General features: G+C 45.4%; 11 protein-coding genes, 1 long non-coding RNA gene and 1 pseudogene across 13 annotated transcripts in view; 6 read left to right on the top strand and 7 right to left on the bottom strand.

Annotated features, from left to right (window-relative positions):
- The window catches only part of LOC131260704 (hemicentin-1), a 15,648-nt gene extending 4,330 nt beyond the window's left edge, over window positions 1-11,318 (bottom strand). Inside the window, exons 1-15 of the mRNA XM_058262537.1 lie at window positions 11,217-11,318; window positions 5,460-5,783; window positions 5,230-5,397; window positions 4,996-5,154; window positions 4,842-4,918; window positions 4,673-4,771; window positions 4,435-4,594; window positions 4,031-4,321; window positions 3,149-3,966; window positions 2,949-3,078; window positions 2,628-2,882; window positions 2,295-2,555; window positions 2,083-2,223; window positions 1,101-1,158; window positions 12-139 (exon numbers count right to left, since the gene is read on the bottom strand). Of these exons, the coding sequence (XP_058118520.1) occupies window positions 12-139; window positions 1,101-1,158; window positions 2,083-2,223; window positions 2,295-2,555; window positions 2,628-2,882; window positions 2,949-3,078; window positions 3,149-3,966; window positions 4,031-4,321; window positions 4,435-4,594; window positions 4,673-4,771; window positions 4,842-4,918; window positions 4,996-5,154; window positions 5,230-5,397; window positions 5,460-5,783; window positions 11,217-11,280 (3,133 nt within the window). The 5' untranslated portion in view covers window positions 11,281-11,318. The remainder of the gene's footprint in view (window positions 1-11; window positions 140-1,100; window positions 1,159-2,082; window positions 2,224-2,294; window positions 2,556-2,627; window positions 2,883-2,948; window positions 3,079-3,148; window positions 3,967-4,030; window positions 4,322-4,434; window positions 4,595-4,672; window positions 4,772-4,841; window positions 4,919-4,995; window positions 5,155-5,229; window positions 5,398-5,459; window positions 5,784-11,216) is intronic.
- A 9,093-nt stretch (window positions 11,319-20,411) lies between these two features.
- LOC131272804 (enhancer of split mbeta protein-like) lies at window positions 20,412-21,152 on the bottom strand. Its single transcript, XM_058274665.1, has one exon. It carries the CDS (start codon window positions 21,150-21,152, stop codon window positions 20,412-20,414), a length of 741 nt encoding a protein of 246 aa, XP_058130648.1.
- Window positions 21,153-31,951: 10,799 nt separating this feature from the next.
- On the bottom strand, window positions 31,952-34,339 carry LOC131266734 (uncharacterized; annotated as a pseudogene).
- Window positions 34,340-37,631: 3,292 nt separating this feature from the next.
- On the bottom strand, window positions 37,632-38,466 carry LOC131258988 (enhancer of split malpha protein-like). Its single transcript, XM_058260395.1, has one exon. It carries the CDS (start codon window positions 38,464-38,466, stop codon window positions 37,903-37,905), a length of 564 nt encoding a protein of 187 aa, XP_058116378.1. The 3' UTR covers window positions 37,632-37,902.
- A 20,917-nt stretch (window positions 38,467-59,383) lies between these two features.
- On the bottom strand, window positions 59,384-67,108 carry LOC131272339 (uncharacterized). Its single transcript, XM_058274044.1, has 2 exons — window positions 64,313-67,108; window positions 59,384-62,759 (listed from the first exon to the last, which is right to left on the bottom strand). Exons 1-2 carry the CDS (start codon window positions 67,082-67,084, stop codon window positions 59,853-59,855), a joined length of 5,679 nt encoding a protein of 1,892 aa, XP_058130027.1. The 5' UTR covers window positions 67,085-67,108; the 3' UTR covers window positions 59,384-59,852.
- A 705-nt stretch (window positions 67,109-67,813) lies between these two features.
- Window positions 67,814-68,723, top strand: LOC131260638 (mitochondrial transcription rescue factor 1). The gene has a single exon (XM_058262410.1). The coding sequence runs from the start codon at window positions 67,883-67,885 to the stop codon at window positions 68,537-68,539; it is 657 nt and encodes a 218-aa protein (XP_058118393.1). The 5' UTR covers window positions 67,814-67,882; the 3' UTR covers window positions 68,540-68,723.
- Window positions 68,724-69,808: 1,085 nt separating this feature from the next.
- LOC131260639 (mitochondrial import receptor subunit TOM20 homolog) lies at window positions 69,809-71,192 on the top strand. Its single transcript, XM_058262411.1, has 4 exons — window positions 69,809-70,016; window positions 70,240-70,321; window positions 70,610-70,730; window positions 70,801-71,192. The coding sequence occupies exons 1-4, from the start codon at window positions 69,893-69,895 to the stop codon at window positions 70,924-70,926; spliced, it is 453 nt and encodes a 150-aa protein (XP_058118394.1). The 5' UTR covers window positions 69,809-69,892; the 3' UTR covers window positions 70,927-71,192.
- A 2,050-nt stretch (window positions 71,193-73,242) lies between these two features.
- On the top strand, window positions 73,243-76,460 carry LOC131272593 (uncharacterized). 2 transcript variants are annotated; one of them, XM_058274397.1, is made up of 6 exons: window positions 73,243-73,326; window positions 73,510-74,002; window positions 74,069-74,308; window positions 74,365-74,536; window positions 74,766-75,547; window positions 76,114-76,460. In XM_058274397.1, exons 2-6 carry the CDS (start codon window positions 73,594-73,596, stop codon window positions 76,275-76,277), a joined length of 1,767 nt encoding a protein of 588 aa, XP_058130380.1. In that variant the 5' UTR covers window positions 73,243-73,326; window positions 73,510-73,593; the 3' UTR covers window positions 76,278-76,460. The 2 variants fall into 2 exon arrangements, with proteins under 2 accessions (XP_058130380.1, XP_058130381.1); XM_058274398.1 differs by having other exon boundaries at window positions 74,766-75,552; window positions 76,114-76,251.
- Window position 76,461: 1 nt separating this feature from the next.
- On the bottom strand, window positions 76,462-79,007 carry LOC131272592 (N-acetylglucosamine-1-phosphotransferase subunits alpha/beta). Its single transcript, XM_058274396.1, has 4 exons — window positions 78,742-79,007; window positions 77,418-78,676; window positions 77,140-77,341; window positions 76,462-77,043 (listed from the first exon to the last, which is right to left on the bottom strand). Exons 1-4 carry the CDS (start codon window positions 78,898-78,900, stop codon window positions 76,519-76,521), a joined length of 2,145 nt encoding a protein of 714 aa, XP_058130379.1. The 5' UTR covers window positions 78,901-79,007; the 3' UTR covers window positions 76,462-76,518.
- A 6,295-nt stretch (window positions 79,008-85,302) lies between these two features.
- Window positions 85,303-86,890, top strand: LOC131259476 (uncharacterized). Its single transcript, XR_009178125.1, has 3 exons — window positions 85,303-85,381; window positions 86,603-86,701; window positions 86,781-86,890. It is a non-coding gene; the product is annotated as an uncharacterized LOC131259476 (long non-coding RNA).
- LOC131266725 (uncharacterized) lies at window positions 86,811-89,047 on the top strand. Its single transcript, XM_058269341.1, has 3 exons — window positions 86,811-86,930; window positions 88,418-88,701; window positions 88,778-89,047. Exons 1-3 carry the CDS (start codon window positions 86,811-86,813, stop codon window positions 88,779-88,781), a joined length of 408 nt encoding a protein of 135 aa, XP_058125324.1. The 3' UTR covers window positions 88,782-89,047.
- A 7,458-nt stretch (window positions 89,048-96,505) lies between these two features.
- On the top strand, window positions 96,506-107,331 carry LOC131272039 (mediator of RNA polymerase II transcription subunit 1-like). Its single transcript, XM_058273651.1, has 4 exons — window positions 96,506-97,665; window positions 98,311-98,444; window positions 98,531-102,738; window positions 104,194-107,331. Exons 1-4 carry the CDS (start codon window positions 97,321-97,323, stop codon window positions 106,287-106,289), a joined length of 6,783 nt encoding a protein of 2,260 aa, XP_058129634.1. The 5' UTR covers window positions 96,506-97,320; the 3' UTR covers window positions 106,290-107,331.
- Window positions 107,332-114,022: 6,691 nt separating this feature from the next.
- Window positions 114,023-122,514, bottom strand: LOC131259106 (uncharacterized). Its single transcript, XM_058260528.1, has 3 exons — window positions 122,382-122,514; window positions 115,604-115,930; window positions 114,023-115,050 (listed from the first exon to the last, which is right to left on the bottom strand). The coding sequence occupies exons 1-3, from the start codon at window positions 122,512-122,514 to the stop codon at window positions 114,857-114,859; spliced, it is 654 nt and encodes a 217-aa protein (XP_058116511.1). The 3' UTR covers window positions 114,023-114,856.
- Between the last annotated feature and the right edge of the window lie 5,342 nt (window positions 122,515-127,856).

The following is a 127,856-nucleotide window of genomic DNA, read 5'->3' as shown; positions in this document are numbered from 1 at the left end:
AGCGAATGTACCATTGCTCGTGGAGATGCGCAACAGATCCATGCTGTTGCGTTTTTCGAAAAACCGACGAATGCGCCATCGAAGCGACTGATCGTAGTGCCGGATATTTTCCGATGCATCCGGTTCCCTCGGCAGACACCTGGTGGAAATTGTACGGTTGATAAAAAGGGGCTTAAATTTCCAATTGCCCTTCTATCGGGACTTTCCAACACCAGAACTAGTCGGTAACCATAGTTAACGATTACTGCCCATAGACTAACATAATCAACTGGCTAAACTTGATGTAGCTCTATCACCAAAAATCAGTTTTAAATTTTCAATGAAAGCGCCATGTTTTGAGACCGTTTTTGAGCGCTTGATTAGCCCATAGAAGCAACATTTTAAAATATTATAGAGTGATCTATTCCATATCGTTTAGTTATTGAGTAATCCTACCTCAAAGTGTTAGAACGGATAAATATTCTTGACATGTTTTTTTCTCCAACTTGCTTTAAAATCCTTTTCCATTTATCATTTGAAGACTATCAACCTATCTACATATTCGTAATTTTTTTATTACTTCTCACTAATGTTTATATATTCTTTAACTACATCTTAGATAGTTAATCCGATTCTCTCTTATAACAACCAACCTCTATCATGTCAAACGACTTTTAACCATCATCCACTTTTTATAACAACGGTACTTGACGTAACGAGCGAAATAAAATACAAAATTTGTGCAAAAGAATATAAATCTAACAGAAAAGATTAGTCAAATGATACCAAAGCCATATTTTGTTTATCCACACGAGTTCCCACGCAATGGATTGAGTTGAGGAGTTATATCTAGCATCCGAAGCGTTTTTATCTGAAGTTGTAAGAATAATACTACTCCCCATAGGTTTACCATCACCGCACACCATATAAAAACCAACATGCATTAGATGAGAACTGCAAACTACTCTAATGTTGCCGATCTGTATGTGACCAATCGGTTTTTACGGTATGAGCATCATTGATGAGCTACATCTACTTCACCACGTACGATAACCGAAAACCAAAAACACACACCGAAAAACGTTCGAAAAACGAAATCGTCTCAAATCTAATCCTCTTACCTGCGGTCTTTCATAAATGAGAATTCGGCATCTTCGATTTCTTCCATGTGCATAGAAGCTATTAGTGAGAGCGCGCGCACGTAAACGAGGGGTTGAAAGTTTTAGTAAGAAAGAAGAAGTAGAACGAACATGTAAAAAAAACAAACCAACTGTTTTCAGGGTACTGGGGAATAGCAAGGATATTTCGCAGCAGCAAATGGATAAGGTGGACAAGAGGAATGGAGGATAGGAGAAAATGATAACGCAAAAATCGGGGACGAAACGGAGACGAAATACAAACAGCGCTTGGAATGGTGGTACAATGATTGGAAGTAAGTTAGCAGTAGTAAGTTTGAAAAAAAAACCATAAATGAGAAACAGCCAGAAAAGAAAACTATGAAAATCGACAATTTACAAACAACTATTTGAAGTATAAGAGTAAAAGTCCAAAAATGAGTTTAATTTACCTAAACATTGACGATGATTTGTAACAATTTAATGTTAAAAAGCACAAAATGAAGGTTTTGTGAGCTCTAAATACGATTGTTGCCAAATGTTTAAAACATCAAGAAGATGAAAAAATAAAAGATGTACAAGAAGTGGAGCTTCTGTCAGATCAACCCCGTTCAGAGCTCGTTCGATCGATTCGAGTCCAGAAGAAACAAAGCGCAAGAAGTCAATCGGCATTGTCAACACCTGCATTGTGTCCAAAGGACAGATGTTGGTGTGAACTGCCTTTCATACTTCAACTCGTCAACTGAGGTGCAGCTTTGGCGTCCTTCGTGAACTCGGTCTCTCGATCAACACACCACAAAAGTCAAAGCCTTGGTGAGGTTTGTTAATTCGAAAAGATGAACGATAAGTAAGAAAAACCCATAGGAACGAAACAAAAACCAAACCAAGCCGTACTACCTGCTCACTATCGATGCCGTTTGTGTTTCTCTTCATTTGGGATCACTCGGTCTAAGATTTGCGTGTTTGCGGTTCGCCGGTAGATACTTACACTTCTCCTGACGCCGCTTCCTCCGGCAGATGCAGATGATGATGATGCAGACTAGAATGACGGCCAGCAGTAGGGCGGCCACTGCGCCGATCAGTATGTACGGTGTCAGAACGTCTCCCTTGAGCCACCATGCGACGTAACCTAAAATGGTATTGTTGAAGTATTATATAATCGAATTTCGCAAACAGGCAGGGTTACTTTGTCTCACTTACCAGCAACCTCAATTTCGCATGGCGTTCCCATGCCAACGTTGTTGCTCGCTACGCACACGTAAATGCGCATCGACGATACTCCGTCGTCCAGCGTCAGGTAGCTCTCGTAGGCATCACTCTTGATTCGGTTACCCTGTATACTATCGTTCGCATACTTGACGCTCCACTCGAACTCCGATTCGCGCGGGCTACCGGTAGCGACACAGATCAGAACCTCCTCATCCTCGACATCCTTCCGTATGATCTGACACGTCGGTTTATCTGATCACCAAAAATGAAAACATGATATGTCTCTAGTACCATCAGAATACTTCTAGTTAGTGTATGCCTTACAGTGAATGTCGATGAATGCATCCGTCGAATGGTTGCCGTGCTTGTTGAACGCTGTGCAGGTGTACTTGCCGGCATCGGATCGCTGCAGTACATCGTCCACGATCAGGGCGCTACCCTTGGCGATTGTCTCACCGTTGCGCGTCCAGACGAAGGCCGGCTCGGGGTACGCCCGTGACGAGCAAACTATCTTCGGAGGGATTTTACCCTCTTCCACCGAGATGGTGGAGCTGGAGAGGCTCGTGTTTTCCGGGGGATCTACAATTTGATTCAAGAAGATTGTACTTTGTTCTGACTGTGTATGGGTAACTCCGTGCAGCTTACATTCAACACCAAAGTAGGTGGTACTTCGGACTCCCGGACCAGCGGAGTTGTTCGTCGACACGCAAGAGTAGTTGGAGCTGTCCTTAATCCGATCCAGTATACCATTCGTCCAAGCGGACATGTTGAAATGCTGCAGAGAAGACCAATTAGATTAGGGACAAACTCACACGCGAACCATTGTCGTTCCATATCTGTCTTACCAGTACGGAGTATGCACTCTCGAAGTCACCCGTCGCCGGTTCCGACGGAAGGTAACTGTTCGTGATGTAGTACCGCTCGTCGCTCTCCTCAATTCCAATGCCATCCTTGAACCAGGAGATCGTGCACGACGGTACACACTCCACCCGGCAGGAGAGAGACATGTTGGTGGTCGAAAACAGAGCGCCCGTGTACGGCTGAAGCTTCTGGATGAATGCCGGTGGTGCATGTACCTCCAGATCTACCTCGGCCGCATTTCCCTCGCCGCCCTCGTTGTACGCGAAGCAGGAGAACGTCGTGCGCGAATCAAGCCCCACCGGATCGACCGTCCAGGAAGGTGTAACCACATCTAGGACGGCCTTTCCTCCCCGAAGCCATCGATAGCGCGTGGCCACCGGATTGCCCCGATCCTCGATCGAACAGTTGAACGTGACGCTGCGGCGCTTGATCGCGATCGTTGGGAAGTGCACCATCGATGCATTGCCCGGCTCGTAGTAGATGTCGAGCGGGTTGTCCTCACTCACGTCTCCCCAGCCGGCTGCGTTGAATCCTTCGCAGGAGTAGTTGCCGATAAAGTCGCGGCCAACGTTCTGCAGCAGCAACTTGCTCGGGTCCACCTCGCACAGGTTCGCGTCCGTGCCGAGCGTCTCCACGTCACACTCCGGGAGCTCCTTCAAGAAATCCCCATCCAACAACCACCGCACGCGCGTCAGAAGCAACGGATTACCTTCCACTATGTTGCACAGGAGCGTGACGTTCGCCTGATCGTTTTCGATAACCGGCACCTCCGGATCCATCGTAAGCGTCACCGTGGGTTTATCTACGGGAAAGAAACCAGAACGTGGTTAGGAGGCTGAGTTCTTCGACAGGGCCACATCACGTACATATAACATCCACGTAAATCTCATTGTCGGACACGTCGAACCCGATCGAGTTGGAAAGCTCGCAGGTGTAGGCGCCGATGTCGTGCCGCGTCGAGTTCTTTATCAGCAGTGCCGTCTGCTCCGGGTTGCCACCCTCGTACCGGACGCTGTTCAGCTTGATCTCCTGATTGTCCCGGTACCACTTGACGTTTTCGAGCGATGCCGGGTTCGCCTCGTAGTCGCAGAAGATCAGAAAGTCTTGCGTCTCGTTGACGGTTATGTTTTCCGGCTTCACCGACACCACCGGTGGATCTATTCCAGTGGAACAAGGATGGTTGGATGACAGCAGCAAGATATAATATGGGACAAAATATTAGTAACTTGATTGAGATGTTGGGCACGACCTGGCGGACGGGAATACTTACACATAACCTCCAGGGGCAAAGTGTCGTGGAGCGGGCGGTCCATGTCCTCGCGCATCACAATGTTGTCCGCCTCGCAGCGAATCGAGGCACCGTTCTCGAACCGCGTTGCCGTAAAGATCAGCTGGCTGATCGTTTCAAATGTTCCATCATTTTGAAGATACTGGGAAGGAGAAATCCAAGCAACAAGCGACCATTAAGAAGATGTTAACAAGTGTTCGCCACGCTTATTGATACTCACTGTTTTGGTATTAATTGAAGTCATCTCTCCGGACTCCTCCGTGATGAGCTTAGATGAATTGTACCAGGTCATATTAGCTGCTGGTCTTGCTCCGCTGACCTATTTCACCGTATACAAGACGTACAAGAGGTGTAAGTTATCTCAAATGTCCTTCGATAATCATACCTACCTTACACTGAAGCAAAACCTTCGTCCCCTGCACCGTGTGATGTTCTACACCGGATAGGTTAATCTTTGTCGGTCGTACTGTTTCGAGGGAAAAGCAGAAGTTCATGAACATCATACTCAATGATATCTGATGGGAGTACTTCTCCGGTACGTACCTTGCAGATCAATATGGAACTGGTTTTCCACGGTCAGATGGTGTTCCTTCATCTCGACCTTACAGTTGTACGTTGCGCCAAGCTCCTGGCGGGACAGCGTGAGTGACATGGTCGACTTGACCGTGTACAGCCCATCGTGCTCCTCGACGGCGAGGTTATCTGCGAGAGGAGTTAAGGCGTAAGTCTTTTCCACCGTCTCAACGGAGAAGTAATTACTGAAGGCTAGAAACATACCTCGCACAACACGACCTTGCCGATGCCAGGTTATCACAGGCTCTGGACGGGCACCGTACACCTCACACACGACCTGCAGGTCTTGTCCTTCGCGCATCGGTCCGATGTGGGAACCGTTTTTAATACTATTTCTATTGCCATCCTGAAGGGTTATGACCGATGGCACAGCTGGAGAAGAAGAGATGAGTGTCAGTACGAGGCTAGATTCTCCATGTCCACCACATACTCACCATAAACGTTTAAAGCTACGCTATATGCGCCCGTGTTCTCGCACTGCTCCGACGGCTCGAGAAACGTGGTCTCGCACAGATATGTATCTTCGTCCGCTATCTCGACGCTGCGGAAGATCAGCCGGCTCGTCTGCGCCTCGTGCGACAGCGACAGGCGATCGTTGTAGCTGCCCTCCACCTTCGCGACCTCGCCGTCCCCGGACACGACCGCTATCCGCTCGGTTCCCTTGAACCACTTCAGCGAGTGCAGCTCGCCGCAGGTCGCTATGTCGATCGGGCAGGCCAGCTCCACCTTTTCGCCCCGTAGAACGGATATTGTTCCATCTGCGGGCGGGAGATATACCGAGTGGATGGAAATTAGAAACAATAAACCGTGAAATCTTGTTAAACACCATTATCCCGAAACGATGGAAATTCAGGTAAACAAAAAACCCCCCTCGCGTGCGCCCGCCCGGAGGGTGATAAGATAAGGAGCAGTCTATTTGGTCTATTTTCTTTTCGCTTTTCACCGTTCCACCGACCGGAGTTACTTTCAATTGGTCCTTCAACAGTCCGCCCAGGTCCGCCCCCAGGGGGAGCAATAACCGCGACCGGCATTAATTTTCAACCGTTCACGGTGTTTTCCCGCCTTGCGCAAACACGCGCCATCAGGTCCTGCATAATAATAGGGCGTCGAGTGGGAAAACGGAACCGAACATAAAATCACTTCACAACGCACGGCTCGCAGTTCACGACAGGCCACCAGCGCCTCCGGTGAGGGCATCAAAAATTATTCCACAACCTCCTTGGACACAGGCTCGGCCCAAAGAGGCACCTTGACGGAACCTTGTCACCTTCTATCGTAACATTGCACTATGGTACCGAGAAGTGGTCCATGTCGACTTTATTTGGATGAAAAATTATATCATTTCTTTTGAAATCAATCAAAAGATCTTTCACCTTCATAAAATGCTATTGAAAGACAAATAATATAGTTCAAACTAAATAAACTAAAGTAAATAGCTAAAAGTAAACAACTTGACGAGATATCTAAGTCGTATGAATGATTCACCCTTTAGATTTTTGATACTTATTTTAGGAAAATAGAGAGCCTGACTTACAGTTACAGGTTTACAGGCAGTTACAGTACAGTTTAATATAAGTTATACCTTTTATTGTGGATTCTTATGCTATCTGACAACGAATGCTATTTTAGATCTTGAACTTGATGCTTTCGATAAACATGTTAAATTATTGTTTCTGCAAACCTTTTTTTACCTTTGCGTTTGGCTTATAAATGACTTGAACAAATAATTTCTTTTTTCTTTTAGATTCTAATGTCTTTGTAAATATGGAATCTCTTTACTGTTGGTTTGCGGAACCAAATGTTTACCATACCGTTTTGCATTTCCTGCGTAAAATCGTTTTATTGCTATGACAGTTTGATAAGTAGGGCTAGAGTTGAGTAATAGCGATCCTGATTCATGAATCTGAATTATTCTTTGCTTTGGTTCTGAGATTTACGAAACTCTGAATAAAAACTAAAAAAGCCGCTAACATGGGAAGGGTGGATCAAATTTGTGTGTGTGTGTGTGTGTTTTTGTTTTTGTTTTTGGTTGCACGACCGAAACTCATCAATAAATCATAAAGATTCATTAATAATCAAAAACGAGTTTCCTTAGGATTGATGAAAGTTTTGAAAGATTCATCAATGTTTTGAAATTCAAATCCTCTAATATCATAAATCAATCTGAAAAGATCTTTGGTGAAAGACTCATATGAATGAATCTCGTAAAGAGAATAAATAAATAAATAAAAATAAAAATAAATCGACGCATTGGTGTGCAAGTTCAAAGTGAAATGATTTTCTAGAAAATCGCAGTGCACAAACAAATTTCATCCGGTGGCTTCTGGGGAACGAATTAGGTTAGCAAAGATAAAATGAATGGAGATGACACGAACTGTAACATCTGACATAAGCCGAGGGTTGTACCGAGTCGCCCCATTGTGCGCCCATGGAAGGAGGACCTGTCAGTCAGGGCAACCGGCGGCCAGCGGGTGGAGAGCGACTGACAGTTGAGCCGGTCGTAGGTAAATTTGCCGTGCACTCCCCGCAGGCCCCCAACGAACGTGATTAAGGCTCATTCCGCTTTTCTTCTCGCTAATGGCATGGCGTTTCCTTTGGCATGCCGGTCCTCGCCAGCCGAGAAAAAGAAGCCGAAAAGGTGGCTAATGGTAACGACGGGACGGAACTCGGCTGAGCGTCCGCTTGTTGTGGCGGACCTGTCAAGCACACACTTCGTTGTTCTCACGTCCCCCCCAGCCCACTCGCCAGGATCGTTACCGAAGCCTGATGCCACTTTCGGGCGTCCGCGCGACAGCGTGACATGCCCCGAGGGCACGCGCGGAATCACGTTAAGATGTTGACGAAGCGCGGAACGCGCCGGGAAAAACAGGCTCACCCTACAACAAACAAACTTGAAAATTTCTTCCTCACCTTCGCACCGACGCCTGCGGGGGAGGAAGAAAACTCTCCAATATCAAAAAGTTGAAACATCTCCCACACACATTTAGACAAGGCCCTGCGCGAACCGATCGTGGTCGGTTCTGGAAGCTATAATGTCAGGATTTTCACGAAAGCCCATTAGAAAGTCGTACCGTCTGATGCGAGGGGGCGCGCGATTTTCCCGGGGCCACAACCACTGACGGGGCTCGTTAGAAACATCGACATTTCCCGGCCGGAAATGAGCCACAACTTTTCGGGCGAAAAAACACATCAAAGCGGATAACTAATTTCCAGCTCGACCCTAATGTTGCGACCAATACTTGTATCGGCGGGAAAATACGTGTTGCCAGCAAGAAAAGGGAAAGCGATGCTTATGATTGCGGGAAACACGGTCTTAATATGCTCCACTTTTCCATCGGCCGTTGGAGTGCATATCAGTGTATGCCTGCGTTAAAAGGGGCTAAGCAGGGGCGCAAACACCCCCAACAATAGAAGGAAACAGTTGTCACAATTGAAAAGCGGATCAGTCTCATGTGCTGCTTTACGTATGTTTACCCTGCGCCCGGAAACTGGGCTTGGGAAATCGGGAAAAACTACATGACTGCGTTCCGGCCCGTATTTGTTTTCAGGTGAATGTGTTTATTCTTTTTCTACTCTATTAGTAGGTCCGATTGTCTGGTTCATTGTTTATCTCATTGCTTGACTCATTTTCCAACTACCTGCTTCTCGTATTTCCTCCTCTTATGTTCCGCGTCATTGTGTAGTCTGTAGGCCATCCGGAATGCCGTATGCAGTGATGTATCGATGGGAAAAATACCTGACATCCCGTGATATATTTCCCATTTAATTGTTTCTGTGAAAGTTGCTAACCCATTATTATTTCTTTAAAACTCGTATAATTTCGACCCACATCTTCAAGTAACTTCTTAAAAAAAACATGTAAAATGAGTAGTAAAAACTAGAATCGAAGCACTTTTTTTCTTAAAGTCCCTTCTTTTCATGGTGTATTTGTTTCTTGCTCTAGCATTTTTCCAACAACTCTTCGGTATAAGTTTAAATTAAATTTAATAAAAACTATAACCACCTCATGTAGTAACGACGGAACATGATACTAAGAACCTGTTTTGATCTGACAATACAAGAAAACAAAACCAATGGTCAAAGATAATAAGCTTACCAAGTATAAAGAAATAAAGATAGAAGAAAAAATACCTTCTAAAATTCATAACCAATTATTGCTTTTTGCGTTATAATTGTGTTTTAAAGGCTTGAGAAGATCAAATTGAGTTTCAGTCCTCTTTTATTTTGCTAAATTACGTAGACCCGTTTTAGCTAGCTTTCCGTTGCTGGGAATGTGCTGTGTTCAAATATACAATTGTTTGTATTCAAATATACATTTTCAATTCCTTGAAAGAGCTTGTAAAATTAAGTATCTATTTCATTAAATATCCCTACAACTGACGCGTATAAAGCATTTTCACGCAATTTGATACATCCCTGGCTGCATGTGTGCATCCACTGATCCGGGATCAATCTTGAGCAGCTTTCTGGTGGATATCGGGAAAAACGTGCCAGAGGTGAACTAGAGACAAACCGTGCCGAGCGCAAACAATACAATGATGGGAGCTTTTCCCTCTATCCCCCCCTCGTTCCGCCTGCTTGCTTCACCCTCTAACCTCTAATGTCTTAAGACGTGCAACAGCCGTGTTGGGTCACGCAAAAGCGTCGTCTGAAAATTCCCACAGTATGATTAGCATCGCGAGCAACCTGAGGAGGGTCACCTGAGGAGGATGCTTCTTCTTCTGCTCCAGTGATCACCGCGTTTTTTTTTCTCTCATTATATTTCCCCCCGTTTTTTTCATCACCACCGTTTCTGCTTTAGTTTTCCACCCCTCTAAGTCATCCGTGGTATGGCCAATAGGTGCCTCCAGTTGCAACCCTTCCCATCCTTTTTTAAACAACTCACCCACACACCTGCTCGGTCGATTTACCCCAACTAGGTAGTTCGGGAGTTTATTGTCTTTCGTTTTACCCACACCCGGCTTTAGCTGGTTCTGTTCAAATAATTAACTACCGTGCGTTGGGTCGCGACCCACCTGCTTGGCCTGCCCTGCTCGCCGTGAATTTTCACGCCCGCTGGTATGTGTGCATGTGTGGCTGTACGTGAGCATTCAAGCCATACTTCCTCACAACCTAGCTATGAACTTGCGCCATTCTATGGCATGTTAACATTCACCCCCTGGAGGTTCCAAATTGAGAATGCCACCCCTAACGAACGGGCACACACTAACACGAACACCCTCTCTCCACATTCATGTATCCGTAGGGACACACGAAACTTTTGACCGGAACATGTTAGTTTATCTTTGCCCGCAAAAGCCCTCTAGTTAGATTTTTCGAATAGTGAACTGAACACCCCTTACACATCAACGGAACGATTTTAAACTCCCAGAAATTTCGACAACTTTTCTGTTTAGCATACAAGTAAAGTTTAAATGCAAGCGAAGCAGTTTGACCATTCACAATTTGCAGAAGGTTGGAGAATTGCTTTTCGTTTTGATAAAATATTGCAATGCTCAAGTCGAGTACCTATAAGCACTTGTAGCAAACGTAACTTTTATTCCCAAAAAGGAAAGAAAGAATGTCCCCGCATTATCGTTCGCATTTCAGTAAGTTTTCCATTCAAAAATGTAACTATTTTCATACAAGCTTAAAAATTTTTTGTCCAGTTTAGCATATTCAGTTTAATGCACTATTTCCCTCTTAGACTTAGATTTAGATTTAGATTAAGATTTAGATTTAGATTTAGATTTAAATTTAGATTAAGATTTATAGATCTGTGCTCTATAAAAACCAATGTCGAGCACTGTTACTTTGAGCTTCTTCCTGACATTTATTACAATCAATGTTCAAATGAAACTCAAACAATAAAAATGGAAAACAATAATAATTTAGTTTTAACTTTAATTGCGAAAAAAGGGTGCAACAGCAGAGAGTTCAAATTGATAAAACATTTTATTGTTAAAATACTGTTTTAATCAACTACAGATCTGGTGAACCAAACCAATTTAACCATCTCTCAGGAGCCCTAAGACTTTCTGTTTGTGTTTCCCAATTCGAAGTGGACCAAATGTGTACACTTAAAAATACTTTGTGTATAAGAACGTCCTCCTATAATTATTGAACTTTACAGAACATCCCACACAAAATTCTACATTGGTTTGATAATCCCAAGAAAACTAAATATTAACTTAATAGTTAATGCTACTTACCTTGACAAGATGTATTGCTGATTTGCAGGAGTATCCATAAACTCAGTATAACAATACTATTCATATCTAGTAACTATTCAAATTCAAATATTTTACGCTATAACAAATAAATACATCTATGCGTGCGCGGTTCGTCAGGGTTTCGCACACACACACTCACTCACACACACACAGGAGAGAATGCACTTCGTTGCACACTGCACAAACTATTGTTTCACACAATCACGAATATTATTGCTGTAGTAGTAGTGGTAGTTGTAGTTGTTGTAGTTGTTGTTGCTGCCGTTGCTGTAGTGCTGTTGCTGTTGGTTGCTGTTGTTGTTGTTGTTGCTGCGGTCGTCCTCGTACTGGTAGCAGTAGTTTGTCATTCCTAAAAATAAGCAGCCAAAGCCAGCCAGCCAGCCAACCAGACCCGAGAGCGATCTGGTGGAAAGCCAGGCACGGCCAAATAAATAAATTATCATCCCAACCGATCGTACGGTGAAGTCATCAGGGCATGTTATGCTGCGGGCAAAATGGGATTATCCGCAACGGAATGGGAAAAAACGGGAGAGGGTTGCGGGGAGACTGTGACAAATCGGATGAAATAAATTCCGCTTCCAGCAAAGGATAACGTTCTGACAAATGCAACGGGGATTTAGCTGCTTCGATTACGGAGTGCGATTTTCCGTCCACCGCGGTGCTTCTCATTTCCCACCCGAAAAGTTCTCTTCAGCTCACTCCTCAGCATGAGCGTATTTGCTCACGCTCGCACATTCTCTCGCATAGACAATTTCCCAATCGTTCCGTCCGGAAACAGATTACAATTAAACCGAACGAAATAGAATGCCCAAATAAATGGAAATGAAGAAGAAACAAAAAACAACATCACATTCTCGGCCAGTCTCACTCTCCCGGCTGCCAGAAGACTCTCAGTTGTTCTCGTCGTGAAAAATCGGGAAAATCTTCGCTTTCGCGCACCGAAAAAAAAATGACACGACACACCGACCGAACGACGGACACAACAGCAGCGTCTGCACAATTTTCACTCAATCTGGGGACGATGATCGTTCACACACAGCCACACACACACACACACACACACACACACACACACACACGTATACGCACATGGTACGGACATTTTCCAACGCGCACAGCGGGATTCGAACTATTCGTTTGGTAGCGGGCACTGTCTGGACGGGCAAGGACCATTGCTGGAAAATGCGCTTTTCACCTTGTGCCGAATTTGTGTTTTGCAATTTCATTCATTCGCTCGAATTGATCGATTGCACAACAAAGAAGTTTGGTGAATGGATTCCTGAAGGAGGTCTCATTTGAATTTGCTTTTAGCTTAAGATGTTACTTTTCTCCTTTGGGACTCTTCGTTCTGTTTCCTCCGAGGGGAAACTTGAAACCAACCTTGTTCACGAACCGAAAACTAAGAAAAAATGAGAAAAGCAACTGTGTTCACCTGTCCCGGCACTCGGAGTTTGCTTCACCTGTCAAACCGCATTCCTTCTCCCGTTTCAGGACTCTCATAAGTCACCAGAAATTCGAGAGATATCTATATACCCTCCATAAATACGCAAAAGGCCACAATGCTTCCGCTTTCATATTGCGAACGGTTTCACTTTCCGATATCATATTTCCGTGTCAGAATAATAGCACCAATTGTGCGGTCGAAGTAGGCCAACTCTTCGACCAAGAGTCCCGGAATAAGGTCCTACTAGGATCGACAAATAACACTACACCGACCTTCCTCGACTACGACTTGCCGCAACAACTCGTTCGTTCGTTCGTTTCGCAAACTCCTATTGGCAGCTGTTTCTTTTCGCAAACCCCCTTTCGCTGGTGCGGGCTGCAGTTGTACGATTTCGGCACGGCAGCGACGAAGCCAGCCAGAGACTGGCGCTTGGAGACTTTGCAGGTCGCACACCCGCGAAGCGCAAGGAATGTCCCACAAAATACACACCAGCACCAGCACGAGGTCACATCACCCACACGAACGCGACACGGATGGCGGAGAAGCAGAGTCTCACACGGTTCCCTCCGCCTTCCTTAGGTTCTCAGTGTCGCGGACACTAAAATCTGCCACTTGTTCCGAGTGCTCCTTTGGCGGGACGATGCCTATGCCAACTGCTGGCTCATTAATCACACACCGCATTACGGTGTCCTCAGAGAACCCGACGGCGGAACCGGGGACAGGAACAGGAAGCTGGCCAGAAAACGGATTGGCAAAACGAGGGAGCGATGAGATCAACTCCCGAAATCTCCGGCGCGCACGTTTTTGACAGATGCCTTGTTAGTACACGGGAAAGGTAGTGGTGCACCATTGAGAGTGTTAGTAGATTAGACCAGATACATCGAAAAAAATGCGGCAGTAGCCTTTTGCGATGTTGTTTATTACATTCCTTTTCTCTCTTTCTATCCTGCCCTATCTGTTATTTGCTCTCCTTTCCTCCCTTTGACATCTGTTTGACATCGTTATCATGGGGGACATGTTTTTGACAGTTGCTTTTGGCGTTGCCTTTTTGGTTTGTTTTCTGATGCCGGGCGAGCGCGTGTCTTCTTCGACTGCAACTTTTCGTTTTCCTTTTTTTTATGTTCGCGAGGGGAAACTCAAAAATATCTTCTTTCCAATCACGCACGCATCGACGTGGTGACACGCACCTCGAATTAAGGCCCGGAGTCCGGCGGGAGCGGCCGGCTCCAAACGAGGTAAGGAAATCTATTTTTTACCTCCCGTTCCGGTGTGTTTGACAGCCGAACGTGAGGTTGTGAAAAATTAAACAGAAACACCACCACCACTCACTCTCGTCTCACGGACTTCACTCGTTCACTCGAAACAATCGACCGATGTTTGCTGGCCCGGAGTTCCAATAATCCCCCCCGGCTAATCCATAAGCGTAATCCCGCGTCCCAATCCGGAAACTCCCCTTCCGCTTGGTATTCGATTTTGGTAGCGACTCGCTGTTTTCCTTTTCCCAACCCCAAAGTTTCCCCAAATCGCACGCCGTTGCGATTATTCACCACACTTTATCTCTAAATATAAAAGCACGCATCGGCGTATCCTACACACCAGGACCGTGTCATCCAACGAGGCGTGTTGGTTTTCCTCGCTGGTGGCGAACTCCCTCCCCTCCTCCATCCCTCACACCCATTGCCCCCGTTCCCTGCCCCCGTAGAGTGTGCGGAAAAAGGGAAATTCTATTTATAATGTATGTCGCCACGACTCGCCTCAACTGCGACCGGCTATATCGGTTGATGAGTATTTTATTTTACTCTTTCACCCTCACCGTCCTCCAGTCCCCGTTCCCCCTTCCGCCCGGTCTACGCGTTTTGCGCTCGTTGTACTCGTTTTGCTGATTCGAAATTTTCCCTCGTTTTTTTTTCGATTTCCTTTTTTTTGTTGTTTTCCCTCGTCTTTCGGGATTGGTGTCGGGACTCAAGTCAGGAGTCTGCGTGTGACGTTGAAGTCATGTTATGGCAAATTGGATCGACTTTGGCGTTTCCGTGCGCGGGTTGATTTATTTATTTGTCTATTTATTTTTCCCCATTCACTCGCTGACTTTACCGCGATTGGAGATTTTGGAAAGGCACTTATCACGCTCACACTCACGCTCACGAACGTTTAGTACATTTAGCACGAGACGAAGTACGAAACATCGCACGAATTCGCCAAAATATGTCGACACGCGAAGCGAACATGGGAGGAAAGTTTCCGTCCCAAGTGGGAGGCTTTTTTCCGCTTTCCACGGTTTCCCCGCGGGGCGAAGTAGAACGAGATTTTTACCCGAATGAAACCAAATCTTCTATTCCGCATCCGTTCGCCCCAAAACCCCCCGGGGTTGTGGCTCATTGAATTTCCTCTCAATTGTTGCCGCCCTGTAGTACTTTGCCACCACTAACGCCCTTGGGAGGGCACGTTCGTAAATCCTTTTTCCACCAAAACTCCCGACGGAAAACGTGTGAGAGAGGAGAGAAGAGGGGGCGCGAAACACTAACCTCCGAAGCGATGGTGGTAGTTGGGGGAATGAGATCCGCACTAATGGAATCCACTAAATCCCGATTGCACTTCTTGTTCGTGTTTCAAAAAGGACCGCGAAGAGAGTGGGGTAGGAGTATGGGTGAAAGGTGGGGGGGAGAGGAAACGGATACCACCTTCCCCTTGGTCAAAACCTGTACGCCAAAGTGAGCAAATCAGAGCTTCCCCGAAACCCGCGACCGACCGATCCGACTCGCGACGACACACTCGCTCACCGTCGGGGCAGACGGGTTTTCCACTTCGCCACTTCGGGCTTTTCCGGACCACAACAAATTTTACACTCTCTCTCTCTCTCTCTCGCACTCTCTCTTTCTCTCGCTCCTTCTCTCTTGCAAACACACATACACAAACACATCGACACTGTAGCGCTGATTTGATTTTCTCAATTCAGAACGTTGAGAATTTGTGCGGTTTTTCTAGTTTCTGCTCGAACTCTCAGGATCCGTGTGCTGTTTTCCCCCCTATCGTATGTGTGTGTGTGTGTGTGTGTGTGTCTGATTGTACGTGTGCATGTTTGCGGTCCTTCTGCTAGCCCCACGGTTCACGTTGGGAGCGCAAATTGAGATAAAATCAATTTTCAACTCCCTATCTCCGCCAGATCTCCATGCTCGGTATTGATTTTATGAGCATCAAAAATTCACACACGGCCACTTTGTGCTGCTTTGCTGCTAGCTGGACATGACGAATCCTTTTTTTTCCAGCCCGTCTTTTGATTTGTTTTTTTCTTGTTCTTGTCGTCCATTGTTGTACGTCTCTTTTCTTTATCCTTGATTTCCCGAACAATGGAACCCCAAATTGGTTCACCTTCGATGGATTCGGAGGCGACCTTTCGGTTTTCTTCGTCAGTTCTGTTGTTGTATTTCACTTTTCAATCGAAGGTCAATCTGCACAGGAATTTATTGCAAAACTTTAAACTGTGTCACACGGTTATTTCTATGGCCTCTCTGGAGCCAGTCGAACCCGAAGGAGTTCAGTGAAAAAGCGACGGAACACGAAATATTTCATTTCCACCCCTAAAGCAACTAGAATATTTTTCACCACATACAAACACACACACACACATATGCACAGACGAAAGGCAAATTTGGCAAGCACTGCCGTTCGGTGCGGGGACTTTTCTCCACGGGAAGAATTTTCACACAGAGACACACAATCTCCTCCCTCCCTTAACGCCGCAAGTGGAAGGAAAAACTGGGTGCTACCGGGACCGTTTTCCGAGCCCTGTGCGGTGTCTTACTTTCGTGTTAATCGGCTGTTGAAAATAAACTGAACTCGCACCGAGCGACGGCCGTCTCGCCGAGTGGCGATTTTTCGTCCGTTTTTCGAACGCGCTCTCTCGGCGGAGCAACAAACGGGTGTTCGTGTGAGAAAACGGGAGCGAGTTGGCGAGTGAGAATGGAAAAACCGCGCGCACCCCCCGATGGTGGGTGTGACGAAGGACAAGGGGAGAGGCAAAAAGGAAAACATCAAGGTACGTAAAGGGACGAGTTCTGAAACGTCGCGTTCCCCAAGATCGCAATGAGGGGTTGATGAGAAAATGCACGCTTCGGTGAGCACGGAGGTGAGAGAGTTTCGATTAGGGGATGATGGGGGTGAGAGATCTCACTCACACTCTCTCCCTCACAGCTCACCACGGTCCAGCTGTCCGTCTCGCAACGCGCGCGAAACGCGTTGGTTGTTTTATGTTTCGCGTCTTTTTCGCTTTTTATGCTGCTGTTGCTTGCGTGTTGTTGTTGTTGTGTTTTTCGCCTTCGATGGTTGGCATTTCTTATCCTTTTTTTTTCTCCTGTTTTCCCCAGCCGTCGCAAACGAAACGCGCGTCTGCAGTGTCGGTCAGGAGTTCAATGGTCCTCCTTCTTTGCGGGAAAAAAGGGAAAAACCAAAACACAAAACCGACACTCGCTCGCTCGGAGGACACGCAGGGCACTCTCTTTTTGCGCCACAAGTCGTTCGCCCTGTTCGTCCTGTGTCCCGGTCACCCCGATTTTGACACGCTGATCGACTGCGCTTGGCAGGCTACCTCCTGGAATGGCATTCCCGAGCCCGAGTGAGGTCAGTGGCTCCCGCAGCGACGTCCGACGGCCCATTAAGAGAAAATCCTGAAATGCCAAACGACTTTGACCGTCTCGCGATTCGCGTGCCAATGACCCCCGGGTGGCGGGTGTGGGTGGCCGCCGATTTTCCAGACTAGTCGGAGAGAAGAAAAAACGAAGGAAACAAAGCTAGCTTTTCAATAAACCTACCCCGAGTGGCTGATATCACTCATTAGATGTCTATTTCGGCAATTTTATTTCACCGAACCGAACATCTTCAGCTCATTAAGAGCCTCCCGAAGAAGAATAAACGATATTAAGGTAGGCTTTATGACGCACATTTATTTCATTTTTCCTCTACCGTCTTTATCGCGTGGGAAGATTTTAATCCTGCCAACCGTAACAACGACGGTCTCTTGACGATTGTACCGGACATCGCAGCCGGACCAAGCGCGCCCAGCCGGAACCGTTCTCCATCCACACACCGCGTCTGCTGTACGTGTGCGTGTAGTCCCCCCTTTGCAGTTTTAAATTCATTCATGCCCGACGACTCATGATGCAGCAGGGTGTCGGAAGGGAACATAGATGAACATAAAAAAACCCCTATGCACTGACATTTTCTCAGCCCGTTTCGGCGACAGTTCATTCATTTTCTCACGCTCTACGCACTAATTTTCCGTGCGAGCACTTTTCCAACCACCTGCCATCGTTAAGCCGAGACACATTTTGTGGTGGGGCGAAAAACGTGGTGAGAATGCGTGTATGTTTTCCTCATCTTGTTCATACCATGGATAAAGTATTTGAAAATTTAAAAATTGATTATTTGAATCGGAACTGTTGAAGCTTCGCAAGCATCCTTTTTTTCTGATGAATCTTTCAGATACTGTCCATACATACTCTGGCATTTTGTAAGTTAAATTAATTCATTCGGTAAAGTGTTTTAAATCGTCGATAAATACAAAAATACTTCAGAAGTCTCATCGAACATAATTTACATACGATCACGAGTTTGAATATCCCACTAGACAAGGAGTTTGCTTAAGACCATCCAACTTATCAAAACATAAACAAATAAGGTTCTTTTCAGAAGAAACTTTATGAAAAACTTGATGGCAAGTTCTTTCGCATCAACGGATTTTGTTATATCTAAAATCGTCAAGTTACCGCTTTGCTTTAAGTACTGTGTTTTCCAGGCCATTTGTATACACCTTGGTAGCGAACCGGGAACGAAACGGTAAATATGTCATTGAACTTTATAGTAAAGCTCGCTTGAAGCTTAACTGTTGCCATAACAGACGGGATTCAAACGAGGATACCCGTTACGAACTCTTCAAGGATGACCTTGTACGTTGTGCAAGGATGTTCCCTTGTTGTTTCCACTTTCTTCCCTTCCTTCGCTAGCAACCAGTAAAGTTTTTGAAACCCCGTAATGCATTTTGACAGTTGCGCCAAGGCAACCTGTTCGCCCGACCGGCAAACAAAGGCGAACACACACGCGAAAAGGAACACACGCAAGAGCAATCCATTTTCATGCATCACGGACCCGGCAGGGGTTGGCCAGAAGAGGAAGACAAAAAAACAAGCCACGCAGAAAGGATCCTGTTTCCCTGCGCCGTACGTGCCGAAGCAGCGTGGGAAAGGCAGCGTCGACGGATCAGATGATTCATGCCTGCATCATCGTCATCATCGGCGGCCGCTTATATTGGCTTGGCCGGTGAATGAAAGTAAGTTGTTTACATACGCACACAGGCAGCCAACCACCCGGACGTGCCGAAGAAGCACCGTTGGCTTGGTGTTAAGTATCGTTTGACCGTTAATCGTGACAGCTTGAGCTCGGTCTTAACATTCAGACACAACACAAGACGGCGAGAAAAAACAATCCTCATTGTTCGATGCCGTTAATGCCTCACCAACAGGATGCTTGTTAGAAACGGAGTACTAATAATGAAAAGCAATTAAGGAAGAGATTAGTTGTTATATTTTATGCGTATGAGAGAAGGATTTTATGATTTTGAATTAATTGATCTCAAATTAAATAGGAAGTAGAATTTAGGACATTAGAATTTAGAAGACTTTAAATTGATGAACTTATTACAACAATCAATGTCACGGTTGCACAAAGCAATTCAAAAGGGATATCAAGGATGAACAAAAATCAAAACATGGCATATATTTTCATAAATTGATATGGTGTTTGTTAAGCTCAATAATTAATTTGTTTTAAAAATAAAATGTTCAAACATAAACGAATAAAAATCAAAATTGCATTTTTCAATGAAAACCCCATTGAGAGTGAATTTTCCCCCTTCCAACTTTTCCCCCCGGCCCACCCAAAACCCCCAAAAAATCAAAGAATAACAGTTTGGATTTATGTTTTGTACAATGATTCGAGCAATGTTTTTTTCTTTTATTCTTACTTTCTTCAGCTGCGATCACGATATTCGCTTCTTTTTGATTTGTTTTGAATATGAAATCACAGAAATTGCATGCGATATGAAATCTTGCAATTTGCCTCGTTTCCTTTCCTCGCCGATAACAATTAAAGAAAAAAAAAACATTTCAATCTTAAGTCTTTCGGTCCGCGAACCGCTTTGTTGGAAACTGTGAACTTAACACTAAAAACTGGGGCGTTTTGCTAGAAACGTCGCTTCCTTTTAAATGCATCGTCTAATGGAAAGCTGGGAAAGCCCTCCTCACCCTTTGTCAGGCTCCTGACGCTGTGGCCGTACCGTTAATATCACATGAAAATTGTCTTCTCCTTCTGCTCTCCTTAACAAGAATGAAATATAAGAAAAAAAACTGAAACTTCAACCCTTCTTCAACGCGTCCTTTTAACACTGGCCCTTTTCTTTTGCTGTTCTCGTTCTTCGTTTGCTTCTTCCTATCGCTAGAGTTTGTAAGAACTAAAATTCGCTAAACACTATTAAAGCTGCAAACCTTCTTCCTTCTTCCTTCTTCCGTTTTGCCTTCTCGCCTCACAATCCTTTCGCTTGGAACTACCCTGGTCTGGCTGTCTTTACCTGCCGTTGCGCAAATCGTTCCCTTATTCCTTCGGTGTAAAACTGATGAGATCTATGGATTGAGAGGATTTGGTTTCCATTTGGGAGGGACGGTGGTGGGCGGTGGTCCCCGCGGTTACCAGGGCCGCCAGACCGGCTCGCCGGACTGTTGGATCTTCAGCAGACCGCCGGTCTGATGGTGGTGATGGTCGGCGTCGCACTCGCTCGGGTTCGGCGACGGGGTGGTCGAGGGGGCGAGCAGCAGAGAGGAGGACTCCTCGCTGCGGTACGACTGGGGCGTCAGCGGCATCGGGTACATCTGCACATCGCCGGCCGAGGACGAGGCGGCCGAGAAGGGGGAGATCGGGGGCGAGGCGGTGGTCGGGGCTCCGCCCGGTGTGGGCGATCCGGGCGACTCCACGTGCACCGACAGCGGGGACACTTTGTCGAGATCGTTCAGCCGGTGGCCGAGGTGCGTCATCAGCTTGGTTCCGAGCTTGATGTCGACGCCGGGCGTGGAGGCGAGACAGCGGGACACCTCGTTGGCGGCATGGGTGAACCCGGCCCGGAAGCGGTCGGCATCGATGACGGGGTTGGCGGCGAGACGCTGCTGGCGGCGCAGCTTGTGCAGGTGGCGCACGGTCAGCTCGAGGATGTCGGCCTTCTCCAGCTTGGCCACGTTCTCGCCCTCGGACTGCAGCGCCGACACCATCAGCTCCTTCAGCTCATCGAGGCAGCGGTTGATGCGCGCCCGGCGCTTCCGCTCCAGCATCGGCTTCATCACCTTCCGGTACTGGTAGGTGCGGGACACTGGCTCCAGCGAGGACTGTAGTTTACCGTTCAGGCTCGACTCCGACACCATGTTTGCGTAATCCATTTTGTGTGTGTGTTTTGTTTTTTTTTTTGTTTTATCTCGTTGCACCTCACGCGCTTTGACACGCACCAACACCAACGCTCACTTTCACTGGCGGGTAAACGTCTCTTTAACTCTTCTTCAACAAACCCCAGCTTCACACTTCCTTCGCCTTGATATATCCTTTGGAATCTTTTACTGCTTCACCAACAAACAACCACACCAAGGATCCTTGTTGTCCTTCTGCTCTGACTTTGCGCTCTGGCTTTGACGTCACACAATGACACTACACTGTAAGCGAGATCGTTTGGCTAATGCGAGATCGTTCTACTTGCGCGATCGTTCGTGTGTTTCGTTTCGTTGCGTGAAATCGAAAAGTTGTGTTCCTAGAGTGTGTTTGGTGTGCGCGCGCTGTGTGTACGCTCTGTTTGAGAGTGGAGTGTGGAATGATGACGATTTTCCCACCGCCGCTCGTTTATATACCCTCGCGCCGACTGCTAGGGCCGGGGTCGGCGGCATCGGCGGAGTGAGCCATAGCGGCCGGTATGTGTGAGAAAGAGCGCAACCTATAGGGCGAACGGGAAGGAGCGCAACGGCAACACACACATGCGGCCTGCACGTCCCCTTCACCAAAATCCCCTACCTCCGCACGGACGAACCCTACGACGTCGCCGAGCGAGGGTCTTTGCTTCGATCCGTGGGAAACTCGCTCGAACCGACGTTCCCACACGCTGAACACCACCTGCAAATGTGTTGCTGATGCTGCTGGCCGCCGCTGCTGCTGCTTGTGTATATATGATCGCAACCATCTGTCGCTTTTATGTTTCGGGGTCCCTCTCATTCTACGCTCATTCGTTCGCACGGGTCGGCCGTTCGTGGGTTTCTTCCTCCGTGAGACGGGGGGGGAAAGCGGTCGACCGCGCGGGTCGAATGAATCGCTCGAAGTGTTTCGAGTGAGTTTGTCGATGACGACGATAGCGGGAAGCGGGAGGGAGGGAGGACGGAGAGCAAACCCCAGACATGAATGTATGCATGCGTGTTTGCGCTGCAGTCTCCATGGTGACGCCGCGGGACGAGATGGCGAAGAAATGAGCTGAGACGGAGCATCGAACTGCGTGAGCTAGAGTGAGCGAGCGAGGGCGAGTTCCATCCTCGCGCTGCGATTGCGAACGATGAGGCCTCACAGTGAGTGAGAACGGTTGCCTGGCGAGGTTGTTGTTTTCTTTCTTCGTCGCGGCTTCCTTCTTCGTGCCCTCCGCACGCTGCTAAATCGCCAGCGCATGCTTTCTTCACTTAACTTCTTTATTATGGAGAAAAATATCAGTTGCCCGAGATAGTTGAGGCCCGACCGCTCACTCTCTCTCGCTCACTCGAGCGTGTTTTAAACGTGCGCACGGGCCCAACTCACGACCGTTTCACTCTTCGCGCGCACCGAAGGAAGTAGCATCGGAAGGGGCATTTTACGCGGATCGGAAAGGCAACCCTTGCGTCAGCAACGGGCGGGTGTGGAGTGGAAAGCGGAGAAACCGTACAACGCCGTGTACGAGTGTGTTTTCGGTTCTTCGGGACCGTGGGAGCGGACCGTATTTTTCATATCAATGTGCCTTTTTTTTGTGCCTTCCTCCTCCTGCGGTGTGTGCTTTCTTTCCCCCTCCCCATGCCCCTTCCGCTCAAGGTGCCGTTTTTTTTGTTCTTTCGTTTTAGTTCCTTTCTTGCCGGCTCGAGGAGCAGTGGAAGCCACAGAAGAGAAGAGTGGAGTGAAGAAAAAAATCGTAACGGAACGATCGCCGTCTGGGAAAGCTGGCGGCTGGAGATGGCGGGGATTATTGTTGTGCGCCGCGCGAGCGCACACACACACGTTCCGCGGCACAGGCCAAAAATGCGCGCGCGTTAAAACTTTTCCCCCATCCCTCCGTGGTCCCCGTGTGCCGGCCCCAATTCTTCTTCGTCCGCCCCGGCGCCATTTTTGGAGCTTCAGAATACTTTATCCGGGTACGGGATGTTCCCCTCCCCTCCCCTCGTTTCCCCCTTGCGCACCGGCTCATTGCCGGGGTTTTTAAGTAAGATGATCATTGCGCGACCGGCCCTGCCGTCCCGTCCCGTCCCGTCTCCTCCGCCCCGCTCCGTCCGATGGGCGATGATAATGCAGAGCGAAAACGGTGGGAACCGATTTTAACCCCCGTGCGCTCATCACGCTCGTGTTTGACACGAGCTTCCCGGGTTCGATGTTGATGTTGGATCTGTGTGTTGTTTTTTTTTCCCCTACTCGTTGTTGTGGTTCTTTCTTTTGCCTTCTGCTTTCTGGTTCCTTCACGCGCCTCGCTTTTACTTCTACGGCGTTTGGGCTTCTCGCGCTTCCCGGGCGGATTTGGCGGATGCTTATCCATGAGCGCGCATCTTTCGCTGGACACACGTTGGACTCGGAATTGATTTTTTCGGAAACGGTCGCGTTTGGCTCGTGTTTTGGCGTTTTGGGGAGGGGGGCTTGGGGCCGGTACCGAAAATGGCCACCGCTGACACGGTGGGAGTTGCTGGGCGGTCAATGTCGTTTTCAATAGCCTTTGGAAATCCCACTTGGGTTTGTTTGCATTGTGGCACGTGTTACTTTTGGAACTGATTTTACATTGAAAATTCATGAGTTACACAACAATAAAGTTTGGAATTTCACAACTTACAACGTAATAAGGAACTGTAATTATTTATCTTTGGTTCGTTATTATTTTTACCATTTGCAGCTCAGCGTCGGAAATGGTTTAAAACAACATTATCTTAAGTTCTAAAATATTCTACAGAGACTCTAGGCTAGATTGCTAATGTATCCCTCCCTAAACAAAACGAACAATCGAACGGCAACTTTTAGCTTTACGCCTCCACCAATCCGTACGGAGGAATGGCGGTACGTGTACTACAATGGCGGCAAGAATTAGTGCGATGGCCGCACCTTGCCTAATGAGATGGGGGCGTTACACTTAAAGCTGCCGCAGTTACTCAAGTCGCTCTAAAATCGAATGAAATGTTTTTTGGAAATATTATCGAGAAACATAAGAAATTGAAGGCATGTTTGCAGAAATTCTTAGAAAGAAACAAATGAACGTGCTTTTTTTAAATCACATTTAAGGTTATGAAAAAATCGAAAACTTGACATAAATAAAGCATTCAAAATTTAATTGTTCCGCTTCAACATCTTATGAGTTGTAGAACTCATGCTTTATTTACCTCAATAATTGTCAAAACAATCTATTTTCATAATAAATTCATTTCCTTTGAATCATAAACAGCTCTTCAATGTCAATTTCTGGTTTACACTCCTGATGAAATAACTTTTTAAGCTGCATAGATAAGATCTGATATTTGTTTCCTCAACAATTGGCATATAGCTATAGAAAATAGTTTGAACTTCATTACCTGAAACAATCATGATTCCAATAATTTCAAAAAACTATCACGTGAACGATATAGTTGATACCAAAAACAATAAAATTAAAATAGAAAAAAAGGATATTAAAGCGTAAGATAAAACTACAAAAAATGTCAATGCATTGGTTATGTTTTTCCACCTTATGACTGAAGTTTCCGATGGTTAAACCGTTCTCTAAAAACGATCCAACATTCCTGGTGGTAACATTGATTGGTGAATCAATCGAATGCCTTCGACGCGAGACATCCGATAGCCTTTTCGGTTTGATGTACAGAAAAATATTGCGTTTAAATGTTTATTGCCCCCAAGAGTCAACTGTCAAAAACCACGCGCACGCGGTGCTCGATTCCCCGAATGTAAACGAGACGAAACGGTGCGCTGTCCCGGCCGGCATCTCCTCCGGGTTCCACGCCACTTCGCCACGCCGGAAACGATCACACACGCCAAAGGTCACCAATAAGGTTCCCGTCGAATTAGGTCTCGTCGATGTCTCTCCCATCGTCCAGCCGAGGGTAAGCGATCACGAGCGTGTTCAGCATGCCGTGGGACGCGGCACACGAGTTTTTCCTACCGTCCTCGGTGCCGTTCCTTCCCTTCTCCACCCGGACTTAATTTCCCATGCGGCACGGGAACCGCACGAGCCGCGCACGCAGCGCCGTGAGGCCGCACGAATTGGTGCCACCGGTGCCGTTGGAGGAGTTTCACGGTTGATAATTCTATTCATTCGTGTTGTCCTTTTTTTATTATTGGGAGGGTGGTGTTGGGAGGAGGGTGGTTTGACTTTCTGTCACCCCGGTGAGGTATTTTTTTAACTTACGGTTAAAATATGCCACTCCCGCCAAACTAACCCGTAAATCGGTCGTTAAAATCAAACCGGCTTCGGGTAACCGTTCGATGGTTTGAATCTTGCTGTTCTTTTGTGTTTGCGTTGGCTGCTTTTCGAACTGGCCTGTTTGGACTGTTTGCGCACGTGTCCAGATGCTTGATTGGGCGTAATGTGGAAGCGGAAACACATGATTGGACAGTTCCTTTTTTTTGCTACATTAGCGGTTTTCAATCAGACATTCCTGATGTTGAACATCGTGTTCTGGAATGTACAATGCTTCTGTGTAAATGTTTGTGCAGCTGCCAGCACGCCGTTCGCGAATTGATGGATCATCGTTTGGATCCATTCTTATTCTTACGTAAAAGATGTTTATCGTCATACGTTGTGCAAATAATTCTCATGTTTTGATTACATGACGTGAATGGAAACAGCTTCTTTATCTACCATGGTGTATAAAATATGTCAACTCATGATTTAAAAATAAGAATATTCGTATATTTTAAATCACCTAAACTCCTTGGTTTCCTATGAATTTCCCAAAACTTCCCGGGAACATCTTCAACGAAACGTAACTCGTCATTTTGTGAGGAATCATTTCGGAAGGGTGAATAAATGCTGAGGAATGTGCATCACATTAGGGTGACTCTATGTACTGAAGGAAAGCAGCTTAAGAATGCGCAGCTATTCTACATTTCAGGCTTAAGAGGGTCCGACCCTAGCCCGACCCTGTACATATCGCGGCAAGAAAAGACCTTCCCCTAGTTTACCATTATCTTAACCAATTTTTTTTTTGCCCGCACACGCTTCCCCTAGGGGCTGGCGGCGCCCTAAGACAAGGGTTGTGTGCGCCGAAATGTCCGTTACTTCCGGAGGAAGTATGCCGGCGCGCCACCGGGTTGCGCAATCTTCCTGCTTTGTGCGAAACGCCGTTAAAGTCAAGCGTGTGGAAAGCGCGTGTAGCGTCTGTGCGCTGTTTAGATGCGCAAAAGAGGGGACCACTTTCCTCAGCGGGTCGTGGGGTGAGACACGAGCAAAGGGTCGTGCAGGGAAGTGTGCCCACGGTGAGCCATCAGCAACCGGCATAACGGACGCAACCGGGAATGTATATCACGGTAAGGACCTTCGGTTTTTCGAGCGAAGGGGGAAAAATGCATAAACTGAGAACCAAGGATAAATTTTAAGAAACGGAACGCTTCTTCGTTGCACCAAAGAGCGAAAAATAAAAATTGAAGAAAAAAAGGAAAAATAGTTTGAAAGAAAACGTGCTTACTTCCCCGAACCTCTTCTAATTGGAATATAGCAACAAACTACCAAACTATGAAACAAAAACATCCGAGTGAAATGAACAAAGTCTCTTCAGCAAGGAGCCATTTATTTCGAGAAAACACTTTGAAAGATAAAAATTAAACGAACCAACGAGACACGAAACAACAATTTAAATATTTGCATCCCCCTTCGCGATGCCCCCACCCCAAAAGCCACCCAAAAACATGGCGCCAACACGCGCGAACGCGCGTGCGAATCGCTTCTCGACTGTGTTGGTCCGATTTACTTGACCCTTTCTCCATCTCCATCGCGCTCCCTCTCTCTCTCTCCATTCAGTGCGTGTGTTTGCCGGTTACTTTCTTTCATCCGTCCCCAAACCGCGAAGCGACCGCGTGCTCGGTGACCGTTGGCCGTGAGAAGACACAGAAGCAGCCTCGCAACAGCAATTCATCAATGAAAATGTTCGTCTCTGATGGCAGAAGGAGGAGAGAGGGGTGGCTCTGGGTGGCGCAGCGGCAGCAGCGCGTGTTTATTATGATTCACGATCGCATGCTACTTTAAACTCCTTCCTCTATCTCTCTCTCCCTACTTCTCCATCTCTCTGTGGCCAGATTCGCTTCTCGTTCGTGCCCGCGGTCATTGAAGTATTTTATTTATCTCTCTGCCGAGCCCCAACCGAAAGGAAACCATTTGGGGATGAGGAAGGAAATGGTGGGGAACGCGCGGTCAATTTTGCAGCGAGCGATAAAAAAACACACACACGCACACACGTACACACACGTGCGGTTAAATGGTGCGCGGAACGTGTTCGTACATGCGCCAGCGCGTCCCCAAACCGCATCGAAAGGGGAGGTTGGGGAGGAAAAAAGTGATCTCGATAAAAAGCGCCCGAGAAAGATGTGGGGGGGGGGGGGGGGGGGAGGGGAGAGAAAAAAAACAAGCACACACACCCAACATTACAAACAACGCGCACACCCTGCGCGCCATCCACGCACCGTTTATCGCCCCAGCAACACTCCGACCAACCGACAGTGTGCACCGTGGGACCGTGGGACGATACGGTCGCCCAGGCAGCATCAACAGCGATGACGCTTCCCTGGAGGCAGAAAATGTCACGCGACGCGTAAAAATGTTGTAAACCCCGCGCATTTGGCGCGCATTTGCCGCGCATTGTGACAGTGAAATGCGCGGGTCTGAGCTGCCCTCGTGAGTGATTTTTGCGCATGTGTTAGTGCGTTCTGTGCATGTATGGGTCAGTAATGGCTGCCCCTTTAGTACCCCATATAGTGATGGTCATCATGCAAAAGTGAACCCCAATAGTTCCGCATAATAAATGTCACGATGTAATAAATATTTATTGATATATGTAAATATCAACGTATGTTGATCCATAAACAATTGTTTTTAAATTGATTAAATTTCTATAAATCACAACACTTTCAAACACTTTAAACCATTTATGATCGAGCTGTCTGGGTCCGGCCTTTGTTTTGGAAGCTGCTTGTCCGATGTGACTCCAAACTCCCCACGAACGATATACTGCTGCTGCTGAAATAAGATGAAAAACGATCAAATAATGTTCATAAAAGTCATTAATCAATAAATACTTATCTTATTATTCCGATCCGATTGCCATCAATGCTTTTTTGTAATGCAAGCAGCAGCAGTTCAATACGAACCTGGGTAGAGCTTCGGAGTTACATCCGAGCAGCTTCCACCAAAACAAACTCCTCACGAACGATGTACTATCGCTGAAAAAGAATGAAAATCGATCAAAGAATGCTCGTATAAACCATAAATCAATAAATACTTATCCTATTATGATTCCCATCGATGGGACCGATAGAAATATCAGATCCAAGCGGCAGCAGTAGCCTGCGAAAGGGAAGCACAGCGATGTCAACACTGGACTGCACTGATATTTCCCACCCATCTTTTCACCTTAAAAACGCTGAAACATGCAACTAACACAACATAAAATTAATAATCACTCGTTAAAATTTGCTCGGTGCAGCAAAATCAAGCAAAAAAACACCCGCATTATTTTCACAACACTCCATGCACTTCACGCGTTCCCGGCAGCCATCACTAAAATGAAGTCTGACAGCTGAAGCTGTCAACACTGAACTGCAGTATGCCAATGCGGATCGGTGAAAGTAAATACGGTCAAAATCGATACTTTCGAAATGTAAAAAATACACATGTTTTTAAAGTATTTTCATATAGTTAACATTTTATTAAGCGTGATAATTGGATTTAGAGTTTAATTTGCCATAATCGAGAGGACATCAACCAATCAACTCCAATAAATCGAACGATCACCCGGACTAGGTAAGCAGTATAAATAATGAAAGTACTTTCACGTGAAGTTAAAATGTAATAAGTAAATAGTTGTGTTTTTGTAGAAATGGATTGTAATAATAATAAGCTGCGTGATGAGGCCTCCAGTAACCCAAAGCCTGGGGATGAACGAAAGAGGTATGTTAAAAACTACAACCGAAAATAAATTGTTGATTATTGTTTTGTTTTCATTTTTAGCACGACGATTCCGTGTCCGGGCCACTGCACTGCGTTGCATAATGTGGCGTTAGCAAATTCCAAAGGAATTTATACAACTCAGAGGATGGTGCGTATGATTTATGCGAAGGTTGACGATTTGGTGGTTGCGCAGGCTTCACCAGGACCTTCAACCTCCAGATCGTTAGCCTTCAACTTCGAATGCATTTCGAGCGGGGAAATGTTGGAAGCCTGCAACGCCAAACTGTTCGATGAAGATTATTTCTCGGCAGTCTTGGCTTGGTTGGCTTCCAAGATTGATCCGCGCGAGGTACGTTCGGAGTACCGCATGAATTATGCGTACCATCTTTTGGTTGACCCACAGTTTGCAACGCAGTGTTCGTGGTCCGGATACACTGCAAAAGGTGCAAAAGGTAAAGTGCCCTTTTGCATATACGGAAACATTGTAAAATTACTGCAAGTTGTTGGAGGCGAGGGCACGCATGAGGCTGCGGTAAAGGCACTAATTACGAAAAAGTTGAGGAACGCAAAGAACCACTTGCTTAAAGGGAATAAGGGCATAAAAACGCCATACGTTAAAGGCTCCAAGCGTTCATCCGAAAAACTAGAGTAAAAAAAGCATTCAAACAATGAAAAACAAATTATTGTAAAGTAGTTAGGAGTTAGAAAGTTAAGTTAGTTATTATAATCATGATAAAATAATACACATTGTTATGTAAATAGTTAGATGGAATTATAAAAGTTAGCGAACTTGACTTATTAAGTATAAAGTATATTTAATTCATTTTAATCATTCGAAATTAAAATAGTTCTCTTTTAGTTTTAATGGTAAGTAAATGTTGATGATGCCCTCCACATACCCATGCATAGCTCTGAGCCGAACGATTGAAATCAAATTTATACGAGCGGGTGTTAGAAAATGCATCTAATACCTCGCTAACGCGCGCGATGCTCAGGGCTATTCACTTCCGTTACTAAAATTAATTTAACATCATCATCAAAACAAATCATCATCAACATTTATTTATGAAACTTAATACCTCCACCATATAGTTCGAAACATTCCTCCAAAATCCAAGAGTTAGTTTACTTACAGGTTATTATTAGTAAGTAAATGTTGATGATGCCCTCCACAAACCCATGCATAGCTCTGAGCCGAACGATTGAAATCAAATTTATACGAGCGGGTGTTAGAAAATACATCTAATACCACGCTAACGCGCGCGATGCTCAGGGCTATTCACTTCCGTTTTTTTTTAATTAAATTCAACATCATCATCAACATTTACGTATTATACTTAATACCTTCACCATATATGTACATGCTATTAGTTTAAAACATTCCACCAAAGTATCCCAAATCCAAGAGTTAGTTTGTTTACAGATTTAATTCAAATTTTATTAATTGCAACCTTAATTCCGCCACCACAAGATATATATTTTAAAGAAAAAAATGTTAGTATTGTTAGTGGATGTTTGCCCTATTAAAAAAATCCTATACACTCCTAGATCCCTCCTATCATGAAGACGCAGCGGCCGCCAGAGACTTGAAATCAGCACGGTCATCATTATACCCATAAACTATTTTAGTTTTAAATTCAATAGCACTACACTACTATATACATTTACTAATTTATTTTTTATAATAAATACTACTATATACATTTATCCTAATATGTACATCTATCTACAATGGATGGGATTTCAGCCAGTTTTGCATGGTCACCCGCAGGGCCCTTATCCACAGTGACTTGATCATAATGAATTTCTAATTCCAAACGATCAAACAAATCACTGTGGGGGCATCAAAGCGGCAAAAGCAGTCGTCCCACGTCTCGGGTAGCGAATAACCAGTACGAAGGTGGTAGTTGCAATTACAAATTCATGAAAAGGGTTAGTAAAATTTGTTAGTCAGGCATAAAAGTATGTAGTAAAGGAATGAAAGCAAAGAATTCAGAAGGTGATAGAGTAGGGTTGACAGGATAGCGGGAAAGAGAGCGAGCAGGTAAGGGAATATAAACTAATTTACAAAGTATAGATGAAAGGGGTACTACCACCCGCCGAGACGGAGTGTTTTTATGAACTTGAAAAAGTTTCATACAGGAGGACGATAACTGGATAGGTCCAGCCTCGTCCTCCGTATTGATTTCATACATCTCCGTCTGAGCAGTGTACTGGTTTCCAAGCAAAAAGACGCGCGTATTATTTTTTTTCGCTTCCAAAAACTTAACTATGCCATTGGATCTGGTCAAAAACCATTGATCTTTCTCATTTGGCAAAAGGACGAAATCGGCTGTTACGTGCACCCCAGCACCCTTCGGCTTCAAGATAGGAAACTTTGGTTTCTGGCAAGCGGCAGTATGAATTGATGCATATAGATGCGTTCGTACTGCCACTTGCTCCAAACATCTCGCTCCCGATTTCACACAGCGTTTGAGGTGTTGTAAATGGTTCTCAAAGCAATACGCTGAAAAATTATCAAGCGGTCCATGTACCACAACGTCTCCATGCACGTGATGGAGATTGTGGACATTGCTTGTCAAATGGGATCGACTATAGTGGGTCTTAAACTCCTTAACAAATTTTGTAAGGAGTCTTCCCGCTAATGGCCAATAGCGTTTATGTGCCGATGATGAAAATATCGTCACAGCGCTAAAGTAGAGCAAGTAGTGATTATATGCATCCAAATACATAAAATCTCTGTAGACCACAACACTGATATAATGAAGAAAGGACCTATACTCGGTTCCTTTCCAAAGCGGGACATGATCGAGGGACCGAAATGGTCGGTTCACCTCAGAAGGAAGCAGTGTATTCGAAATGTACGAAGACACGCCGTCCTTCTGTTGGGAGGACCACCGACCAAAACGCTCAAAGGTGTTGTTAAGCAACCCTTTGAGAATTTTGCGGCTAACTCCCAGATCAATCAGATGGAGACGGTCACTAACTGGAAAATTGACTATCATATCTACATTTTTCAAGTCTTCAAGAGGTGTCCGTATTCCCTTATGGTGGTCCTTGTCTTCTCTAGCCCGAAAGCCAGCGTCCGTACGCAATTCGGCATGCACGGAGTCAAAGATAACTTTATTTTCCGGTTTGATGTGTACTCCTAGGATGGTACACTTTGTGCAACCATGCTTGGCGGAAAATCCCATCACTGATTTTATGTATGACCGTGCTGGAGAATCGGCGATAAATGCACTTATGGACAAATGTACTTCTTTATCGCCGAATTTCAAGCCTCTTTCCATAAGAATGTTCATTTCCTGAACAAACGGCCGCAAAAACTGTTCGACACTCTCCGGTTTTGTTTGCCCGCAGAAAATAGCTACGGGCATAACCGGAGCGTCTGGCAATTCTTCCACTTTTATAAGAACTGGCCAAAATTGAGTAGCCGAGCTCTTAAAAAGTGGAAGCCCGTCGACTGACACTTGGATGGTAAAATGTGATACTTGCGGGATGATATCTCTAAAATAGTTTCTTAGAACCGTCTCCACCCCTTGATACCACAAGTTTCCACCAACAATCGGTGCTAACTGCTTTCCGACGTTGGTGGGAGTTTGGAGGAATGTTCGTGAGTCGCGTGGAAATTTCAATTTAAGAAATTTCCAGCACATCACCAGGAGCAGGCTAGCTAGTTCACGGGACAAGCAAGAAATAGTTAAAAAATGTCTTAACGCTTCCTCGAAACTAGCAAAGTTATTGAGGAAGTGATATTTTTTGTCCCAGTAAACATCGCTTGCATCTTCATGATTGCTATCTACTCTAACTTGGTTGTTATTTTCCCTATCACTATTTCCTTCGCTAGCTCCTACATTATCTTCCTGAACTATTCTATTACCACCACCGTTTAAACTACCACCATTACCACCATTACCAGTACTTACACTTTGTACAATATTTACAGCGTCCGTTACCATCTGGTGCGAGTTCGAATCATCCTCATCATCTAAAATAAAAATAAATAAAGGAAATTAGAAATCGTTTTTGTTGAATGATAGTAAAAAAGTTCAATTTTGGCCATAGGTATGGAAAAAAAATGGAACGATTTCTACAGCATGCACAGTTAACCTGAGGAAACCTGCTCGATAGAAACCTTCGAAACGGTTTTAAACTGGAAACGGAATTTGTCATTAGCAACGCCAAAGAGTTTGATGACCTAATGAGTCTCGAAACATTATATGTTAGCTTAGTTCGCTCTACGCTTGAATTCAATTGTGTAATTTGGTTCCCGCACTTTGACTATTCGCACGATGGAATTGAAATCATCCGGAAAAAGATCACGAGGATGGCAATACGATGGCGACCTTGGCGAAATTCATACCCTTCGTATAACTCGCGTTGCCTGCTTCTTGGACTGCAAATACTCAAAAAACGACTGATAGCACAGGCAATGTTTGTGGGTAATCTGATTCTGGGTGAGATTGATGCCTCAAACCTACTAGAAGTATTTAACTTTAACGCACCTTGTAGACGGCTTCGTAATACGGATTTTCTATGATTTACCTCTAACAGTACGCGTTATGGTCAGTTTGCTCAAATGACCGTTATGAGTAATACTTGTAATAGAGATTACTTCGCTTTCAATTTCTTTGATAACGCTAATACTTTTGAGCGTCGCCTAACAATGGACCCGAAATTTTATAAGTTTGATCACGTGCGTCTACACTAGTTTTAGTTTTAGTTGTAGTTTTAGATAATCATTGGGACTTTGTTCGGTCCGTTGAGTGTTACATTATAATAAACAAAAACCGAGGTTTCGATAATCCTCTCACAGTTCGATGCAAGTTCAATCTTCTAACTGTACTGAAGCTCTAATTTACTGAATCTACCACAACTTTACTGGATTAATCTAGTAGATTAAAAATTTTAAATTTCAAAGTTAAGTAAGTTAAATTTAAAATTTTAAAGCAAATGTTTACATCATCATGGGCCCCTGTAACCGCGCTTATTTACCTAGTTTCTTTTAAAATTTTTCACTAGTGTTTTCCTATGCTAGGTCACTTCACTGGCACTATAAAAAATTTACTTACCAAGTGGCCATCGGAACGTTGATACTCCCGGAGGTAGGCGAAGCTGCTCTGTAAATTTTCCGGATTCCCATTCGACGTCTATTTCCTCGTTAACCTCCTTCAGTAATTCGTCGGCTCGCTTCTCCACAGCACGTTTGCGGCTTCTGTCCATTATTACTTCCGTAAAATCTACAAAAAACAAGGCTCAGAAAAAACAGATTAGTATCCGATCGAAAACAAACTTGTTTTGAAAGCAAAGCCGTACTCACGTGCTTCCCGCCAAAACAGTCAGTCAACACAGGCACTTACACATTTGCGATGAAGAGACTCGTGTATATACACGAGTAGACACACCGCGGCCGGTGCAAATAAATTCTAAGTCCGAAAGTCTAGGGCAGAGACGGTCGGAGACGGTCGGAGACGGGTGAGACGTATACGTGACACAAAATTATGAGTTACTTGAGTACCCCTCTGCCACCTGGGTTCGGTTCACTCTGCGCGCCGTCATCCGAAACCGATTGTCGATCCGTGGGAATCGGCGGCAGGTGCGCACAGACGACGGAGCCGTGCAATATACGCTGGCCCGGCAGTGTGATTTTCGACTCCCTGCCGGACCCTATGCCGGCTCTCGTTCCGGCAGCCGGCGGTAGTGAAGGGGGAGAAGCACAGCACAACAGCACAAAAAAAACGAGAAAAACAACACACGCCTAAAGAGCCCAAGATCTCGACCACATGTTGTGTGTTTCACGGTACGCTCTCACGGTCCCCGATGCAGACCCCGACTGGGAGTGCGACTGAGAGGTCACAAAAGGAACGAGACCGAGCACAAACAGAGCAGAAGGCAGTAGCCAGCGTACAAGACCAAAGGGAAGAGAAAAAAACACACACATCAGGCTGCTGGGCTGGGTGAAACGAAGTGTGGAGTGAACCGGGAGGATGGGATCGTTTGAAAGCGTGCGAAGGGCTCGCGGGAACGTGCGGTGGTGGTACGTGGCGTATGTGTTTTTATTATCGCCAGGAGATCGCTTTTAATTGGTTGCCCGTTGATAGGGGGTCGTTTTTTCTCCCTTGTTCCCTTCCCTCGCCGACGAACGTCGCGTACTACCGGAGGCAACTTTACCCGGCTTTGGAGCGTTCCTCCGTTGGGAACGAAGGAAGGAGAGGCTGTGTGAGACACAGTATCAAAACAAAGCAGGCCGTTTGAACGTCATTAGAGTCAACGGTGGTGGTATCGCGCGTGCGATCCGTTGCTGCTTGGGCTCGCGCCGCTGTCGAATATATCCCAGCAGTCAATCCATCAATGCCGTGGTAACGGTAGCGACTACTGCGATACTACCACTACTAACTACTCGCATTCATTGCGTCGCCAGTAAGTCATTCATTCACACGCGGTATCGATTGCCGGTAGGGAAATGATGTAACTCAGCAAACCGGGCGCCGTGTCCGCTGATGGCGGTGATTAGCGGCTGGAAAATTAGATCGAATCACTTGAGCGCGGTGTGGTAGGTTAGTTGTTCTTGCCTCCGTTTTTTTTTTGTATTCCTTCGCCCTCGTGCGATTGTATGCTTTTTTCCCCTCCTTGCTTTACGCTTTTCGCTCTGATGAACTTAACGCACTAAACGGTCGTAATTGGCGGGTAACAGGAGATTAAATTTATTCGCGATCAAGTAAAAACACAAACTGCGCTAATTGCTTGTATTGGAACTTTATCGGGAGTAATTATTTTAATGGAATAACATTATAGGTTTGAAGATGTGGATTTTTTAGGGCTTCTGTTTTTGCCATTCGATAGACTCGGACACATATGTTGCACAGGGTTTGCGCAATAACTTATGTAGTTGGCGACATTTGACAGACGTCACTAATTGATTACTTACACACAAGCTTCAAGTCTAGATTTCTGAAGTCGGATCGGGTCTCTTTTAATTACATTGTAACTTAGTTTAAAAAAAAAGGATTTCAAAACATAAAATATTTTTATACATTCTGGTTGCCCATAGGATATTTAATCGAATTAGATGTTGTTGTTAAATACTGTTTGAGTAAGTATTTAAATGTTTAGCTTTTTTATCTATTTTTCAATGATTTTATATACGTCTTATGATACTTTTTCTACTTATTAGTATCGCTTATGCTCACAAAAATATATTCTACATTGAATTAGTCCATCATTTCCAAATTTATTAAAATCTTTATCTTATCCAAAGAAACTTGAAAAGAATTAGAAAACCAATTTCTAGACAACAAACATCAATGAGCCGGCTTTGTCAAATTATCACTAAACGTTGGAGTATAATGTAACGCATTTTCTTCGCATCCTTCCTTCTGCACCCTCCCGACAACGCCACCGAAAATCGATTCGAGCCGAAAAACAATCTGCTCCTTGTTCGCCGGAATCTGACAAGTGCATTATGCACGCATGAACGTCAGTAATAGATGGGACTGATTGCATTACAAACGACCGACACGGCAGAACGGGTCCTTTCCTATCGGTTCCGGGAAGGACCTCGCTGGGCAAACAAGCGCTTGAAGGCCCGAAACACCCGAGTGGACCTCTGCTGCGAGTCGCTTTCCAACAAGTTAAGGCCGTCATAAGCATCCCCGAGGATTGTGTTTCACGCGAAAGAAGTTACACGCACAAAAATGCCGCCAAACGAGGCCCAAACATTCCCGGCGGTTGGAAAGGATACGAGGCAACTGAGGACTCGAACTTTGTGTGTGTATGCTTGCCGAAAGGAAATAAGGATAGGCAGGGAGGGAAAAACGGGCGGAGATGAAGGATAATTTAAGGCATCCTTCGGACCCGGACACCCAGAAGAATTCCAGGAATAAACAACATTTTCTTGTTGGCATCAGGAAGACATAAAATCTTATAAGACTGATTCAGATTTTCCAATTCTGGTAAGACACTGGTCTTATAGGAAAAAGAACGCATTAATTGGATGCTGTGGTTTTTTTTATTATTGTAAGTAAATGGTTATCAATAACCAATCAATAATTAATCAAAATATTAATTAATCTGATTATCGCTATAAATGAAACGCACCTGTTCGTTCGTCACCTTCATCCCGTTGAAGTCTTTCAATTATCCCAACACAGAAAAATGAAAGACTTCAACGAGGCGTTTGTGATGACACCTTCGAGCATTGTTTACAGTAAACAACCTGTAGAACTCATTTCTTCGCCCTAAATGACGACAAATTGTGGCGTGGCAACCTGTTGCGTGAGTTAGAGCAGGTTGTTGTTTACATTCCCTTGCTTGAAAGCAACCCGATTTCCCCAAATTCCCATATTTCTTTCTCAAAGTTCCCAAAATTCCCCAAACATTGAAAAGACAGTGAGTGTTTTTGTTTTGTAGCGGTTGTGTTTTTATAATATCATCTATCAGATTTTGCTTACAGATACAAAATTGGAAGACACGTTGATTGATCACAATTGGAAGACAAACGTTTTCTTTTAAGCCTACTATCACAATAGAAGCCGAAAAAAAGGCCAAACTGGGAGTGGAGAGTTGGGATCCCACGGGGTAGGATCGCAACCTCGGCCCCAGACACTTTTCCCTGCACTCCTATCTAACCGGTGTCCTAACCCTATTAAAGCTGAACCATCGTTGTCCTTACGTACTGCTAAGCCTAGGCACGTTGAGTGTTGGAAGAGATCATGGATTTGTTGTGGCTCCAAAACTGCGCGCGAGCTGCTGCGTTGCGGAGCGGGGCTTGCTCGGGGGCTGAAGGCTTAGGCCTGAGCCCAACGGTCGGCGTAGGCTTGCTGGGCGTGCTGCTCCTCGCTGTAGCAGTGCGCCGGCTGGATCAGGTCTTCGTCGACCTCGCGGACCGGCATCGCCGTCCAGAAGAAGGTGCCGGCCTCGGTGCGGGCGAAGTGCACCGGCACGTACAGCTCCTCCGGCTGGACGGGCTGAAGCTGGAGCTGCTGGTCCTCGTACACGAAGATGGCGGCGTTCTGGGCGCGGCAGTCCTCCAGCTCGGCGATCAGCTGAGCCTCCAGGCGCTCGTTGGCCGAGTTGTCGTAGTCGCAGTCGTACTCGTCGATGTAGCTGATGACGGACTTGCGCTGATCGCGGGCCAGACGCTTCTGGGCGGCGGTCGACTGCTTGCCGGAGAGCTCCTTCTTGCTCTTCAGCAGCGTGACCAGCGGCTTCAGGATCTTCTTCAGCTTGTAGACGGCCGACGACTTGGCGAGCTTCTCGTTGTTGTACAGGTTCTCGTTGATGCTGTTGTTGCTGCTGGCGGCCATGTTGGCGGCAAAGTTGCTGTTGTTGTTCACGGCGTACGAATGCATTTTCGCTGTTTGTTTACTTCGCGTTATCACAAAACGTCAAAACTGGCGCTCACTTGGCTGTGTCACTTGGGTGTGTTTGCAACGGGGAGTTCAATACTCGTACTTTCTTCACTTGCTTTCGCTGATAAAAAAAAACAAAGCGTGTGCTTTTTCTCTATCTCTTTGAAATGCGATGTTCGCTGTTAAGCTGATCGAATGCGTTTGATGTAGAATTTCGGGCCAACCGGGCCTTATATAGCTGCCCGAACTTCCGAACTCACCCCCGCCACCTGCACCGCCCTCGTCCACCCCTACTGGGGTCCGTTCAGGGATATACAGTGCGTGCATGCGTTATCTTGCATCCCTGTTTGCTCGTCGTGAACAGGCTTGCATAAGGCGATAAGGAAACATGTAGGGGAGTGAGCGAGAACGAACGAACTATAAACAACCACCACCAACACCACCACCACCAACACAGTGTAGTGCTGCAGGCGCGCCCGAGAAAACGGACGAATCAGGACACAGCGTTCGGGGCAGGTGTTCCGTTTTTCCATGGGAACCGAACCCGGCCGAACGACGGAACCAAAGCGGACGGCGTAAAAACCCCGGGCAAAAAAACACCAAATCCCATCCCGAGTCAGGGAAGGATAGTGCAGGTTGTGGGTTGAGGTAGGGAAAATCCGGGGGTGATGGAAAAGGACACCACTGGGAGAGCAGAGACAGGACCTACGGGCGTAGGCTGTAATTCAATAAGAAGCGCTCGATGAAGCGGCAGGTTGGGTTTGTGGAGGAGGGTGAATGAGGGCTTTGGAAAGGACCAACGCGGAACGCTGGACGCGAACTGTTTTTCGTGAAATCGTGGGAACTCAAATCTTTTACAGTTTCCCACAGAATTTTTACACAGCAGCAGCCAACCTCGGCTAAAAAGCGACAGATGGCTAGCGAGGGTGATTATATTTTAGGTTATGTGTTGTTTTTCCTCCATTCCTTCTTTCACTCACTCGGACTCGTTTTCTTCGGAGGATGATGTTTTTTCCTATCTGTGTTCCGTATTTGGTTGCTCTCGGAGGGCAACCCAAGGAACCAGGCTGTTGGGATTCATCTTTCGTTCGATTTTTTTCCTTCCCTTGTTTTGTTGATCCCCTTTTGTCGTCGGTGGTGAGATTGGACCGTTTTTCGTGAGATGATGGGCTGGAAGATGACGTCCACAAGGACCAACACCAGGATTCGGGATCAAACAGCACACAGAGCCTTAGGTTGGCCTTTAGCCAGAGCCTGGGAAAATGTTTTCGGGAAAAGATGTCGAGCTTGCAAGAAATCGAGATCGATCGCGATCGGGAAGCACAGGAACACGTGCACTTTGGGTTTCGCTTTTGGTACCGCTTTCCTCTTCGCCTCCTTTTGTAAGTGTCTTTCTCCCGCACCACCTCTCCTCCCTGACAACCGGTGGGTTGATTCATTCATGATCAATTAGAGTCCTTTTCGGCCAACAAAACGATAATCGCTACGGTGTGTTGTGTCGCTGAGAGCTGGCAATTGGTGTTATGTTCTTTTCCACCATTTGCTCACCGCTCCGCTCTTTCGCTTCTCGTTTCCCATTCGCCGTTGTTGCGTTTTTGTTGAAAGGGGTTTTTGTTATTTTATTTTTCATTGTAGATCCTTCGGTTGCGTTTTATTTTATTTTTCGTTTACCTTTACCATCGCTTCCTTGTTGCGTTCGGTTTCGGTTAATTTCTTGCTCGCGGCCGATGGGAACGATGGGAATTTTATCGGGATTTTCGGTGCTACCGGACCAGGATGCGTTTTAGCGCTTCTTTTCCACCTTTCGGGCCTTGTTCTTTCTTTCGAAAAATGGTAATGTATTACAATTTTGTCTGATTTTCCGGGGTTTTTTTTGTGTGAGCGTGTGTATTGTTTTGTACAGTTTCTCACACAGAAGTTTGTTTCCTTGAGGTTTTATTGAGCCTTTTTTCTCTCCCCCCGTTGCCTGTTCCTCGGGGGTTTTAGGCCAATGATATTTTATTTCACTTTTCCCGTTCACGGCCCAATCGATTATCCTGCGCTCTGGAGAAGGATCAGCCAGTTGGTCGGTGTTGAGTCACTTACGTGTTTTTCTTTTCGCTCGCTGGTACGGCTCGGACTGCGGCTGCTGTTTGTTGCTGTTTCGACAACAATATCGTCAGTTCTTCCTTGTTGATAGACACAGGGAGAATTAAGGAGAGCAGAGGGGCGAAATTGAGGATTTTCCCATGCCTATCGTCACGTGCAAGTGCTGCGACAAGGAGGCAGGATTTCGGGGTGCAACATTGTACCTCGTCTCACCTCTGTTAATTTGTATTTTATTTCCCCGGGATTGGTTTTGTTACTCACTCCGCTTCGAGCTTCATTCGTCATCGGGGGTTTTTCTTTTAACGTTCGCCTGTCGGGGGGTTTTATCGGTTCCCCGAGCGTTTGTTAGAGCTTGATCCTTGCGCTCCACGGACACACGGAGAAAACAAGGACAGGGAGGATAACAATGGTGGATTGGAAGACAAGTGTAAACTCACCAACTCGGACGACCGTTCGGTGCGTGGGAAACCGTTTGGGAAATTATTTTATTTACACCAACCGGCCAGCTCGTCCTTTAGTCCTTGGGATCAATTATCCGTTCAAGATATCATTATCGGTCCATTTGTATTTTAGTTTTACTCTTCAACGACAGGGATGTCCCTCTTTTTTCCCCCTCCACCGAGATTCGGCACTTGTTTGTCACGAAGGAAAATTAAAGGCACCCTCCATCAATTTCGGAATCGAGGGGTATGATAAAAAAGTAAGCCGAAAGCTTTACCAAAACGGTTCACACGCCGTTCGTCATCGCGGAACGTGTTTGCTTTTCGTCGGCGTTCCGTTGGGTTTTTCCTTCCCCCTCTCCCTACGCCCGCGGTACCCGGTAAAGAGGGGGCGGGGGAGTTCGTGCTTGACACTCGCCCGACACAAGTTCGCCCGGTTTCCCTACCACCGGTTCCGTTTCTTCCACGAGGGTTTTTGTTGTGGCTACACTTGTTGCTCGAGCCGCATCCGATGGAATCCCCCGGCGGGATTCGTGGATGGAAAAAACACACACACGTGCGAGGAAATTGGGTGAACCTTGCTGAGCACCAACGCGCGGACAGGTTCTTCTTCGCGTTCGGATAAAAAATACTACGAAGTGGGGGCTAGAAATGGTTGCGTTACGATAAGCTGTGGAAACTTACTCGAGCGAGTCGAAGATTCTTTCGGAGCTGCTTCTGTTCACAAGGATCGTGGCAGTGATGCAACAAATTGGAAATGTTACACAATTTTTTTGACTGATTCCCGTGAAAAAGTAATTGAGTTGTTTCTTGAAACGAAGATTAAATCATCAACACATGCTTTATGATCAGTTTATCTCTATAGTAAATGATAAAGTCAACCATATTTTATTTGCTATCTGCTTAAGTGATAATATTGCATTAAGGCTGTATGTAGTTTAAAAGTTTTAAGGGCCTTTCCATGGATTTCTTGAGTATTTATGTTTGTTTTTCTTCTCAAATTTGCTTGGTTATCTGATATACTTTTCAATTTTATAGCATCACTCGTCATGTTGGTTCTTGAAGTGACTCAATATAAACAAAGTGGACAGTGTTAGAAATAATTCCATTTTATGAAGACAACATTTGGAATTCGTTACAGATTTTTCCATTGAAATGAATTTAAGCATTTTATGCGCAGTTGTAATAAGAATGAAAATAAACATCTAACAAAAAAAACAGATTACGCAGCATATACATTTCATAGGAAAAGATTGTGGTCTATCTTGAATAAACAAGAATGCAACTTTCTCCATTTTTTATAAAATGTGAAACCAATGCTTAAGTAGAATGCAAACAAATCGAAAAAAAGGAAAAGTTCTTGAATAAACAAGAATGCAATTTTCTCTATTTTGTATAAAATGTTAAAGCCATGCATAAAAATATGCAAACAAATCGTAATAAAATTGACAATTGTCAATGGCTTAAGCCAAGGAAAATTCGCGAAGTAAATTATAAAATGAAGAAAGAACTGAAATCAAGTTGTTTTAAAACAGTAACAAAATGAAATAAACAACTTGAAATCAAGTTAGAAACAAAGACCAGTTACTTTAGAATAATTACTGCTGATGAGGTATTATCACAATTCGTAGAATCAAGGCGTCAAGCTTCAACATGAAAAGCAAAGTTGAACGATAAGATCCCAAAAAATATCACACATCGTAGATCGAGAAGCAAAACATAAAACTTCAGGAAGGCTCTGATTGCCTCAGTATTTTTCTACCCTTCCCAACATATTGCCATGTGTTTTGGACCGGTCGGGTTTTCCCTCATCCCAAAAACGACCTCCTGCCGGCACACGGAAATGAAAAATTAATTTATGAAAACGATTGCAGCCCACGGACGGCATGTTTCCCTCTCCACAGCACATAAGACATTTATGTTACCAAGAAAGGTGACATATCGTTCTGCTGTTCTCCTGCGCCGCACTGGCGACTAATGAGCGTAACAAGTGAATGGCAGATGCAATGAGTCCTCGAGGCACGAACATTACTTCCCGATATGTACGCACGTACGTGTTGCCCGAAATGGGTAAAAGAGGGCAATAAATTTACACTCCACCCTCGCCCAAGATGGAAGCTGGTACCAATTAATGCTCAATTTTCGTCGAAAAAAAAACCCCCCGCCCTCTAGAAGAGTAGGCCTGGAATGATGTTCGAAAGAAAAGGGCTGTCAAGAAGGAAAAACTCTCCAGCTGACAATATTTGGGACGAGAAAAAATGCATCACTGATTAAGTGCTCGGTTAGGTTTTTATGCACCATCACGTGCGAAGGAAAAGTGAGACAAGGAACACTCCTTGGTTCGGTTGTGGGCGACGAATTATCGCATTTCACATCGATTCCTACGATGCGTACACAACGCAGCCAGGGTTCAAGTTCATGTCAAGTGAAAAAGGGCGTCCCACAACTCCGTTCGTCGAAGCCAGTGCAACCTCCCTTCCGCATGGAAAAGGCCAAACCCGGGGCCTCCTGCAAAGGCATCTTAACGAGAATACTACGCTTCATTTGTCGCGCCGAGCCGAAAGACACGTACACCCGAAACCGTACACCACACAGCACATAAATTGTTGGAAAACATTTTCCAACGTTCGAACAGTGTGTGTTTTTCTTCCGTGGGAACGAAACCGCTCGGCAAAGTGCGGGAAAACCGTCACCATCATCATCGTCGCCCGACAAAACGGTACGGCAATAAAAACAAGTTGACATTTTAATGGCTCCGGCCTCCAGGATCGGCTATCTGTGTCTGGGCTATCGGTCCCCTTGTCGATCGTCGTCCTTTTTCCTCTCGTCCCCCGGCTCTAGTGGCATTTTATTTAAATTTCAACCACCATCGTTTGCCAGCAAATGTTCCACTTTGTTGACGCTGAAGGATTTCCAATTCGGCACGAAATCAGGACACGGAAAAGGCCGGTCCCGAGACGGAGCCCGAGCAACTTGAGAACTCTATGGGCACCGAACCGCATCCCTTTTCCCATTTCGCCGTTTCTCAAGGGCCACAAGGAGAGCGAAAGGCAAACAGGACCTCCACGGTTACGGACGGCGAAGGTGGAATGGTGGAGGGGTTTTCCCGTTTGAAAAATTTACACCGTTACCAATCTCGGTCCCGACAAAACTTTCCCAGGCTCCGAACGAACAAGTGTCCCTTTTTTCAGGTTTTCGTTTTTGTTTGTTCCGACGATCCTTATTTCCTTTCTTGGCCCCTTTTCGTTTCCCTTTGCGTTTGCCCTCGGCTTATTATCCTTCGCGTTCAATTTTCTCTCGCCTTCGCAATCACCACTCAACGAGCCAGTCACGTCCTCATCTATCACCCCGGCTTCGGGAGGTCTTTTGAGGATCGAGGATCTTTGTTTAGTTTCATTTTTCTCTCTCTTTCTCTCCTTCTTTCCTACCAGCAATCCTCCCGCAGACAGTGCCGTCTTCTGTTGAGGCGTTGTTTTACGATGTTTGTGTCTAGCCTGGCTTTTCCTCAGCGGTCGGCATTTCGAAGCCGAGCTTCGGTGCGGTCCCAAAACCGAACCTTTTTTTTCTACAACTCAGCCTTCCACCCACCCTCAATCGCCCACAAACGGTTTCCTTATCTTATCTTTTACTGCTCTCCTTCGTTCGCCCTTTTTTCTCTCCCTTTCAGCGTTTCGCGTTCTGTTTGTGTTCCTTCGAGCGACTTGTCCACTTGTGCTAGCAACAAACAATCTTCGGCGAGCAGCGATGGCAAACCTTCATTCACGCAAGAGATTTTATTGGTTTTATCATTAAAATCGATGTGATTTTTCTGAAATTAAAGTTCATCTATCTTTTTTCTGACATTACAAAAATAAAACTTTTGTTGAATATTTTACAGATAATGACTAACAGAGATTTAAACGAAATTCTAATATTTAGTGTATCTTAACAGCTTAACTAAATTCGGAGATAAAATGCTGAAATTCATTTTAGAAAAATGTCCGTCCTAATTATTGATTAGATAATATTAATTCCTTAAAACTTTTTTTTTTTGCTTTTTAAAAATTGGATTGATTTTATTTGTTGTAAAATTCAATTTAATTGTGGAAGATATCATTTCAATTCAGGACAATAAAAATTTACATGCTTGTGTCCAACAATTTCGATAGGGTTATATGTAAAGGGCAGGGAAGGTCGCGAAACGATTTTTTCTACTTAATTCTCTAATTAATTGTATGATAAAATGTCTAAAAATTGATCCACATTATAAAGTTTGCCATCACTGCACATGAACAAACCGAACGTGGAAAAGGGAAGAGGACCGAACGAAAAAAGGATCTTGATGAAGATCGTTGGTCATGGTCATGCTGAAGGAAGATCTAATAAGCACCACCACCGAAGGAAGGAGCAAAACGGTGACGGAGAACAACGGGACGAACGGAACGAAGGAACAGACACAACGGGGGGAACGGGGAGGAAGCATGTAATAAAACCCAACCCGCTTACGGGGACAGGAATTTTCGTTGTACATTTTCCCACACTTTCATTGAACACGTGCACGGCTGAACGTTTAAAGGATCTAGGAGAGGGTAGAAGAAGAGAAAAAAAAACACGGAGACGAGCATAAAACATAATACGACACCACATATTCACGGTCAGACCCCGGCGACGATGATGGAGATGATGACGGTGGCGGCCCTTCGGTTCGATGCTGGTGACCCTGTACAGGGTGGCTCGGCAGGTTACAGGCAGAACCGATGCCTAGCACGTGTTTCACTCCCGGAAGGCAAGTGAGTTCGAAAGGGAAATCACTTTAGCAACATTTATGTCCCAAAAGGCATTTACAACCATGTGCATATTTTATTTTAATAACCCTCGGCAAGTGCGAATGCCTTTGCAGCGATAATTAAAAGTGCAGAAGAAAAAAGATCCCTCGATTACGTGGATAAATAGTGGGAAACAGAATATCTTTTGAAATTTAACAATTTTGGTAACCAGAACTAAAAGCGATAAAAAATAACATTGTTTTTATTGCACTTTACAACATGTAATATGATTCAATCACTTCGAGTCAAATACCAACAAAATAAGCAAGAGTTGCGCATATCGCAACACTACAATAAAATCTTAATCGAAACAAACAATTCGTAAAAATTATGTGCACTTTCGAAAAAAAACAGAATGAAGAATTTAAAACAAAATTCTTGAAAAATGACAACCAATGGACAATAACGGCAACAAAATATCATATTAAAAAAGGAACAACGTAGAGAAATCTGTTAGAGAAAAAAAAATAGACTACAGATATGAAAAATGACAACAAATAAAAAATCAAATGTTACATAATGCAACTGGCATCAGATAACCTTCTTTAGAGTGAACTACGTAATATGTAAATCTTCCAAAGTAATCACCCTGTTTGTAGACGTTATGTTTATGTTGCGCTGCGTTTTCTCTACTTTGCTCTTCCTTCCCGGAGGGTCTCGACTTACCGAACATGTATAAACTTGAAATGCAATCCAAACCACCCGCTGCCTCCCTCACTGCTTCCCCCATCGAGCTGTGTTTGACTGTGCAAGAAAATCCTGGAAAGGAAACAAAATTAAACCCATCCATTCTCACACCGTTGCACTCCGGGGGCCACCCCTCCCAGCCACCCCTCAACCGCTTGCCATGCCGATGCAACCCGCGGCTCTTGTTTTCGGGTGCACGTGTTCAAATTGAAAACAGAAAACTGGACGAAAGATGAGACGAGTTGAGCGAGGGGAAAATGAAAAGAAGTCCATAGAACCGGTCCCACCCCGGGAAGGGTCGGGAAGTGAGGGTGGTTTGGGTGGGTCTTTTTTTAACATGTTCTCGTCCTTTTTCGGATGGAACGTTGGATCTGTTTTCTTTGCTTCACTGTTTTTTTTTGTGTGTGTTGTGTGTCTCTTTTCCTATCTTTTCCCCCGATCGGTCTTGTTCGATCCTTTCCTTACGGTTTCCTTCTGCTTCTCACTGCTTCGGTTTCATTCTTGTGCCGTTGCTTCTGCTGCTGACCGCCAGCGTTACTATGGGCTTCTGTGGCACGTACTAAAACCGGTGATCTTCTGCCGGCGATCACCGATTGTGATTTTGTGTATTCATTCCCCGCCGTCCCAGTGGACTTTCTGGTCTCTGCCTTTCTTCGGCTCTAATTTCAGTCGCCTTTTCATGCATTGGTTTCCTTTTTTTTAGTCTTTCTCCTCCGGTTCGTTTGTTCCCTGCGTTCCAACGTTGGCACAATAGCTGGCTTGGCACTTCCCCGATCCCTTTTCACGTTACGCCGAATTAGAAGTCAATAATGTTGGTCAAAAGGACGAACCGGGAATGGGAGTTTTCTCGGATGCTGGGAAACATAGAATACGTGTAGGTGATTACTGAGAAAAAAAAATTGGAGAGTAAAAAAAACAGGAAAAAGGCCCATTCGGGTTGGAAAATTATGACTCGACTTGTTCGATCCTGTCCGAGTTTTGGTTCTTTTCATCTCAAGATTTCTGGTTTTCGTCTTTTTTTGTTACACTTTTCGTTAGCGTGGTTTAGACATTTCCAGTTTCTTTTTTTTTTGTTGTTTCTTTTCATTCCATTCTTTTCATCATTTTTCGGGCCCTACAATTGATCGCCCTATTTGAGGGTGTAATTTCTCAGCTCAACCCCCGGAGCCTTCGTCAGGGGCGAAATTGATGTAAGGACTCGATTACGGACGGCCCAGCGGAGAGTTCCGGCCGAAAATTAGGCTCGGACGTGTTGAATGTTGAACTTCACGGTCTCTCTATCGGCTGCGGAGGTGGAACAATACAGGAAGGCTTCGAGGGGTTTTTACGGGGGATTTTAGTGTTTTTATGTGCGAGGATATTTCTCTTTTTTTATCGAATTGTCCAGGAATGTTTCCTTTTTCTACTGTTACCTTTCCCTTTGTGTGCATGACCCACTCTTTTGGTTGCTTATGGGAATGAAAGGAAAATTGATTCTTATTTACTAGGTAAAGATACGGCCTCCGATTTTTCAACTGTTTCATTTCTCACTAGGTTTTTTTTCCTTTCTTTTCTGGTGCTTGCTCTACCATCATCTTCAAACCCATCTAACGGCCCTAATTTAAGTTCATTGGAAACTATGAAATTTGTTCCGTAATAAATCGACGTAACGGCTTCAGCAGTGTAAGGAAGACAGGAAGAAAGACAGTCACCTTAAGAAAAGCAAAGGAAATAAAAAATATCGAATAGTTTTTATATATTTCTGCGCTTTTCTTGTACCAGCAAACCGAACCGAAAGGTCCTTGAAGGTAGCGGACACAAACCGAATCGATCGGTCAAAGATTGCGATTGAGAAGCGGTGGAGAAAGCCAACGTTTACCGAAACCCTCGAGGCTAATCGAACGAAATTGGCTGCAAATTCGGCTGCATGAACTGGTGGCAACAAAAGGAAAAAAACATCCTGCAAAAGATCCCCGTAAGTACCATAAACGGTATCGACCGGTGAAGAGAAGGGAAAAAAGCAGGGAGGGAGCACAAAAAGTGGTTTACTGTAAAATTGTTACGAAATAAATCTCCCGTTTGCACAATGCGCAATGGAATCAAACGGACCATCCCATGAAAATTGAAATCATCTGAAAATTAACACACAAAACTTGACCAATATCGACCGAACAAACCAATGGTCAACCTATGGTCAGCCTTTTTTTTGTGAATTTTCTTCAACCGAATCTCATCTCTTTTCTTTCTTTATTTAACGCATTTTTATCGCCAGGATAAAACGTGATTTCGATCGTTTTTTGATGGGAAAGTAGCTCGGGTCCTTTTTTTATTATTATTTGTATTCGATTCCACATTGTTTATTATCCTCTTCGTTCGGGGTTTCGGGTCGGTTGGGAATTAAAATCACTCGATTCGATAAAGCGTCCTATTAGAGCTTCTTCGGCCTCGCATCATCACTGTCCCTCCCGAAGGCTCGTTTCCACTCAATAATGATGGTGGGATTGCAGGTGCTAATCCACCGCAGCTCCCGGGCAGAGCAGGAGGAACAGGGATGATAATGATCGAACACGAAGGTGGAGGTAATTATAAACATAAAAATCTGTGCCGCCGCCACTTGTACGGTCGGTGAAAGTGGCCACTCCGAATGGTAACTGTCACGCACAGGTGTTAATCCTTCCGCGAGAGGATCTGGCTAAAGGGGTGTCGAAAAATAAGCTTTTTAATTGGAAAGAAATTGACGGCAACCGACTTTCATCCATGTAAAATTTATAGCCAAGTGAATTCAAATATATGGTATAATGTTTAGGTATTAAATAAGAGAAAATGGAAAGAAAATAATAAAATATATATGATATAGTCAAGTTAAAAAATCCTTGTCTTAATAGACTGAAGAGTACTGAAAAACATACGCCAGAAACAAAAATTATGGGAATTTTGTAAATTAAATTTTTCAAAAACTGAAATCAAAAGTATTGAAATCCTATTTTCACAAATTATGAACATACTTGAAAGTTGGACAAGAAACATTACATTTCACCGTATGTTTGCTGACATCTGAACAAGTGAGCATAATTGTTTAAGCAAAAATAACACCCAGATAGAATCACATGAACTCAAAGCTAATACAAAGGATATCGAAAAAAATGCATTTAATAAAGCAATTAGTGGTAAAAATAGACACATAATAATCAACAAAAACAATGTTTAAGGGGAAAAGAAGAAGAAGATAGAAAAGATCATAAAGGTAAATATTTCAATAATATGCCTCACTAATCTGAATATTCATATTCGTTTAGAAAACAGTAAAAATAAATAAATCAATGAACATCATCAGTTGGACAAGGTAAAAAAGTAAAACATCGTTCCAACAGTAAGGTTTTATCCTTTTCATGGCACGTAATGCAATTGAGGGTGCGTTAGTTCAACCGATGTTTAAATCGGTGATTAAAAACGCGAGAGATGGCGTGCTCCGATAGTGTTTGTCTTGTTAATGTAATAAGTTTAAATTTTGCACCACATTTTTTACAGAAAAATCAATAACATTAATTGGCCGAAGTGGACAACTGAAAAACAAACCGATTCAAATAATCCACACCCGCGTCGGACCAATCCATCAATTAGTGTCGACAGCAAATTGGCTCGAAAACAGTTTGGAGAGAAAAATCGAAAGGCTTCGAACGACAAAACACGTCAACATTGCACCAGAACAATTTTATCATCATCATCATCAACATCAGGTCTCCGTATCCTTATCTGTTCCCTTTATTACCGCATGCTAACGCACGCATCCATCCCGTGCCCCCTTTCCGGTGGTCCATAATCCGCGCGATCCACGTGTGTCCTGGGCAGCAACCACCTCTCGTGCCAAACCGCAACCACCACCGACGAGAAGCCGAGGCGGGAAAAATAAACGATCAAAAACAAAACACGAAAATAACCGAGAAGCAGGTGTTTTCGGTCGCTTTTAGCGTGTTGTTTTTGCCCGGTATTTGTTTCATTTCGTGCGGCGTTCAAGTTCTTGGCCCAAACATGGCATGGGGAAGGATCCTGGGGAGGCGGAGGTGGAGGTGGCAGCATCCATCGTCTCCTTTTGGGGATGTTTCCATTCTGTTTTGTTTTGGATGTTGTTTTCTTTTTTGTTTTTTTTGGAGGTTTTTGCACTGTGTTTCCATCCACATCCACTGTTTTATCACTGTTATTATTTATTTTGTGAGAACCGTGCGCTAACGCAGTTTCCCACGCTCCGGAAAGATTTTTCTGATGTTTCTCGCCTGGAGTTTTGTGTTTTTCTCCTTTCGGCTGCTGCTGCCGTCGTTTCTTGCTTTCTTCTTTGTGCGCGAGGAAGATTTGCGCGCATATTCATGTATGCAGCACACTCGCAAGCAGGAACACGTATTATTTGCGCAACCGGGAGGGTGGGAGGGCGGGTTGGACTCGACGAGGACGAGGACCGTATTCGTGGGGATGCACCTGGTGCCAAGTAATTTGGGATGGGCTCCACGCTCAAACGCCGGCCAACTCCGGGAGTGGCCGTTCGCGAATCCTTCCGAATTGCGCCGGTTCGAGAAGGGAATCCTTCGGCGCCAACCCTTGACGGTTAAACTGTTGCAATTTCTGCTAATAATAAATGTTTTCAAAACTAAATTTCAACAAAAGTATTCTGATGATGTAACATTATTGGAAATAGTTACTTTCCTGAAATAAATTTGTATTTAACTAACATAATTGAAACATTTGTATTCTAACAGTAAATAGCTTTAGTAATAATTTAATAATACAAGTAATATAACGTAAGTTTATTTATTAAAGCCATTGAAAAATTATACAAACTGATAATTTGACAAATGATCAACAAACGCTAAAACCCATGGTTTATGGTTTAGTCAATATTTTTAATTTAAAGTGTTTATATTTCAACATGGGAAAGGTTAAAAAATGGGAAATTGTTTTGTCAAAAAAAAATTTATAAATATAATTTTAATGTTTTAATTTGCAAATCAAATTTAAACTTAGTTGAAATAACATAATTGTGTTGTAATAATCTATTTGAGTTTATTTCATTTTCACTTTGCTTTATTACTCTTCAACCTAACCTTTCTCGCTGGATGAAACGACTGATTGATCAGTGAGTAGATCTTTTCTTTCATTTTGGTGAAGATCTGTTTGATGATTCATAATGAACAACATTAATCATTATTGGGCTTTCATGATTTTACATTTTTCAACAAGTGTATATTATACATCTTAACTAATGTTTAAGACCTTCGACATCAACGCATATGGTTATACCTATTTTGTCATTGATAAATTCCTTTACTGGATTAAATATGCTTGCTGTGTGACTTTACTATTCCTTTTTAAAAACCCCTTGAGACATTCAAGGGTTCGGTGGAGGCACCCATGAGAAAATACGGTGGCGAAAATGGATGCAAATGCAACCGTGATGCGTCTTTATCGAACCGATTGTGGGAAGCTTCGCCGGGAGCTCATCGAGTTTTTTGACGACAACGACGTTCCGACGGGTGTCGATTAAAGGAGAAGACAAAATTAATGGACACCGAGCCAATGGCGCAGGCACTGCGTTGGAAGCTGGCAGGCAAGCTGGACTGGAGGAGGTGCCTTCATATTCGGGTGCAAATTATTATTCTAATTTTAATGAGCGTCCCAGGCCTCGCTCCGCGGCGTCTTGTTGCCATGCATGCAAATTTGTTGCTCCACTTAAGGACACGTTCGGTTTTTTTTCTTCACTCCACCCCATCTTGGGTTTCTGATTGTGGATGATAATGTCTTATGTCCAGGGGGTTTTTGGTTATCAAGCTGGTGTCTGCTTTTTGGCATCACAACCCAGACCAAGACCGGTTTTCGTGAGAACTATTCCGGCGAGGTGGTTTTATTTTTTATTAATGATGGCACCATTTATTGCAACTGGATTGGAAAACCGAAAAGTGCGACACATTTAAGACCAGACGTGTTTTACGATGCACTTTATGGCCGCTGCTCGGGCAGGATGGGAAGGTTTTCTAGTCCGGTGCAGCCGATCGAAGCCGAGATACTTTTTATCGATACGATCTTTATGTTTATTTTCATTTAAAAAATCTGAAACAAAAAACTAATCATACTATGTGTCTAATTAAAAGTGAGCATTAGAAAGCGTAAGAAGTTCTGGAAAAAAGGAGCATAAAAGTATGCTGGAAGATCAAGATAAGATAAACATTCATAGTGCATCGAGCCTGCAGGGAAAGGAAAAAAAACCGAACCTCGATGCAAGTGGTAAAAGAAACCCAACGACCTGTCGGCAGGAGAAGGGAAAAAATGGTAATTTATCTGTTAGGAAACAAGCCTCCGCAGGAGTTGAAAGCCAGCGGGACAACTCGCCCCGGGAGTATCAAGTGTGTTTCGTTGGAGGAGGATTTTTTTCCCATTTTACTTTTCCTGAAACCACCCTGCACATTGGAACCATTAGGATCTGTTTACCCTCGCAGCTAGCATTCGCTTTCGTTCGGTCCGTTTTTTCTTACCAATTTGAAAAACTCTCCAGCGTTTCGTGCCGGAATTTGAGTCCTTGTGACACCGACATTGAAGCGTCGAAACGAAATCCAATTCGAAGGCAGATCCAACTGGATTTTTCCTTTGTCCTTTCCTTCGTCTAGGATCTTAAGAATTCCAAAACGGAACGGTCGGGGAACAAACGAAACGTATCGAATAGGCACAACGAACAGGCATGACGCGTTCATTATTTGGTTTGTTCTCCATTTATGGTGCGTTTGTTTGGTTAGGTTTATTTGATTTGCCTGGTTTCTAATCTTGAGACTTAATTCTTGTCCGTTTTTCGTTTTTTCGGTGAAAAGGTAACTCTTAATCTGTCAAACGGAAATGGTTCGGGATCATGGTTTGATAAATAAATTACACAAGAAAGGCAACCCTTGGGAAAGGTGATTGCTGCGAAAACATTTAAACAAAAAGTTCCTATTTAGAAAACGGAAAAAAATTGCCATCGAAATTAAATTGTAAGTAAATAATATAACTTCAATTATCATCTTCTTTGTCATATATCCTTTATTTTTGGCAAAACTCTCGTTGTTCCAACCATCATGTTTCATCATGTAACTTCAGATGCGTCACCATACAATTTGTAACACCAATTTTGCCAGATATAATTACGCATTAAGCTCAGTTCCGTTCTGGAACCGTAGAAGAAATTGGAAAAAAGAAAGGGAAACCGGTCGAGTGCTTAGCCTAATGTGCTTATCATTACATTACGGACCGGTGAAAGAGGAAAAAAGGGGAAGCATCAGGAAACCAGCATCCATCCGGGAATACCTAAAACCAGCCCAACGGAAAGAAATTGCTGCTCGAAAAAAAGTACGTCGAAACACGTAAAAAACGACAGAACGGCGAGGAAAGAAAAATCAACCAAAGCCGCCCGAGGATCAATTCTAACCAGACACAAATTATGCGCATTTGCGCGGACGACTTTTTACGCGCTTGTGCGCTCCTTTTTCTCACACTGGGGGTAATTTTAACCTTCACTACTGCACATAACATATTGCTACTTGCCATTAGTCGGGAGTGTGGGTTTTTTAATGCCTTTTGTGTCTCTTTTTTACCCCTTGTTACTTTATCGGTCCGGGGCCCCCGGTTTGTTGCTTTTGCACCTCCAATTCGGAGCAGTATGTAGCTCCATTAGCTAAAAGATAGAGGAAACAGCTTTGGACAAAAAGGAATCCTCAAAAAAAAAAGTGGTAACGATGAGGAGCTGAAGGAAGGAAAGAAAGAAAAAATCCATTAATCGTGCTACCGACACATCCAAGCTCTTAAAGGAAATGCGCGAAGAAAGAAGCGAAGAAAACTAAAACCCCCATCGCGTCACAGCGAGAAAAACACGCCAAGTCAGCCGAACTATAAAGGTCTAAACAACGCAGCGAACGGGAGGGTAAAAGAGCATAAAAGAATCGCGCTTGTGCCACGGATTGATTGTGTACCGTGCTCCTTGTTGGCCCATCTTTCCATCGTTCCATCTCCATCTCTTTCCCTCCTCTGTTTCCCTTTCAGTTCAGCCCAATTGCTGCGCCCTCGGACAACACATTATAGTTTTATTAAGCTAAATTGGCTCGAGCTCAACACGTGATACGTTGTCCTCACTTCACCCTTAAGCCTAACCTTTGCAGGGAGCCGAACACGCACCGTAAGCACTTTAAGGGAAGAAAAGGAGCAACGGAAAAGAAGTTGGGAGCGAGGGAGAACGCAGTAGACCAACATAACAGGCCCCTAAAAGCAGGGAAATCCTTTCCTTCCAGCCCTTCCCCCGTTGTGGTTGAAACCGATTTATGAAAAATCTCACATAGGCAGAGTCGTCGAACAGGGCTAAACAATTGACTTTCTATAACGTATTTCCATACATGGTTTTTAAAGTGTGTGTTCTATTTTATTTTATGTTAGATTTTTACATGTTTGGTAAAATCAACCAAATTTGCTACTAACTAAGCGCCACTTATTCATTAAAGCTCCTTTATTTGCAACACTTTTTTCAATAACCTCGTCCTCATTCCACACTCAGGTGTAAGTAATTCGAAGAAAAATAATGATCAAATAACATCTGAATATACGAAGAATCCAACGAACCGCCACTGCAACTGGTGCTAGGGTAACGCCCCCCATTTTAAAGAGAATCGATACAAAGCAATGCTCCGATTGACAACCCGTGTGAGACAATGGCGATATGTTTACTGCGATGGCGACATTTTTGCTCCGATGGCGGCCAGCAATAGCATGATGGCCGTACTTTTTACTATGAGATAGAGGTGTTACGCTTTAAGCTGGAGCAGTGGAAGTGATTTGTTTTACGGATTCATTAAATTTCTCAATGATTGCTCATAAAAGATAGATACAGTTGTATTTCTATAAATATCCTTAAATAGTGTTTTAATGGTTTGACAGCTCTGCGTTACAGCATGAGTTGTGGTGCATCTCGTAAAGGATTATTTCACCCTCCCAGCAGCGAGTGAGAAAAGAAGATCAACTCGCTCACCGGCTCACCCGTGGGGTTAACAAGCTCACTATTGCCTTCCAGCTCGTTCCGGTGCTTCATCGACCACTTACGTTGCCTATCTCACTCTTGCCTTTAAAAAAAACCCTCCAGACAACAATCCGTGGTACGAGCCATCTGTTTATACGGGCGCGTTGTGTTGCCCACCACTTACCCTCGGCTTCCTCCCCCTCCCACCCCGATCAACTGCACCCATTCCGATACAGCGCTCCCCGCACCACACACACTCTCGCCGCCACCGCCGCGTACCGCGTAAAATACGTTGAAAACCCGTGCAGCACGGGCCCGACACGTACTGCCGGCCGGTTTTTATTTCGCCCCTTTTCTCTTCCCATTCCCCCTATGTGCGGCCACTATTTCGATTCTTTTTTTTTTTTATCTGTAGATAAATCCGTCGGCGCAACTCGTGGGAAAATGTCTTTTCGAGCGCGCCGGTTCCCACGTACTGTACTTGCACGTATCGGTGCGGTTTTTTTTTTTTTTTTTGGGTGCGGCGCGGTTCGGAACGCGCGGGACTGGAGGAAACATGCAACAGCACGCGGCGAAAGAGAGAAAGAAAGAAGGAAAGGCGAACGAAAACAAAATGAAATGAGATTGCGACGCGAAACACGCGAGACACATGCTGCTCCTGCTGCCGTTGATGGATACCACGGTTCGTTCGTGAGCTCGTGGTGAACCGTTGTAGGAGCGGGTTTGCTTTTTTTTTTTTAATATTATAATGCTTTCGCCAGGAGACAGCGACTTCCAGCTCACCACCCTGGATCGGCTGAGGTTGTTTTGTGAAGCGAATAAAAAATCAAGGGTAATCATTATGAGTGAGCGAAACGTCAGTGAGCTGCAAGTACCTCACGTGGTAAGTTTGCAAGCACACATCAGCTTCCATAGAGCTAGAGTAAGCAAAAAAGAAAAGAGTTCTTATTGCCCTTTCCCCGGACCAGCCCTTTTTCCAGCCCGTGTTCGGTCTAACACCCTTCCTGTCAACCCTGGTGTTTTTTTTTATATTTCCAACGCTGCGTGCCGTTGCTCTTTCTGCGGGTCCATTCGGGAGCGGCAGCGCATGCCTGAACTTAACAATTATTTCATGTTTTGATATTTAAAACCAACTGACAATTCCAATTCCCTTTTTTCCACCTTTTGGTTCCCTCCTGCACGAGATGGACCTCCCCATAGTGAGCGCGAGTGAGCTAGCTCATGTTTCGGCGTATTCCAAATTTATCGCTTCTCGCCGTCGTCGTCGTCGTGGTTTGAATTTCTCGTTCGTGTTTCGCACGTTCCTAAGCCTCCGGTTTTAGTTTCCTCTTTGTCCGTAGGTTCGTTGAATTAATGCCACAAACCGAAACGGTAGGGTTGGCGTCCGCTGGTGGTGGTGGTGGGGTGCACCGGCGAGAAGATACGCGAAGTGTGTTTGGCATGCTTCAATCGGTGGAGCCCTCCTTCTTTCGGTGTGGAGGGAACCAGTTTCACCCCTCCCTCCCCACCCCACTAACCCTGTGTCCCGTCGTCCGCCACCCCAAACCGTTCCGAGCGTGGGGCGTCGATCGGTGGGAAACTTATGGCCGCCGCTGCCACCTCCAGCCCACAGTGATCACACGCCAAGCCGTTTTCCGGCGGCACGAGCTACGACGGCACGAGGCAATATTACGACTTGATCGTGAACGTGCCACTTCGCCGCGGGAGGGGACGAGGCGTCGACGGTTGGGGTCAACGAGCGCGGATCAGTTAACCTCCCCATCCCCATCGCGGGCACTGGGCGGACTTCGAAGGAACCGTGACGGCGATCTGCTCACTTGACACTGCCTTAGGAATTGGGAAATTAGAAGGAAACATTATTATTCACTTAACGAAACCTATTACCTATTTATTTAAAGTCGCATGTACTGTTTTTATCTGTTAGTTTGAGGACTGTAGATCACTTACTCTTTGAGTATTCGGGACAGCATCCAATTTCAACCTTTGTGAAACAGATTAAACAAAGGAGCATTCTTGATTTACTTAATCGAACAAATGAACTATTCATCGGTTGTTCACTTCCTTCACTTAAGTCAGAAGTGTTAGTAATTTTCGTTCGTATTAGACAAATATTGTCATAACCCGTTCCAAAAAAACGGCATCTTTGAAGAGAGCAGTGTAAAATAATGCTGAGCTAATAGGTTGCATTTTAAACTTCATTTGCACCATTATAATCCTTCAGAACTTTTTTTCGAACAGAATCATTTTTGGAATTTTAACGGAGTTAATTAAAAATTTTACTTGAAGCCCATTTTCAAACATAAAATTAGTCGTTGCTAGATGATGTCGGAGAACCAGGTTCTTGTTTATATTTTTGTAAAACGGCATATCTTTTGTCGATGCCCTTCTATTGATGCATACCATTTAGTTTAATGTGTTTATTTACTTAACCTTTACCACAAAATGCAGAGGTGGATCACAGGGTAACCAAACTAAATAGCTACATAAGGTCCGGAGCTTTCAAGGGCACTTTTTTCATTTTGTTTCAAGTTGCTTGCTTTATCAAATTAGTTTGTGTTTTATTAATTTTGTTGCAATGAAGAATATGAAAATGTGAGAATGATCCAACTTATATGAATTGTGTTTTGATGCAGAAAAGGTGGCGTGTGTTTTGAGTGAAAATTGAGATTGATGCACTAATGTGAATTAAAGAGATCAGTGGACTTATTGTATTAAAGACAAGGAACACTCTCAGAATACTTCGAGCACAATGGACATGGATTAGCAAAAGTAATCTCTTTAACATTTCCAAATGTTATGCTTAACATAATTTTAATAGCAAGATAGTCTATTTAAATTGTCTAAAATAATATTCAATCTAAAAGCAAAACAATAAATCACTCGTCAATTTAGTTCATAGCAAATGGAATTTGATTCTCTGTTTCGCATGAAATAAGGCTTTTGACATTGAAAACGATTAAATAGAATCACAGAATAATTGTAACTTAATTTAAATATATAATATAAATATATAATTTATGGTTCAATCTAAATTAATATTTTTCAAATTATGAAAAAATTGAATAATAAATGTATTGCATGTTTTTGTGGCTTTCAACTTTTAGCTGCTCGGGCCTCTAAAATGCTTAATCCACTTCTGACGAAATGTACATTTATTTTGCAAAAGAGCGATCCAATGGAAATGAAAATCAATTCGCAGTAATTAACAAAGTGTGCTACTTAGTTACTTTAATTCGTTAAGTTTACCATTAGCACCTTCGTTTCCAGCTTAAACCAATTCCCTTAAGGCCAACTGTTCATGATCAAGTGTGAAGCAGAATGACAATCACTATTTTACGACAATACGATAATTAATTAATAACGTAAAGCTTAATATTCTCACACTTGCCACAAAGTAGTGCAATTTATTGCTCAATTTTGCATACATATTTAAACTAGTTTCCGCCGAAGCCCCGACCCACACACAAAAGTCAATTATCGCATGGCGTCCAGGCAAATAACAATCCCAACCGGAAATCGGGGGTAATTTTCCCTCCCTTGGATACCGCCTCCGCCTTCTCCCGGTAATTAAGCGTCCATCCCGTCGAGCCTTTTTATATCGGATTCGAGATAATAAATAAACGTAGCTTCCGCTCACCTTGGCTGGAGAGGGATCCGGAGAGAAGAATTTATAAACCTGAACGGCCGGTGTGCTTTTGTTATGCAAAACTTTAATAAAAAAAAGTAGAACCCTTAAGCAGGTTGGTACGATCGGACACGCTGAATATCAACTACACTTTAACACCTTCAATAGCCTTGGAGGACGTTTCATTTCCAGGAATTGCGCTTCGCAAATAGTGTGTGAAAGTACATTGTGTGTTGGCAGAAAAACTATAGAATAAAAAATTAAACTCATCTTTTTTTGCATATTGAGCTACGTGTTCAATATTTTCCCTTTTTATTATTCCAATCAATAGAAATGTAGTATAAACTTTCACTCGAAACTGAGCGCGCTTTTCAACACCGTTCGTCATTCATTTGGTATACATTGTTGTACCTTCAGGTAATGTAGTTAATTCGCGCCACTTACATAGTAGATAATTCTTTTCCATCTTCAATTGCCGTGTTTTATGGAGTTTAGTTTTAAATTGCGACACCGCTTAGCGTTCGATCGCTTGCATTAAACCAAATAAAAAATTCATACTGTTTTCTTTGATTGAAGAACTTCGAAACTGCTAACGACAAGTTTTTTTTTTCTTCCAGGTCTTCTGTCCGAATCACTGTTTGTTTTTTAAACTAAATGGTAATGAAGCGATAAGTATATAGTTCAACTGGAAAGTTTAAGAACGAAAGAGAATGAAGAGAATTCAAATAGGGATAGAAATAATGCTCCTAGAATGACTCTTCTGGATCCACCCGAAGAAGGTACCGCTCATCAAGCAACTGCTGGTAGACGAGGGTGGAGCATTCTGCGGTCGTGTAAAATTCTACCGGAAGTACACCATTGTCCGGGTTGTGCGGACCGAGCAGCTTCACGTAGAACGCTCGCTCCAGCGAAGCGATAAGCCGCTGGGCGATGTCGATTTCGCGCAATCGGGGATTCGACCGTACGCCCACCAGCTGAACCGGAATGTTGCGCAGCGGGGCCCGCTGCAGTTCGATCGGACACTTACGCAGATCGCCAATCGACACCGTCTCGCGGTTGAGATAGTCCACGAACAGCACCGTGGCCTCACGCCGCTGCTCGTCGACCGTTTCCAACAGTGCCCGATAGTAGAGGCCATCTTCACTGAATGGCGCCAGACACGGAGCGCCCGGCTCGAGCAGGGAAGCCTGCCAACGGTGCAGCTCGTTGATCGAGCGGGCACGTTCCTGCACCTTCGTGCTCACCATGGCCATGCGACGCGTGTGGCCCTCGAGGTGCGGGTAGACGTACACCGTCAGCTCCTCCCCGTAGTTGGTGTACTCGGCGAAGAAACCGCCCGCCGTACGCCCGACCGTCGGCAGCACCGGGAAGCTGCGTAGTATCGGATTAGCGGCACGACACTCCGGCGACAGCTGCACGCTGGCGGTCATGGCGTAGCCACCGATACCGTCGCCCGAGCAGCGGGTCGACGTTTCGATATCTTCCGAGTGCAGCGTGGCCGGCGAAGGAATCGAATTGTCGTCGTGAGTGTTCACCCTGAACGAGTGCTGTGACCGGTCCGAGTTGTACCCGCTCGGCTCATCGTTCCAGTCCGGTTCAATCTCCGGCGCGTCCAGTGCGTCGATGAGTTGGGCCCGGTTAAGCGGACTACGGCTATCTTCGTCATCCTTCCAATCGTTCGGATCCTCGATGCACTCGTCCTGCTCCGACGCCTTGTACTGAGAATCGATCTGCTCCATCCACCGGAGCAGATCACGCTGCTCGGCCGTCATTACCGATGGCTCAACCGTCGTCACCGACCGACTGGTGCCCGTAGAGATCGTTGTCTGCGTCAGCTCCAGCTGTTCCGGTTGGATCATTGGCTTCACAACCACTGCCGGAGGTTTAGGAGTGTACGATCGCAGTGGAGACACAGGTGCTTGCTCGAACATTCCCAGATCCAGCAACGCCTGGGCCACATCACATCCACCGGAATCGATGAGCCGCATTTTACAGTACGGAATTGTTAGACCAGTTTTTTGAGATCGTGCTTCTTTTTCACCCACATCGATACGAATCGAGCAACGTTTCTGTACGATTAGCGGGTGCAGTGTATCCAGCGCCAGGTCAGGCCATTTACCAGATGGATCAAGCGATTCCTTTTTCGTCCCCTTCTTGCTTGTCGAGTGCATCCCCTTTGGCTTCACTCCGCTGAGGTGCACTTGGATGGCCTGTATCGGCACGTTTCCACAAACCGTCGCTGGCAGAAGCTCGTCCTGGGCACACTCCTCGACGTTGCCGTAGTCGACAAACAGCACCTCGTATCGGTCCTTGGCCAGCACTTGCTGTATCGTGGCGCGATAAAAGCATCCATCCAGGTGGAACCGGGCGAGACACGGGTTCCCGAAGGCATACTTGCGTGTGGAGCGTTCGGGGGGTGCACTTTCCTTCGCTGCCACCAGCGTTTCAATTACCGAGCGAATTTGCTCGAGCACCGGCTCCTGGCAAACGTCGTGCAGGTACACGACCCCATTGGCGCCGACCGCCGACGGTACGCCGACGAAGACCGTCTTCTCGAGCGGTTCGGCAGCTAGCCACGCGTCGACCTCGCTCTCCTGCTCCTCCGCACTCACGTGCACGTGCGACTCATCGCTGAAGTGTTGCGCGTTCAGCCACCCATCGTTCATCGCCTCCCCACCACCTTCGTTCAGTACAGTTTGCGCCGCTTTGCTGCCGTCATGTACTGTTCCTGCTCTACCTCCTCCTGCTTCGGCACTCTTGACGGCGGCGACGGTACGAAAAAACTGCTCCAGCTGCACGTACTCGGCCCGCAGCTGGGCCTCAATGGCGTCCTCCAGGAGCTGGTGTTCTTCGGTGGCCCCGGCCCCGCTCGTGGCGAACTTCCGGAAGCGGCCGGCCAGGTGCGCCAGACCCTTGTGCACGAGCACCTGGTTGAGGTTGGTGTACACCGTACGGCAAGGGGCCAATGCGTCACGGCTTTCGACGTGTACACCCCACAGCAGCACCGACAGGGCCGAATCGGAGCCATCAGCAGTCGGCTTGGTGTCGAGCGAGATGGCGTGCTGGCTGTAGCTGGCGGTGATGCGCTCGAACACATCGAGCGTCGACTGGTGCCAAACGGTGCTACCACCGACCGGTTCGAGGCATGCTAGCCGACACCGAACCGCACCCGCTTGGACCTGCGCCATGCGCGGCGTTAGACGGGCCACGTTCGCCCGGTGCACCGTCGCCTTGGAGGCCCGATCGATAAGGAACACTTCATAGTGGTAACCGTCCGGGAGGACAGATTCAATGCGCGCCCGATGCCATTCGCACGTGCCTTCTGCGTTGACACGCGCAAAGACAACACAAACATCGCCGGGGGACCGACTACTCGTGGTGTTGCCACTAAGCTCACCATCCTCCAGGTCCTCATTTTCTTCCTCCACGTCGATGTGATCGTCCATGTGCTCCTGGATGACCTGGTGGAGCTGCTCCAGGCACGTTTGCTGCGAGGAGATCAGTACGTAGAACTCGCCGGGCGAAATCACCTTCAGCAAGGTCACCGGAACCCGTGGATCGGACACCTTCACCGACGCCGACTTCGATTCCTTTTCCTTCTGTTCCGTCAGCTGTTGCTCCAACTCGACCGTCGATAGCTCACGGACACGATCCTGTGAGGTGTGAAATATATTCAAGGTTATTTTGATAGGTATTTATGAACATATCTCAAAATGAAAACAATTACTACAACAATCGGCGTGGGTTTAAATCATAACTTAGACTGGACCGAGACTGGACCCTCCCTTGTATGAGAGGACTGACTGTCCACGAAAAAGGAAAAAGTCTAATAATCTCTTAACGGATAAGCATGGTCAAGACGGTCGTTACGCCAAGAAGAATACTACAATAATTACAATCTAAGAATAATCGAACACTGTATGGAGTATAGTGTAGTAAGTAAGTAAAACTAGTTTTCAATTAAATGTTAAATCATCTGTAGGGGTGGCTGGGGTAATAGTATGATCAAACTAAAATATAGTCTTCCTGTGAGTTTGATAGCTCTACATCAACAGAAACGCGAAATAAACGCAAAACAAAATCATTCTCAGCTCAGACAGTTTTTGTTATAATGTGATGTACCATTCCGATAAGGAATATTAAGTGCAAAAACCGATATTTACCCACGAGGAATACGAAATTCAGTGAATTGAGAATCAGTGCTTGAGACTGTTAGTGAAAATTTCGGAAAGTATGCAGATTTACTCATATTTTAGTTGAAAATGTGTTCAACTATGAATGGGGGCAATATGCACCCAGTATGTCGGGGTAAAATGCACCAGATTGTAAACAAACTATCTTTATTTGACGGTGGATGTTGCCTCTTTGTTGTGGTTCGTATTGTCTCTTTGTTATTGTGCGTATTGCCCCTTCGTTATGGTGCGTATTGCCCCTTTGTTGTGGTGCGTATTACCCCTAGCAAAGGTGCGTTTTGCCTCAATCAGAAACAGATCGATCGAAAATTGAACTTTTTAAAACTGAAAAATTACGTTTTTCTTAGCAAAAACCGCAAATATACCAGAACTGGTACCTAGTTTGAACCTTTATGAATCCTATTCAGTGATAAAATCAACAATCAAGAGCCAAGTTGTTAGAAAATTGTATAGTTTTCTTTAAGGGGTGCGTATTACCCCATCCACCTCTAACTACTATTTCAAAAAGAATGTGTTGAAAATGGTAACATCCTTTAAAATATATTCTCATACAAATTGAAACATCAATTATTTCGTAGGTTTTTTAACCATGGATTTTTTTCTATCAATACACAGAATATCCTTGGACATATGTAAGAATACAATCTGTCATTTTGAACAGTCTGGGACTGCTATAGGAGAATTAACTTTCATAAAAGACAAACACTCTGCCAGCATGGCACAAAAACGTTTTTTTATCTCAACCCGGAACTTTTCTTCATTTATGTAATATAAACAATAGATGACAATAAACAAAGAATATTTTGTATGAGAATATTTTAGACACCGTGTACATTGTACGATGGAAACGTATTTTATAAATTCACACCTACCAATTTTATTAAAAATGTGTTCAAAGCATGCAAGGATGTTTCAAAGATGCCAGTTATATATATAATTGTTTTAAAAAGACATCAAGTGTAAACGATAATTTGAAATTGTAACAAATTAACAAAACGATCGTATTTTCATACCTGAATGTTTTTCTCGAAGCCGCTACAGTCCGCATGTCCATTGCGAACCAACAACCCGTTGATGCACGTATCGCGGTCGCTTTTGTTGACGAGAAAGAGCACCACGTTGTAGATGCGTTCGTGCGGTTCCGGTCTGCCAATCGACACGGCGAACCGGAATTTGTCACCGCACGCAAACTGTCGAAACTCGTCAATGGCGTCCGCTGTCCAGCCAGCGGTGTTTTCCTTCGGCCAAATGTACCCCAGACGGCAAGGTACGGCCAGGGGGTGTTTGGAAAACGCCGGCGATTCCGTTGGTAGCAGCCGCATGTTGTTCCATTCCACTTCCAGCTGCTCGCCGGTGTCGATGGCATGCAGAAGGCAAATGCCGCGCGAAAGATTTAGCACGCGACCACGCATCCATTCTTGCACTCCGTCCTTGCCTGGGCGAGCGAATGCACATACCAACCCGACGTAGGGTGAGTAAACTTTGCGCGTGTCCCGGTTCAAGCAGATGGACGCAAGATGCTTTTGCAACGGTTCCAGGGCGGTGGTTTTCCACTTCGTCGGCATGATGTGGAACGACTCGAGCGACTCCGCCTGCGTGATGATGCAGTCGAACTGATCGTGCTCGAGCAGCACCGGGATATCCGGAATCGACTGACGCAGCTTCCTGTTCGTCATCTCCTTACGCCAGTGCTGGAGGTTCTGAGTGCTTTTCTTCATCATTCGGACGTGCTCGTGCACCTCGAACATTTCCCTTGATGGTTCAGCGAGGGCGTGATAAATCAGCGCCTCACGGAGAGACATTGGTGCGTACCGACCCATCCAGTGTTTGCCCGGAACCGACTTTTCTTTCGATTCCTTCGCGTGAAGCGCTGGTGGAAGGAACAGATCAACCAGCAGGGCTCGTTCTCCAGCCGGATTCAGCTCGCACATCACCATCGGCTGGTTGTTGATGATGTCTGTCATTAGCTGACGAGATTCCTCTGACCACTGGCCATCATCAGTCATCGGTTGTATCTGGTACAGGGCGCATCGGGTCGCCATTGGCGATCTTTCGGCTAATTCCGCCGACATGGGCCTTATCTGATCCGCACCGACCGTGTCATAATGCCCAAAATCGATGTACTGCACGCGATACTGCCCTCGAGTGAATGCTGGTTCATCGACAGCCGACAGCACTTCCGCCCGGTACCAGTGCTTATCCATCGAGCGACCGTTGTTAAAAAATTCTTCCGGTCTTATTAGATACATCTTTCCGGGAGTGATTTCGAGCGACGAACCTTCACTGAGCAGCACTCGCTCGTAGTCTGCTGCCTCTGCATTGCAGAGCTCGCACATGCTTGCGGCCCCTTCCCTGCTGAACATCTCGTCCTGGATGTAAAATTCGCGCGGGTTGACAATGCACATAACGGTCACCGTGCGCCACTTCAATCCACCACCCGGCTCCAAAGCGCGACGCAACGACGGACATTTCCAGGTGGTTGGCACTTCACTCAACACCGATCGATCGATCGACGATTGGTTTCGCTCGCAGGCGGTCTGTTGTGTCGTGTTATGAGACGTTTCCTGTTCCACCTTTACCGTCACCAGCGAGCAAAACGAGCTCGCAATTTCTCCTTCCGAAAGGTTCCGGTCCCTTCTCCCTTTCTCGTCGTCCCTGCCGCTGCTGCGATGCTTTCTCGACGAGCGCTCCTTTGACCGATCGCGTTCTTTTTTCTCTTCCCTCTGCGTCTGGGACGATGACTTCTTCGCTTTATCCGAGTCCTTTCCCTCCTCTTCCTGGTTACTCTTAGACGTGGACGAAGATGGCTTTGTCAAGTATTCGTCTTTCCTGTCCTCTGACGAAAATGTAGTTGGGACCAGCCGTGCATACTTTTTCCAGTCATCAATATCTAGCTTATGGCAGTTTCTAATGCTTTTTAGGAAAAAGTCTCGCGACTTGTAGTGGAACGGTGGTTGAAGGTTTTTCTTCAAATCGCCGTGCATCGCAATTGGTTCGCTTTCGAGAAAATCCTTCACTTTCGATCGATAATTAGCCCATGCCGGATCAGCGCTGCTACCTACCCCGTCCGGGAACCGCTTCGCTTGTTTCAGAAAGTCCTTCACCCGATCCTTCGTGCGATGCAGCTGGTGCAGGTCGTCTTTGTTCTGCTGGCAGCGCTCGATGTACGCTTTGCGGAGCTCCAGCAGCACCCGCTGTTCCGCGATCTGGAGCGCGTTGTGCAGTGTGATGAAGTGGGCGTTAATCTGTTCGATCACGGCACACACGTTTTCCTGCTGCATTTTGGCCCGTTTTTCGACGTGCTTTTTGGATTTTTCGTACGCATGGAACGCCTTTTCCAGCAGCGTGAACACCTTCTTCGGTGTATCGATCTCCGAGCGGGACAGCTTGGCGGCAAGCGGTTCCTTTACGTGATCCCGTTTGGCGGAACTTTCCTCCTCGCCCAGCCAGAAACTGGCCACGTTCGCCATATCGTCCATCGTCTGGTGCAGGACGCCCAGCATAAAGAGGCTGGGCTGTGGCACCGGTGTGGCTCCACTGTAGCCTTCCTCCGGAATGGACGTCCGGTGTTTGCAGATTTCACAGGTAATGCGCCGGTTGCGTTTCTCTTCAACGCACTGACCACACACCTGGTGATAGCAGTCGAGCAGAAATGGCACACGCTTCACGCCCTCTTCGCTCGTACTGATGGTGAACGGTAGGGAACACCTGGCGCAACAGTGTTGCGAGTGCCATGTAAGTGGCCGCTCGGTGTGCAACAAATGGCCGATGCTTATGGCGGCCATTGTGCCGATGCAAGGTACGTCAGTAGTTCTGTATCGTATAGAGATAAAAGGCAACTAGAGAAAATATCCACTTTCTAACTTCCAACTTTTTACTTACCTTCCAATCTGCAGTCAATGTTACAACCATGCACCGCGTACGATAGAATTGGTTAGGTTTTTTGGGACGTGAAACGTAAATGGTATTTTAATAGCAGCGATTGCATTACAGATAGTAGACAATTAGATATCGTTCGCAATAGTGATTCAAACTATTATTTACCTGATAATCAGTAGTTGAGTAAATCAGTGCGCGTCGTTTAATGTAGGGGTTAGGTTTAGTACAGAAAAAATACGTTTGTCCTCTTGTTGTCCAACGCAGCAGCGATTTGTTCACAGAACAGAATTCCGCAGAAATGTATCTGCTTTTGTCGGCGGTACTGACTCAAGTGTGACAAACGACCAAAGTTCATTGGTTACAAGGTTTGAGCAATTTACATTTTGACGTTTGGAAAGAGTCCCATGAGTTGTAAACAGGAAAAAAGCATTCATTTTGTTAATCTTGATGCATGAAAAGATCTCCCATAGAAAAGCCTGTTTTTGTATGTTAATCGAAAAACAGAGGAATGTTTTTCTGATGCCACGAAAACTGATTTCAGTCGACAAACTCACCTGGTTATAAATGCCTTGATCCAATCCGGCTGTTGAATTGTCAAAGCATGCGTTCCGGCAAAATGGTAAACATACAAAACATCTGATAATCAAATAACATTGTTGTTTAGCTCGGGAAGGTTGTCTGCGATAACTGCACAAAACAAAAACATGTTGAATACCTGTCTGAATAGTCTAAAACGTGATATACTACAAGGAATGAAACTGTGTAGCCTATTAAGATATAATGTAGCCTCTGTGATAATGAATAATCGCGTGCCACAGCATAGTCAACAACTGCTGAACCACCTAAGCTCCGCGGCGAATCATCAGTTTGCTGCGAGCTCCTACCAATCGTTATACAATCATCAACAAGTCCGGAACAAATCAAAGAAATCGGGAAAGCGAGAGTCTAGAAACGAGGAAGATCTGGACGACGATGAGCCGGAACATGCGTACGAGGACATTGTTAGTGACAAATATAATCGTACGACAAAGGTAGTGGTCACCTCAATGAGAGCTGATGTGCTCCTGAAAGCGGGTCTCGATATTGCTCGGAATAAGGTGGATACTTTATTTTATGGAAGCAAGATACGGCTGAACGGTAAAAAGCTGACTAAAAAGAGCACCACGGTTGATGTGGACGACGAAATCGATGTGGTGCGCGGACCGAGTCCTAGTAACCCGAATCACCTGATTGTATCCCGTGTGGAGATCCTGTCGGTCACGCCACGGGCCGAAAACATTGCCGTTGTCATACAAAGAAACAAGTCCCTAACAATCGAAAACTACTCTGATGGAGCGTATGATGGTGATCAGGAGAAGTAAAACAATGCAATGGAATAAATTCCTCTAGATTTTCTGATAACCGTAGTCTAATGTAATTGCGTTTAAATCTGTTTTATTGCTAAGAAAGGCAAAGAAAGCACCAAATTCGTCCTACAGTTATTCTATAACTTTCGTACGGTGCATAAAAAAATCTTACTGACTCTGCGGGTCTTATTTGCCCAGCCCAACTAACCAAAAGATTTTTATCATTATCCAAACGTTTGTCATTTCAAATGAATGACAAAAAAATAAGAAATTTGAAAGAAATTAGGCTGAGTGAGGGTATTTTGGCCCACGTATGTAATTTTGGCCCACTTAGAAAGTAGATCAATTATTTCAATGATTTCAAATAAAAATGCCCCCTAACATTGAGGTCAATTTATTCTTGTTTAATACCAAATTTGGAGGCGATTGCATCAATATTTTTCGAGAAAATCGCTTAAAACTACGAAGCTGTCTCTTTTTCAAAAAAACATGCCGTAGGCAGATAGTTCGCCCACCTTGAGATATAAGCAACCACTGCGTAAAAAATTCTGAAGTAATGTTTTTCTAAAGCTTTTAGTGTTTTTAGGAATTATCAAAACATTACTTGAATTTTTAGAGCACGAGAAATAATTTTAATTTCGATGCAAAAGTGGGCCAAAATAGATGCAAGGAAATCTGGTTTCGATTGAAACGAAATTTGTATGCATTCTGACACTGACAGATGGTTGTCAGAAATTGTATAAACGAAAATCCGATGATCTTGGAAAAAAGTGGAATTTAAAATATCGAATTAAACATTTTATCTTACTTATTTAACAAAAGTAAAAGTAAATAGCAGATTGTAAATTATTATAAAGATTATTAAAACCATAAAACACATAAAAAAGTCATTTTTCAGGTGGGCCAAAACTGGTACACAGGTGGGCCAAAATAGAAGCAAAGCGGGCCAAAATAGCGACAAAAAATGTGTTCGGATATTGATAATATTTCAGTGAAAACATCAAATAAACTCAAAAATATGAATTTTAATGCATGCTTAGATAGCTACTCTACATTTTCATACCCAGTTTATTGTAATATGTTCGGTACAATTAATGCAAAGATTTATTTTGTGGAGACCCTTCCCTAAGTGGGCCAAAATGGGTACTTTTACCCTACTCGTTATAAAATTTCAATCCACCTCTAGTGCACCGAAAAAGGCCTTTTGAAGAGTCGCAGCAAGCTAGGCAAATGTCAAGCAAAAGCCGCTCAGTCGAACCTTAATCTCAGTGAGGCCTCGTTCGTTTGGTTGTTTTGTGCGGTGTGGTTTTCCTTCGCTTGAAGTAGCGTTTCGAGGAGGTGCTTTGGACGTTGTATTTTGCCAGAAACATGGAAATGAGCAAAACGATTGGCATCGCGGCCGGTGTCGCCGGTACGCTGTTCCTCGGATACTGCATATACTTCGACCACAAGCGGAGGAAGGACCCGGATTTCAAGAAGAAATTGCGCGAGAGTAAGTAATCGTGGAATCGTGCTTTGGAACCGCCGAGACCCCCCCATTTGCCGCGTGTACGCGCGTGTGTGTGTGTATCAATGGTGTAACCATCGCTTCCGGAGCGGTCGATGTTTGCTAGATTTCTCTTTCCCAACGTTTCTAATTATTTTTCTGTGCTACCGTGCCGTGGTTGTTTCTTTTTTTTTATTTAATTGAATCTGCCCATCTTCTTTCCAAACAGGGCGAAAGGCCAAGAAGGTGGCAGGCTCGAGTGGTCCAAGGACAACACTCCCCAATCTGACAGATCACGAAGAAGTGCAAAGGTAAGTGGGGTCCGCAAGTGGCCGGGGATGGCAGTCAGGCACTTTTCAAGAGAAGTGGTGTATCGATTTTCCGGGCTTCTTCCCTTCAGACGCGTGTTGTCAATCGAATGTTTGCTTGTGCGCCTTTTTTTATGGAGTGCGATGTTTATGTAATCGCAACGGGAGAAACATTCTTTGCAGAACACAAAAAAAAGTTGCATGGGATTGATAAGATCCATCGACAGAAACAGTTTGTGGAACTTCTTTTCAATACGTTTAAAAATGTTTCAATCTTTTTCCCTTTGACAGATTCTTCCTGCAGGAGATACAGACCGGTGAATCGCTCATTGCGGCCGGTGACATCGAAAATGGCGTGGAGCATTTGGCCAACGCCATCATCGTCTGCGGTCAGCCAACGCAACTGCTACAGGTGACGAGACGAAAGTAAACTCCTTAAAGCATCCTTGTTCTAAACCCTCCATTTGTCTACCCTTTTGCAGGTCCTCCAGCAAACGCTGCCAGCTCAGGTGTTCGCGCTACTGATCACGCGCATGCGACAGTACGGCAATCAGGCGAGCGAAAACGAAAGGATCAAGCTTCAGGAAATGAACGACGATCTGGAGTAAACGGCAAGCAAAACACACCAACCAACATAGGGGGGAACACAAGGGAATGGTCGTCGTCCGTGATGGTTCCTTTTTAGCAGGGCAGTCGTATTTCACCGGTAGAGAAACGGGTGGCGCGGGAGAACGAGTGGGATTCGGAAATAGAATAATGCATGGGAAAAGGGAGGGCCAGTAGAAAGCGCACCAAAAAAAACATCCCTAAACTAACGCTGCTGGATCAAGCGTCGATATCATCATCTAAAGCAATCGTAAACTAATAAGCGCACTATTTTATTCATAGTTTAAAACGCAGAAAACATCACGTTGATTCGCAAATGGAACAGGTCTTCGAAAGAGTTGCCAGGTCGTATGAGAATTTTTCCCCGTTCGGAAAAAACGGAAGAAAGCTGGATAGCACACCGTCGTCTACGTTATCGCTGCCTGTTTACTTTCTTTCTTCCCACCTTCCCCGCACCCTCTGTGTCTACCTACTCTGCCTTCTTCTCTACCGGGTGAAACTGCTTGTGGCGAAAAATCAATTTAATCGTAGTAGAACAAAATCAGTTTAGTTGATAGATGATAAAGAAACAAGAGTAACAATCGCCTATAGTTTTTCTCTTTGCGTGTACATCCTTTTAAGCACTTGTGTCACACCACCGTCCTGACCTCCCGTATCCCGTATCTGAAAAGCCGGCCATTAACGCCTGTGGCATTGACCTTGCAATAATCAACAAGCCGCCACGGCAGCTTTTTCATTTTCATACTACTTTCTCTGTGGAATGGCACATACCGAAAGCGAAGGGTTCGATGTTTTCGTTATTTGTGATTATTTTCTAACTTTCGAATTCAATGCGTACCATTTCTGGGCGTCGGAGTCACATTGCGTACCGTAAACGAGGGAGAGCTAGAATTTTGATCCCCTCCAAACTCCAAACTCCGATACTCCTCGACAAGATTTATGAAAGAAGGTGCACGAAGCCGAATTGTGTAGAGCTCTGAAGCGTAGTAGATGGAAAGCTAGGGAAGTTACAAAGGAATAATAACTAAAGGAAGCCCCGAAACATCCTGTTGAAAAAGGGGGAAAAGTGCAAGTGAAACATAATATGAGTAACTGGTAGCTTTTTGAGAATAAAGGATATGCAGTGTTATTTCATGGAAAATGTTAGTGTTGACATGTTAAGTGAAGTGGTTATTTTTATTCGCATTTCGTTTTTTTCCCTTTTAGCTTCGAAGTATTTTTTTTAAACACGTACACGTTTTTTTGTATAGTTGAGAAAAATAATTGTATAATTTTCCTACATCCTTTAGGAGCCAGGTTGGCCCGTTACAGTGCACCGATCGAATGCACAACGCCTTGGAGCTGACCATGATCATCAACAATAACTATATTTAAACGTTTATGCTTCGTGTGGGCGGCCGAAACAGACAGCCAGTCCCGGCGCTAGTGGAACCGTCCCGCCACTTTCCAGGCGACCGTCTCTTCCGGATGAATAATTCGAACAGATGCGACGTGGATTTGAATTCCACCGCGCGGGCGTGAGTTTTCCTGGTGCCGTTTTTGCACTATTTTTACACGCACATCCAGAAAATTTCCGTGCCAAGCGTCCGGTTGTAAACAGTTTTCACGGAAACGCGTTTCTATGATTTGTTTTCCAGCAACAATCACGTTTTGAGGGAAAGAGGCTAACTGTTTTCACTGTTGCAAAACAATGTGAGATGTCCTTGGGAAATTTAAATTTAATGGAAGGTCATCTGTGTTCCAATTATGATCAATTACTAGTATCAAAACTTATTTAACAAATTGGAAGAAAAAAAGCCCATAAACTACTCTTGCAATATACATACTGGCATTTAAGGCAAAAAATATATCGAAGAAAAAAATTCGAAAAGGACAGATAACAAGTTAATTAAAGTAATAAATAAAAACGTACCCCTAAACACAGAAACATTGAAAACCTTCCTATTTTTAATTATGAGAAAAGTTAAACATGCACTCTGAAGAATTTTCATTTGAAATTTTTTATATCACTTCAACTGCGTACAACACGCAGTGTCCTAGAGATAACCATAGCAACCAACTATTGCCCAATCATAGAGCCTGTTTTTATCAAACCGCCTTCTTCGCTTTGTTTAAATCGTTCTCTCTACTGCTTCTCGATTGGCCTTATCGGATTGAAAAGCAGTTCTCTAACTCCAGACCTGTTGTCGGCAATATTGGATTGTATTTCGTGTCAGGCAGCGGCTTATCCGCCCTTTCTCTATCCAACCCCTGCCCTCGTGTATATCCTCACACGTCCAATGTGTCCCATTCGTGTCCGACTGCCATCAGTATGCCGTGGGCCATCGTTGCGTTCAGAGCTCGACGTTAAATTACATCTCTAGCTAGGAAACGTTTGGTCGACGCTGCTACCGAAACAAACGGTACGAAAATAGCACATTGCTGTAGACGCTGTGTCGCGGTTTTTTGAATCACGCACGTCGATCATATTCGCGATTGCAAACACCGATCGGAGTCGCGAGTAGCATCATCGTTGCATCCGTGCGATAATCGGGAGCCTAATCGGTTCATATGTGTGATTTTTTTTATTTTCTTCTTTCTTCTAGGTACTTTCTCCTACATCATCGAAGAACAAAGAAAACTGAACGATCATTAGCGTTGGATTTAGAACCCGTAGGCTTCCTGAAAACATGAAGGAACGTAATGCAATAGCATGGCCTACCACGATGTTCGTTGGGGCGTTGTTAGTGATTCCGTTCGCATTTGTCATCCCAGCAGTAGACTCCATTGCTATCTTTCCATCCGAGAAACTGTCGATAGCGGAAGGGGCCGGATTTTTGGCCTTCCTCGACACCGGTACGGCTCCCAGGGCTGGCCAGTGGATTCACTGTTCGGTGAAGATCGGCAGCAATCAGTACAGCCTGGATAGCGATCAGGTGCACCAGATTGGCGAGAAGACAACGGTGGAAAGGTATGACGCGGTTCGGTGTGGAGTGCGCGTGAAGAACCTTCAAAAGGCGCTCGAATCGACATGGACGCTCTATGGGACAGATGCGGCGGCCGAACCGAGTACCGCCATGCTGGAGGTGACCGTTTTGTGTAAGTAAATACATTTCATTCGGCTAGATTTCCAATACGTAACGAAAGTTTTACCCCTCCGAGCAGCACCGAAATTCATCGACCAGCTCAACGTCACCGTTAGCGGCTCGTCTACGACGGCGACCATCAACTGCCCGGACAAGGATAGTGCCCGCTACTGCCGGATCGTGGACGCGCAGGCAAACGTGTACGAGTCGTGCACTAAATCGATCGACGTCACACAACCGTACAGCCACTTCTGGTGTCATGCGCTATTCTGGGGAGACATGGCGGAGCGGGTCACTAAAATCAACATTATCGTCCAAGGTAAGCGTCCCCAGTTCGCCAATCTCATCGTCGATTTAATCGGCTTTTAATTGCAGAGAACGATCGTGACATTACGGCGACGGTGGAGGAAACGGGAGACCACATTGTGCTGACATGCCAGTATCGCCAATCGGTTTCGCTGTGCCGCGCCTTATCGGAGTCCGATAATCGACAACTGTTGTTGCTCGATGGCCATCTATCGGGGCGCTATTCAGCCTACGATACAAAGTAATTGGAAACAGATTTGCGAATCTATTATCTTGCGACTTTTTTTTAAATTTCCCTTTCATTATTTAACCCGCAAGCAAATATCTGCACTGCTTAATTCAAGATAGAGCATGGAATAGATTAGATTGTTAATCTAATCAAGATTAAAACTAATTTACAACAAATACTATTTTATAGCTCTAATATTTGAATTTTAACCAATTAATTTTCCCTCCGCCTTTTTTTGCAGAATCTCCAAAGGAACTTGTTCGCTTGAGATCAAAAAACCTCTTATTGCGGGGGACGTTGGCGTGTGGCGCATCTACCAGCAACTCAACCCGACCGATTTCACTGGCTGCGTGTTTGACCTAATGCCCGTGGTAGCCAAAGCGGGTCTCATACGTGCGAAAAATCTGGCAAACAGAAACGATCGCCTCAAGCTGGAGGCGCAAAGTATCGAGATCTTTCACGATCCGCGTACATCCGTGACGACCAAAACGGAACTGTCCTGCTCGGTACCGTACGCGCTGCAATACTGCTACCTTTCCGGACCGACCGGTGGAGACTTTGCACCGCAGCGTTTCGATCGGCTCAAGTCGCTCGGTGTGTGCCAGTTCGAGGTGACCAACATTACCACCGGAATGTGGGCCTGTGGCATCAACGATCTGAACGGGGCCGAGGATCACCTGACGTACTACAATGTGAGCGTCTACCAGCAGCCCGGGCGGGCCGTCATTGGCCAGCTGACGGCCAGCGCCGGCGATCGGGAGCAGCGGCTACTCTGCAAGACCATTCTGGACCTCCCGATCGACATCTGTCGGTTTGTCGATCCGTCCGGCGAAGTGCACGGGCTGTCGGACATGATGAAACCGTCGGCGGATGCCCATTACCGGTATCACGGGGCGGGATTGCGCGAGGGCGAGTGTGGACTGGAGATTGTCGAGTTGCAGGAACGCGACTTTGGCAGATGGAAGTGTCTGTTTAAGGTGCAGAACCGGGAATATGAGATACCGTTGGACGTCGTTGAAGAAGGTGAGGTAATGCATTTGTATCGACCGTGTTCACTGTGAACGTCTCCGGAACAAGCTCATTGTCGGATTTCGCTAATGTTTAGCTGTGTATGTCTTTGATCCTTTGTACTCGATTCGTTTTTTCGCAAGAGTTACAAACTCATTCGATAAACAGAATCGAAAGATCAATGTAACTATCAAATTGGGATTTCTTCTAATCCAATAATAGTCATTTTTACCTATTCAACTTTAAAACTTCGATAGTAGTCGATTATTGAGAGCTTTGTACTGATTCCAGGATATTGCTTTATAATTTAATTAATTACTTTTCTTACTTCTTTACGATTTCTGAAATCTTCTTCTTAGGAAAAAGCTATTTCCTGATAATATTAACAAAAAAGTTATGTGTGTGAAACTAAAACAAGGGTCTCAAATTTAAAAAAAAGGTTGGAACAATTTCATAACTTAACTCCAACAATGAGCTCGGTTCCATGAATGTTTTTCATTTCATTAACTTAATTGTATTATTTCTACTTCGCGCACATTTTCCCATTTCGTCAACCACACTTCTCTTCCCCGTCGTTTTAGCTATGAGCGTTGGGGTAATAATAGCGATCAGCATCAGCGCCACGATCGTGCTCGTGATCGTCGGATTCTTCGCCTACCGGAAGCTGAACCGGCGCTACAGCGGTCCTTCCTACACCGTATCGTCCAGCATGTCGAATATGTCGAACGGTTCGCATCAATCGTGAGAGCTGAAGGTAGGCAGGTCGGCTTTGATTCGTTGAACCATTGGGACAACTATGTGGAATAGAATGACCCTATCTGCTTCCAATCGTGTGCCATCCTATGAGTGTGGTTTTTTGTCGTTTTCGATTTGTCCGCGTTGTTTTCGGTTCGTTTGTGACGAAATAAAAGTGATTTGTTATTTGTTACCGTAAAACCGAATTGTTACCGTTTATTGCAACAGCCCGTGTTTGAGCATTGAGCAGCCTACGACATGCTGGAATAGTCAGTCGATCGTGTCGCGCCGAGCAGCAGCAGCGTGCGGGCAAATTTCCCCTTGTGCCGGAAGCACAGCATCCGGACGCAGATGAGAAAAATGACCCCGCACACGAGGTACACTGCGTTGCGGAAAATTGTCTTGCGCCGCAACCACGACCGGTAGTCGTCGTAGTACTGGAACCGGTTCCGGTAGGCGCTCTCCAGCTCGAAGGCGCTCCGAGCCGGGAAGAGGCTGAGATAGAAGTCTTCGAGCAGGGCCGCAATCAGCTGATTGTCCTCCGGCCGATCGTCGCCCAGGTTGTCGTTGATGCAGTTAAACTTCTTTGGCGTTTTGCGCAGTTCGTCGAGCGCATCGACGACCTGCGTGATGTTGGAGGTGAGCATTTTAAAGTTGCTGTAGATACCGGTCTTTGCGCTGACGTGGTAGCGATAGCGGGGCACCCGGCCAAAGTTGGCCCGCATCATGTCGGCCAGCTCGCTGCAGGCAACCACGAGCGACTTGGTGACGGTTGGCTGGAAGAGATTCAACGAACGATCAATTAAATTAGTTACGATGTTACTTGTTGTGTTTTTGCAGTTCTTTTCAGATGCCTCCACTAAGAAACTTACAATGGTTGAGTCCTCGTATCGTTCGTATACCAGGGTCGGATACACCTGCCGCTGCTCCTGCTGGTGTTCCAGTGGAAGAAAGTTGTTCTGTTGCAGGGAGCAGTTGGTGACGACCTCCTCGAAGTATCGGACGGCCGACCAATCGAGCGGAAGTTTGTACACCTTCGCTAACAGTGTACGAATCTCCCGATCTGACCACGTACTGCACATAAGATTGGGAAACAGGCATAATTACTAAAAGTAACTTTCAATTTGGAGCATCAAAAGCCCTCACTTACCCCGATGCATCCGTGTCGAAATCGTCGAAGATCTCTCCGACTGTTTTGTTCCTGGATTCGCTCATCAGAAAGTGAAAGTAGCTGAACGCGTACTGCATGTCATTGTTCGCCCGGAATCGGTGCTGTTTGGTGATGAAAAATTCATCCCGAAACCGTTCCAACATGCGCCCCACGGTGTCCACGTTCAGTAGGAAACCAACGTGGGCCAGCACTTTGCGGTTGTGAAACCCGTACGCTCGGTTGAACACCCGGTTCGTGTGGATGAGCGAGTTCGCAAAGATATCCTGCGAGTTAACTGTCGAATCGGCCGGCGAGGGTAGTTTGGCGTCGTCCTTCCCATTCGCACCCACCGTCCGATTGTGACCAGCCACTACACCATTCCGGCGTGAGTGATTGCGTACGTTTCGTTTCTTTACGTTCAACTTGTTACTGTTCATTTTTTCATTATTAAACCGTTCGACGAGCTGGCGCGTGGACGAAGTTCCGTTAGCCTCTTTCGCGCGAAAGATGTCGTGAATGTCACGTATGTTCAGCGATGCTCTCACGCTACCGGTTTTGGGAAACATTTTGGGTACATCGATAAACATCTGCTCACCCTCCTCCTCGACCGGTTCCACTCCCTCCGGGGCGGATTCCCCATACACGTCGTGCAGATGCTGATGGTCGATGTCTCCCTCGTAGTCGGCATGCTCGCAGTCACCGCCATCGTACTGGCAGTCCTCGACGAAGCAGTCCCGGTCACAGGATCCATCGCCGACGAACATCCAAGGGCAGTCGGGTGCGCAATCGGGGACGATCCAGGCGGTGAACACTTTCACCCCTTCCGCGAGCGTAATCAGATCGTCCGGATAGAGTGGGGCACCGAGAAAGATATCATCGTTGAGATAGAGGAAATGGCGGGACAGCCCCGGAATCCGGTGTATGAACGTTTCGATGCTGGCACTGGAAAACGTAGGCAGTGCCGTGTCTGCATCGGCAATCTCGCTGTGCGTTACGATGCGAACGCGTGAATTTTCCAGATTCAACCAACACGGTACCTGGCCGTTAGTCACTATGTAAACATTGCGTACCCACGGGGCGTACTTTTCCAGCGAACGGAGTGAGTACCGGAGCTCGTTCTTGTCATCGTAGCGGGCTTTGTCGCGGGTCGCCGAGTACAGTGCCAGATCGTCCAGAAATCGAGGATCACTTCCGTTGACCCAGGTGTAAACTACATCTATCACTTCGTAGCAATTGTGGCAACTGTTTTTGGACGTATGCTGTAATGGAAGTGAAGCGCTAGAACCAATATGCCAATAATCATGCACCCACGCCGTTGCCATACCGTTATAACTAGGTGTACGATTATGTAGGAAAACGTGAGTAGCGCCAGAACGGTTACCGCACAGCAGCACCGAAACCGGAACTTTCCACTTCTCAAACCGGGAGCGCAGGACCAGCGGGCAATCCGTTTCATGCCTCGCGGCGTTCCTCTGCACTCCATTGTGGGTAGGGTTCGTCGTAATGCTTCCACTGCACTGACCTAGGGTCACTGTGGTTCATCGTGGCTACGGGGGCGGCGGTTTCTTTGAAATTCACCGTGTTCCGATCGGCCCCCAAATTTCTGCTAGCTTGTGAAAGCACACAAAATCGGGATCGCTTAACTTCTTCTTCTTCTTCTTCTTCGTCTGCGAGGATTTACACCAGTACGGCTGTTGAATCCAGCTTCCTGGGCCTTCGCCAGCTACTCTGGTGATGTAGACCTCTGTGGATTAAGGACCGGCAACTAAGGCCATATGCCCCGATTTTCTGAAAATGCTCCGACCTACGTAAGGCAGGAAGCCCTTTATGGTGAATCTAACTTGATGAGCAGCAATTGATTTTGTTTTGACCGCTCGTTAAATAAGACACGCTCGTTCTGTCATATGGACTGTTGTTTATAATCACGGGTTGAGAATTCACACGACCGTCGTTGGTCGACAGGCTTGCCAGCCATTTCCTGCTGGAAGCACGTCCTATGATCGTAGCCTTATACCGGGCTCACTCGGTGGTTGATGGATGCTTTTGGATTCTTTTCCTTTAAAACGAGATTCTATTAGCTACGATAAAGTCGTAAACTGCTTTCATTTTACATTGCTTCTTGTTCTTCCAGAATTTTATGAATTTATCCAACTTAATGTCCCGATTCTGCTCACGATTAATTGCATATTTACGACAGAAGAAAACCTTATGGGACGCGGTGTCTGGGGTATCACAAAGTTCACAATTTCCGTTAGGAGCACGTTTCATCTTGTGTAGCCAGAAGTTACCATAATCATGTCCTGCTATTAGTCTGTTCAGTGTTTTAATTGCCCTGGTGGAAAGGGACATTCTATAGTGCCACATTTTCCTATCAATACAATTTTGGAAGCGCTGAAATTTCTTTCCTTTTGTAGCACATGCTTCGCGGTACCACTGATTCGCTTCCGAGCGCATTCTGGATTCTAGCCTTTGGATCACATCCTTGAGTCTTATTTTGTTGCATATGGTATTCTGGCTTGTAGTGCCTAGTTTGGCTAGGTGATCGGCCTGTTCATTGCCAGGAATACCGATATGACTTGGGATCCATTGAATTTTCGCGTCTAATTCCAAGCAGGTGTGAGTGATGTTGCTTATGAGTTCATCCATGAAGAGATCTTCACTAGCTTTCAGGAGTATATGACAAGAAGACATACTATCAGTATAAATGATAGGCCCCTTAAGGCTTCTCATCTTGGCGAGGTGTAGTGCCTTGTCAATGGCTAGCAGTTCCACTGTGCATATCGATGTAGCGTTCTTCACTTTGAAGCTGAACTCCTCTTGTCCCGTCGCTCGGTCCTTAATTACAATCCCAATACCACAGCCATGCTCAGTGATGCTTCCATCAGTGAAGATTGATGGACTATCCTCCAGCGTTTGCATCATGGTCCTGCATATCTGTCTTAGGGTTTCTGGGTTCGTACTGTTCTTGCTACCCTCCAACCCTGGGATTGATAGGCTGATTCCCTCCTTTCTAACACCGTTCGTGGCATCGTTGTAGCTGTATTTTGTTACTATATCCAGACTCTCATTGTTATCAACGTATGCCCTGTGTTGTGGCGACGATTTGTTGGATATACTGAGGATTTGGAAGCTGGCGAGTGTTGATCTACTTATTTTCGCATGGGCCAAGGTCTTCGCGAGCTCCTTTGCTACTAAGTACTCGCGTCTAATTTCAAAAGGAATCTCGGAAGCAATTGCCATCAAAGTATTGATCGGTGTGGTTTTGGAGCAACCAGTGACCTTTCTTAGGGATTGGTTAATTACAGTGTTGACAGATGCAATTTTATTTTTGTTTGCTCTACTGGTGCAGGCGATGCCATATTCTAGAGTGCCTCTGATAAGTGCTCTATGAAGTTGCAAGGCCCTTTCCGGATGGACCGAATGACTTTTATTGCATAAGCACTTAACGATGTTCAGTCGCTTACTTGCTTTTTCCTTGAGAGCTTCAATGTGTTCATGGAATTTTAATTTTTGGTCGAACACCACACCCAGAAACTTGTGCTGGGTGTTAATTTGCACCGCTGAGTTGTTTATTCTAATTCTCAAGCCAGGATCGTAATTTGGGAAAACCATCGCACAGCATTTGTCTATGTTGACCACAAGGTTTAGCTCGTCTAGGTGGTCCTTGAGCCTGTTGACCGATGCCTGCAGTTTCGCTGTTACCGCTTGTATCGATTGGCCTGAGTGGATAATGGCAAAATCGTCAGCGAATTGGATTACCTCTCCATTCGGAGAGTGGCATTGGCTTGTGTAAATGTTAAAAAGCGTTGGGGACATGATGTCTCCCTGTGGAAGACCGATGGACACAGTTCTTCTCAGGGTTTTCCCATTGACGCACATTTCGATTGTCCGGTTCTGAAGAAAGGCTCTAATCCATCGCACTGCCTCTGGAGGGATCAAGTAGGCTTGGAGGATTCGGAGTAGCTTGCATATTGCGACACTGTTGTATGCATTTTTAAGGTCAATAAAAATGATACCAGTGATCTTTCTTTTGGCGTTATTTAAGCAAACTTGGTTCACTAGGATGTTGGTGGCCAAAGTAGTCGCGCAGTTTCTCCTGAATCCCACGGAAGTGTCCGGGAAAAAACGGTATTTCTCCATTGTGTCCAATATGATTTTATGCACTTCCGTGTTTGCCGCCTTAATTATGGTGGGGAGTAGCGAAATTGGTCTTAGGTTTCGGACGTCGTTGGGGTCTTTTCCAGGTTTGGGGATGGCCACGATCTTAATTGTCCTCAATACCTTTGGAATCCTGCCCTGTGCCCACATTCTGTTGAGGTCCTTTATGAGCATCAGGGTGGTGTCGTCGTTTAATTGCCTCAGAATCTCATAGCTTATTTTATCGTAGCCTGGCGCGGTGTTCTTTTTTTTTGTGACAATGAGGCGCCATTTCTTCAGGTTCAGGAAATCTCCCGCTCCCGTAGAGTCATGGGCTTGTAAGCTCACATCGGACGTTTTCCTGCCGGTGGGGAAGTTTATTTTTAGAAATTCCTTAGCCATCGCTTCATCGCTCATTATGGGATTCTCCTGGTGGTGACCGGGGCGTCCCTTCACCCTGTTGACAATTTTCCATAAGGCATGGGGTTTGGTTTGCGGGGTGACGTCATCCACTGCTTTCCCTAGGCTGTCATCTTTGCCCTTCTTTTTCAAAAATCTAAATCTAGCAGTTTGTTTTTTTAGGTTTATGTGGTTAAGCAAGGTCTTTTGTCTGTTGTATTTTCGTCGGGCTTCATTTTTTTCCTCCCAAGCCCGGTTAGTCTCATCGTTCCACCAGGCTTTGGCCACGTACTTGGAGGTACGACGATTTCCTTTTATTATTCCCGTGACATCCTTGCAGATAAGGCTGATGGCAGCGTCCTGGTTGTAAGACAGTTGACCCACCTCGCTCAGGATTTTGCTCTTTTTATAGGTGACCCACTTTTTCCTATGCACAGCCAGCTGGGTTTCAATCGTAATTGCCCTGTGATCGCTCGTGCCGATGTGTAAATCCTCCACCCTTCTGGTGGTATAGGGCAGGATGTCGCACGAACACGCCATCACGTCGATTGCCGTATTCCGTTGGCTGGTGTTGGTAGGGATGTATGTGGCCTCCTTGTTGGTCACTATGGCAAGGTCATGTTCGTCCATACACTCGAGTAGTTGCCTTCCTCTACTATCTGTAGGCTGGTCGCCCCAATAGCTATGATGTGCGTTAAAATCACCTGTAATGATGATCTTTCGGTGCTGGCTCAGATTGGAGCACAGCTCTTCCATCACAGCTTTAAAAACTGCTAGCGGAGTTTTGGGAGTGACATAGGATGAGGAGATCACCAGATTTAACTTTGGTAAGCACACGGCTGTGGTCTGCACATAACACGACATCGCATGGCTGGTGATTCTGCTTGCCTCGAGGCTTTTGTGTACCGCAATGGCAGTACCGCCGTAACCGTCCTCCCTATCATCCCGAAATAATTGGAAGCAGTTTAATCTAACATTGGCGTCTTTCTTTAACCACGTTTCTTGAATGCAAAATATGTCAATGTTCTCGTCTGTTGCAATTCTTTCCAGCTCGCCTACGTTGTTTCGCAGACTCTGCACGTTACATTGTAGGATTTTTATTTTCCTCTCTTTACCATCCATCACTTGCATGGGAATGGTGCAGAGCGAACCGAAAAGCTTGGTTTCCATAATTAATTATTTTTTATACTTTAAATTTCATAGTCACTCGAAAAATTTTACCCGCTCGGCAGCGGATAATGATCTCAGAGCCATTTTTACTCCGTCCTTGTTTTGTATGATAAGTTCCTCTATTTGCGTTGGTGTGTCTTCCGACACGTCCATGCCCTTTGTGTTTGTCTTTTCGTTAGTTGATGAGGATTCCCCCTCATCGCAGCGTTCGGTAGTATCGGTGTTTATTTGAATTTTGTCTGTCTGAATGTCGATTTTTTTTGGTTGGGTCACCTGCTCAGGCAGGCTGACCATTTCTTCTTTATAGTTTTTAGTAATCCTTTTCGTGTTTGTTTCGTTTCGTGTTGTGCCCTTTGTCGCTTGGGCGAAGCTTTGGTCTGTAGTAGTGAAAATCCTTGGGACAGTGGGGCACTGCATCCTGCGAATTTTTCTTGCTTCAGCGTAAGTAACGCGGTCCAAGGTTTTAATCTTTTGTATCTCTACCTCGTCGAGGTATGTTGGACACTCTTTGTTGAGAGTGTGGTGGTTGCCTGAGCATGACACGCATTTAATAAAGGGACACTCACCTTCGTGTTCCGGCATACTACAGTTTGCGCACACGCGGTCGCCTCTACACCATTTCTTGGTGTGCCCAATTTTTAAACAAGTGGAGCACCGCATGGGTTTGGGGATATAGACGTCCACGAGGACGGGGTACAAGCCGAAATCGACGGACCGGGGGATTACCGTTGTCTGGAAGGTAATAATCGCCGTTCTAGTGTTAACGATCTCATCACCTGCTTTTCTTTTCATAATGACAACCTCGGACACTTTTTGTTCCTTCAAGCCGGCGAGGATTTCTCCCTCCGACATGAATTCTATGTCCGGGCATCGTATAACTCCCTTGCACGTGTTCAAAGTGGGGTGGTCAATCACCTTTACGGCTATGCCACATGGCTCGGGGATCTTCTTGATTGTCTTAGCTTTCTGTGCTAGCTTCTCGTTTTTTGTTCTTATTAAAAGCTTGCCATCCCTGAGCCTAGTGACATGCTCCGGTTTGCCTCCCATTGCATTCTCGAGGACCTTGTTCAGTAGAAAGGGATTTACCCGGCTTAAATCACGTCCGTCGGTAATCGATTCCATGACCAAAAATTTTTCTTCAGCCGTGATGCTGGTTGCTACTTTTGGCGCTGCATTTCTGTTTTTTTTTCGTTTCGGTTCAATCGTGTCGCTCAATGCTCCAAAATAATTGCTGAGGGGTATCCCCCCTCCAGGGTCATTGACCCCCATCCTCGCTAGCTTGCACTACTTTAAAACTTCCTTTTTTTTCCTTCTTGCTTCAAAAAAGGTAAAAGGGATTGAGAAAGTCACTGAACTATAAAACTTATCACTCTTTTCAACGTCCAGGCAAAAAGTCACCAACTGACAAATCAAAAAACACGTGTGAATCCGTCAGAAACCAACTGTCGAATGGGGGATCGCTTAACTGAAGCGTAAACAAAACACCGGGATGCTGTCAAATGTGGCACTGTTTTTGTTTTCATTGAAAATACCAACCAAGGTTTCTGCATCTACGCCTCAGAATTTCATAAACTAAGAATTACGGTTGGACATATGGCTGTCACAGTCGGTCCTACAGCACGAGCCCCTGCATAGGAGCTCGTGTCAGAGTCGGTATGCCTCTGAGTACGAGTAAGGGAACTAACGTTCGACTTAACGTAGGAGGATATATCCCGACTCGCATAAAAGAAGAAGAAGAAGAAGAAGAAGAATTACGGAAGAGTCTTTGTTGCACAGAGTTAACTGATAATTATCAGTCTTTAAAAGACCTTTCATTTGAGGGGTCTGGCGCTAAAATTGGCCAAGCCACTAAAAAGTTATTAACAAAATAGCTATTTCAGACATTCATAAGGCAGCTTGGTTGTTTCAATTTGAAATCTTTCATTTCTGAAGCTCCGACGGACATCTCCGAGAGACGGATTCGACGATTCACCAGCCTGGCCATTCTACAAAGCTGCCAACTTTATCACGTTAGCAAATTGTCACAGCGTAAAATTGTCGCCTGAAAGGCCATTCTAAGAATCTAACCATTGTGGTAGCCAGACGAACATTAACGTTTCGTAACGTAAATCGTTTTCAAAGCAAAGTGAAGTTTAATTGGTGTAAATACGTCTCAAATGGTGAATGCTTTGCAATGCAATTGTAACAATAGTGAAGGCGGTGTGCCAGAAGGGATCTTGTGCCAAGATGTACCAACAGTCACATTCTCGGAACCTGTGGTAAGTGTGGAATGTTTAAGTTTTCTTTTTTTACCACCATAGGATAGGAAAAAATTGTCCAGTGTTTGAACATCGTCATTAAATCATAGAAACATTATTATTTGAATAAAAAAACTGCCCCCATACGAAAAAAGGCTACAATTGAAGCGCGATAGGCACAGATATACTTTAAATAAAAACGACAGGAATCTAAAATTCCAACAGCAGGATTTTCGAATAAATCAGCTTTTAACAACTAACTTGAAAAGACCTTTCATTTAAGGGGTCAATCGTGAAAATCGGTTGTATTCTGTTCCAATCATCTTGTATGCGTGATGTTTGAGATTGTCTGTTTTCGAGGAGAATCATCTAAACCGCTGTTTAAACTTGCCTGGAATTCCCGGTGGCGGGAACGGGAAAAAGTAGCCCAGATTCGACAGAATATCCAGCGGGAACGAGCTTATTCGTCCGATCTGTCAAAGTGAAGCTTTGTTTACGTTTTAGTTTGTTTACGTGATCTAAATTGGCGGCAGGTAAAAGTGGAATTGTGAGTCATTATCAAATATAAAGTTTATGAATGGTGTTGTTGAGTTCCTCCTCCAAAATTTTGCGTCGAAGACTACTCGCATTTTGGTTTCTCTCCAACAACATCGGTCGCATCCATATACGTTGCCCATACCGACGTTGTTGTAGCAAGCGAATGAAACTTTTCATGAAACGTTTCAATTAAGCAAATGCGTCCGTTCCCGCCGGGTCGTAGTTTCGCGTTTTTTAAACATAGCGGGAACGAAATCCGTTTTTTTCATATGGAGTTTCCCGTCATCCAGCGGGATTCCCGCTGGACGGCGGGAATATTCGTGCGAATACCGCTGTGTCTAGCCGTCGCTTAAAATCTTCCATAGATGTTCTATCGGGTTCATATCTGGACTCTGTGGGAAGCGAATGGAGTTGTTTTGGGACATTATTATAACGAAGCCACAACTTCGCTCGTTATCTTGTTGGAACAGGAATCTTCCTTGAAATCCTAACTTCTCGGCGTTTTTTATACAACTGTCTTTCAAAATTTGAACGTAGGTTTTGTGATCCTTTATCCCATCAATGAAGTACAACTGCCCCACTCCTGCTGCACTCATGCGCAGCTTAACAGCATATCGCAACATTCACCATATTTCACCGTTGGAACAAGATGCTTTGTTTGCATTTCAGTATAGCATTTATTATATACCATTTTTATACGACCAGCAACAGCCAACGCATCAACTGCAATAACAGCAACTGCCAACGCAGCTCGAACAAGAACTATTCGAACAACACCAACTAGTGCGGGATTTGATGAAAGAGGTACTATTTTCCCTTCAACTTTTTTCTTTTATCTTGCGGCATTTTCCGGTTCTACTAATTATTTCTTTTTCTGTTGTAGGTTGATATATATAAAAAATACATTAAAGTCATGCAACGGCAGCTGGAACAACAGAAGCTGCAACTAGCAGAAAAAGAAAAACGACAGGCAGAGCAGCAGCAGCAACGACCATTATGTGGATCTTGCGGATGTAAAATTCAGCAAAAACAGGTAAGGTACATATACCAGGATATTATTCCAGCCCATGGGCCCCCCTTATTATTTCTCAAAATTATAAAACAACTCCCTTTTTCGGTAGACCTAGCGCAGTCCGCTCGCTGCGCTCGCTGCGGTTGCGCCACCGTTTCAAACTCATTTCTTCGCCCAAACTCATTGGTTCATACTGTCCATCCTGTGTAGTATAATTTACAAGCTCAATTAATATGAAAAAGTATATTATCCTGCATTCAACCTACACTCAGAGAGTTGCAGCGCAGCATACCAAAATCGGTTTTTGACACTTGAACGTAATGCAGTCTCGCGGTTAAGGTTTTGCGGTTTTATTTTTACTTATGATAAAACCTTTATTATTAGCAGATAATTAAGCAATTTAAAATTTAAAATAGAATCATATGACGAACGATACGCGGGCAGACACATTTAAATAAACGTGATAAGTTTGTAGCAGTCACTGACTGGTTATTGTAGAATCCACTGTTCTTTGTTATTTTTGACGGTGACGGAGATGACGGATTTATTCCGTCCGTCACCTTGCAGTGCAGATCCTAAAAATGTAACTTGGATTCTTTTCTCAATTCATCAATGTTTTCCGATGTTGTGTTGTGATACTTGGTTGGCGATTCGAATAAGCCTAGAGTGGCCATCATAAAGTGCCATATTGAGTAACCCGGTATCAACCCCGGTTTTACACTTGTCGTGCACGTCTTTTACTGCCTCAAAACTTATACTGTGGTCGGTTCCAAAATTAAATACTGGAACGATAGTTTACCAGCATTTGTCTATATAGAAGATAACGGGATTTTTTCGTCTAGGAAAATTCGAAATTTTCTTACATTGTTCAACCCGGATGCGGTTGGCCATTATGTGAGCATATTTTTGGAGCCCTTCACTTCGCCACACAACCTTCCTTTATGATCTTCCTTATCATAATATTATTGATACCGAGTTCTTATGTCATCTTCTTCATGGAATGGGCTGAATTCCGTTTGATCTGCGTTTTCACTGACCTAGTAAAACGACCCGGTTACACGGGTCCGTGTAAATTCTATTGGAGATTCAATATTTGTTTTTGTCCTCTAATCTCGAAATATAAAATGCAACCCTCGTATGACTGTAAATATATCGTGGAAGAAATTACTTACTTACCCTTAAGTATTTCGAATTATAATTCCGTTTGCCTTTGGCTACTTTTGCCTATCCCTATCAAAGCCTTGTATCAAAGATACCTATTTACTGTAGAACTTAAAATTTATTGTTGCGCAGTATAACTATTAGATCATGATTTTTAGTACCCTTAATCGTGCCGTAGAAGAATTTTGAAAATTCACCATTTCATTCATGATTGGTTTCATGCGATAACCATTTCTTGTTATTATACATAAACCATTTATTGATTCTATATCTCTCGATTTATAAGTATTGCCACTTAAGAGAATTGGCTTGCAAATAAAAAATTTCTTTATTAATTCTTGTTTTAGGTTTCCGAAACCCAGGAGGCTGCAGTAATAAAAATCCTGGAGCTGTTCCCATGCTTGTGGAGCAAAACTACAAAGCACAGTTTTCAACAAGTTCTAGACGGCAAAAAGACAATACTCGAAGAGTGCGGATTTTTCGATCTTCGGCAAGTGGAAATCTGCGTATCGAAAATACCAACTCGATACCGGAAAGAAAAGGATCGAGTAGAGCGGTCGAAGAGATCCGGCAGCGGTATCGAGTTCAGGAGGACGCGTGTCATGGGGTCGAGATTTACTACTATGAACTGGTGAGTTAGGGAACTTTTTCCATTCTATTTAAACACATGTGTGAAATTTTTTTCTTCTTTGATGACCCACTCACAGTTAACACCTTGACGTCCGCACAATTCACGGTGTCGCAACGCTTTACGACCGGCGCGTTTGCACCAGTTCACCCGTATCTGGCCGAGCTGTTTAATCATTATTTTTCTTTCGTTGATGGAACTTACATACGAACAGCAACATGCATGTATCTTTAATTTCCCTCCGCAATCACCTCTCCTGAATGGCTTACCAGTATGTCGACTAGGTTTGGTGTTCGAATCCAGTTGGGGAAAAATCTTTTATTATGCGAAATAAAATTTTTATTTAAAATCAACGTTTACCATTCCATTAAGTAGCGATATTTCCTCACTATTTCTAGCTTCATGAGTACTTCAAAAATGTAGGTTTTATTGTCTCATCTTATCATAGGACTAAGAAACTGCGAATTATGAATTTGAAACGGCGGCGCGCCCGCAGCGAGCGCAGCGAGCGGACTGCGCTAGGTCTACCGGAAAAGGAAGTTTGTTATAAATTTGTGAAATAAGGGGGGCCCGCGGGCTCCACTCATACCGCACCCCTAGATTGATTGCGTAGCTGAATTTTCATAAACTTATGGTTAATTGTATTGCTTCACCCGTTCAACCGAATATCCGGGTAGTGTTTGGATTTTTTAAAAATAATTTTTAATTGGAATGTCGTATCGGCATGATACTTAACTTAACGGCATGAAAGAAATATTTTTTTCAAAGGAATTTAAATAATTTTATTTGCATTTTTCGGTTGATACCCCTTAAACGTTCAACCGGACTACCCGTGTAGTTCATACATTTTGTATGGGAGATTCCGTTTTTCTGTACTTAAATATCTTTTTATTGAGATGTCAGATCGATTTTCGGAAATTTTCATCGAAGTTACTTTGGGTTATTTTCCAAAATATTGTACAACTTTTATAATGTTAATTATTCGTAAAGTATGTAAATTTAAGGTTCCAAAAAATTTTACCTTGGGGTTTTACCATCAGCTCCAAATCGTCGAATTAGAGATACAGTTGGTCCCCGCAGTACGCGATACTCGATGTACGCGAATTCGCAATACGCGATTTTTTAAAACTGACAGCTCATAGCGTTGCTCGAGTTCTGATTAGTCAATTTTACTTTGTTTTGGTAGAATGAAGTTTTTAATATGCATTTTTTAACAGAGATATAACTATGCAATATAAAAAATGGAACACTTATTAGTTATTTGGATAAAAGATATGTTAAATAAGCGGTTCCCTCTCAGTGTCAACTTTTCAATATGAGGTATAAACGATATGGCAGAGGAAATCCGCAATACGCGAAAATTCGATATACGCTATTGCGTTCGGTCCCAAACATTCGCGTACTGCGGGGACCAACTGTATTCTGCATGGTGAACAGTAACGTCGTGAGCTTGCAACCTTGCAATTCGCCTCTTCTCCAAAATCTTCCGGCTATGACAGCATAAACAATGCAACAATATAACAATGCAATGAAACAAAATAAACTTCTTAGCAACAACTTACAGCTAGATAACAATAAAACATAGCATGGGCAAAAACCGCAAAGTACCTTGGACTAAATTTAGACAAAAGAATGATCATCAAAACACATTTCGATGAACTGGGCATTAAAAGCGAAAAAATGTTCAAAGTCTTGTACTGTTTCATTAAAAGAAAATCAAAACTCAATTTAGAAAATAAGATACTACTATACACATCACTTGTCCCCGTCTGATCTCATTGCGCTATATAACACATTTTAAAACTTCAAAGAATTCAAAGTAAATTCTTGAAAATTATTCTGAAGGTACCCCCTTTGTTTAGTACTCGTCGTCGTCTAGATAATGTAACAAGAAATTAACAAGCAAAATACGCCACAAGCAGTTTTCATGAAGTAAGCAACTTGATACTCTAGTTCGATAAGCAATCAAATTGGTTATTTTTGTTAGGATAAGTTAGGTTAACTTAGGTTGGGCTTTTTGTTTTTTTTTCTGTTTTTGTTGGTTTTAACTTAAATACCGTAGGTTTTGCAAAGATCCCATTATTCCTTTTTTCCCACATTGTTCCTCATATTTATCCCAGTGCCCCCGTTATTCCTCATTGTTATTAGCTATAAGTTTATGTATTATAATTGTTCTCATTTTTCGAGCAATAAATTACTACTACTACTACTACTAGTACCACTCAGTGGAATTTCAAAACATGGTTTGGATTTGCCTTATATGGCGCGACCTAAAGATAGATCTGTTATTACGAGTATTATTTGACGACATCTCCATGCATGGAATCTATGTGGTTTTCCTTGAGTTCTAGTGCTTCGTTTTGTTTTAATATTAGCGTGTTATTAATATTGGAAAAGGCAATGTTCGTTGAGTCAGCTTGTTACAATATTTAACCGTCATTACACGTGAACTTTCGGTATAACGGTCACCTGCAATATGTTACCGGACAAACTTGGACCAGACCAAATGGAAGATGGGTCTTCAGAGTCCTTTGTTTTTCCGCTAACCGCGATTTAGGAATTCTGTCGTGCAAGGTCCTTTACCCGTGAATCCCTGACGTACCTTTCCGCCAATTGCTCCAGTTTCCAAATTATGCCGGGGAGCCTATGCCGCAAAGAGGGAATTCTAGTGAAAAGGCGTTTCGGATAGTGGGCAGACGCAAAGGTTGGGAGTCAACCTAATCTTATCAAGAGTCCAAGGAAGTTTAATCCAAACACCGTTTAAGGATTCAATTGAATCTGATTTTATTGATAATTTCATTCTGCTTATATAATACTGTTTTTTGGTTTATGTTACAATCGACACACCAGGTTTACATGTGTAGATTATGCAGTGCGAGGGATGATGAGTATTTTCGTCCTATTATGCGTTGGTCCAAGCCAAGTTGGCTGTCCGTTCTTTTCTACAATTTCCCACGATCCGCTCGTTTGAGGCTATTGAGTTTTAAAAGTTACACACATAAACAAACCTATCCGTTGCATAGGTAACCATATGTATCGTTCATATTGTATGAAAAAAAGTATTGAATTTAAGTGTTTTGTTTTTCTAAATTTTTATTGGTCGTTTATGAAGTTGCTATTAATTTACTGTCTGCCTTACTTCCTGTTTGCCCTTATTCCATAAATTGTCAATCTTACCTCCTGCTGTGGCTCATTCGCTTGTTGAGAAGGATAACCGATAACGCGGTACCAACGGGACGCGCCCGTAAATCTCGCTAGGCTTAGAATTTGCATGTAAACTCTCGGTACAGTTGCGATCGTGATCCTTAATAAAAGGAAAGGACACGACGCGTCGGTACCAAAAGGTTTAGGCCAGGGATGTCAAACATGCGGCCCGCGGGCCACATGCGGCCCGCAAGACCATTGGGTGCGGCCCGCGACCCCTTTGAAACATTACATCGAAAGTTTGGATCCTTGAGTATTGGCTTATAGCAATTACCAAAATATTTAATGTAAATTTTTTCACGAACTGCGAATTGCAAGAGAACTGAACGAATGTCAATTTAAACTATTTCAATAAGAAAGTGATATGCAACTTTGCAGCAAAGGTTTTACACAGATTTTTCTAGACAAGTGGATAAATAGTGTTTATAGAAAACAAACGTTTCTATACTACAAGACCATTCCAAACAAAATAACAAATGCGGAGCAATAAGTTAGCTATTGTAATTACAATACCTTTACTTTTCTAAAATCATTAACAAAATACACAATAGTGTTGAACTGTAACATATATTTCAATAAACTTGATTTGAATTCGTTAAAATTTGGAAAATGATTGAGCAACAAACCCTCTCTTTTACTCAAAATTTATAAATTTTACAAGAAGTAATATAATATGAAAAAATGTGAAAATGTAAAACATGATTGACTGTTAAGATAAAACCACATTGATAAGAACATATTTTCATCACTCCAATCAATTATATGGTTTGGCCCGCGAGCCTATTTTGGGAGAAAATGCGGCCCGCGAACCTATTTTGGGAGGAAATGCGGCCCGCAAGGTGAAACGAGTTTGACATCACTGGTTTAGGCGATGCGTGGGATCGACAAACGTTGCGCTACGGCCAACGCATGTGCGCAAGCATGGCGCAAATGTAATCATCAGAAACGAAACGCGAGATACGACCCACGCATCCCCTTTAGTTGAAAGCAAGATGAGGCTGAGGTCATAAAATTTGGGTCTCGAAAGTTAGAAAGATATTCTCTATCTCACTTACGTTCATTAGGAGATAAGGAGCGTCTTACTATATAAGCGCTCGAAAATTTGAATAAAGCAGATATTTTCACCAGGACACCTGCGAGTAAAGAACCCAAAATTCTTCTCTCCAGCATCCAACTTATCCGAAAAATCCAGTACACTTTCAACTTACGCTTGATTCTTCTCTGTTCAGCGGCACGTCACGCTGCAGACCGGGTTCTCGGTTACCTTAACTTTAGATTGAGGTACCACACGTTGTTTTCTCCGGTGTTGGCACGTCACAGCCCGGACCGAACGCGTTGATACCAAAATCGACGGACCTCCAAATCCAGCGAAGATTCTCGCGTGACAAACGACGACGCACTCGGTCTGGTTTACTGTTACGGACGTATGCTGCGTCCACGGGAACACCAAACCTTTTAATAACTTATAACTCCACTTGAATGATAAAAGTTCGATTGGAAATCGAAAGTCGAAACGTAAAGACGCTAAATTAAATTTAATGCTGGCAAGTTGGTAGCTCTGCAACAAATCAAGGTTACTGGAAAGAAACAGCTTGCTTCAAGTGACCTTGATGACGACGTGAAATGTTTCATTTGCCCTGCCATGAAATGTTTGCCTATTTATTACACCGCGACGTCGCCTGACAAAAGCTGAACTCCATATAAAAAAAACCTTGCGCGATGTCGCACGAATCGCGCTAGGTTTTTTTGCATGGAGTTCAGCGCCTGTCAGGCGACGTCGCGTTACGCGGCGGTGCAGTCTGGAAACCGTGTAACTCGGGGTCCACACTACAGCGCGACGTCGCCTGACAGGAGCTGAACTCCATATAAAAAAAAAACCTTGCGCGATGTCGCGCGAATCGCGCTAGGTTTTTTTTTTGTATGGAGTTCTGCCGCCTGTCAGGTGACGTCGCGTTTTGTAACGGGACGTCGCGCTGTAGTGTGGACCCCGAGTAACACGCTTTCCAGACACGCTTTCCAGACTGCACCGTCGCGTAACGCGACGTCGCCTGACAGGCGCTGAACTCCATGCAAAAAAAATCAGGCGACGTCGCGCTGTAGTGTGGACCCCGAGAGACACCACCGTCGCGTAACGCGACGTCTCCTGACAGGCGATGAACTCCGTGCAAAAAAAATCTAGCGTGATTCACGCGACATCGCGCAAGGTTTTTTTTATATGGAGTTCAGCTCCTGTCAGGCGACGTCGTGATGTAGTGTGGACCCCGAGTAATAGTGTAGTTATATTTTTATAATTAATAATTACTTAATAGTATTAATACTTATGCGCTTCCAAAATTATGCTTTTAACGTCTACTTGTTTTTACATTAATGCTTTTGACTTTCTAGAATAATAAAAATAAGGTATAGGGTGCAATTTACATTATAATTATTATTTACATTCTTTCATTTTAACACAATAGTTAAATTAAAAAACGCATTTAAAACATGACATTAGTACGCCAGTACATTTAATTACTATATCAAAACTCCTTCTCGTCGAACAAACCACGACAATGACCATTTTTACATGCGAATAACGGTCTTTTTGTAATGTCGCAGAAAGTTGCGACACAAACGTTGGCCAGATCGTCCAATGCTGCGACCCGGTGCCGGCGGGAGTTTCTGCGACACTTTTGACATGCAAGATGGCTGATTTGGGCTACTTTTGATTTCTTTGACACTTCCGGTGAGCACAAATCAGTCGCAGGAAACCCAGTCGCAGAAATGTCGCAAGGCCGTGTAAACTCACGGTAAGGAAACGATGTTCTTCGCTGATCTGAACCATTGTCACTCCGTGGGCTCAATGGGTTTGGTTGGGTAGAACAATTCGGATAATGGACATTCTACTGTCAATTACATTGTCTCTAGATCGACTAGTTATGTGACTAATTCGACTCAAATCATTTTGAGTCGATTCAAACAGTTTAGGATCAAGTCAGAATCGAATCAAATTGAGTGCCAAACCCATGGTCTAATGTAATACTCTGGTCAAATACTGTAGAGCATTTTGACAAATCGTCAAAAGAAAAATACAAGAATCCTTTGACAGTCCGGTTAATGTGGTGCTTTTAGAACGACCGTTGTGTTGGGGAGTGCTAATGCGGTTGTGGTAATTGTGTCTGTTTTAAGTAAAATGTTGCATAATTTGAGCGCACACGAAGGTCTTAGGCTACTGAAGTTGACCAAAGATCCCGCGTTGCATATTGCTATTGGTCAGGTGTTTGCGTACACGTTGAAGGGTCTTCCAAAGTGCGAAACGGTCAACGGAACAGTAGGCAATGTGGACGACGAAACGCTGTCTTGCTTCTTGATCAAGCTAGTGAAGTAGGTGAATGCAACACATGCCTATCTGAAGCAGGCTTGTGCTATCTGGTTGCCGCCGAAAAGTGCAGAAAGTTGCTGCCGATACGCAGTTGTCCCAGATAGGCGTTCTCATCAAGGTATCCGATGAGTAAGGATGGGTCCTCCAGAAAAGGGAAAATTGTCGTCAGTGCTCGTCGTTTTCCCTTTGTTTATAAACAATATTTGACACTTGAGTTTAATCAATATGTTGGACATGAAATCCCCTATTCCATAACCGTAGTCATTAACCGTGCCCAAACCAATCAAATCTATCTCGGGGTCCACACTACAGCGCGACGTCCCGTCACGAAACGCGACGTCGCCTGACAGGCGGCCGAACTCCATACAAAAAAAATGTCGCACAAATCGCGCTAGTGTAGAAACAGCGAAAAACGCGACGTCGCGCTAGCTCTTGTCAAATGTCAATTCGAAACGAAAACAAACCGACAACTGGACAAAACGTAAACAAACCGATTCACAAACGCGAACAAAACGGGCAATATTCTCCACGAAACATCGGATTTTTCGTTGTACTACTTATTTTTAGGCTTCACAAATGTAATTCAGTTATCAAACTCCGTTTTAATTGATATTTTTACCAAAGTTTTTTCGGGTGCCGAAACGTAAACAAACTGCTTTTCAACAAGTAGGAGATAATGTGGAAATATATAATTCCTACGGTGGGCCAAAATATCGTCGTTGTTTGTTTAAGTTTGTTTTCTCAGTGAATTTCAAATGTGGAAGCGCCAAACTCACTCAGGGTGCATAAAATACGTAGCTAAACAAATATCATGCATTACTACCTCAAAATTCAATAAAAAATTTTAGTCGAATTTGTGCCCCAATGTGATACATATTTCCACATACTCTCCTACCTCTGTCGCGCTTGGCTTGCGCGATTGTTCTGTCGAAATTGGGCTACTTTTGAAACGGGACGTCGCGCTGCAGTGTGGACCCCGAGTGATTCGAATCCTAATCGAATCAAATCTTTAGAGTCTGTCAAATGGGATTCGAATCTTTAGAATCAGTCTAGGGATCGAATCTTCGAATCTTCCGAATCCCGAATCTGCCAACACTAGAATTAAATATACCTCATCTTGTACTCACTTTGGCATTGAACGCGAAGAAGAATTTCGTTGCTTGTTTCCGCGTAGCACCATTTTTGCACTGGCGTGTGCTATCCAGTATCGTGATTTGGTCCGTTTTTCCCGTGACCCAACTACGTTTGCCGTTCAGTTCAGCATCCATTCGTTCCGATCGACATAGAAAACCGACCGTGATATTCGTGTGTGGTGGGATATTTGGTCGAAGAAGTGCGTACCGTGTGTGTGTCGCTTCGCATTCGTTCACAGCAGGCGCAGCAGAAGCAGCAGAAGCAGCAGCAGGCGTGCGTGTGCCCAATAATATATTCCCGTGCAAAAAGTCCCGTCTCGAAATAAAACGGCACGCGTCGGTGTGTTGAATGAAAAAGTGTCCCACATTCGTGCGGCTAATGATCCGCCCGGGGTGGTAACATCTATCGATCGCGAAGAGGGCCGCTACTGGGGGCCACCCGTAAACGATTAACGCAAGAAACGGGTCGCCCAGTGTCGTCATTCTCCCCTTGTCCGACGTATTACGCGCACCTTTCTGCTTTGCCACGCGTGTGCTTTCCGATATGTTAAATGGTAGCAATTAGATGAACGGTACCATCCGGGTCGGCGGGGGAAACCTGTGAAGGAATCCGCAGGGAAAATGTGCCCCAAACTGATGAACTGCATCGGTGGTACGTCGTTGCTCGGGATGACTCAGTGCAGCAGCTGCAGTTGCGACAGTGACAGTAGTGCAGTGGACAACCACGGGGTGCTGGCCTAGCTTTCGCGGGGTATCTATCACGCCCGCGTTCGTGCGGACGGGTGCAACGGGAGCAGGAGGGAAGCAACGAGGGAGCTCGGGTGTAATAGGAGAAAGCTACCGCACAGCAACGACGGTGGTGACGGTGGTGTTGTTCGGTAACCACGGCAACAGTAACAACACTCGTCGTCGGCCGGCATCGCGATGTCTGCTGCCGGAAGTGCGGTGACCGGCGGAAGTCTTCCGGCGCTACTGATGGCGAACGGAGGCGGAGGGCCACCCGGGCTTGGACCGGGTGGCGGTGGCAAGGGACCCGGCCCCGGTGGCAAACCGGATATGAAGACGGGTCTGGTCTCCTCGGCCGGGGTCGGTGGAGGCAGTGCGGGTGGAAGTGGGAGCGGCGGGGCTCCCGGAAAGGTGCTGCTTGGCGGGGACAAACACGAAACGTGGCAGATGGAGCTGCTGATGGAGCGGTTACGGACGAAGGCCAAATCCGCCCAGTACAAATCGTTCCCGGAAATGTCCAAATCCGTTCGGATGTCGCTTCTGGTGAGTGATTAGTTTGCGAGAAAGCATATTGAAACAGGATGTTAATTAAAAACGGAATTACAATAATTGATCGATTGAATAATTGATGTTAAATTTAATTTTGAAATATGCAGTGTTTGGTGGTAAAATGGAACTGCAAGTATTTTTTTATGGTGATTAACTTTCGCTAAGCTTTTTGGAAAATGAACGTATTCATTATACAAATTCGTGTCATCGTGTGTATAATGTAATTTAGTTCGTTTCCTTATGAATTATACTGTCATGAGATTATTGATGCCTCAAATAAAGTAAGGACAGTTATTTATGTGCAAAAATAAGGCCCATATTAAAACTAATCCTAATTATTTGCACACGTTTTAAGATGTTTTATTTTATTTCACTGAAAGATGTTCACCATCGTTTTTCGATTCGATATTATAGAGTACAACGGTTTATATGATTCGGTTTCGACCCATTAACGATCGTTAATGTCAACTTCGTTGAAATAAAATATAAATTTAGATGGTAAAAGATTTTTTCCTTTAAATAAATAAAAAATCCTCCAACGTGAAGCAAACAGAAATAGAAATCCCTTCGATATAGCCGTTTTGAAATTGTCTTAAAATCCTCCTTAACTTATAACTTCCTTTTAATTACGTTCAACAGGAAAAACGATACGCCCTGGATGCGGTGGAAAAATCGAACCTACAGAAAACGCTCGACAGCATGCAGTACTGCATAAAAGTGACCACACGGCAGGGTTTGGTTGAGCGTCTCGACTGCCTCACCCGGCAGCTTGGGTAAGCGTCGGTGTTCCAGAAGCGTAGGATTCTTTCGTGTGGTGTGAGCTAACCGGACGCGTGTTTTTTTTTTATTTCTTTTGTAGCCTTAAACTCAGCGAAGACACGTCCGGGTTGTTCATTTCGTCCGACATGTTCTATCTGGAGATTATTCTCGATCCGGCCGGCGGTACGGTGCAGGACGTGAAGGTGCACCACGAGTGCAAGATGAAGCAGCAGAGCTGCAGCGAGCTGGTGGCCTGCCTGCAGCGCGGAGACTTTGCCGACTTTACCACCCAGCTCGAGGGGCTGGCCTCGATCTACCAGCTGAACGCGGAGAAGAAGATCAAGGTGAACGCGTTCGTGGCGCTGCAGGCGCTCGAGACGGATCTGCACACGCTGTACACGCTGTCGGCGCAGCGGTTCCCGGATGTGCACTCGCTGCTGCTAAAGTCGCCGCTCGGCGTGGTGCAGAAGCGTCGCGGTGGCCATCCGATGCGCCTGACGTACTTTGTCCCACCGTACGATCTGCTCGATCTGGACGCGCGCACGATGAACGTCCTGTCGGCGGAGCTGATCGCGAAGGAGCGCATCGGGTGCAGCGTGGCGGTCGTGCTCGAGGCGGCCAGTGCGAACAAGCTGCAGATTCAACCGCTGTTGGTGGTTAATCCGGCGGCGGGCGGTGCAACGAGTGCTTCCTCCACGAACGCCACCCCGGTGTACACGCCGATCGAGAAACACAACTCTACCTCACTGCCGGCCACGTTCGTGCTGCGGCTCAGCAAACCGATGCCCATCAACGCGGCGATGATGCGCACGATCAGGGGAATCGTGGCTGGAGGAACGGGTGGGCCACCGGTAGAAGCAGCACCCGGCGAACGGGTGCCTTCGTCGTTGCTCGGGTTGATCGCGCATCACGCGTCCGGTGGCTTCGTGACGGATCTTTCCCGTGGACTGCCGGTGACGCTTCCAGATCAATGCCACTGCTACTACCTGACGGACAATGCGGCCCTTCAAGGCGTGATGGTAAGCAGCATCCCGTTCACCGAGCCCCAGCACGTCCCGAAGATACTCACGTTGCTCCGGCAGGCGGCCGTCTTCAATCAGCTTCTCGCCAGTTGCATTCGAACGACGTCCGCCAACCGGAGCGGGGCGGGTAACGGATCGCTCGAGTCGGAGAACGGGCTCTCGGGCGTGGGTTCGCTCGTGTTCGAGGTAACGGCCCTCTCTTGCCAGTACGTCACCGTCTCGCTGATGCACCCGTACGAGGAGTCGCTGGCGACGGTCGAGTTCGATCTGCAGAACATCGCCAGCATTGCCGTGCGCATCTATGGCTGCGGCGGTGAGGGCGAGGAGCAGGAAGGCAGCGACCAGCAGACCGGCGAGCGACTGTCGGCCGTCTTACAGCGCTGCATGTCCATCCCGGTGACGTTGCGCGCGCTCATGAAACACTGGGAGGAGGAGCACGAGCAAAAGTTCAAACCGAAACCGGTCCCCGGACTGACGACGTCGATCTCTTCATCAACATCGAACGGTGGTGGTGGTGGTGGAGGTAGTGGACCAGGCAACGGAGGAAGTGGCGGTGGACTATCCAATGGCGACGGTGGTGGTGCAGGGGGCGGTGCCACCGGTGAGGATGTTGGTGGTGCGAATGGATTTAGTTTAGCATCACTTGGCACCGGCACGACCCCACTCGACGGCGGAGGAGGTGTTGGAGGTGGAACAGCGAACGGTGGTGGAGGGGCAGCAAACTGTCCACAACAGCAAAGGACGCTGTTGAACGGCAACAATGGCGGCGGCATCGGAAATAACAACCTCACCGTCGTCGGTGGCGGCAACCTTGGGTTGGATTTTTGTGATATGTTAGCCACCGGGCGCAACGGGACGGCGGCGTCGGGGGGCCTCGGGGGCGCTGGTGGGATGCGCGGAACTGCTCCACCACCACGGGAGCCCCCGGAACCGTTGGCCGGCGGAATGGCGAAGAAACGACGCATGGTGGATTTTTGTAAGAGCCCAAAGAGTGATAGCGACCTTAGTGCTGCTGGTACGTGTGGCAACGATGGTGGCGTTGTGGAGGGTACCGATACCGGCACGTCGCCGGGCAGTGGCGGTAACAGCACCGCCGCCGCGGCCGGTCCGAGCGGTTCGGACGGAAACGATGGGACCGTTCCGGTGAACCGGGTGGAACCGTTCGGTGCGGGAGGGAACGAGCAGCGTATGCAGCAGACCGTCGGTGGCACGGAGGGGGACACCGGTGGGCTCGATTCCAAGGGCAACTCTTTGGGTGGAACTACAACTACCAACGCAACGATGATGATGATGACGACAACGATGACGGCGACGACGACCACGACGACGATGCCGGCCGATCCTCCAGGCGTGTCGACGAAAGACGACACCGTTGGTCACAAACTGCCAACCACTACAACCTCCTCCTCCTCCTCCTCCACCTCAGCTTCTACTTCCACCCACTCGGCCATGACAACGGCGGAAGCGAGCGTTCGATCCGCCGGTGCGCTTCTGCTCGAGAGTTTGGACTTTTCCGCGCTCGACGACACCAACGAGCTGCTGCTGGACCCGAAGGCGGCAAAACCCGCCCGCCCGTCGACCAAGCGACGAAGGAATAGCTCGAGCAGTTCCAGCTCCAGCTCGAGCAGCAGTTCCAGCTCGAGCAGCAGCTCCAGCAGTTCCGGCTCGGACGACGTCGAAGAGACGGTCGATCAGGTGGAGGCGGAAATGAGCAGCTTCTTTTCCGAGACGGGAAACGATCATACACCGCCGCCGCCGGCGGTGGCAAATGATTCCGTTGCGAAGGATACGGCGGCCAAAGCGACCGGCCTCGCTGCGAATCCCTCGCCACTGTGTGCCACTCCACCGGCCATCGGCGGTGATATGGGGAGTGCTCTGGGTTTCGGAGACAAACGGCCGGTCGTAGCAGTGACTCCTCCGACGACTACGACGACGACGACTGCCACGGGTGGCGGTGGTCTTGAGATCATTCCTCTCGCAACATCGACGACTGCATCGATGGTCGGTGCCGGAAGCCTTACCTCTTCGGTAACGATCACACCGATTCCAGCGACGACGAGTGCCACAACAGCGCACACATCCACGTCATCGTCTTCGTCGAAGAAAACCTCCTCCTCCTCTTCGGGTAGCGGCAGCCACCGGAAGGGCGCCGACGGTGAGCGGAGCTCCTCCGGAGGCAGCGGCAAATCGTCGGAGAAGAAGAAAAAACGCAAAGCGGATGACGCGGCGATGGGACCACCGAACAAGCTGCCGTACAAAACAGGCGGCGAATCGTCCCCGAGTCGGAGTGGCATCGGTGGTGGTGGTGGTGGTGGAAGTAGCAGCAAATCGAGCCCGAAACACTCGAGCCCGGTCCATCACAGCAGCCCCAAGGGCCACCATGGTGGCGGTGGAGGAGGGTTGGGGTTTCACAGCCCGAAGCACAGCACGGGCGCTACCTCTTCGGCGTCCCCGAAGCATCCGCTGCACTCGGGCGGTAGTTCGACGGGGGGCGGGAAACCGAGCATGTCCGCCCTTAAATCGGCCGCCGCCAGTGGAAGCTCGCCCGGTTCCAAATCATCGTCCGACGGTGGGCCATCGTCGTCGGCCGGCGCCGGCGGTAGCACCGGTTCATCCAAGGAACAGCGCGATAAAGAACGTTCGGAAAAGAAAGCGCTACAGTTTTCCTCCTCCTCCGGCACTGCGTCGTCCCTCGGTGGAGCGCTTGCCTCGACGAAGATAAAAAATTCCAACCTAAAGCTGAAGCAGCTCGACCTAACATCGGCCGGATCGTCGCTAACGATCTCGATGAGCCCCGGTGCCGGCGGTGACGGCCTACCAACGTCCGCTCCACTGATCGACCTTACCGGAAGCCCGGTGATGGGTTCCCCACTGCAGTCGGCCGGTGGAATCGGGTCCGCGTCGAACGCGGCTAGCTCCATGCTGCAGGCGCTTCAGGCGGCCAAATTCTCCCGCAAACCATCGGCACCCGGTGGACCAAGTGTTGGAGCCGGGGGTGGAAATGGGGGAGGTAGTGTGGGAGCGGGCTCGCTTAGTGCCGTGATAGATAAGCTCAAGTCGGCACAGTCAGTGGACGATGATGGAGGCGCCGTACTCGTGCTGCCGGAAATGACCATCACTCAGCAGAACGCATCGACGACGACGACGTCGTTGGGCGGGATGGGGGCGAGTGTGAACATCGGTAGCTTCGGGGCACTTGGTGGCGGCGGCCTGAAGGACTCCACCAAGGGTGGTCTGCTCTCTGCGACGTCTCTTGCCAACTGTACCTCCGCAGGGATCGGTGCTGGTAAGTGTTGCCATTTTGTCAACGTTCTTCTCTTTTTCCACTAAGTGTATTATGAAGTCACATATAATGCTCAAAGAACTTGTTGTATGATGTATTACTTGTACATACATCTATGAAGCAATGAAGCTTAAGGTAGCCTAGCCTATTCCATTGTGCATACAGAAACCATGGCAACTGTTAAATGATACGATCACAATACTCGTATGACCTATAGAGATCATTTCCTTTCAGTGAGCTTTCGTTTTGTAAATTTAAGTAAATAAAAATAAGTTATTCCTCTGCTTTGCGTACCAATATTCAGAAAAAAATGACAGCACTGGAAAGGTTATTGTGTTAGATATCAGGAAAAAATAATCAGGGATTTCCAGACGGAACGGTCTCGAACTAAGATAGGAATTGGTTGACCACTTTAATTTTATTTTTCACTGAGCATTGAATCTTGCACACGTTTTTTTTTATTATGAAGAGGTCGAGCCTCAAACCATTTCGCCCACCTTTAACAACGAAAACTAGTCATTATCCATATTGTCGGTCCAGTTATAAAGGTATCGTTACATCTTGGTATCGAAGAGATTACTTGGATTGGGTATCTTTAAACTTCATTAGAAAATTGCTAGACTACAGGAGGGATTAGTTTAGTGTTTTACACGTAACCTGCATCTATACAAATAAAAAGCTCCAAAAAACCCTATCGGAATTTATCAATATGGTACCACGAAGTTTAACGATGTCATGGTGAGTTTACCGGTGCCCTAATCAGGTTTAACACATTTTTTTTAAGTTCAAGGGTGCAGTCAGCTTTTTTAAGCTTGCCCTATCCATTGACAAACCTTCTAAAAAGATTCTTCCAATACTGGATAAAATCATTAACCCTCGATCAGGCACACAATAAAATGACGGTGGTTAATCGATATCTCTATTTGTTCCATATCGTTACGTTTAGTAATCTCGTAGATCTCGTTTAGTAGATTGTTTTTTTTCTGATATCTAACATAATAACCTTTTCAATATTATCAATTTTTTTTTTTTGAATATTGTAACGCAAATATGAAAAACAAATTAAATTTGTTACCAAAATTTGTCACGCATCTATGATAATTTTTATCCATTTATGATCATTTTTATCCTTCCGTTTCTCAGGTCGTGTTGTCGACATTTAGAGGACGTGATGTTGGTTGATTATTTTCTTTTGGCAATGCGACTTAATTTTGTCGAATTTCGCTAAAACAGCTCAATAAAATTACAAATTGAATTCATTTTAAATGAAATTCAGATTATTTGGGCAATCATATTCACTGATAAAGGCTACCACAAAACATTTTCCAACACCTGTTTTGTAATCATTATCGTGATCAAGTCAACACAGTATAATGATTAAGTTAACACAGTCTTATTTAAGTTTAAAAGCTAATCGTTGGGCAAATTTTTAATTCCATTTCCTCTACCTCGTTTCAGCCGGGCAATTATCTTCCGCGTCAAACAGTGCGCCCTCGCTGACGGCGGCCCTGACCAGCGGCAGTAAGGCGTCGGAGTATATGGTCAAGCCGAGCTCCGACGGCATCAAACTGACCATACAGAATAAAAAGGGTTCGAAGGGTACCGGCGGTGGTTCCAAATCGTCCAGCGGTGGTGGTAGCAGTAGTAGCAAGTCTGGCCTCAAACCGGGCGTTTCCAGTGGTCCAATGTCGGCCAAGAGCCTCCAGCAGCAGCAGCAGCAGCAACAGCAGCAACAGCAGCAGGCAAACCACACTACCTCCTTCAGCGGGGCATTCCCATCGTCGACGAAGAGCCCGCACTACACGAGCAGCACCGCCGGATCGTCGTCGTCATCCGCTTCCTCCTCCTCCTCCTCAAAGACACCGTTCCAGAAGTCGAACTCGTTCGGTTCGCTGAGTGGGAGCGGTGGAGCCATCGGTGGCATGAAGGCGAAGGTGAGCTCCCCGAAATCGACCTCCAATCCGGGCAACTCGTCCTCGTCCTACTCATCATCGTCGGGGGCGAAGGAGAAGGGTTCCACCGGGCTGTCGGCCGGTCGCTCGAAGTCATCGTCCGCCGCGTCACTGGCCGGTTCAATGCTGTCCGCTGCCGCCGCCGCCGCCGCCGGTTCATCCTCCGGTTCCTCTTCCACGCTGGTCAACCCGATATCGATCATGAAGATGCTCGGGTTCCCTGCGGGTGGACTTGGCAACATGGAGGGCTTTGCGAAGTCGCTCGACACCAAGTTTCAGATACCGAAACTGTCCGCCCGCACGGGAAACACGGCAGGTGGCGGGAATGCTGGTGGTGGTAGTGGAACGGCCTCGAATCTCCCTGGGGGTGATCCGGGTTCGGGTGACGGGAACAAGGCATCCGGCAGGGCCGAAGCAGGTCGAAAGCAGAAACAAATGTCCGCCAACCCTCAGCAGCAGCAGCAGCAGCAGCAACAACAACTATCGTTACCGGTGGGACCGTCTGCATTGAGGCAATTTACGCCTTCACCTTCCGGTGGGAGTAACGACGGTTTGGCATCGGTTGTTAGCAACGCCAGCACGCGCCTTCTCTCCGATCTTCTCGGTGCAGCAGCGGCGGCTAAGAATGCTTCCAAAATGGGCACAGGCGGAGGAGGAGGAGGAGGAGGTGGATGTGGAGGTGGAGGTGGAGGAGGAGGAGGAGGCGGGAACCCCACGAGTGGGACCGACGGACAGTCTGCACTACATCCGCTTCTCCCAAACATCGTGCAGAAAATGCTCGGCAGTGACGGATCGCTGCTGTCGAAGTCGAACAGTTCCGATGGGAGTATGTTCCCGGGCGGTGGACGTGCCTCACCCGGGATGCTGTCGGCAGGTGGTGGCGGAAGCCGCGATGGTTTTCGCAGCTCCGGTGGGTCCGCTCCCGGAACACCGACGACAACGACCGGCCCACCGATGGTACTGCCACCGTTTCCCTCGCCCGTTTCGACCGACGCTGGTGACCTGGCGGGATCGACCCTGATGAGACCACCGTCACGGCCGAGCAGCACCATCTCGAACCATTCCCATTCGTCCCAGGATGGCATGACGTCCGGTGGTGGACTGGGTGAAGGAGCAGGCGGCCAACCCAGTCCCTCGATGGCGTCGATGATGATGATGAACGCGCTTGCTGGTGGCACAGGTGGCCAGTCGCCTATTCAGCTGGACAGCACCAGCACACAGCAGCTGATGGCGGCACTGGCGGCGAAGAGTGCGACAGGCGGAGGCGGAAGTGGCGCTGGCCTTCTCAACCACGGCAATCACCTCAACCATCACAACCATCATAATCATCTTCACAATCACATGGTCGGAGGAGGTGGTGGTGGTGGTGGTGGTGGCTCCACAGGGGGACCACTGAAGAACCATCCCTCGCCGGCGTCCGTTTCGGTGCACATCGTCAAATCGCCAGCCCCGTCGCCACTTCCCTTCGCATCACCCCTTTCTAACTCTTCCTCCAACCACGGTGGTGGTGGAAGCGTGGCCGGGGCAGCCAGCGGACCGGGTGGTGTCGGGATGGATGACGATCTGCTGGACGAAGCACTGATCGGAATTAGCAGTAAATGACAGGCAGGATGAGGACAGGACGGAAGGATGCACTGCCGTGCACTGCCAGCAAAAGCAACCGAACGACAAACGACGTTGCTAGAGTATTGCGCCTTATTACGTTGATGATGATGATGATGATGAGGATGATGGTGATGAATTACGAAGAGTAGCTTAAAGATCATGACACACAAAGGAAATATGCGACTATTCGCAATATCGAACCGCGCGGCTCGAAGAAAGAGGAACACAAACTACATAAACCACACACACACACGCCTAAACACATGGTTTCCGTTTCCCTTCTTAATGTTGTTGTGGGAAGGAGTAGTTCTTCTGTCCCGGATAACTGGAAAGTGTTCGAACACGACAATCGCAATGTTGGGTGAGATACAAAGCGTGTCCTCACCGGGCGGAACACATGCACGCGCACAAATGCTACACAGGACGCATTTTCTGCACCTTATTTCCAACTAATACCTGCTCGAACGGGCTTTAGAATAATTTACTCACTCACATGAGCTTAAATATGTTATTCTTACCCATTTTTGTTCGTTTTCTTTTGTTGAGTTTTCGTTCCACTTGTCTGTTTCTGTCTTGAATTTCCATTAATGCCTCCAAACGTGGGGCAGCTTCTATCTCTGCCGGAATGTGGATACCGGTAGAGCAAGTTTTTTTCTTCGTGTGTATATGTGCATGGCGTTGCCGTTTCCGCGTGGTCGCGCACGTTGAGCGGGTTTTGTGAAAAACGAAGAGCAATGTAAACAATGTAATAACAATCTCTAACCAAGCTAAGGCCACCACCTGTTGTGAGTCCCCCAAAATCACATGCATATAGTGGTTTGTAGTCGTATAAGTCGGTATAAGCTAGTAAGACACGTTAGGCAAAGGGCAGTATAGGGAAATGTAGGGGAAGCGAGCGACACTGGAGCGTCGCTGGCAAAGAGTGAGAGAGGAGGGAGTGTGTTTGTGTGTGTGCGAGGGTTGGGACAAAAAGGTGAACAGGTTAAAATAGTAGCATCATTGAAGAGCAGTAATAAAGCAACAACAAAAGCAAATGCAAAACCATATCAACGGTTTCCTTTAATTTTTAAAGTGATCATTTGGAAAATTGCAAAAGAAAAATGAAATAAGTCCTTTAAATTGTATATCCGCTGTATGCTACGCGAATACCGGTGTCTTGCAGTCACACGTTGAGTCAACACTCAACGTGAGACCATCCAATTGCGCTGATAAGGTTAGAGGCATCACTCGACCACGCAGTTGGAAGTAGATAGTTTAGCTGCAATCGGCGATCGAAGAGGACGCAAAACCGGTAAGTCTGTGGCGAAAAGAAAAAGTAATATTCTCTAAAGCGTTCTAAATTTGTATCTTCGATAGACGGGTTTCATTTTTCTTGTTGGTAAAAGAGCATGTGCTAAAATGTCTTGACCGATCGCTTAACCTGGGTCTGCGAACAACTATGAATTATGCTAGACTTAATACTGTCATATGTATGCATCCCTAACTGTGTGACTCAACCAAGTGCAGCTGTGCATTTTGCTTGTTTGAAGAGTAAATAAAACGATTCACTTTATCAGTTACCATTGTGAGGCGAGGGGAATAGTGCCGTCTCATTTAAACTTGTCGAGTGATATGGCTTTATGCAGTTTGTTACACTCAAAATATTATGATGATTGTGAATTTTTGTTCATATTTACTACCTGGCGAGATAATTGTGTGTTTTCTTAAATATTTTTTGAAATTGAAAGGCTTTTAGATAAATAGCGCCTCGGTGTTCTTTTCACAAAGTTTGGAAGTTTTCAATAAAATTGTCTTTTTCGTTCTTCAAATATGATCCGTTTGTCCAAGATCATGCCTTCATATTTATGCACAGTGGTTCCATGTGCTAAATTGACATCATATATCTGATGCTTGCTTCGATTATTTTAGACTCTGATACCTACGCATCCTTACGCCTACTTAGAAAATAATGTTTACGCATCAAGGCTCAATAGGATTTTAAAATATTTTTATGAAACTTTCTGTGGAATTTTTTGTGGCATTATTACTAGACTTAATTCCTTTTTGCCTGTCTTAGGGATAGGAACAACTTCACTTGTCGCAGGTTTTGGCAACGGTGGAAGACTGAACGATTTTAAAAGTGATGCTGTAAATTCGTTTTTAGGACTACATTACTTACTAAATATCTACATCTACAGTCTGAGGGGAATTATAAGGAAAGTGATTTAAAAAATGAAGAATTACAAATAATAATAGTTTAAATTGAAATTATTTCAGGTTTCTCACTGAGGGTTTCTCAAATATGACCGAACAGTAAAAGAAAACGATGGAAGGAAAAAGCGACCAGGATGTTGGTAAAATTGCAACCTCGACAGCCCAGGATGGTGGTTTGAAAAACTCGCTGCACGGTGTTGCCTACCAGCTGAAGCTGCTTCTTATGGTTGTCTTGCAGGCCGGCAGGATGATGCAGGAAGACACCAACTTCACCTGTACCATTTCTACCGAGGATCCGATCGAGGGTAAATTCGATGATATCGTGTTCCGGTACCGCTTCCACGGTACGGCGCGCGTCCTCAGCATTCAAGCGAAGCACAAGAGCAGCCCGGAGCAGACGGTATCGTGGCAGGATTTGGCCAACAGCTCGCCGAACGCACCGTTTGCGATCGTGAAGTACTTCACCTCTTTTCTCGAGCAACGGAAGCGCGATGCGGAAGTGGAACAAAAGCTGGTACTGTGCACCAATGCCGTCCTGGACGAGGGTGTGAAAGGAGTACTTAAAGCGCACGACACGGGGATGCTACAGCAGACCGACCTGTGTCACATTTTCAAGCTGATCGAATCGTCGTGTTATAGTTTTGGCGGAGCGACGGAGCGTGAGATAAGTAAAGAGCTTCGCCGTATCGTTGATCTGCTGAGGGAATCATCCGACTGCTATGGCTTGGGAAAGCTTCTCGCAAGTGCAGTTTACAACGGAACGCGACTAGACCTTAACACGCGCAACGTTCAGCGAGCTCCACTGTTGGCAAACTATCGCAATGCAATCGTGCAACATATCTTGGGTGAGAAAAGAGAGAAGACGGTCCATCACCTGAGGGAAGAGTTCTGGAACGGAACATTGCCATCGGGTGGGTCGAATTTAAGGAAAGTGTTCGAGAGCGAATACCAAAAACTTTCCGGTGGTGACTCCGATGTTTGGGCTGACGCGAGAGCCAAAGGAATCACACTGAAGGAAGGTCTAAAGCCATGCAAGGATCCTCAAACGGAAGCACATCCTGGAGACTTATCCCTCCCGGAGAACATCGTTACGGATGAGGTAATAGAGGAGTTTTTCAACAGGTTCCTCCTTGTCTGTGGTTCACGCAGTGAAGACAAACTCTCGCAGACGGTGATGGACTTTTGGAAGCAAACGAACGCCACGGAACATCCACCGGAAGATACCGGCGATGGTGATAAGACCGCCGCGTACAACGAAATGCTCAAAGTCGTGTTCGATTGGATGAAGGAACAGAGGCAACCACCGGTGCCACTCACGAGGCTCGACATCGAGCAGCTTTTCGAGAGGATTGCGTTCGGAATAAAGTATCCCGAACTTAGGTGTATCGGAAGGATGTATGAGGACAGTTTGGAACTGCACAAGTATCATTGGATTAAAGTTCTCCCTGAAAGTGTTTCACAACTGCCGGTATTTAAGTTCCTATGCCAACCGTCCGGGGACGCTGTATTTCATTTACGGTCTCCCCACGCCAAGAGATACGTTTCGATGGTGGTCCAGCAAATTCTTCAATCGTTTCAAGCTGTTCAAAAGAACCAGGAACGGTACGAAATTCTTTTCTTCGGCAGTGGGATGTTCCAGAAGTGTAAGAAATCGATCAAGGCTGTTTTGCGGTTGACGAATTTTCGCTTCATTTTAGTGATTGTATGTGACGGTGGACATCCGGAGCTGTTGGCTAAACTTATAAAGTACAACCGGTCACATCCCGGGATGGCTTGTTTGAAGAAAATAATCTTAATTGAGGAGAGCAACTCCAAAGATACTACACACTACACACTGGATGAGGATTTGCTACTGGTGTCCGATCTTACCGCGGAGTCCAAGGGAGAGATCCTTCAAGAGAGCAATGCTTACCTCAAGCTCTTCGGCACGGAGATATGGCTTAGGCACCTGATAGACGAAAGTGATGATTTGGCGTGGGCTCTTGAACTTTTAGATAGCTTAAGCCAACTCGCAGCGGAACCCATCCTATTGGAGGAACAGTACAACACCATCCGGGACTGGTACATCCAGCGTAACGTTCGACCGCATCAGTCGAAGCATTGGTCAATGTGGGCGGTCAGAAGATCTCTCGATTCCACCTACTTCCGGGAGGATGAGCGAATGGCATTCGGAACCTTTTTCAACGCCCTAAAGCGGGCGCTCGGGATCAAGCTGTTTGACGATTGGCATATCAAACATATCATCGACTGGCACGAACAGGGAGAGGCTGTTCATCCGCCGGGGTTGTTGGACGATAGCGATGACGAGACTAAGGTGCACATCCTACTGGATGAGGCCGGGTTCGGGAAGTCGACGTACCTCACCTGGTTAGGCTGGTATCTGCGGAAGGAACGCGCATCCTGGTGGATCATGCGGTTCAACGCCATCGAGTATTCGACGGATTTTGAACAGATCTTAAAAAGCGGTTCCGAGGGAATGGAGGACACGCAAGCGTTGCGGCTACTGTTCCAACTGGTCCATCTGGCTCTTTTCGTTCGGGATATCAACAGGAGATCGATCGAAGAGACGGATCGTGAGCGAGCAAAGGCGGAACGGTGTGCAAGCTTGATGCGGATAGAGGCAGGTCGGCTGGTGGTGGATGAAACAAAGGCCAAACGCATGCACCTAACCACCATTCAGCGGATCGAGTTGAGGTTGTTCCGGGAGAAGTTCAACGGTAAGCAGTTGGTGATCCTGTTCGATGGATTCGATGAGGTCGTACCGTACTACAAGGAGACAGTGTACCGGCTGTTCTCACGCTGGCAAACGTTCGAGGGGATCCACAAAATCTATCTCACTAGCCGGCCGTACGAGTTGAAGAGTGAATTCGACCGGGTGTTCCAAGAACGGGCCCAGTTCCACCAGCTGCTACCGTTCAACAAAGATTCCCGACTCATCTCGATCCATATTTTCCTGCGCAGTCACGTCCCGCTGTATGAAGCCTGTGAGGAATCGGCGCGGAACGACCTGCTCGGTAGCCTGGAGGCGATTGTCCGGTGCTATCTGGCCGAGCTAAGAAACACTCCGCTTTTCATTCGCATGGGCTTGGAAATAATGCTTCCCCTGGTGCAGGAGTACGTGGACTTTGCCGAGGGGACTATCTCCGGGCGCATACTGGACGCGATCAACACGAGCCTGGAGAAGCTCCGCATGGTGGAGACGTTCGTTGAGAATAAGCTGCTGATTGCGAGCGTCGAGAAGCCGCAAACAACGGACGCGGCCCGGAAGACGGCGTACGCGTTGGACAATGCAGCCGACCTCAATCGATGGGCGCACCGGATGCACTCCACGTTGGCGCTGTTTGCGATGTTCGGTACGAGCGAGCGCAAGAGGTTGCTTCCGGAAGCCGACGAACTGGAAGCCCTAGAGTACATGGCGAAAGTAAGACAGGGCTCGGTGAAGTCGGGTCTGGTCGAGGGAATCCTCGGCCAGGTGCCTCTGTTTATACACCGGGTGTTTGTCGAGTACTTCGCCGCGGACTGGATATATCGACATAGGCGTACCGGTGGGCTGCTATCCGAAACGCTCCCGTTGGTTGGCCCGCGGTGGTTTGGAGGATCGCGGAGTGAGGTGGCCGAGTTCTTCGATCGAATGCTCATCCGAGATGGTGGCAGCAAGCCGCTCCATTTGGCCGCCATCAACCGTTCGCTGCCGGACATTCGCAGCTTGCTGAAGGCGGATCGACGCAGAGCGCTCGAAACCGATGCCGGAGGGCGCACGTTCCTGCACCTGCTAACGCTGTACACGGACGAGGCACACTTCAAACGGAGTGCGAGCGAGTTCTTCGATGTCTTGCAGCTGCTGGACACGGTTTGTGTTGATTGTCGCGATCGCGTGCGGGGCTGGAGTGCGTTGGACTACGCGCTTATGCTGCACTACACGACAATGACTCGATATCTCATAAAGCGCGGCGCCACCGTCAACACGGACACACTGTTCCAGCAGATCGTGGCGAGCGGGAGCAATGTCGAGGAAGTGCTACATCAGGGGGCGAGCTACGAACACCAGCTCTGGAACTTCCGTTTCTCCGAAGGCTCGAGGCGATACCTTAGGGAAGTGCCACGGAAAATTGCCGACTACCTGGTGCACGAGACTCAACTGGACATGCAGGAGAATCTCCCCAACGCATGGGGATGTCATAGGACGGCGCTGGGATACTGCGTGGAAAAGGATGCTGCCGGTATGTTCCGCAGGTTGGTGGAGCTTGCCGGAGGTCCTCGGAAGGTGCCGGTGGATCGACTCCTTCGCAAGGCGTTCCTGGACCAGGCGGTCAACGTGATCCAGTATTTGATTGTCGAGTGTGGCTGCAAGCCGCCGGAGAACCTGCGAGGGATGGGACTCTTCCCCGTACTGACGAGAGCGATCGAATGCCACTACATGGAGCTGTTCGCGATCCTGCACAGACGGTTCTATGTTCTGAAGCGGAACCCAGTGAAACAGTTTTTTAGTCAGCTGTTGTCCCCGGTAGACGATAAGCGACCGGATGAATACTACGAAACGCAAAACTACGGTCCGTGGAGTTTTGCCGATACGTTCTATACGATCGACCCGTATGTGTTGCGTCTTCTGTGCACTGCCGTCATTGCCGGGAGCAGGTACGCCGTGAGGAATCTTCTCCGATTCACTAGAACTTCCGTCAGCAGTATCCACATCATGGCCATCATGGAGGCCGTGGCTGACCAGCAAGTTCACAAGCGTTGTCTCGCCCCGTTGGGCTTTTTAATCAGCAAGTGTCAGGATCTGCACGCACCAGACTTCGATGGACGCACGTTGCTGCAAGTTGCCATCGTCACCGGATGGACGAGCGTAGGGAGGTACCTGATAGAACGGAAAGGATTCGACTCACAGCACGCGCTCCACTGGTGCGTATCGCAGGACTCGTACCGACTGCACTCTTGGGTTTTACCGGCCCGGTTGAGAATGTTTCACTATCTGCTGGGCAAGTACCCCGACGGACAAGTGCATCACATCAGGGATCAGCACCGAACTACCGTTCTACATCTTGCCGTGCTCAATCGTCACCTTGGTATGGCGAAACTTATGGTTCAGGCGGCCCTAAAGTCGATCGAAGGCCAAGGGCAGCGATCAGTTGAATTTTGCAGTATCTTAAAGGATGCCAACTTGGCGGACAAACGAGCTTCCCACGGGTTTCTCAAGTGGTTGATCGAAGAATGTGACCAGGATGACAAAGAAGGCGATGGTCTGTTGTGGAAAGCTATCTACCAAGCTACTTTTGAGTGGATAGCAAGAGAGCAGACACTTGAAGCTGTTAATCCAGCCTTCTGTAATACCTCAGAAATTCCGGAGTTGCCTTTGAAGGCGGATTAAACTGTTCAAGGGACGAGATATTAAAAATGATCGCTCTCGTTTATTATTCTAGAGTCGTGACATTAAAGGTGTTTTATCGAATTTTAATCGTACAATCTGTGTAAAATATTGCAGTACATTGTGATATACTCCGAATAAACGAACACATTTCCCATTTCAAGTTGCGGCTTAAACTACATTTCGGCTACATAATGGCTCATGTTTTTTATTCTTTCGAATGTTTTGTTTTGTTTTTTTCTAAAGCCAGAAGCTCCCCACACGAACAAACACCACAAAGTTTCGAACACAATCAATTAGAGCTAAAAACCTTACCATGAGCGTTTGGTTTATTCAGTAAGAAGTGTGTGTTTCATTTTCAAGAATGTTTCCTTTTTGGCGAAACTTTTGTTTAGTTTTCGTTTTTGTTTATTATTTGCACTCTCCATTCCTTTTACATAGTTCGTTTAGCACGCTGTTACACACAAGTGGTCACTCTTCCCTATCCAACCGGTTTCCCAATGGTTCCCTGCTTACATCATAGTACATTGTTGCATATTACAATTTGTGTTTTTTTGTTTTCTAGTTTCTACGAAGACAGTGACAACAGAATATGGTGAGCTCATATCTTTGACCCACTACCCTGACAAAGGGTGAATAACAGCACAAAACAATTCATCCTTTCATCCTCCCCGGCAGTCCAGTCTGGTATATTTGGCGTGTGTGTGTGTGCTTGTGTTTCTGTTTTCCATTACCTACTAACATTTTCGTACCATGGAGTTGGTAAAATTGTCAGAGTCAACAGTAGCAGAAGTAGTAATAGTAGTAGTAGTAGTAGTAGTATAAACACTAATTTCAGCGTATTCTTCCTCCCCTATAATTGATTGCTGCCTAAATGGGGTCGGTTGGTGGGTGTGGTCAAAATTGTCCGGTGTCGGTGCGCAATACTTAGTGGTGATCTTTCGAAAAGTCTTAACTTTAACTCCTACACATAAATCATTCCATTCCCGGCTGCCACTGTTTGTGTTTACTGTGCGTACTCGTTGATGACCGCCATGTCCTCCGAGAGGTCGTGCTTGAGACTGTTTCCGTTGCCGAGCTCGTTCACCTCCGGGAAGTAGCGCTTGTTGAAGGCGAACCGCCCAAACCGGTCGATCTCGTCGAAGTTCCGCTTGCCGATCGTATTCAGCTCGTCACCGTTCAGGCGGTAGGTAAAGCCTGCTGTGGAAAAGGCACACACGAGATAGGAAAGAGGACTTAGCTTAGGTCGGAGGGTTACTTATGACGAGATTGTAAAGCATCACGAGCGAAATTAATAGTGTCTATGAATGGATCAGACTATCAAAGAAGAGAATCTTAGATAGAAGGAGCAAATCAAAGTTAATAAATGGTTTCAGACTTTTTGTGACGTTCAGCTCCAGCATTGTCAGCCAAGGGTTATGCAAGGGTTCAGATCTTACTGGCTTATAAGAATGATATTTCTCATTTTAACTCGTAACATTTCTTTAGTTAAGAGCATCTCTAAATTACAGTCCTGTAATCATTTTGAGGAGAACTTAAAGATTATAGGGGATAGGAATTTGTTTCTAGAAGTGCTCGTCTATATCGTTGTTGGTAAGACTGATTTATAGACAATAATCACGACGACTACTGTCTATAATCAGTCAGACTATCATACGTTGGTTTTAGATACTTGAGGGTTTTATGGATATTCTCTGGGAGTAGTTCCTAGGAATCATAATACATGTGAAACACCCGTAGAAGACTCACTTACCATTGTAGCGATCGATCTCATCAAAGTTACGCTTGCTGAAACGTCCGTTGTAGCCGTGGTCCGTGGAACCCGTGAGCGATGGCTCGTAGTCCAGGTTGCGCTTGCCGTTGAACCGGGCAAATCGGTCGATCTCGTCGAAGTTTCGCTTGTCGTACATCGGGGCCAGTCCGCGCGAGTAGTAGTTGTACAGCAGCGTCCGGCGGTCCGAGTTGTTCAGCGATCTCTTCGTCTTATAGCCGGCGGTCGCCGTTGCCGTCTGTTGGGCCCCCGTGGCACGCTGCCCACCGCTGTTCGAGCCTACCTGTAGCTTCTCGTCGGTTAGTTTTCCTGCCATTCGCATTTCGCGTGGGGAGTTTAAAAGTATAGGTTAGATACGAACACAGTGGTTGATGGAAGATCAAATGAAAAACTTCCTTTGCAATATTCGGATGCAATCGAACACACGCCTTCTCCACCGGTTGGTACGTACTTTATGACCCGGATCGTCTACATTTTGCTCATCAGAGACTTTTGCTTTGTCGCTTTTATTGTACATCGGTTTGACTGGTTGATATATGTTTTTGTTTGTTTTGTTCAATTTGTAACTCACAATCGAGGCAAAGTAGGCCTCATACTTTGGTTAACAGGAATTACTTCAGGCAAACAGGCTCGTAAAAGGAAAGATGTTCGGGAAACGATACGATTTTAAACACACATGCACATGCAGTTGTTCGCCGTTCCAGCCCGTTTCACATCCAGAGGCGGTTTATTTTGTTTTGTTCAACCTGGATCGCGGTGTCTGGCTAGAGTGAACGAGAGAAGAGCGACTCAGAGGTAAATAACTTTTGTAAATAAATGTATCATCCGGCAGGGATTGATTCCGCTTCCATTTGTGGCGATTTGCTTGAAACGTTTTAAATAATGTAAAGGGTTGTTTCTTTTAATTTTCGGTCAAAAGTGCTGAAGACCGTTGAATAAAATAAACCACGTAGTTTTCCTGATCGATTTTCTTTCAATCCGTAGACAAGCTGCCCGCGGATGTAGATTGCTCTGGCCGGTGTTCCATGGTCCATTGTGTGCGTCACAACCTCTTCACGACCCGGCGCCCCGACGGTGACACCCCCTCAGCTTCCCCGACCAACCAGCCGAGGTTCTATTTCTTCAGTAAGTTGCCGCCACCGATCGAGTCGAGCGAGGCCCGCTTCAGCAGGTTGCCGCCACCGATCGAGTCCAGCGAGCGCTGGTTGCGCCCAAACGGACTACCACTCCGGCCGGGGACGGCCGAGAACACTCCGTCGTAAGCACCGCCAGCGGCCGAGTTCAGCAGGATGCGGTTGTAGAAGAGGTACTCTGTAGGTTGCGCCGACCGGGGATAAAAGTGCATTAAAAAGGGCTCCCAAGTGGAGGGTTTTCAGGTATATAACCTCTAAGAAGTTCGACGAATCACAAGGACGGACAGGACGCTGGTGTTTTTCTTCGACACTCGTTGCACCACAATGGACGAACAGACGAGGAAACAATTACATCATGGACGTCACGGACATACAGACACACACGCACAAAGACACACTCAAGGACGTCACATCTTCACGCCGACCACCAGGTGATTGATTAATGCTTGATCTAATTAAACCGATGACGGCCACAAAATTTAACCAAATGTTCACACTTTTATCGCCGCTGACAAGAGGATGATGATAATAATAGGACGCAGCGATGAATAATTGAGCATCAGCTGCTTCGCTCAGTGGCGCCATTTTTGGCCAACTCTGTCATGTTGCGCTCGTGGAGGGGTTTCCCCCCATAATAAGTGTCATCTTTTCTCTTGGATGAGTTTTTGGACACATTTTTTTTCTCTGTGTGTCTCACTCCCTTAAGTAAAGCCACCCACTTCAAACCGAACGTCATAAACGAACGTTGCCGGAATTGGGGTTTGCTTCCCCGGATGAACGCTAGATGGCGCTGTTTGTTGGTCTTTGGTAACGATCGCAATGGCGAGCAGTGGATCAATAAAATAAAAAACTTTGTTTTATGACCATATAAACATAACTTGAACATGCTGTTCGCACCTTCGAAAAAATGTTCCGTGCACTTTTTTCGCCTTCTTCATCATTCATGTCATGTTGTCGTAATTTAAAAAGCTGCGAGGTGCAAAATTTAGGTACAATTTCGTTGATTAAAGTTATCTATCCTAACAACAGGAGCCTGAATAGTCAGTCTAATCATTAGTCATTTTTCTGCACGAGATCTTCAAACGTGCTCCAGTAGGGCAATGACATTTGATTTCGCCAATTACTTCCCACGCACGGCATCCATTTTGTTCGGGATAAAAATAACCCCGCACAACATGGGTCGCCGTTGATATGGGAAATTAAGTTATTCGTAACGACTTACAATTGGACCACCGTTCCCAATATGGTAGGCTTTGGACGGTGGGATTCTGTATGCCGCTTTTTCGGAACATCTCTGTGCGAACTATGTGGAAACATTTTTCCTAAGCGATCTGTAAGCGTTTCCAAGGAATACACTGTTTTCAGGGCCAATTCGTCGGCATCAAGCTGCTCTTTGTTGGTAGTATGCAGTCAATTGCACGCGCACGGTTTTTGTTTGGTTTCGTTAGGAAGCACTTTGGGTTTGTTAAGTTTAACTTTGCCATTATCGGTAGCAACATTGGCGCGACAACAACGCGACATTTTCTCGTCGCGTCAATGTTGCTACCGATAATGGCAAAGTTAAACTTAATAAGCCCAAACTGGTTCCTAACGATGCCAAACAAAAACCTTGCGCGTGCAATTCACTGCCTACTACCAACAAAGAGCAGCTTGATGCCGACGAATTGGCCCTGAAAACAGTGTATTTTCCTTCTCCAACTAGGTTCACGTTAGAGCAATTTGGTTATTTTTCAAAGTAAAAGCATATGCCGTAGTGTGTTTCAATGTGCTTGGAATAATAGTTTACGTGCTGGTACTGTGACTATCCGTTGTTTATTTACTTTTGCTGATGAACTATATTTCCGTTCTTGTCAAATAAGTTGCTTTATTCAAATCACGAGATGATGATTTTACTTAAATTGAAGCACACGTTGCCCGTTAATAATGACCAACAATCTTCTCCAAATTGATCCATTCCAAACAACAGTATGGACCAGTGATTTACCGTAACAAAGTTGATGTTTTGCAAACCCCTTTTATGGGAAATATTGTGTTTGGCAAAACACGGGCACGTTAGCTCAGCGGGGGAACTCCTTTTGCAAAACCGAATAGATCCCGTTTGATGGAGATGAGAAAAGAGGAATGAAGCAAATAATAATTTCGGTCAGATACAAGTAATAAAAGAAGCACCGAGGAGCAAATACGAGCGGAGATACTTTTTTGTTGCTTCGCTACGCAAAGTGAAACGAGAATCGGTGGCAAAAATTTCTTTTCTGCTTATTGAAAACAACTTTCCAGCATCCCTACTACGGCGAGAGTCGATGCAGAGTTGCGTAATTCGTTAGCACATTTTCGTACACAAACTTTTCACGAGGAAGGAGAACGGTGCTAGCAAAAGTAGGGAGCGTTCCTAAGAAAACACGTTGCCGCTACATGGAAAGGAAATCGCAACGGAACGCATCGAAGGTCAGTGAGCCAAGTTTCGCATTGTGTGTGGAAAGGTAAGTTGAATTTATTACGATCGGATGAGGTGTTGATTGGAAGTTGTTGAAAGCAGGGAGTAAAATAATATGTACCGTATTACATTCTATCGTTCGTAGTATTTAAATCATGAGTCGTTCCTTGTAATGTGGAAAACAACGGAACTCGGTTACGTGAAGTGGATGGTAAAGTTCTTACCGTCGATGTATTTTGACGCCGATGTAAATGGCTGGGTGCAACAAGTGTGCCAACTAGTATCGCCAGCACGTGGTTTGGCACGCATTGCGAAACCATTCGAGAGGATTGGCCAATGAAGCCGGCAAGGATCGATCGGTGTGAAGTATGCAGAGCTCTCGAAATGATCCACCAAGGGCTCAGTACGGCGTCAAGTATCGACTAACTGCAATTGGTGGTGGTGGAGGTTCTATTCTACTTCAAACAATGACACTCTACACACGCATTTCCACGAGGGCCTTGGTCGTCCTTCGTTTCTTCCAAGTGTGGACGGAACGGGTCGGAGTCCACTGATAACCCGGTTTAGGAAAAGCAACAGGAAACCGGACGCCAATGCCGGCCAGGGATTGCGGGTGCCAGCTGTAGTGCGTGAAACGTGTGATACACCGCACACTCTTGCACATCAGGCCGGTCAGGCCTGTTGCCGCTGACCTACAGCAACCATGCTGCGTGCTTTGATGATGTTTTCATGTAATTTTAAGTTTGCCTTTCCGCCCGATCCGACCCGATCAGCCCACCCCTTTGGAAGGTATCGAACTTCTAACCACCAACTCGTCGGCCGGTTGGGCTGGGATTTTCCGATGGCACGTTCATTTTCCTGCCACGGGTGGGTTTCCGGTGCGCTGGGGGTTTCCACCACCCTTCAAACCCCCGTGGCGAACTAACTCGAGAGCGAGTGCTAAACTGACTGTGGACTGTGGAAAAACAAATGTTGTTCTTTTCGTTTCGCCCGAAAAGGTTAGGGTTGGTTGACTTTAATGGTACGTTTTGTTTTCCAATCCAAAACCTGCACAATCCCGGTAATTTCCTACAATGGAAATGTTCATGCACCACCGACGGCCCGCGACACTTTTCCGAAAAAAGGTGACCGAAAATGGGGGGGTTGACCATTTTTCATTACACTTTAAGAAATGTTTCCGCTTCCGACAAACAAAAGAATTCGATGATGGGAGTAGGCGATGGGTATTTTCCTTCCTCCTCTCGGTACTTCCCTTTCCCCGCACTCCATCAGGGAAGGTGGCGACCAGGGAAATAGGCAATCGGTACCGGGAAAAAGGCTTTCCGACCAAGCGGGAAATTGAACCGAGGACGTCGCTGGGCAAAAACCGCCGGGAAGTGATTACTCCCGGATGGATTGTCTCCTTCGGGGGAAGGCGACGATGACGACAACGACGACGTTCCTGTTCAAACTCTCGCCCGGTTGAAACACCAGGCGCCTCCATTTTAAAATCATCTTTTTTGTCTGGCCTGCCGTTGGGCGCCTCGTCAGGGGAAGTAAGGGATACGATTTGAACCATTTCCTAATTGTATTAGGAAGGAGCGGGTTTTGTGGCAAGTGTTGAACGCAAATGCCCAGAAAACGTCCTTTAGGCATTGTGCATATTGAAGATATTAATGTTTTATTAGGGTGAAGAGCCTTTGTACAAAATTATCAAATAATTATTTTTTTGTAAATTTAGAAAGCTAGTGTTTCAAAAATGTTTATTAATAACATGTTTCTGGAAAAGATTTATAAATTTGATTGATTATTAATTTTATTAACGAACATTTTTGAATTCCATTTCCTTCCCCATAAAATATGAAGAAATACGAGAAATATGCTTAATCAGACTTATTTTGTACTAATGAATTTGATCGCAAGCATAAATTAAATGTCTTATGCTTTGTCACGTCGCGTTTAGTGGAGGGTTATTTTTCTATTGCTCTCTCCGCGCCGAACTGACCCATTTCAAATCGGCACTCTATGGTTGAGGTTTGCAAATCGTCCGTGATGCAGTAGGAATGTGTGTCAAATTTAATTAAATAGCAGCACAAAATTGAGACATTCATTTGTCCGCTTGATTTGCCGTTATCCAAAGGGGGTCGTTAACATTTTTGCTTCACTTTATCTTTAATCATCCTTGTTCATTTTTTGAGTATGATCCTTGACAATTGGTCAGCGAGATGACCTTGTCTGCATTCCGTGCACAATGAGTTGCTATTCCGTAGCAGGTTTTCATTTCCGTGTTCGAAATGGAGCAGGAAAGCGCCGTCGGCATAAAAGACCGGGCGCCTCCATGATGGATTGAGAATCGGTACGGGGCAGTGAGGAGTGGGAAAGCGGGACTAGGACTAGTGGCAGTGGTTTCCCCGCTGGCTGCTGGTCATAAGGTGACTCATTGCCCCGGGACGCAACATGATGTATGATTTCATATCGCCTTCGTGATTAAAAGTAAGAGGAGTGCATGTTTCAGGAATACACAGATGCAAACACTGCACAACAGGGTAATGCACAAATGTCCAACCTATTTCTTGTGGACAGTGAACTGTGTCGCTGGTAAAGCGCAACAAGTTAGCCAAGAAAACTGTGGAGTTAACTGTTTTTTTTTTGTGAAAATATAGTGTTTATTAGGAATTGCAGATTTTTTAAATATTTTTATTTTTAGAAAATTGTAAAATGATGAAAGTAATACAAAAAATAACTTTTAAATTCATTTGTAATAAAAATAGGACCTTTTCATTTTAATTTTCAGCAGCATGTTTTGGAGTAAAATTTTAAAATATGTTTTTAAAACAAAAAAGGTAATCCTTTCGTTGGTAACTTAAAAAAGGATATAACTTTGTTGAATTACAACCATTTCGCGTGTGAAGGCAATTCTACGAAAAAAGTAAAATAATATTGGTGGAAAACGTGAGACATCAACATCAACAGGTCCACACGAAATAACACGGACACTTCCGGATATGGACAAACGAACATATAGCACGTGATTTTGAGAGGCACAGAACAAACTGAACTTATCTTCTTTTAAAACGGACATTAGAACGGTAGGAGTTCACATGAAAAAGGACATGACAAACATTAAGAACACCCACGGAAGGTGCTTCACGTACGGAAGTGGAACACGCATGGGATAAATTCGACAGAAATTTTGCTCGCGTTTATGCTTTACCATCGTTGAGGCGCTTCAGCTCCTGCAGCTTGGTGAGCACCTCCTCCAGCTCCTGATCCTTCACCGGCAGCCCGTGGGCCCAGCTGAGGAAGGCGAACAGAAACACGCCGCAGACGAGATGGAACTTCACCATTTTTACCGGCGGCCGAGCTTTGGTCGATCGAAGGGTGGCACGATCAAGGGGCAACGGGCAAGATCACTATCGACGGATGCTGCGGTGGAAGTAAAACGACCGTTGGAGATGAATACTTGTTTGTTTTTTCCACAATTTCACTACACTTTCTACTTATCCACCAAGCTTACTTTGAGCGCGAGGCCACGAGGAAGCGGACACGATGCACAACGGTTGCTGTTTGGCGTACGATTGTTGCGCTTTCGAGTGCGCCACCGGTGCTTTTATACCGCTGGCCACCAGCTGGCACGACTACACGACGACGACGACTGCTAGGCGAGAGCGAAGACACCAACGGAAAGGAAAAAAAACTAACGAAACCACCGTCTGCGTTCGGTTCAGCTCACGCAACAAGCGGTGGCTCTTCACGGTGAGCGGTGAATTGATGGTTCACGAGTGCGTGGCTGGTTGTGAGGGATGCTTATCTCACATCGATCGAACTCGCCATCGCATCCTGGAGCACTTTCTCACATCGGTAACGCTTCATCGACCAATCACAGCCGATAACGATCGAATTCCGAACCGCATTCGCCCCGAATCCAGCATCTCACTGCCTTTCGCGCAGCTCACGACAAATTCAGTTTGCATTTCCGTTAACATCTTTTCGTACATCTTTTTGGGATGGTATTTCATAAATTTTTTCATAAAGCTGACAATTTGTTAGTTTCTTACTTTGCTGAAAAAAGCGTTCAGCAGTTGTGAAAATCAAAGGTGTGTTGTGAAAATCAAATTAACATTAGAAATATGTTGTACTTTTTTAAACGATATTCTTTTTCTGCTTGCCGTAGTGATTCACCATCAGCAACAAATTGTTTATTTGTTATATACAATGTCTCTACACATATCGAAACTTCGTGAGCACAAAAATCTTAAGCTGACTTTTTTGGCAATTGTGCATAACTGGTTGTTGAAAGTTGTGATGTTTTGCTAGTTTGTACGCTTTTCACACATACGTAGTCACATGAATATTTCTTTTCGGGTTTTTAAATTATATCTCTCATAACATACTAAGGCATGGGACATACATAAATAACAAGTACTGGTGAATTTGATTTAATCTATCGAACTAGATGACAATGAAACCCAATAAGAATCAGCAAAAACTTAGAGCAAAAGCTTTAAAATGCTGTATCTGTGCAACGATTTGATAGTTTTGTTGCTAAAGACACTTCAAGTTGTGCAATTTTTACGTTTCGGAATAAGTGATAAGAACTGTATTTACTTCCTGTCTATTTAAGTTTGTCTGTAATATCTACGTCAGGCAAGTTGAATTATTGCCAATGAATTTTATCTTTTAGAATGTTTTAACGATTTGAGTTAAACAAAAAATGCCATTTCTAAAAATTACTATCGAAGTTTATTGATATGAGTCATTCCGAAGCATACACATATCTAACGTTTATAATTAGTTTTATAGAACACTAATTTGAGGGCGATGACTCTAAAAGTTCCCGATCCCCCGCGAAGATGTCTGTGCACGGTTCCCGTCTTAATTCGCTTATAATTTCACAGGCAGTACTCCACTCCGTCGGTTGAGCTGGCAACCCTGCCCCGTCGTGTCATAAACCGACTGAAGCAATTTTACCTCCGACGTATTTTTCAATTCGATGCACTGCGCCGTGGGATGCAACAATATTTTAATATATTGTTTTACATTCGGAATGTAAATGCATAAGGGTGAAGAATAGGAAACAAATGAATTTTATATTTGGAAATGGAGTGCTAACATACGGAGCAAATGAAAACAAAATATATTAAAGTTTTTCCTCAATTTCGAACCATTTCCACGGAACATATTAAAGAAGTGCATTGGGTCCACTTGTTGGACATATTTCGTGTACGTGCGCGTGAATGTTTCGATGGTTAATGGTGTGAACGTCAAGGACATTCCCACTCGCCGATCATCACCGATGCCGGCGATGGCGGCATTAATTGATTGCATAATTGTATACAGCTAATTGTATCCTTTTATCTACCAATACATCTGATTGTATCCTAAAGCATGGAAAGAGGAAAAACGAAGGAAAACCAAATAAAGCATAAAACGACATTTCTGGGTTATTTAAAAATCAATTATGAGAGAAGAAATTATGCGTCACTTTAAACTGCAACTCCTATTACGTGATATTTGAGTCCAATTTGTTAACATTTCGAAACATATTCTGTCTGATATTTTACGTTATATATTGCGAAAAGTTTTCTTCTCGTTGCCATAATAAATTATTAAATTATTTACATGTTTGTGGTGCCATAAAAGGTTCTTCATTTTGATTTCTTTTCATTGCTCTTAATGTTTTTATATGTGATGTGTTCCTTGTTAAGCTGTTTTAACAAACGATTCTTTGCTTATACGTATGCTTATCATTGTTTTTATTTAATTAAAGTATTTTTTTTACATTTTTATTAGTTTTTTTTTTAATTTCTTGGAAAACCTTTTTCTCTTTTTTGTGTCATGTAATTGTCTTAATAAATGCTCTCGAGTAAAGAAATTTGTACAAAAAGCAATTCTCGCAATCAATGAAATTTTTTACTTCAACCGTTGATGAAAAAGCTGCGGTTATACAAATTCTTTCAGTAGCAAATGCTTTACCAACGTGTCGAAGTTGTTGATCTTATTTTGAAAAGAATAAATTACATTTCCATTTTGTTGTTTTTTTTGCAGCGCGCTCTTTAGCAATTACAGACAGGCATTTTCATCTCTATTTCACACCAATTTTGCCGCTGATCAAAAGATAACGCATGCTTCGTGGAAGCACCATCAGGTTGCAGGATGAGTTTTTGTGCCCCATTAAAGCGTCCGTGCATTGTACAGGGAAAAAGAGGAAAAGAAAAGCATCTGCCCGACAGAATTCTCCAACACATTTCGCTGCCGACTAGCGTTCGCTTGTTCGGAGCGATTTTATAACCCCTTTTGCACCCCACGCAGTGGAAATTTTCACCCATTTCCCAAGCCAACGCAAGCAGCATATTGATGGGATTAGAAATTATCCAATCTGTCACACTGAGTGCATTAAATTATCAATTAGCCCGCGTTGGGGATGGTTGTTTTTTCTGATAAAAAATTGATTCCTCCCAGACTTTCGCCCCCTCGTTTTTCTTATCTCCAATCCACCCTTGGAGAGCACAGGGTGTCGAATCCATAAAGTTTGCGGAGGCAAAAAGGGACCCACCGAGGAAAAAGAACAAATCATCGGAAACGGAAGTCGGGCTCAAGTGGCTTCCATGTTGAGTTTCGCCCGGCAAAATGGTGACCCTTAATGATGAAGTGTCTCAATTGGGCCGGTCTGGTGGCGTGCGGAACTGGCCAGGAAACGGGGAGGAAGACACATGAAAGGTACGCCAACATAGTACATCGAACGACACCGGGCACACAAGCTGTTTTGCAGCGGCGTTAAAAGTGCACCCACAAGTGGACCGACGCGCAACAGCCCGCCGATCGGTGGCTAATGTTGGCCCATTAATGCCTCCTAAACCCTCCCACCCTCAACTCATCGTTCGCCTTCGGGCAAATGCTGCCTCCAAGCGGGGCTCGAATGATGGAAGCGTGGGTTGTAAACGGGGCTCGTAAAAACAAACAAATCCTAATTCCGCGTGGCATCAGTTGCGGTTCCGGTGGTCATACGTTCCGTTGCCGTTCTCTTTACCCGGGCGTCTCTGTTGTCCTCCCCTCTCTATGGTGTTGGTTGAATGGTGCTAATTATTTGTTCCCAACATCGTTGCCCGGGCGCTGGACATCGAATATCTGGACAAGGGTCGAACGGATCGAACATCCTTTTGAACTGGGGAGGGTTTGTAATTTGACAAATCTAGAAGGAAAGCATTACTGCTTTATGACTTCTGTAGTTAAACAAGATGAAAAGAAAGCGTTGATTTTTAAAAAAATCGATCCATGCAAAGCATTTATTCAACCCAACTACTCCAATATTTATTTTCGTATTCAATATAGAAATTCATGTAAATTTCATATGCCGTTTACATTTTGACAAAATATTAAGGTAATGTAAATTTAAGTGTCCAATAATTAGAAACTGATGTGAAGATGCATAATCAAAATGAAATGACATGTCAAAGTAATTTAAAAAAATAATGCTGTTTGTCAAATATTACTACAAAGCTGGTTCCATTTTTTAAACATTTCTGAATTTTTAACTTTTTTTTTTTAATTTTTTTTAATTTTTTTTTTTTAATGAATTTGAGAAATATACAGCACTGATGAGGTTTCATGTGATCAAATCGAACTAGTTCCTTTTTTCTAACTTTAGCTAGTTATGGATTTGTTGATAACTTCTGCAAACTAATTGAATAATCTATCGGAAAAATAATCAATTTATTTCTTTTTTTACAATATCTTCTTTGTCATCGATTTAATTGTTCTTCTTTATCAATTATATGGAAGTAATTATTAAACTTAGGTTTGATTAAACTTAGGTTATATATATGCATATTACAAATGATATTTCACTACAAATAAAACGAAAGCGAAAACTTATCCAAACAAAGATGAGAAATAATTCCTCCCGTATTACTCGTGTAATACCATTCAGATTTTATTGTTCATTTAAAACAAAGTTGACGCATAGTTACCTTTTAAAAATCGTATTTTGGGTATGGAACACAATTTCTTTGTCACAGTTTTATGTAAACTCTCATCCTCTTCTATATTGGTAGAGCAAACTCCTGGGTATGGACTCTAAGGACATTATAAAAGAAAAAGAGTCAACCACGTGCCGCGAGAAATCAACTCGGATGCCCCTTGTGCCAATCCTTTCCCGCCGAACGGTACCATTCCGACGTAATTGATTTCAAAATCCCAACGGACGCTGGTTTAAACACGCTCCACGATGCCGACCACTTCCAAAGTCACACCTGTTGCACGTTTGCTTCTGTCTCCAGCTTCCACGGCCCGTTTACTAGAAAAACTGGACAACTTGCCGTTGTTTGGGTTGGCTTTTCGATGTCTTCCATACTTGCTACAGCTTCCTTCCTGTTTGACTCGCGGCATTGAGCTGACCAAAGCGGGAGGTTTAGCTTTGTGTGTGTGTGTTTTTTATTTCAATCTATTTTTGTCGCTTCTGAAGTTTATTCCGTTAATAAAAGGTATTTTCGTTTCGAGCCATTCATCTAAAATTGCTTAATTTTAAAGAAACTTTTGATTGTCGTTTTTTGTGGATATTTAAACTGACCTTAACATTCTTTTTTCAGTTGTTTTCTTTTGCTAATTTTTCTTAACGGCATTCCTATTGAACCTTTTCATCTTCCTGCTGGGTTCAATGCATGTTTAACAATGTTAGGCATTTCTCTTT

Source organism: Anopheles coustani, chromosome 3, assembly GCF_943734705.1.
Source record: "Anopheles coustani chromosome 3, idAnoCousDA_361_x.2, whole genome shotgun sequence".
Taxonomy (NCBI): Eukaryota; Metazoa; Arthropoda; class Insecta; order Diptera; family Culicidae; genus Anopheles; species Anopheles coustani.
The sequence above is the reverse complement of the archived record's forward strand: the minus strand, read 5'-3'. Positions and strand labels throughout refer to the sequence as shown.

What these genes read in the sequence shown, in the direction of transcription:
- LOC131272039 (XM_058273651.1), top strand. Translation starts at nt 97,321, where the DNA reads ATGTCTGCTGCCGGAAGTGCGGTGACCGGCGGAAGTCTTCCGGCGCTA. An exon ending in TGCCTCACCCGGCAGCTTGG is followed by an intron (nt 98,445 to 98,530) that starts GTAAGCGTCGGT and finishes TTTCTTTTGTAG; the next exon opens with CCTTAAACTCAGCGAAGACA. An exon ending in CTCCGCAGGGATCGGTGCTG is followed by an intron (nt 102,739 to 104,193) that starts GTAAGTGTTGCC and finishes ACCTCGTTTCAG; the next exon opens with CCGGGCAATTATCTTCCGCG.
- LOC131272804 (XM_058274665.1), bottom strand. Translation starts at nt 21,152, where the DNA reads ATGGATTACGCAAACATGGTGTCGGAGTCGAGCCTGAACGGTAAACTA.
- LOC131260639 (XM_058262411.1), top strand. Translation starts at nt 69,893, where the DNA reads ATGGAAATGAGCAAAACGATTGGCATCGCGGCCGGTGTCGCCGGTACG. An exon ending in CAAGAAGAAATTGCGCGAGA is followed by an intron (nt 70,017 to 70,239) that starts GTAAGTAATCGT and finishes CTTTCCAAACAG; the next exon opens with GGCGAAAGGCCAAGAAGGTG. An exon ending in GATCACGAAGAAGTGCAAAG is followed by an intron (nt 70,322 to 70,609) that starts GTAAGTGGGGTC and finishes TCCCTTTGACAG; the next exon opens with ATTCTTCCTGCAGGAGATAC.
- LOC131272593 (XM_058274397.1), top strand. Translation starts at nt 73,594, where the DNA reads ATGAAGGAACGTAATGCAATAGCATGGCCTACCACGATGTTCGTTGGG. An exon ending in GCTGGAGGTGACCGTTTTGT is followed by an intron (nt 74,003 to 74,068) that starts GTAAGTAAATAC and finishes CCCTCCGAGCAG; the next exon opens with CACCGAAATTCATCGACCAG. An exon ending in TATTCAGCCTACGATACAAA is followed by an intron (nt 74,537 to 74,765) that starts GTAATTGGAAAC and finishes CTTTTTTTGCAG; the next exon opens with AATCTCCAAAGGAACTTGTT.
- LOC131266725 (XM_058269341.1), top strand. Translation starts at nt 86,811, where the DNA reads ATGCAACGGCAGCTGGAACAACAGAAGCTGCAACTAGCAGAAAAAGAA. An exon ending in GTAAAATTCAGCAAAAACAG is followed by an intron (nt 86,931 to 88,417) that starts GTAAGGTACATA and finishes TTCTTGTTTTAG; the next exon opens with GTTTCCGAAACCCAGGAGGC.
- LOC131259106 (XM_058260528.1), bottom strand. Translation starts at nt 122,514, where the DNA reads ATGGTGAAGTTCCATCTCGTCTGCGGCGTGTTTCTGTTCGCCTTCCTC. An exon ending in GCTGAAGCGCCTCAACGATG is followed by an intron (nt 115,931 to 122,381) that starts GTAAAGCATAAA and finishes TGCGAATGGCAG; the next exon opens with GAAAACTAACCGACGAGAAG. An exon ending in TGAGATCGATCGCTACAATG is followed by an intron (nt 115,051 to 115,603) that starts GTAAGTGAGTCT and finishes CCTTTTCCACAG; the next exon opens with CAGGCTTTACCTACCGCCTG.
- LOC131272339 (XM_058274044.1), bottom strand. Translation starts at nt 67,084, where the DNA reads ATGGCCGCCATAAGCATCGGCCATTTGTTGCACACCGAGCGGCCACTT. An exon ending in GCTTCGAGAAAAACATTCAG is followed by an intron (nt 62,760 to 64,312) that starts GTATGAAAATAC and finishes CACACCTCACAG; the next exon opens with GATCGTGTCCGTGAGCTATC.
- LOC131260638 (XM_058262410.1), top strand. Translation starts at nt 67,883, where the DNA reads ATGTTGAATACCTGTCTGAATAGTCTAAAACGTGATATACTACAAGGA.
- LOC131272592 (XM_058274396.1), bottom strand. Translation starts at nt 78,900, where the DNA reads ATGGAGTGCAGAGGAACGCCGCGAGGCATGAAACGGATTGCCCGCTGG. An exon ending in TCGTACACCTAGTTATAACG is followed by an intron (nt 78,677 to 78,741) that starts GTATGGCAACGG and finishes CTTCCATTACAG; the next exon opens with CATACGTCCAAAAACAGTTG. An exon ending in TTCGACACGGATGCATCGGG is followed by an intron (nt 77,342 to 77,417) that starts GTAAGTGAGGGC and finishes TCTTATGTGCAG; the next exon opens with TACGTGGTCAGATCGGGAGA.
- LOC131258988 (XM_058260395.1), bottom strand. Translation starts at nt 38,466, where the DNA reads ATGCATTCGTACGCCGTGAACAACAACAGCAACTTTGCCGCCAACATG.